The 130,274-nt window shown below is 42.8% G+C and overlaps 1 protein-coding gene across 1 annotated transcript; it reads right to left on the bottom strand.

Annotated features, from left to right (window-relative positions):
* Window positions 1-14,430: 14,430 nt before the first annotated feature.
* On the bottom strand, window positions 14,431-104,901 carry ABCA12 (ATP binding cassette subfamily A member 12). Its single transcript, XM_030454132.1, has 54 exons — window positions 104,833-104,901; window positions 100,310-100,403; window positions 86,014-86,161; window positions 83,313-83,401; window positions 81,758-81,867; window positions 80,893-81,078; window positions 79,927-80,105; window positions 75,767-75,879; window positions 74,867-74,960; window positions 70,607-74,755; window positions 69,879-69,994; window positions 67,956-68,062; window positions 66,278-66,531; window positions 66,044-66,156; window positions 65,646-65,770; window positions 64,694-64,867; window positions 63,636-63,800; window positions 62,452-62,653; window positions 61,737-61,876; window positions 61,053-61,172; window positions 59,850-59,940; window positions 58,321-58,500; window positions 56,652-56,967; window positions 51,524-51,638; window positions 49,854-50,183; window positions 48,902-48,971; window positions 48,666-48,800; window positions 47,822-47,977; window positions 46,883-47,060; window positions 45,150-45,368; window positions 44,344-44,540; window positions 43,809-43,969; window positions 42,009-42,233; window positions 40,674-40,812; window positions 39,009-39,261; window positions 37,657-37,743; window positions 36,407-36,500; window positions 34,768-34,895; window positions 33,824-33,911; window positions 32,347-32,452; window positions 28,161-28,215; window positions 27,476-27,653; window positions 24,681-24,796; window positions 23,900-24,059; window positions 22,400-22,668; window positions 21,577-21,787; window positions 19,895-20,004; window positions 19,166-19,310; window positions 18,924-19,058; window positions 17,549-17,652; window positions 17,191-17,283; window positions 16,630-16,735; window positions 15,908-16,045; window positions 14,431-14,677 (listed from the first exon to the last, which is right to left on the bottom strand). Exons 1-54 carry the CDS (start codon window positions 104,899-104,901, stop codon window positions 14,558-14,560), a joined length of 11,955 nt encoding a protein of 3,984 aa, XP_030309992.1. The 3' UTR covers window positions 14,431-14,557.
* Between the last annotated feature and the right edge of the window lie 25,373 nt (window positions 104,902-130,274).

Raw genomic sequence — 130,274 nt, 5'->3', positions numbered from 1 at the left:
CTGGTAAAGACTCTTTCATGTAAATACACAGAAACCTGATATTTTATTCATTAGAGAAGTTCCCCAACTGTTTTTCAATAAATATACAATTATTACATGATTCATCATGTAATGGGAAGGAGTGTGCAGAGAGGCAGTTCCCTCAAGTCTCTCAGGTCAGTTGTTTTTGGGGGGGGTTAGACGAGACAAAGCATCTGCAAAGAGAGGGGTCCTTGTCTGCCTGAATACCAAGCACATCCCAAAACCACCACATCCTGCCAATAAAGGATGTGCTGAGCTCCACACAGCTCCAATGTGCTGAGCACCCATACCAAGGAACAGAACCCATCCACTTCAACAGAAGACTGAAAAAAAAATGGGAGGAGGAGCAGCCTCATGCTTTTAATTCCCTCCTTCCCCAGACACCTGAATCAAAGCCTTTAGCAGGCTTAGTTTGCTCCTCAGGCTGCCCCTCTGGGGCCAATTTTGCTGCATGCCCAAAACCCTATGAGTTCACTGTGGGCTGTGGCACTGACTCAAAAGACAGAGGGCTGCTAAGATCAGCACAGTAATTGGCCAAGGCCACTCGACTAATAAGTCTGAGGACTTCAAATATTGATGGATGTGATCCCCAAAAGGAAATAATAACAATAATATTTATTACTATTTTTAAAAGTCTATTTATGTTTCAGGCTCAGCAGCACAGGCAGCACTGCATGTCATGGCATTAAATTATTAGTCAGGTCTTGATAGCAGGAACATCAGTTGGTGTTAGACATGGCATTTTTAATTAAAGGCAGAAGCAGAGAAGCCTGTGGTTCATTGGTTCTGCTTTCACTGTGTGAATTGCTAAATCCAAAGGGCACTTTGTACAAAAGATTTGATGAGAGCACATGCTATGGACCTGGTACTGCAGAAGCAGGAGCAGAAAGCAGCCAAGGTGACAGGTAATTTACACCTGTGTCCACTGAGGCCTTTGCTTGGTGAGAGCTCTGTGTGTATTCCCAGCTGGGCCAAAACTGGGGGGGGGGAGGTGTTTACAAAATTGAGATTATTGTTCTGTTTTCCAAAAGAAGGAAAAAAGGGGTTTCCCACAGAAAGGCAAGTAACAGAGAAAAACAGCAGGAGAGAGCCCTGAGCCCAGCAGTGCAGATGGGGAACCTTTGCTTCAGTGCCTGCTGATGCTTCCCTTACCTCCAACCAGTTCTGGGGTGCACGAATGGATCACACAGACCCTCTCCATCAAATGGTGTTCCCCAAGTGTTTTACCTTCCAAAGAAATAAACATTTGAACAAGGAATAGTTTTCTCTCCCCATCAGCTGCCCACCCAGACCTCTAGCTCTAATCAGGACCAAAAATCACCATCAGATCTGGGCCAGGGATTCGAGCATGGCTGGGAAATGCTCAAAGCTCCCAGCAGTGTGGATACACCCAAGAAATACCCATGTGGATAGAACACACACAAAAGAAAGCCTGTCTTGACCTCTTCCACCTACCACCACTCCAAGGCAGTCCCACAAAGCTGGGTTAATAGTAGGCTGCCTCCTTTGCAAGGATCCAGAATTTCTATGATATAATCTGAATTTTAAATCAGTTTGCAAAAGGCCAGGTCCTAACTTGGCTTTGTGTATGGGCAGAGATGAGGAACACATAAAAGCTCTTATTTCAGGGTCTGCATGGCAGAAACATCAGGCCCCATGAACACATGTGGCTGCCTTCCTCTTGGTGTGGAGGGGGCCAGGATTCCCCTTGATGAGCCCTGCAGATGGTGTTTGTTTTCTCAGCCATGATGAAAAGGAAAATATTTGGTGCAGTCTGCTAGCAGGAAGAGGCAGACATATGGTTGGTGCAACACAAGCTTGGATGCTCAGGAAAACTCTGCCAAAGCTTTGCAGCAGCTTTTAGATGTTGGATTTCCTGAGAGCTGAGGGGGATACAAGTGCATCTTTGAAGAACCTGGGCACAGGTTTTGTATAGTGGCTGCTATAGCCTGAACTCTCTTATTATCAACCCCCTTCTAATTAGTCCTGATATACTATTCCTATTATACTAGAGTTATTATAATTAAGCCCATTTTAATTAATGAGAACCTCAGTTCTGGCTAAGTGCTTAGAGAAATCTTCCCTGGATTGATTTCTATTCACCTGGCACAGAGAAAACACAGGTTAAAGACAACAGAGGCAGTGGAAGACAATAGTTTTCTTATTTGGACACCACAGAGTCCAGGTGTGGCTGCAGCATTGCTTTCATTCTTTTTATCTGTGACTTACAAGCCTGTTGTTAAATGTATCATTGCAGCATCAAGCCCATGGGAAATCTTTGTGCCACCCAAAATATGAAATCCTTTTGATTTCTCTTTTGGTCTAAGTTTAAAAACCTACACCTTAATTGTTCTGATTTCTATTTGCCAAATATCAAGGCACATTTTGTCATTGGGCTAAGAACAGTGCTGGTGACATTAAAGGTTTTGGCAAGGTGTCCTGGCTGTGCCAAGGGGGCAAGGGAGGCACTGGACACAGTGGGCACAGCTCCAGAGCCCAGATGGGACTGGGACACAACCTGTGATGGGTCCGTCCTCCTGTTTGGAGTCTTCATTCCATCTGACTCCAAGGGAAAATTTTAAATTTACTTTTTGGTTGCCATGTGCTCCATGAGGTTGGTCAGGGATCTCCACACCTCTAGTTTCATCGTGATAAAAGACATTACACGTACTGCAGGCACTGGGCTTGCTTTGCACAGAAATTTGCCATCACTTGGTAACAAAAACCTGCCTCAATTTGGAGAATTAGGGCTATTTGGGGGAAGGAGGGGATGTTGAGTAGACCACCCCTGTCCACACTCAAGTGCTCAAAGGCAAGGACAGGATGCTGTGTGCACCAAGGTGAGGATCCCTGTGGGGAGAAGCTCTGTTCCCACTGAGTTCAGAAATGCTCTGAGGCGAGGGATGGAGTCACCTCTAAGGCCCAGGTGCAAGCTCCACACCCAAACCACAGGGGATGGTCATAGTGATGCCTCTGCTAAGATTCCTCTGATGCATGAGCAGCTCAGCCCCACCTTTTAGCTTGAATAAAGTCAAAATAAGGAAAGAAAAAAAATACAGCAACAAGGAGTATAGCTGGCATTTCTAGAAGACACAAAATGAGTGGTAATACTCCCTTCATTGAAAATAAAATGCTCATTCCTTGGTAAGCCAAAGGCAGGAGCAGAGGGCTCCAGCATGGGAAGGGAAGGGGAGGGAAAGGAAGGGAAGAGAGAGAGAGAGGGAGAGGGAGAGGGAGAGGGAGAGGGAGAGGGAGAGGGAGAGGGAGAGGGAGAGGGAGAGGGAGAAGAAGAGGGAGAGAGAGAGGGAGAGAGAGAGGGAGAGGGAGAGGGAGAGGGAAAGAAACAGGAAAACCACGGTGTTGCTACAGCAATACATGAGTGCAGTGAGGTACCTGGGAAGCACCAGCTCCATGCCTTGCACAAGGCATGAGTTAGGGCTGTCCTGACATGTGTCAGAGACCTTCCAGGTTTGCTTTTTCCCTTTTCCAGCAAGACAGATTTTGCTCAGCTGCAGCTTGGCCTGAACCTCTGCACACCCTCACATGCAGACCTCATGGAGCATTTCTCTGACTTCCTCCTAGCAGGAGGAAACTAAGGAGCAAAAGCCCTGGCACATCCATATGTGTTCACAAGTAAGGGTTGGTATTTTTTAAATAGGCAAGGGTATTTTTTTTTCTATACTAATCTATACTAAATCCAAATTAGGGATAGCAGTTCCTGATGAATTATGTTGTTATAATAAACAACAACCACCGTGTGCCACTTAGCTTATGATTAATGATCCTTATTTACAGTGTGCTCAGCTCAGGTCTGCAGCTTGCACTTGCAGACATCGAAGGAGAGTTCAGCTTTCCTTTTCTGCTGTATTTTGAGGCTGCATCGTAAATCCTGTATGAGCAGCCTTGACAGCTGCATTTCAATTCAGAAACAGCATTGCTATGAACTGCCAGAAAAAACACCAGGATGACCCCAGAGCCGCAGGAGCCCTTCCCTGCTGGCCCGGGGGCAGTGCCGGCTCCGCCAGCCTCTGCGGGGAAGAGGAGCTGACACCCCGGCACCCACCCCTTCAAGCCATCAGGATCTGTCATTCAAACCTGCCAAGCACCAACCCCAGGTTTTTGTGCTCTGATTTTCCTGCAGTCCCTTCCCTCGGTTCACATCTGAGCTGAGTGAGATGCTTTTGTGAGCTCCTCAGCAGAAAACTCCCCCATGCAGAGCTGGGCACATCCCCAGCCCTTTGCCCACCTAGCTCCTTTCCCCTGCCCAGAACCATCCAAGCCCTAAAGGTTCCTTTCTCCTGTTCCACCTCTCAAACAGCCCCTTGGGAATGGACCCTCCTGTTTTCATCAAGTTAGTGCTGAGCACCTCAGCATCACAGCGTGGCTGGATGGAGAACTTCCCAGTTTTAAGATGATTTTATAAGGACTTGCATGACCACCCGGGCCAATGTTCTCTGTTACACGGGCCAAGCAACTGCAGGCAGTAATTTCTGCTTGAGCCAGAGCTCGAAAATGCCAAGAAGAGGGTGGGTGGGAAACACAGTGCAGCAGCTTTGAGTTACCAGGATGAGGCTGATGAGTAACACAGGAATGTAGCAGTCCTGGGATTGTGCCTATCCCATTTAAATTAGGGTGTGAAGTGGAGGTATAGCAGGCAAAGGGGCACAATATTAATGTGTCATGCACAAGGTGATCTTGAGCAATGGAATTACCTTGTGTGGCAACTATTTGTGGAACAAATTGTCCCATCCCTCCTCCAGATGGCCATGGTTGAGCCATTTCCATTATCTCCATCCCTGCAGGCACTTAGGGGGTCCAGCTCCGGCACATTAAGTACCTTCAAAGGTCTGGGTTTTTTTTTGGTTGTTTCTGGGGTTTTTTTGTGGATTTATTCTTTTGAAGCTTGACAGGAGAACAGTTCACAAGCAGGCTCATCACACACAGGCTTGTACCTTGGGTGCACACATACTGCTTAGTTTTCAGCCCAAATTTCTCTGTCAAGATCCCCATGGCTGCAACTTTGTGATATTCCCTAATGCTGCCCAATTTTGCAAATCCCAGTTTAGATCCCAACCCTGAGAAACAAGAGGCTCCATTTAACCCAACAAACCTCAGACAGCCAGAGTGGTTTATAACAAACTGATGTGGGCACATCAAAAATATGGAATTGTTTTTCAATCCAGCATTTCTCTACTCTTTTAAAAATATATCAAAGCTATTTTCAGTCAACAGACTTTCTGCGCACCCCGACTATCCTCCTAAACTGTAGCAAAACTTATTTCCATCAGTATCACTCTGGCTCCCCCGGCTTAGTTTACTCTATTAAAAAAAAAAAAACCCAAAAGCCAGGTCTCCTGTTTCTGTTTACACTGTTTAAAATGTATCAAAACCTGACTTCACCAGTAAATCTCATCAGGACTAAAAAAAGATTAAACGCCAATGATCCTGGCCAGACATCTAATGCAAATTGACAGCAAATGCAATAGAATTCCGGGAAAGACCTGAATATGAAAAGGAAGGTCCCCAGTCACCAATTGCAACCTTCTGACAATAATTAATGGAAAGAAAGAACTTTTTACTACATAAAAAGCCAGAGGAACAAGGAGCAGCATCCGCGGCATGGGGAGCAGCGACGAATGCGGCTTCAGGGCACAGGGCGGAGCATGACAGGAAGCTGAACATGAGCAGCACACAGCCAGCAGTGTGCCCAGGTAGCCAAGAAGGCCAATGGCATCCTGGCCTGGATCAGGAACCGCGTGGCCAGCAGGTCCAAGGAAGTGATTCTGCCCCTGTACTCAGCGCTGGTGAGGCCACACCTCGAGTTCTGTGTCCAGTTCTGGGCCCCTCAGTTTAGGAAGGAGATTGAGGTCCTGGAGCAGATCCAAAGGAGGGCAACTGGGATGGTGAAGGGACTCGAGCACAGATCCTATGAGGAGAGGCTGAGGGAGCTGGGGCTGTTCAGCCTGGAAAAGAGGAGGCTCAGGGGAGACCTCATCACTCTCTACAACTCCCTGAAAGGAGGTTGGAGCCAGGGGGGGGTTGGTCTCTTTTCCCAGGTAACTCTCAGCAAGACAAGAGGGCAGGGTCTCAAGTTGTGCCAGGGGAGGTTTAGGTTGGATATTAGAAAGAATTTCTTTACGGAGAGGGTGATCAGACATTGGAATGGGCTGCCCAGGGAAGTAGTGGATTCTCCATCCCTGGAGATATTTAAAAAGAGACTGGATGTGGCACTCAGTGCCATGGTCTGGTAACTGCAGCAGTAGTGGATCAAGGGTTGGACTTGATGATCTCTGAGGTCCCTTCCAACCCAGCCAATTCTATGATTCTACGATTCTATGAGCAGACCTGGCCAGGAGCCTCTCCTGTGCCTTCCGAAGGACGAACAGCCCCGAGGCGATGGAGGGGGAACAATCTTAATTGCTTTTCTTTCTTCTCTTAACAGCTCTTCCCCAGAGTGACTCATTTATGCAAAAACCTCTCCTCTTGAAATTTTTTTCTCCCATTAGAAACCTCTCTTTTCAGCGTGTGGTCATTTTTTCCCCTGAAATAAATCATTATAGTTTACTTAAACCATAAAACTAGTTACCTTTTCCTATTTGTGTGACATATAGGAACGGTGGCTAATACCTCCTCGCAAACAAAATATAAAATAATAGTTACAGACCGTAACACAAATGTATGAACTTTGCTAATGCATGGCAAAGAGCTGTTTATGGGTAAAAAAACCCTGCTTGACGGGTCTGTAACGAGGATGGTTCAGTGCTGAAGATGGAGGAAGCAGGTTCAAAAGAAGACTTGCTTCCCATAAGAGGGAGAAACTATTACAGCCACTCCAGTGTGTTAATACAGACGGCTCACAGTGTGAAACGCCAGCCAAGTAAGTAAACACTCCCTGTGTGGCATTTGTCTGCCTGGAGAAGCTTTAATAATAATTTCTAGGGAGGCTCTGAAGGCTAATAAGAAAAATGAATAAAGAAGTCAGCCTGAGCAATTGTTCTCTTTCACGGCAAACCTCACCCTGCCCTTGTCTGGCTGATCAGGTGCAGCCCTGCGGGCTCCTGAAGCAGAACGGACTCAGCAATGTTGCAGCCTGCTTTGCAGTGATGGATGAGAATGATTATAATTGTTAATCTGATTAAGCCTATGGCCTCAAATTTTGCTTGTCTCACTGACACTGAAAATGCTTAAAGAAACACTTGAGGAGGAGCATAAGAAGGTGTATGAAACATGTGCTTCTGTGCACCTGGATCACTATTGATCTTAGGACATGATCTAGCGCAAGGTGATGTGATTTTGCATTGAAATTGGGTCCCTGGGTTATGAACACACACCACACCTTCCGGCGAGTGGTACGACAGGCAAAGAGGAGTCTTCTTTAGCTCATTTCTCTTTGGCAGTGTTTTATATAGGAATTTTTGTGGAGCAAGATATGGTCCCACAGCCTGCTGCAGTCCAAAGCAGTCTGACTACAGGCTTAGGCAAGAACTTAGACTGACTTACACCCTGTGCTGCATCTGGCTGCTTTGAGGGCACAGTTATGCCCTTAGAGGCAGAAAAATATTTTGAGTTCACAGACATCACAACTCCCCAGAGATGGCTGATGAACATTTCAGCAGTACTCTGGTGTTTCTAGCATTTCTTACTGTTTGCATTGTTAATTTTTTAATGAGTTTTCTTATCAGAGTCAACTCAAATGCTTTCACTTCCAGAGTTCCTGGGAGCAGGGTATGTTCAGTCACTGCAAGAGAGAAAGCCCTTGAGCACCAAAAAGGGTAAAAAAAAAAAAAAAATCTCTTACCTTTCAGAACCACGTGAATCTTAATTGTGTTCCAGCAATCATTTGTTAGAGAAAATTGCTGTTAACAAGATGAAAATGGATTCTCTGGTTTTCTTCTGCCTATCTTCTTGGGCTGGCTGCAGATAAACAGGAGGAATCCCCTTGGGGTTGGGTTACCCAGATAAGGTAATGGCCCTGACTCCACCTGTGAGATTCTCCAGGCTCCCACTGCAGCCACCCACCCAAGAGAGGATCCTTGAAAAGGTGATTCAGGGCTCTGCCTACCAACCTCCACCCCTTGTGATCCATCCCAAAGCCCATCTGTCCACAACGACTCTCTACCAGTTCTCTGCTGAGGCTGCAGGAGCAAAGGAACGAAGCTCTCACACAGATGCTCACAGGTGTGACTGACACCTCAAGGAGCACTGCGTGCTCTGCAAGCCATCTCCCTGGTGTGGCCCAGGAGCTCTGCCCCCAGTGGAGGAGTGGACCACTGCTGGGTGATGAAAACCCACGCAAAACTCCTTTGGAGCCCTTGGGGATATGGGTCACCAGGCAGGCTTCAGCTCTGTGCTGATGGTCCTCTCAGTACGTGTCTGTTTGAAACTGCACTGATGTAATTAAAGGTACTCTACTAATTGGATGCTCAGCCCTAAGGGAACTCCTTTAATTGCATTTCAATCTGTTCGGTATCATTTTAGCTTAAATTCATTGCTGCCTTGCACAGGGATAACCTGATTGGGTCTGGTTATGGAAAGGCATCATCCTGCTTCCTCCTCCCCATCGCACTCTGGATGCACTTCAATTTGTTAGGCTCTAGCTGTGAAATAGCTGCTGCACATTAAAGCAGAGGGCTGTGCAAAACCCCTTTAGCTAGGAACTAGGACAGAGAGACTAGAGGGCTGAGAGTTCACCTTGACCTACTAATAGAGGGAAAAACCTCTATTATAACCCTGTCTCCGCTTGGATTTTAATCTCCTATGTGTTACTCTAAATTCTGTGATGCCTTGAAGATGCCTTCTTGTGTTTCTTTCTTTGGAGCCTGAGCTCTGTAGTGAAAGACCCACTGCTTAAAATTCCAGAGCCTCCATAAGAGGAGGTTGGGGTAGGTGCTCAGATTGTTGCTTTGAGCTTTAAAGGTGTCGGAGCACTGCCAATTCTTTCTCTTACCTCCCAGCTGGGGTCCACCAGAACAGCTCTCCTGTTTCTAGAAGTCCCTTCTAGCAGTCACTAGTGGAGGCTGCCCCCCCTCCCCACCACTCAGGAACCAAGGGCTGCAGAGAGAAATGTGATTGACAGGAAGCTGAACATGAGCCAGCAGTGTGCCCAGGTGGCCAAGAAGGCCAATGGCATCCTGGCCTGGATCAGGAACAGCGTGGCCAGCAGGTCCAAGGAAGTGATTCTGCCCCTGTACTCAGCCCTGGTGAGGCCACACCTCGAGTCCTGTGTCCAGTTCTGGGCCCCTCAGTTCAGGAAGGAGATTGAGGTCCTGGAGCAGGTCCAAAGGAGGGCAACTGGGCTGGTGAAGGGACTCGAGTACAGATCCTGTGAGGAGAGGCTGAGGGAGCTGGGGGTGTTCAGCCTGGAGAAGAGGAGGCTCAGGGGAGACCTCATCACTCTCTACAACTCCCTGAAAGGAGGTTGGAGCCAGGGGGGGTTGGGCTCTTTTCCCAGGTAACTCTCAGCAAGACAAGAGGGCACGGTCTCAAGTTGTGCCAGGGGAGGTTTAGGTTGGATATTAGAAAGAATTTCTTTACGGAGAGGGTGATCAGACATTGGAATGGGCTGCCTAGGGAAGTAGTGGATTCTCCATCCCTGGAGATATTTCAAAAGAGACTGGATGCGGCACTCAGTGCCATGGTCTGGGAACCACAGTGGCAGTGGATCAAGGGTTGGACTTGATGATCTCTGAGGTCCCTTCCAACCCAGCCAGTTCTATGATTCTATGATTTCAGGGTGTGGGTTAAGCACAAGTTATGTCTTTCCTTCACCCTGGGCAGGGCTCTGTTTCACCATGTGCTGGCTTTCAGGTGCTGCAGGATTGTACTATGACAAGGGGCAGGCCCCAGTCCCAAAATACTGATATCCCTTAGCATGCTACAGATATTTTGGGCGGATTGGTCAGGCCTGGAAGGGCCACACTCCCTGCTCCCTGCAGCCCAGAGCTGCTGGGCCAATCCTCCCCCCTCATTACCAGTGCTGCGGATGCGAGTGGTGTGAGGAGCAGAGCCAACAGCAAGTTAGTGCTGGCTGCAGCCCATACTAATGTTGTTCTTACTATTTCAGTGCCATTTCCACCCTCTCCCTGAACAACTAAATTAATCAGACTGATTTGTTTTTATTTAGATACTGTTGTGGAATAGTAATCCTGGTGAATTCAATTTTTTTTTTTTTTTGTCGTTCCCCACTGCTTTTCTCTTAATACACTGTTGATATTTTGTTATAGCTATGCAAGATCACAGCTGTTGTCTGAAAAAAAATAAAAAAGAAAAGAAAAAGGGTAAAAAAATCATGCTGTGTGCTGTTGCCATCCAACAACAGTTTTTCTTCCTCCACCAGATCACAAAAAAACCCCTTTCCTTATTAAGGCCATACATTTTTCTGGGCTTTGTAAAAAGCCAGAAAAAACCCAAACCCTTACAATAGCTTCATTGAAGCTTCAGCAATGTAAGGAAGCCGGAAACACTACGATAGTCTGGAGCTCAGAACCTGCAAATTCTGGATCCCAGGAGTGACAGGCAGCAGGTCTGTGCTTCACTAGTCACTGAGTTGTATTTCCCTGGATCTGTTTGACCTACAAACAGGTTTTCTGACCTGATCAAGTAACAAAACCACTCCTCCTGTCCTAGTGAAATGACAGAAAAAAAAAAATAATCCAATTAACCCTTGAATTTACATGCATGGTAGTGGTCAGGGTTGAGCGAAGCATTGTGTAGTGTTGGCTCTTCTGGACAGCTTTCCTCAGCCCCAGCCAGACCTTGTCTGACCCTGCCAAGTCAGTCGTTGGTGGCCATGTCCATGGAGATGGAAGGTAAGCTCCCATCAGGCTGGGGAATCACCAAGCTCTTATCAGCAGCACAAAGTGATAAACAAAGGAAAGCCAGGACAGAGATTTGAATCGTCTCCAAATCCACAGCTCCAATACAAAATTGATTTGAATCAGTCTCACAATCCACCTGACCAAGTACAAAATTCCTCCCTGGCTCCCAGGTCCTGGCTTTGTTCCGTGGTTGCCCTGGGTATACCTGGTGTCTGTAATGTTTCATAGCACTTTTAAATTAAGCTGAGATGAGGTTCCTGCAGTTCCAGGTAACACGTAGGGGCCATGCAATTGCTCCAGCAGGGCTTGGCCTGCACTATTGCTCCCTGTTGCTTCAAACAAGATTATTAGAGTGGCTGAAGAGAGATTGCATTAAAAAGAAGTGAAATGAAAAGATCGTTCTCCCCCTGGACTGCAGCATCCATCTCTCCCTCCAGCAGAGGTGATGTGCAGTGCTGGAGGGAGCACTCTCCTGTCCCTTCCAGGGGCACCAAGGTCAGTGTTTTCCGTGCTTTTACCAAAGGGAAAGAAAGGACTGAGCTTGTTGGCTTTTTCTGAAAGCAAAGTCACAGAGTGAATAAAAAATTTCTGAGGGGATTCAGAGGAGGCTGACAATGGGGGGGAGCTGCTATTACATCAGTGGGGTGAAGATTCCTGCATGCACTGACAAGGGGAGTGTCCCCATCCTTCCCCTGATGTGTACAGTCTGCTCGTAACCTTTAAGAAAAGTTTTATCTGTTGTTTTCTCAGGCAGGGCTCTGTATTTCTGGTCACCCCTGGAATCAGAATCAACCCTCCTTGGGGAAGCAAAAGGGCACTGAGAAACCTGGAGCTGGTGTTCAGAGGCAGGACAGCATTAGCTATCACAGTTTTCATCCTGGGATCCAGGCTGGGGTGTGTCCTACCTCTGAAAGGGACAGATTGGATCTGGGAGGCTCTGCAGGACATTTGTAACTTGGCACAAAAGGTAATTCAGCCCCTGGTGATGTTATATCCAACCACCTTGCCAGATGTTCCAGCCCCCTAAACAGTCATAACTGCTTCTCCACAGGTTTCCATTAAATTCCCTTAAGTATGTAAACCTGGCTTGTTTGGACCAGTACCTACAGACTTGATTGCAGAAGCAGATGTTTTATTTTTACCTGCAAGTGAAAATGGTGAGCATACATCATGACCATGACACATTCTGCATGAAGCAGATGTTTCTATTAATGCCAGAATTGAGTGGAAATTCAAAGAATGGCTTTTTGGATTTTTTTTTTTTTAAACTCTATTTTACCCATTAAACTACAACTTGCTGAAGTATTCCAATGATTCACTTTTTTTAAAATTTTTTTTTATTAGGCTCTAAGGGGACAAAAAAGAATAGCTTTTTATCAGCCTCCCTCAATTAAATGTAAAGTACATCTGGACAGAGACTGCAGATCCATCTTTCACTGGCAGTTGCAAAGCCATCGACATAATAAAATAATGCTCTGATTGGTATTACAAGGCTGTATTTAAATCATTGGCATTCATGCTCTGAGTCCTTTGCAGGGAGCACAAGCCCTCCATTAGAGAAAAGCTTAATTTTATACTGTGATCTGTATAAGATATGCAATGAAAATGAGAAAAAAAGAGCTTTTGCAGAGCTGGAAACATCATAATAGATGCTACAATGAATGCCTGGGCTGCTTTTTCAGTTATTTACAAACTGCAGGTGTCAAATGCATTCTGGAAAGAAGCTGAATTCCAGTTTTAATTAGTCAGCAGGTTGAGGCATAATTCAGGGCTTGGTAATACCTTCAATCCATAACAGAGCTCCTCTTGCTGTCAGTAGAAAGTTTACACCAAGGAGGAAATGTGACCTCCTTGCAGAAGCTAAACTCTGAACTCCAGTATCCTGCTGTAAAATCTGGAATGCCCTTGATATTTCAAGTACCTGTTCCTTCCATGATTGTCTCAGCAAGCCTTAGCATCAAAGGGGAACTGAACTAGTAAAATGCCTGTGGTGATCAGGGTGAGGAGGATGTGTCATTGCAGCTCTTATCTGAAGTTCCCTTTGGCTCAAATTAGCTCTGGGAAAAGAAAAAATATAAACAACAAACCCTCTGTCTGGAATTGTGTGTGCCAACCCAAATCTGAGTGCCATATGGGCCTTCCCCAGGTCTTGCAAGGTAAGTAGGACCTGGCTCTCTCAGCAATCTGTACTGATAGCAGCACTAAGATCACTGAGCTCAAAGACTTTCGGTTCAATATGTGCTTGAAGTGTGCCACATACATCAATACCCTGACCCAAAACTGAGCCTTTGAAGTCTTGTGCTGATAAATATAATAAAGAGTAATATTAAACTATTCTACCTAGTAATTCCGAAGGGGAAAAGCAGAATGTGTGTGCTGGAGTGCTGAGCTCAGCAGATGGGGGCAGCAGCTCAAATGTGGGCAGAGGTCTTGTTTAAAATCACAGTCTTCAAAGGAGCAGCCAATTGTGCCTTAGATTGGATAGTAGGAAAAATTTCTTTACTGAGAGAGTGGTCAAGTATTGAAACAGGTTGCCCAGGGCAGTGGTGGAGTCACCATCCCTGGAGGTGTTCAAAAAACATCTGGATGTGGCACTTCAGGACATGGTTTAGTGGGCATGGTGGTGTTGGGTTAATGGTTGGACTTGATGATCTTAGAGGTCTTTTCCAGCATTAATGAGTCAATGATTCTGTTCTATGATTATGTGAGAAAAAAACATCTCTAGAGTTGTAGGGGCAGCTACCACTTGGGTGTTGAGGACATTCACTGAACAGGAGGCAGAACCTCCTGGGACAGCGAGATTGGCAGAGGCAGATGTTAAGGATTTCTGAGCAAGGGAGAAGCTCATTGCTTTTACTCTGTTCAGGGAAATATAATGTCCCATTAGAGGATTTGACCAATATACCTGCACCTTGTACCACTCTTCTATGTAATGGAGAAGTGAAGAAGCAGCAAGGGGCTGGTTGGTAGATTGATGTTTCATTGGAGACCAAGAGCCAGGAAACTGCCTGGGAATGGAGGACTTACTCAAGGAGTTACATAGAGCTGGAATAAACTACAGGGGAAAAAAAAAAACCAGAACCATTGGAAGTGCTGACTTTTAAAATAATTATATTTGTACTGATAGAACCCACACATACAGATAAGATTTATGTCACCAACAGCATATGCAACGCTCAGTATGTAACACCTCCAATCCTCACAACACTTCCCTTGAGGAAGGCCAAGGGTGGGAACCTCATTTCACCAGTGGGGAACCTGTCAAAACTGAGTGACTTTCTCATGGTCCCCCAGTTGGCTTTCAGAGAGGGCATCTGTGGGGCTGCTTTTCTGCCAGCCTCCCTGCACTGCTGAAAGCTCCTCTGCTTCATCATGGCCATGTCTACTGTATGCAAATGGACACAAGCAGCAGGTGGTGGCAAGTTAAGTCATCACAGGCACTAAAAGTGGTCATAAAACAAGAACTGGGTGAGGGAAAAAAAAAAGAGAGCCTGTGAAAAGACCAATCTGATTTGTAACCAAATGCCAGTCTTAAATGCCTACCATGATCCTAGCAACAAAATAAGTGCATATCAAAAAAAAAAAAAAAAAAAAGTACTACAAGAAAATGTGACTTTTTATCCTTGCCATTCCAGAATCATAGAAAAAAGGCTGGAAGAACCCCAAGGGGTCATCAGGTCTTTTCCCCAGCTTCTATGATCCCCTGTGGTTAGGTCTCTTCAATAGATGGAACTTATGGTGCTATCTTGGCTACTTGTGTCAGAGCTGTCCAGTGTCACATCAGGACCTGAATCCATGCAATCAGGATCTGCTTGATCTTTAGCAAAGTTGATGAAAACCTAGAAGTGTAAAGGAACACAGTCAGTTTGTTACAGATTAGAGCATTTATGACATGAGCAAATATAAAAAAAAAAGGAATGGCTGTTTATTTGAGTATGAGCCTGGAGAGTGCTCAGGAGTGGATTCAAGCCAGGCTTGAGCCTTTTGAATGTGAGGTTTCTGTGTGTTAATGTAAACAAATGGACCCACACTCCTGTGGGGATGAAACTGGGGATGCAGAGGCAGACATTTCTGTACAAAAACTCATTGTCCTGCAGCTCATGTGTCAAAAGTACTAGTGTGGTAATACCCTTGTAGTAGCTCATTTTGATCACAGTGTAATACAGCTATATTATTATTTCACAAGCCCATCTGTCTGGATATAATTGACATTCATGGATGCAGAACTGCATATTATACATCTAGATGTATATAATCACACATAACAATCCTTGTTTGAACAGTATCTAATGAATACATAAAATATTCTCATTAAAACACTATCTGTGGTCACATTTGCATATACACAAATCCAAGCTGTCCTCCCACAAAACATAACTTGGGTCTTCCTGACTGTTTCTTCTACCACTGCACCTTATTACAACAACATTGAGGACCTCCTCCCCCTGAATCTCCACAATTCCTCTGGCTACAGGCCTGCAGTTTTTGTTTCTCTCAGCAGGACAGACCTAATAGATTGGATACTGATGGTCAACACAATTATTTCTTCTGGATAGTCCTTTCAGCACCCCTTCAGCTGTGTCTCCTACAGGATTTTAATGCCAGTAGGGATGTTCTTCCAAGGGAAAATGGAAGGAACTTCACCATGAAGCTAGGTTTAGAGTAATGTGCCAAATGAACTTACAACACAAATACGCTACAAGACAGAGCAAAATCAAGCAAATTTCCAGGATTGTTGGGAGAAGTCTGACTCCAGGAAGCCTAGCACTGGACTCAGAGGTGATTTGTGATCCTGCCCTTCATCTACACCCACGAGAGCTGCTGAAATCAGTAGCTGTGGAGGGAAGAACAGATTCTTCATGCTACAGGAAGCTTTCTATGGACATTTTCCTAGCTCCAGCACAGGTATCTGGAGGCAGTACTACTGATAAAGTACCCCCAGGAGGGATATAGATGGAAATCCCTTTCAAAATGTAGTCTGTGGCTGCTGCAGTCCTTTATGTGTAACCATCAGTCTGCTCCCCTGCTAACAGTTTTAAGTGGATGGCCACACAGCTTTAATTCCTTACCTCCTCTAATGTTGTTTGACTCACTGAGAAGTGCCTGATATTGAAGGCTGCTTTGCTGGCTTCCAGGAGATCAAATATATTTGCCACCCCTCCTGCAGAGACTGGCACATGATACTCCACCATGTTGAAATGCCGGTCCTGTGGGAACAAGAATGATGGTGTAAAGTTAAGAAGTTGCTGCCTATAAAGAACAAACACATCTGATGGATGTTGTGCTGAGAAAGAGAGAGAAGAGGAGCTGAATCACAAGAGAACGAAGGGGCAGAGGGTGCATTCTGTCCTTCTGGCTCCCAGAGGTGAAGAATAGCATTGTCTTGTGTTGACCAGTGTTTCCTCATCAGGAGTTTTTGTGGGTTTTGTGACTGAACCCCAGAAGCTTGAGGGCAGCCACAGCATTACTCAGCCATCTCATTACCCACTGAATATAAAATGGGCCTCCATATAGTCCAAGATTCAGGGGGTACCATTCATGGAGGCAGAGGGTCACCTAGCAGCTACCTTACAGGACCACTGCAGTTGTTTGTCTGAGGTTATGTAAGCCACCAAGGAACTTGGGTGCTCCAACTCTTGGCTGCTGCTGTTGATAGCAGTGATAATTGTGTATGAATCCCTTACATGGCTCTATATGCACAGCGTGCTACAAGAGGTCTATCTTATAACACTCTCGTGGCTAATTTGAAGGGATTGAGAGGGCCCCACCTGAAAACATTTGTCCTGCTTACCTTCAGGCACGTATTTGGAAAGTGTGACTTCATGAACTCTGTCAGCATCTCAGTGCTAACTGTGTTGTTATTTAAGTGCATCTTCACAGTGAACCCTCTTCCAAACCTAGGTGAAAAAGAAAATCACCATTGACACAGCAGGAAAGAAAAACAGATAAGTAAAATCCTTTGAGAATGCTGAACAGCCTTGTTCAGGAACTCTAATTCAGACAGAGTGCAGTCTGAATGGGGTCAGGGTTGTTAACCTGGACTGAATCTTAATAAGAAGCCAAACTATTGTGATAACTAATAAAATCAAAGCTCTACCCTGACATGCATTTCACATTTTTAGTAGTGAACAGATTACTTTTGGGAACACATCTCTGGGAAAAATGTTGTGAGGGTGTAGCAAGTGCATTAGTTAACACAAAATTTCATTGGTGTTAGTAAGAAACCTAAACCAGAGAATGACATCATTTTTATTCCCTGTTAGCAAAGGTCTCATGTTCCCAGCCCTCAAAGCTGTAGGTTGGATACTCTGTTGGCCCTCCAGTGAAAGTGGAATGGGTACAATTTACTGACCTGCTCTTGATATGCTGCAGAGAGCCAATGCACTGGAAACTCCCATTCACCATCATAGCCAGCCTGGTGCAGAGGGCTTCACATTCCTCCATGCTGAAAAATCAACCAAGAAACTATAATAAGTCATTAAGAAGGTATATAAAAAAAGTTATTTCCGTGGCTGGTGAACATTACTGATCTTCTCCAGAGTACTAAAGTGTTGTGAGTCTATGTGGGCACCCATATTCAGCAACAAGAAACTTCCAAGCTGGTCATAGCTTAGTGCTCTAAAATTCTGTAAAGATTGATGGGGATTTCTTGAAGGATGGACCTCTCCAAGCCTTCTGCAGACCTGGAGACAGAGCTAAACCAGCCCTACCTGTGGGATGTGAGTATCACTGAGCATTTGTTCTGCACTTCCTCACTGATGATTTTCCAAAGGTGGCGTTTAGCATTTGGGTCCATTCCAGAGCTTGGTTCATCCTGTTGAGGAAGAGAGAGCTGAATAAAAGTTTGAACTCACCATCTGGTCTCCCTAACACTTGTGCTCTTTTTAGGATCATTATTAGGACTGTGTTTGACAGTAAGGACCCACTGATGCAGATCTTGGAAGATTCTCTTCTGTCTCTATGGATCTGTCTGAGAAAACTTACACTCCCTTCAAGCAGAAGCAAGCCAGCTTGACTAAGACCTCCATCCTCACTGCCCTTTGGAACTGGTGACTGACAGGAACTCCCAGTCTCTGTTGGACTGCAGAGCCCAGATTGGCTGAGACACCACCATCTAAGATCAACTCCACTGTGCATTTCATACCATGGTCTTTTCCATAACCTTAAGAAACACAGGCAGAACAACTTCAGATGAGAAGCTTATCCTTATCAACTGGTGCTTGGTTCCCACCTGAGTTTTGTTTCCTTTTGCTTATGCTGACAAAGCAAGTGTTGCATTTCTTCATTTAGAGAGACAGTAAACCAGAGATGAAAGGTGGTATTCTATCTCCTTCATGTCTTATGTGCTCATAAAATTGTTAGCCAATTTCCAATTGACAAATGGTTATTTTTGAGGATAACACCTCAGTTCATCTTGGGTTCAGGCACCCACCTCCTATTTTTATAGAGATTTTCTTTATGTCACAAAAGCAGCAAGAGGGCTGGTGTATGTGGTCAGAAGTAAAGGCAGTAGTGCTGGGCTTGAGACAAATTAGGACAAGGGAGTCCACTAGTAATCAAATTTAGTATTGGGAAAGCTGCTCACAGAGCACTGCACACATTCAAAACACAGCAAGTGGAAAAATGGCACAAAATGTTCTATTTTAACAATAGCGTATCTCATGGAAGAACTGGAAACTTCAAAGTGAAAGGCAAAAAGTGAAGCTAAACCTAGAAAAATAGTTTTATATTCTAATCTTAAGGGACATTGCTCCTCAGGCTTCTTAGAAATTTGAAGGCTTGGATGCCACTTCTCTTGCAAAAAAGCACTGGGAAAGAGTTTAATTGGAAAATATGGGATCTTTTTTTTTGACCTCTGGAGGAGTCTAACTAACTGGCAGACTTGCCACTCCTATGCCCTCAAAAAATATTCAGGTGCTTGCTGGAATCTAAAGTTTCTTCTGATGCACATGTTGTCAGGGTAAGTACAGGTATCTGTGGATTGTCCTGCACACTGGGCCTGAGGATGTTGTGCTAGACTGTCACAGCACCCCTGCCATCCCAAAGACCTATTCATCTTTCCCCAACAGTGTCCCCATTTCTCACCAGCAGCAGAATTGATGGATTCCCAATGAGAGCCAGAGCAGTGGACAATTTTCTGTTGGTGCCATAACTGCACATTGAGGTGACTCTGTCCTTGTAGGCCATCAGATTCAGACGGTAGAGAAGTTGGAGTACAACCTATGGGAGCAAGAGTGCTGCTTTAGCAACAATGTCCAGGCATAAATTACCACACACATTTCTACTTATTGAAAGACCCATTAAAGTCAAGCCCCAGTGCTACTTACTCCTTTGATGCTTCTCTCTGGGATGCCATGGAGCCTGGCATAATAATACATGTGCTCCTCCACTGTCAGCAAGTCATCCAAGGCATCTTCTTGAGGGCAGTAGCCAAAGAGTGACCAGTGTGCCTCACTAATGTCATTCAGAGACCTGTGTGAGGAAGTCAGCAAGTCATTTTAAACACACTGAATTGCCAAACAAAAAAGAAAAAAATTTTAAAAATTCCTTTCTTCTGCTTCATACTCCCTTCCCCAGCCCTTGAAGGAAAATGCTATGAACATGAGGGCTTTTTGGCCCTTAGTTCTGCACAGGACCATGATGTCTGTTAGTCAAGATGTCCAGTACATAGCTCTCCAATTACTGCCAGTACTTAAGACAGCACAGATGCCATCCTTCTGTTAAAGAACCATCAAGATGAGTCCAGATACTAGCTCAGAAGTGGGCTCACAGTCAGCTGAGGATGTGAGTCTGATCCCATTTACAATGAAATGAAGTGGAGAAAACACCACTGAAAACTGCAGAGGTATGACAGCAAATGCAGACCCCTAGGTAAGCAACCATGCCACCTTCAAAAAATGAAATCCCCTGCCTTATTTTATGTTTATTCTGGTTTGAGTGTTTTGTTTAAATGTTTTGTTTCAGACTTTTCAGACATTTCCTTTGCATCCAGCCTAAAAAACAGCTCCTGGATTGATTTGCTCATGTGCCTTCCCCAGAAATCACATCTTTCATACCCAGAATGATCCTGAACCCGCAGTCTTCCACTGGATGCTCCAATATCACCTGTCAGCATCTTGAAGATGGTTGTCTTTCCAGCTCCATTCACACCAAGCAAGCCAAAGCACTGGGTTGCAGGGAAGAAAAGGAGAAATGTAACAGTGCTGTATTTACAGTGCAGAAATACTGCTGTGAGATGAGTGCTCAGTGCATCTTGTCTCTTCTCTGGACCCTTGAGCAAGATGAACTGCAGGAGCAGCAGAAGTACTTGGAGCACAGGGATGTGATAATGGAGGTTGTTTATGGTGCAATCTACTGCAGCATGTAATTAGGGACGTTTGTTCAATACTGCAAAGAGTCAAGGATGTGCCTCTAATAGAGTCATTCCTTTTACTGCAAGGTGCATTTCTGCAGTGAGCTGGGCTGACAGGCCAAATCCTGGTGATGTAATTTGTGCCAAGCCCCCCATTGACAGTAAGAGAGCTATTCATAGGAATGAGGTGAGTGAGGTCTGAGCTGTCACTGGTAAAACCTTAATGCGACACAAGATTTTTGTCAAATAATCTCACTAATGCACAACATTAATAAGATTAAGAACTGTCTCCCTGCAGTGCACTTCAGTATCTCCTGCTAAAATCAAGGTTTTATTGCTGTGGTTGGAGATACTCAGTTGTGTATTGCATGAGCAATCACCATTGTGCTGATGGTTACTGTTATCATTGTCTTTAGCACAGACCAGCTGAGGTGAGAGTCCTCACATGTTGGACCCCTCCAGATGCACAGCATCAAGCCGAGGCTCTTCCCACCTTGAGGTCCATGTAGGGACAGTGTGTGTGCACAGTTTGTGGAGTGGGGCCAGCTGTGGCTTGGAAAAAATCCTCTGCCAGGAAGATGAGTACCACAGCCTTTAATGTGAGGCTGCTGTCCTGTACAGCACCCTACATCCTTTCATATGCCCTGCATCTCAGGGGGACCCAGACAATAAGAAAAAAAAAATCAGGTATTAAAGATTACTTCTAAGCTTTCCCACAAGGCAGTGGCACAGCCTGAGGTAGGATCTGGTCTCCAGATACCCCATGAAATTTCCTCTGAGTCCCAGAGGTGCTCTGTGTGTGCCTGTCTATTCTCTTCCACAGGTCAGTACTTTTGCACTGCACTAACATGATCAAAGAATGTTTTTTTCTTTTAGTTTTAAGTCCTGATTAATGAAAAGGTGTGCTCAGCTGAAGTGATTTGTCTTTCCCTGATGGGAAAACACAAGCAGATGAGCCTTAATCACTGTCTACAACACAGTTCAGGTGAATAATTGCAACTGGACAAATTCTGCTGTCTCCATTTACCATGTGGTAAACCATGGTGAGCCCTCCCAGGCTGTGCTGTGCTAAGCACTATACAAACACCACATGCAGACATTTTGCTCTGAATACAGCTCCATCACTGTCCCGTAACTCTTCCTAGGGCTTTCAAACTGTCACTTGGTGTCCCAAATCCACCAGGAGCCTTTTTGTCACTACAGTAACTCCAAGAATCAATGAATGAGGCTAAGGAATGTAGGAGGAGGTAACAGCAGAGTAAACCATTGCAGTCATGCTGGAACAGCAGCAAGGACTTGGAGAGAAGGTGACAGTGGGACTGTGGATCTCTTATACTTTCCCTGCCCAGGCTGGAAGGTGCCCACAGCCTTTTTCCCCTCACTTACCTCCCCAGCAGGAATCCCAAGGCTGATGTTTTTCACAGCCATGATGCGTTTGTGAGGAAGGTGGTAGATCTTTGTGAGATTCTGGAGCTGCACCACATCAAAGTCAGCTTTGCCAGACTCCACCCGGTTCCTCTCTGCCTGGACATCCTCATCCTCTTCAGCCACAGGTGGCAGAAGTGACGCTTTGCCGTGCACTCTGTCAAACAGAAACCTACAGGGAGGGCAGAGAGGACACCTTACCCTCTAGCAAGCAGACAGCAAAGAGCCTGTGTGCTTGGAAAACTAAGGAGCCTACCTAGAAGACATCAGGGTGTGGGAGCTTACCCAGTTTCTATTCTCTCCTGATACTTGCACTATTTATGGAATTGAAAAGCCCAGTGCTCACTTTCAGCCTCATTTTTTTCCCCTTTTTCAGGTAAGATTCTGAGCTGTAGCAGGTCCTGCCTCATAGGCACACTCATGATGCAGGTGACAGGATTGTTCTTGGTTCTCCCTGGGGTGCATCCAAGCCAGAGGAGATGGGAGATGGACTGACTCCTCTTACCAACCAGCTGAACATCAGCTTAACAAACTCAGAGCCCTCAAACAAGGGCTATAGTCTCAGCTAGCAAGGAGTACACCAAGGGACTCTGGTAACCTATAGCTATGTTAGTTAATGGTCTGGTTGGTGCCAGGGCTGCTGCCAAGAACTTATTCCATATTTGCAAAATGTTTTGGAAATTTATGAGCTTCATAATTGACAATGATGGTGCAAGAGCCCAGAATTAAACCACTGAGCACTGGCTGGCTCTATTTTCATTGTGAAGCTCCAGATGTTACTTACTCTAGGACGTTGTTCCAGACTCTCTGAACCATCCTGTCATGAACTGTGAGACGAATGGCTAAAAACAGGGTGCCCTGGATAAACATGGCAAGCAGCTTGGATGTGGTCTTGTCCAGCTCAAAGGTTTTGTCAGGGTAGTCCACTCCATAGGCTTTTAAGAAGCCCAGGAGTGCCTGATCTTGTGAGAGCTCAATCAAGCCATAGCCAAAGCAAAACTGTGGGAACAGAAGGAACGCATGCCTCAAGGTTTCAGCAAGATCACGCAAGCCCTGAAAAAAAAAAAACAACAAAAAGCATCACAGTCAGTGACTGGTTTTATTCATGGAATAAATTCATAGGTTTTACCGTGGGAGTGAAGTGTAACAATTACATTGGGATTTGTTTGTTGAGCAGAGATATATTGAGAGCAAAGAACTCTGGAGACAGCTCGTTTCAGAGGCACAAGGTCAGAAAAGTCAACAGGCAGCTCTGAGGTTGTGGTCACCCATAGTAAGCAGTAGCCAGTCACCCTGTGCATGCAGCAGCCCAAACCCACCCATGAGCTGGGGCTGAATCCTCCCAAAACTCCAGAGCTGCAGCACCAGCCTGCTGTGGTCATGGTCTTCCTTGTACCAACATCTCCATAAAATACAAGAGATGGCTTTAATAGACATGGAGATGTGGTCTTACACTCCTGAGCTCTTGTACACAGAGATTTGGTATATTTCTAGCAGAATGAAGGATTAGTGCATACAGCAAAGTGCAGAGGAAGTAAGTCAGCATGGAAAGAGGTTGCTTCCCTGACACTGGGGCACAGAGGGAAGAGAAGATGATCATAACTGCACATCCCTAAAACACAAGGGATTGCTAAGCAAGCACTGCCCAGCTAGAGAGAAAATTCCAACTCAGCTATTGTTTCACAAAGCAATTGCTCTTTTTAAAAAAAATAAAACAAAATGTAAGGTGCACGTTTTCCCCCTGTGATTCCTAGAGATATCTCAGTCTAAGAAAATGCTTTAACTTGAGGGAATCATCACTGTCATTCTTCATCCTTGCAGGGAGAAGATGATTACATTGCAGCCCTGTATGACAGACAGTTGGTGCTGGGCTTAACACAGCACATGTCAGACTCAGAGCAATGATGTTCAGCTGTCACTCTGTGCTGCAAGAATTTAGCAATGCTAAATGGGGCAAACTCCCCATCAACTGGTTATCAAGCATCTACACCCACTTCCTGCCCTTCTCTGCATGGGCTGTTTTCTGCCTCATTGTATTCTCCCCTCTGTCACCACCATTTCTTTCTTTGCTGGAGATGCATATTTACAGACAAGCCAGACTCATGTTTGACTCATGTCCTGTCTATAGGTAACCCCACCAATTCCTTCAGCCAGTGTCCTCTGCTTTGGTGTGTCTTAAATACCTTGAAACCAGCCAGCTGCTGAAGACCTGACCAAAGCTACAAAAGTCAAGAAGAAACTTCTTGCTGTTTTCCAAAGGATTTAGTATTAGTAGGATTCCTACCTGATCTGTGGCCTTTTCCTGGGAGATCAGGAATACAACTGAGTGAGTAATGATGGTGTTGATGCCAAAGAACAAGTTGACGCAGACATAAACAATGAAGGCCATTCCAGTTTCTTTGAAAAACCCAGCCAGCAGGTACATCCATGAAAATGTTGCATATCTATAAAAAGACAAGAGTGGAGAATCCTACAGTAACTCAAAGAGCCCATGAAAACCAAAAGCCTAAAGATTTCAGGCAACACAACAATTCTATTTTGGGATGTGACTGCATTTCCGCACTCCAGGAGCTTAAAGAAGGAAAGATAACTTTGTATCTGTTAGAATTTGTTTGGAGAAAATATTTATGATACATACTTTGAACATGGAGTTCTGGCTAAAATCACCCAGACTGGGCCAGGAGGCTTCAAAGTCAGGGAGACAATTTTGCCAAGTTTTCCTGAATTGTGTTGCTGAGTTGCTTTTTTTTCCTTCTCTGATTTTGAAATGCTTCTCTGCCTTAAACTCTGCAACAGTTCAGTAAGCATCTGTTTACAGCTTGGGCTTTCACTGTAACCTTGAATATTTCATATCCTCATGTAGAGCTTGCTTTGAATAAAGTGGGCATGACAATAGTAGCTGACTTCACTGCTCCTGGAGGGAGCAACTAGTCACCCTTCATAAAGTGTATTTGGAAGGAAAAAATCCTTCATATTCCTCCCTTGGATCCCAAATTGCAGCAGCCTGCAATACCCAGTTCCTCACCTGGTGCAGTGATATTTAAATAACTAAGCTCCACACTTACCCAAAAAGTAACAGCAGAAGAAATACTGCCAGTAAGTTATTATTGTTGCAGAAAGCTGGTATCTGGAAGGCTGAAATAACTCCTACTGAGAGTCCAATAGGGACTATAAAAAGTACCTGCAAAATGATATTAAGAAGATGTTATTAGGACAATAATTCTTAAACATTCTTCTAGAACTATGCAGAAGCAAAGCTGGGTCAGAATCTGGTCCAACAAGTGCAACTTGGGTTTTCTAAGAAAAGCAAATAAAGGAGGGGTCTCAGTCCTCCTGAGACTTTTGGAAGTCCTGCCAATGAATTCTCATGAAGTCACTTTGAATAGGCTAAACCTCAGCATTGTGGCCAGAAAGGTTTAAAAAGGTTGTGAATGAAAAATAGCCCTTAGGGTTTTCTGTTAGCCTTGCCATCAGACCACTTCATTGTGCCTTATAAATCTGGTCTTTATAATGCTGAGTCAAGCCAGGAACCTACCAAACCTCTGTCTTGAGAGGTTCCTCTCTTCTCCAGCTTTGGGATTTAACAGAATTTGCTGGCAGGGACACGCTGAGAAGTTGCTGAGAGCTCTGGATTAGTTTCAGCCCGTTAAATGCTGATTGTGGCAAGGACTCCGGGGATGTTCCCACAGGCTGATTTACAAATGTTCCATGCTGGAGCAAGAGCCCAGATCAGGGAAGCAAGCACAGACCTTTCCCATCCTTATCCCTGTGCCTGAACTCGGGATTGCTCTGCCAAGCCAGACTTCAGCCCCACTGCCTTGGGCAAGGCAGGAGATGCTTGTGTGGTATGACACACCAGTGGCTGACACACTAGAAGGCTGTGCTGCCATTCAGAGAGACTTAGACAGGCTGGAGAGTTGGGCAGAGAGAAACATGATGAAATTCAACAAGGGGAAGTGTAGAGTTTTGCATTTGGGGAAGAACAACACAATGTCCCAGTATAGGTTGGGGGCTGACCTGCTGGAGAGCAGTGTAGGTGAAAGAGACCTGGGGGTCCTGGTAGACAAGAGGATGACCATGAGCCAGCAATGTGCCCTTGTGGCCAAGAAGGCCAATGGCATCCTGGGGTGCATTAGAAAGGGTGTGGTTAGTAGGTCAAGAGAGGTTCTCCTCCCCCTCTATTCTGCATTGGTGAGGCCGCACCTGGAGTATTGTGTCCAGTTCTGGGCCCCTCAGTTCAAGAAGGACAGGGAAGTGCTTGAAAGAGTCTAGCGCAGAGCTACTAAGATGATTAAGGGAGTGGAACATCTCCCTTATGAGGAAAGGCTGAGGGAGCTGGGTCTCTTTAGTTTGGAGAAAAGGAGACTGAGGGGTGACCTCATCAATGTTTTCAAATATGTAAGGGGTGAGTGTCAGGGAGATGGAGTTAGGCTTTTCTCAGTGGTGACCAGTGATAGGACAAGGGGTAATGGGTGTAAATTGGAGCACAGGAGGTTCAAGTTGAATATTCGAAAAAATTTTTTTCCTGTAAGGGTGACAGAGCCCTGGAACAGGCTGCCCAGGGGGGTCGTGGAGTCTCCTTCACTGGAGACATTCAAAACCCACCTGGACACATTCCTGCACGATGTACTCTAGGTGGCCCTGCTCTGGCAGGGGGGGTTGGACTAGATGATCTTTCGAGGTCCCTTCCAACCCCAAGGATTCTATGATTCTATGATTCTATGATTCTATTTCCCAATGACACCAGCCCCTACAAACAGGCTATTGGTCAGGATTACTTCATTAGTGTGCACTGGTGTTACCAAGCCACCTGGAAAGTTAGACTGTGCTCTGCAAAAGTCAAGCTTCACATTCCTGACAGATTTTAGTCCTCAGCCCTCACTGCATCACTCAAATACCACTTGAAGAATTCACATTTTTCAGCTTATGATATCACTGGGATTTTAAGCACTAGCAGTATTGCACTGATAGAAATCTGTTAGCTCTGCAGAGCTGATCACCATTACAGCATAGCTGGCAATGCCAAAGCTCACCAGCAGAGATAGTCTGTACTCTCAGATCCCCATCCATGAGAGAGTTTGACATTGTGCACTGGAGGTAATTCATAAAACACAAAGCACTTTAGTCTACAGACAGTGTGCATATTTATCCTCTTAGCCCAGTGATGCTTTCCAGCAGGGCTATTAACCCTCTTTACCATGAGGAAACTTAACTTCAGAGAGAACAAGGGCATGCCTGCATCACATCATCTAGAGCAACAAGGTGGTAAATCTACACAGTGCAGTGTAGAAAGGCACTGTAGAAAGGAACTTGCTCAGGTCCTGGAAGGCATATGGCTGCATTACTAGCTTTCTTTGGCTTAAAAACCTTTATAATACATCATCTTAAGGACAGCATTCAATCCAGCAATGGATTTTTGGCCAAAAGAGGGTTATCAGCTGTGTGATGTCTGTTAATGTCACACCCTGTACTACTAGGGTTTCCAGAATGGCTGTCACCTCAAGCCCCAAAGCCTTACCCTAGATGAATAAAGCCTGCCTGACAACTAATCCAGTCAGCAAGCTAACAAGCTGCTTGCATGTTAAAACTGAAATCAAGCTCTGGCCTGTTCCATGTTGCTCTCATATAAATGTGCTGAGTGTTTTGCATACACTCGAGAGAGAAGGAATGCCTACACTTAGCAAAACCCAGTGCTGCAGTTCACATCTAATAGTCTTCAGTGCCTTGGAGAACAATTAAGTGCATAACACTCTTGGTAGTAATAATATTAAGAAGTCAAGGCAACCAACTTTAAACAAAGAACTTTTCCCCACCCCCTCCCTGTGTAATCTTGGTGCACTTAGGAATGTGAATTATTTACCAGATCATACACGAAGTTAGTCACCCAGTAGGTTGTCATCCCAATGCCTGAAATATGCTGCAGTTGTTTGGCCTTGGTTTGGTGTTCTTTTACCACATAGAGCACAAAGCTTGCTGTGGTGATGGAGTAGCCAACCAGAACAGACATTGAGACGATGATGTCAAGTAAGCTGTTGAGCCTAGGGGAGAAAGCAGAGCAAGATGTATGTGGCAAGACAAAGCCCCACATTTCAAAGAATTGTTGATTCTCTCATTGCAGAGGCATTGTTTAGAGCTCAGAAGCAAAGAGGTTCTGATTCTGTGCCAGCATCTTTAGCTGATGGTAATTATGCCTCACAAATAGGGCTCAGGCAGTGTTGTAACATGGTAGTTGTAACAATGACTGGAAAGGCCAAATGGAAAAGTTCTTGTTATTATTCTAATATTGTGCCAAAACACAAAAATATGTGATGCTGTAACTGTGGACCTCAGACCTATATGGGATCCTTTAAAGAAACCCCAACAGGAACTGGAGCTTTGTGGCATGCAGGATGCTATTCATGCATAGAGGGAATAAGACAAGGAAGAGAGCTCTATCATTTAGAGAAAGATACTCAGTAATTTAGGCTGCTTTATGATATCCAAGAAGATGGTTTGCTTCTCTTGAAGCTAAACAAGTTAGGCATTGGCCAAATGAATCTTCTTACATTACTTGCTCTTGGCTCTGTCCTCCAGGGTATGGGTGAGCTGCTAAGAAAATACCTAAAAAAAAAAAAGAAAAAAAATATTGAAAACGTGGCTAATTTAGAGCCAATCCAACTGCTAAGTAATACAGAAAACCATGAGAACAGCTCAGAAGCTGGTATTTGTTCTGTCATCTTGGTGTGATCTTGGGTAGAATTTTGACCATCCCCATTCTTCCTATGGCTTTGCTTGGATGCACAGCAGATGTGAAATTCAAACCTTGGGCCTTGTTTCTGCATCTCTCTGGCTGACAGTATCCTTCAATTCAGTTAGAGCACTTCCACACCTAAAATTAGGCACATGCTCATGGGTCCCTGTATTTTAGGTTGGATTCCTCCACACTGATGCATTCAAAACAGGTGAATATGTTTAATTTTACAGTTGCTGTGTGATGCTCTCACTTAATTTTATTTTTTCTTTTATCATCAGAAACAAATCATCCCCTATTGCCTTGTTCACAACTCATCTTCCTGTGATATTTGTCTTTCTCAATACAGGTATCTGTTGACATGTTAGCATAAACCCAAGTAAGCAAGAGAAACTTTTGTTACCAGTTTGGGAACAAGCTAATTCTGAACTATTCTGTGTCATGCAGGTAGAAAAAAAAATTAAAAAAAAGAAAAAGAGAGAAAAAAGAAAAAGAAAAAAAGAAAAAGAAAAAAAAAGAAAAAGAAAAAAGAAAAGGAAGAAAAAAAGAAAAAGAAAAAAAAGAAAAGGAAAAAAAAGAAAAAGAAAAAAAGAAAAAGAAAAAAAAGAAAAAGTATTTTGTTAAAAGGAACTAGCAAAAATCTAGTTACTACATTGGTAAGCAAAAAATGCCCCTTATGTATGGGTTTGTATCAGGCACAAGAGAAATTTTCTGCTTATGTTCAGATATCTTGGTAAGATTTAAGTACTTCTTCACCAAGGTGAACACCTAGCCCAAGATACACTTCTATTGTTAATCACAGTGCATTTGTTTTGTTTGGATACAATTCATGCCTTAAAAATGAGTATCCTAACAAAATTAAGAACCTGGGGGGCTCTGGGGGGCCAATTCCAACCTCCAGTGAAGGTTTCTGCCTTGGTCCAACTAGGACAACAGTTCAGTCTCTAAGGTTCTAGCACCTGAGAAAGGGTTTGGGTTAAGACATTCAGGTGTCTAAAAAGAAGGTTCTCAATCTGTATTTAGGCACCTAAGTAAATGGCTCAGTTCTCATGGAGTGCTGGAGGATCTCTAGTTGCTATTAAATCCAGGGAGATCTGCTAGAACGTGCCACCTCTGAAACTTAAGCTCCTTACAGCCAGGTGCCTGACATTCAGAAAGAACTATTCTGCATTAGTTTTCCTAAAAACGAGCACTCTGACATGGGGGCCAGAAAGAAGGGGACTGTGAGTTTATCTGACCAAATGCCATACTGAGCAAAGAAATTTGAAAGGGAAGATTTAATGGGAAACTCATTTCAGAGCAGTGAAAAAATCCTCAGTCTCCCCATCAGTGAGAGAAATGGAATTAAAATATTAGGCTGCTGATAAAGCCACACAAACAGCCAGGAAATGTTTCCCTTCTCTAAAAGAGAGAGTGAGAGAAAGAAAGATACTGTCTGTCTAATCTGTTAATACTTCACCATAAAGCCATTTGCTTTTACTGAGGCGTAGGCTAGAAGTCAAAATTTCCATTTCAATACCTTCTCTTTTTTGTTGGTTGGGATTGAGAGAAGAGAAACCACAATAAATAAAAGTCAAAAGCTATTATGACTTGCATAGTGACAGGGTAAAAAGCTTTTTATGTATTTTTAAAAAATACACCCAGTCTAGAGTCAAACCTCTAAAGCAGGACTGGCACCTCTTTCTAACTGCTGAAATGACAACACACTTTTATTTGGCCATTTCAATGGTTCTTAAACTGTCATTTATTTGTCACAACAACAAATAGATTTAGCTGCCAGGAATGTACCACGCAGAACGTCTGTTCAATTGTATTTGAAACGGGATTTACACTACCCCAGGGGAGCTATCCTTGCCCATTCATTTTATTTCCCCCATCCTATGGCTTAGATCATTAGTGGGAAGTGGAGAATTATTTGTCTGGTCATTTACTAGTAAGCATTTCTTTCCCAAAATGCCTAAGCAGCAAGACAGCTGGAATAAAAACCACTGCTATTCTTTCCCAGTGAAAATTGTGATTTTGCTGGTAGAAAACTTTCCCTGTGAAAATTTTGTGACTGTTCACAGAAGTTTCCAGCCTTTGTTCTCTCTGCAGCATGTGTTGGGAATGCAGAGACAGGGAAAGCAGCTTCACTGCTTAATAATTCAGCTGCTCTGGGATGTCCCTACTGCTGGAAGGGCCAGGCTCAGGTCTCCTCTCTCTGCACCTGGGCAGGGGCTGCAGGTTTCTGATAATCTCTTGCAGTGCACACAGAAGAACTTGAACCTCCTGACCTGGATGGCACACTGCAAGTCTCTGAGGCACAAGCCAGGCTGTGTTTTAGGATGGTGGTGCTGGTTTAGCTTGTTGTGAGGGGAGCTGCAATGCATTGGTATGCAGAGGTGGGAAGAGAAACATGCTGCTTTGACTTGTAATCAGCATTCTGCTGCTTCTTTAATTCATGGCATGACACTCAAAGCTTCAGACCAGATGCTTTTTCCATTATAGTGCCATTATAATGGAATATATATATATATATACATGCCATTTCCATATAAAATGCAGACACATCAGTGGGGATTATGAGCAAAGAGACACTGGCACCTATCTCACCATCACAGGGAATGGCAGACCTCTGAGGTGAGGGGGGTTAAGCATGACCAGGACATGGCTGGAAGGGCACCATTTGTCAAAGAAAATCAATCAGCATCGTGTTTCTGCACACAACTGCTACTCTCAGATCCCATAAATCTCTGTTTATGCTTTCTCAAAAAAGTTTTCTCAATGGCATCACCTTTCTCCTTTTGATGAAGTGAGTTTGGAGAAGGGCAACCAAGCTGGTGAAGGATTTGGAGAACAAGCCCTATGAGGAGAGGCTGAGGGAACTGGGAGTGTTTAGTTTACAGAAGTATCTGAAAGGATGTTGTACTGAGCTGGGTATTGGCCTCTTCTCTCAAGTAAATAATGATAGGAAATTACCTGAAGTTGAACCAGGGTAAGTTTATACTAAATATTAGAAAGAATTCCTTTACTGAAAGTAGTCAGTTCTGAACCAGGCTTCCCAGGGAGGTAGTGGAGTCACCATCCCTGTAGGTGTTTAAAAACCACATAGATGAGGCACTTCAGGCCACACTTCAGTGGGCATGGTGATAGAGATTTTTTTTTTTTTTTTTTTTTTTTTTTTTAGTGGGGCAGGGTGGGTGTGATGTTGATGGTTGGATGCTGTGATCTTAGAGGTCTTTTCCAATCATAATAATTCTCTGAATCTGTGATTGTTCCTTGCCCCTGCTCCATCTCCAGAGACAGAAATACACATTTAAAGGTATTTGTGCCCATCCTGCACCCTTCATGCCAGCTAAGGATGCAAACAGCAGGAATTTTGGTTGCTGTATTGGATGCCCTGGGTTATCAGCAGGAATTTTGGTTGCTGTATTGCATCACCAAGGAGATGCTATGAGAACTGATAACACCCAATGGGTTACTAACACTCCCTGGAATCTGTGTATGTCTTGTGTCAGTGGAAAAATAGAGCTGAAAATTATGTTTCTCACTTAATCTTTCTCTCTCATTCTCATACAAACACAAACATACAGATGCCCACATATCCCGAGTTGCTCTCAGCAGAAAGGTGATGCTAAAGTTTATTAATCCAAACTATCCCCAGAAATAACCTAAGGTAGCATCTCTGTGCACGGCACCTAACATGAGACAGCTATTTCAATACCATGATGAGACACAACAAAACAAATAGCAACCACTGGCATTTTGGGGATGAAGGAAGAGTTTTACACAGGAGCTGGGGTCCTCCCTGCCCAACTCCCCTGAGTCTTTGACTAATACTAATGAAATAAGTGATTTATTAATGCTTTTCAATATTCTTTTAAAGGATTGCATAATTGGGAATAAAGAAGAGGTCTCATTGAAATCTAAGTAAGTCATCAATTGAAGTCATCAATTTCAACAGAACCAGGATATTCCTTCCAAAGGGGAGGAATTATCTGCTCATGCAGAGGGACACTTACCATATCTGGTAGACTCATTTTTTGGCAAGTTAGCTCGAAGAATGAAGTTGTTCAAGCTATTGAGATAAGCTGGAAGGCTGTGATAACCCTCTGGATTATACCACACCTGCACACAATTAAGAAATTGAAACAATTTGGGAGAAAAATTGTTACTGATAACATTTTGGTTTGTTCTGCTTGCACAAATGAATAATTCCATGGCTGCTATCTAAAGTCATAAGCTCTGCAAGTAAAAGTCTAATGATTAAAACCACGTCAAGTACCAAATGAGTACAAAAGCACATTTCACTTTCAGCACAAGCAATCCCATCAGTTTAATTTGCCTTCTGGGAGAGAAGAAAGAAGCATTAGCTGGAAATGTGACATAAAGGATGGAGACACTTGGTTTCTGCTCTGTAATCAGTTGCTCAGATCTGATGGAACTCCAGCAGTGGAAACTTCAAGAAGGAGCCTAAGCAGTCAAATGTGTAACACTTGTTGAAGACCAGGGGTTGCTCTAGGGCAGAAAAGAGCCAGCTACCACCTTCTAATTCAGCAACAGCCCTTCCCTCTCCATGATAACTTTTCTTACCCATACCATGGTAAACCCTCAGGACTGAGGGGAAAAAATCAAATCACAGGACATGCACTTTGGGGGGGATTTACCATTACCTATTTTAGGGACAATCCTCAGCAAGCAACTTGGAAGAGCAAGTTACCAACCAAATGATAGAGAGCTTGGGCTGTTAACATAAACACTGCCCACAGCATCCACCTTTGCATATCTCCAAGTCCTGCATCCCCAGTGATTTAATTCTCCATGCCCTAGTAGTGCAAGGACTGGAGTCCACCCCTCTCCCAGTACTATCAAGGTTTCCAGGTGTTAAATCTGACATGTGATAAGCAAATATCCACTGCTTTCAGATTAGAGATGAAGCTGTAGGACTGGAGGAGTGAAAACATCTGCAAATTCATTATGCCATCTCTGAGTGTTAGTGAAACAAACCCTGAGATTTCCTTTCTGTGGGGCCACCTCTGAAAACAGCATTGCTTTTGCAGGAAAACTCTCCTGGTAGCTATGCTTTACCATGAGATCACAGGATATTGTCAGTCCTCTTCAATTTCCCTTCTACCTCAGAGTTCAGCCCAGGTGCTGTTCACACGGATGCTTTACAAGATTTTAACTGAACAGCAATGGAGAAATGGGTGTATCAGCCAGCCCTAGTGAAGGTACATTCATTCTCTCATGAGATAAAGGTGTAACAAATTGATCTTTTCACCTCTGTATAATAAAATTATGACAGCAGAAAAACTGTCTCCTGCTAGCAAGAGCAGTCAGACCAAGAAAGAAGAATGAGGAAAGGAGGTCAACCCTGAGTCATCTCTCCACTCCAAGCTGCAGATTTCAGAGGGTTTTCCTTCTGAAAAAGCCCCAAACCCAAGATCACTTCTCCCAAGTCCCACAGTTCCCATGCTAGGACAAGCAGAGGTTTGTTACCTTAGTCAGTGTTCTGTTGGGAGGTACTGGCTTGATATCAAACTGGAGATCTGTTGTCAAAGGCAGCCCGAAGCTCCAGCCACCATACCTGAGCCAAAACCAGAGGGAAATGCATTGCCCCAGTTAATTCTAGCCTGACTTAAAAGAATTAATCCCAGTAGGTGTGATGTGGCCAAGCCAACACTGCTGCAGGAGCCCATATTTGGGGGTAAAAAGGAGAAACAGAAACTTGGCAGCACTAGTACAAAACTGTGCTGAAAGCCTCTGTTTGAGAAACATTTTGGAGCTGCATGGACTCCTAATATGTATGCCTACCTCACTGGAATATGATGAAGTAGGATGACTGCTTCTCACCCAGAAGAGCAGCATCTCTGTTTAAATCAATGTCAGATGAACATATTCCCTGACAGCCTTAATGGCAGGCTATTTTTGCCCCAAGACATGCTGTCTTGCAGAGTCCAGACACACTAATAGCTCTAACAACCCTGTGGTGCAGGAAAGCATTCAGCCTCTAATTTCAATGGAATGGTTGCTCTTGGTTAAGTGAAGCACACACTGAGACTCCTCAGAGAATCAAACTTGGAGGAAAGTCTCTCCCCAGGGTTTACTTCATGACAGGCTTTGTCAGGTTTTCCTCTTTTTAAGCATATCTGAGTCAGAAGAAGGCTGGTCTGCTTATCCAGCCATCAACCTGGCAGGTGACTGACACATTTTCCCTAGGCTACATCTGCTACGATCAAGCAAACCACTTGCATGAACCTTTAACTCCATGATTGCAGGACATTTTACCTCCTTTCACCAGATTCATAGAGATCATCAGCAGAGAGGCCCCTTCTAAATCATCCCTACAGCACTGTCACCTCCTCTAGCCCAGTAGACTTGGTAAGTGTAAAAGGCTGTTTCCAGGGCAGTTCAGAAGAGATGATGGGAGGTTTATGCTGTACCTTTTTTGCAGGAAGTCTTTGGTGGTTGCCAGAATGTAGGTCTCTACATCGTGCCCTGTAAGGTTATAAAGTGTCCGTGTGGAGAAGGTCCTTCTGTGAGGGGGGGTGTAGTTTGTCTGTGGACATGTCTGTGGAGACAAATGAACAAACATGTTCATGCCTGTGTTTTAACAACAATAAAAAAAATAATAGGGTAATAGGACAAGATTAAGAGCCAGCGATGGCAACATTCTGGTCCTGGGACTGATTCCTACAGAAGCTGACAAGTCACAAATCAGGGTGCAAAGACACACTGCTTCCCTGAACATATTTAATGTGGTGCTTAAAAATAACCTTTGTGTAAATCTATACAGTTCAGTTCTACTGCCATCAGTGAGACCTTGAAGTGTGCTTCATGCTAAGTAGGAAGATTTTTGCTGAATTAAGGCTAATCCTGCTTCTCAGAGCATCAGATTGACTGCACAGACAACAGCAGAGGGCAAAACAACTCATGGAACAGAAAACTCCTGGTGGCATCCTGCATTTCACAGCAGCTGTGGTCTCTGCTTCTGTTTATCTGTCACTCATCAGGAATATTTTCGAAGCTTCAGAGAAACCTTGGATTAGTCCTGGATATATAACTTTACAGGTCACATTGACTGTTCCATAAGGTTGAGGTGTCCTACCAGACAGCACACTGGCTGCTTCTTTCAGCTCATCCAAAACAAAACCCCTGTTCTCCCTCATTTTTCTGTTCATAACTTTGCATCAGAATACACAGAACAGCTTCCTTCATGCTGAGGAACACCTGCCTGTGCCTGTTCTGTGCCTGCTAGAGGTGAGAATCAGCTCTGACCATTTTCCTGAGTTCCTGAGTTGGAGATATTATGCCAATACTTTTAATGATACGAATTTAAGTGTATGTCAAGAGAACCACATAAAATAGCTATATTTTAGGGAATGACTGGGAACATTCAACTAAGTACATGCCTTATTATAAAAGTGGCATCATGCTATGCTTGGAGTGTGATTTTGTACTGGAAAAAAGCTGAAGACATGTAAGCAGCACTGAAGGAAGGAGAGTTAACTGCAAACTAGGCAGAAAAACTGTGACTCCTTGGGGCAGAATCTGCCTTTTCCCCATGTATGTAAAAACTAATCCCACCAGTGCCCAGATCTGGTTCTGTATGTACCACTATAATGCAAATATCCAATACTATTACTCATCACTAATTATAATATGGAAGAGTAAAAGCAGATGGATCTAGACTTTGCATGAAGTTAAACCCTGAAGAGGAAACAAATAAAAGCTATTCCTTCATATAATGACAGTGCTTGTACAAAATGCAATTTTCCTCTTGAATACATTTTCACCTCTGCTAAATGGGATGATCATACAACATTCAAAAGCTTCGTTAAACATTTTCCACCACAGGGAGGAAGGCAGATATATTAGCATGTGAGCCTCCTGATGCTGTTTCCTTCCTGTCCCCCCACTGGTGGGGACAGTGGTTACCTGGTGCACAAAATCAACAAGACCAAAAAGAGACAGGACTGCTCCCCTTAGTATCATGCCTGCCCACAAAACTACTGGTAAACTATAAAGCCCCTCAAATATCCTCCCAAGCTCTCTCTCTTTTGGGTTTATTCAACGAATTACCTGGATGCCATCTGTGCAGTTGCAGGCAGAATACTTGGTTCTCTGGTTTCCATTGATAATCCACGGGCCAAGCATGTCCTCCTTTAAACACTGCCTGAAAATGAAAGCATTTCCTTCTGAGTTTCTCTATGCTCAGGCGTGCAAACGATGCTAATTACTGTCAAGTTTAATAACAGCAAGGATGGCAGTGAGCAGCTTCAGCAGAGAAGCAGACCTTCTTGTCAGGTCTGGATGCTTCAGGGAATACTCATCCTCCCACTGCCCTCAGTGCCAGTCAGGAGAGGGAGACGTCACTGCTACTCTGTGCCTGCTTTCCTCCTGCTGATAGAAGGAGCCCAGACCTCTCTTCAGTCCCACAGCAGACAATAGAAGGACAAAGTCATCTTCCAGTGTGGAATTAAGGGCTATTGGCACTGTAATAACCAGGGAGTCCTGTGATGGCCTGTATTGACTAGGCAGTCACTCTAAGTAATCAGTATAGATGCAGATACATGGAAGGCATGAGCATGCAAGTCTGCCCAGGATTTTACTACCCATACATTGAAACCTGAAACAAAGCAGTCCTCATGACACTGCTTTTAGAGACACATAAAACCAACATTGCTAAGAACTTCCTGGGTATGTCTAGTGTTATAATTAGAATTATTGGAGAGGCAAGGACTGCTTCCCAGATATGAGAACAGCTTGCTCTCACCCTGGCATCCTTGCCACCACCAAAGCTGCTCCCTTACTAATAGTAACAAAGGAGTCCACTTGGGGTGGTGAATAGTTCTTGGAGCAAAGACCACCAGGGTCAAGGTCCTAGAACTGTATGGGAGACCCAGTCTCCAACTTGAAATACAGTTCAGTTTCCTGTCTTCAAGAATATTTACATTTCTATGCTGGCAGACATAAAAGCCTTCACCTCAAGCTGCATGAGAGCCACGTATGCTCTCAGCAGGGCTGAAATCTGCTTCACACCAATCATGGCTACACAGCTCCCTGCTCAGAACTGGCTTGCATCCTGCCACCTCACACCTGTGAGCAGCACAAGCTTCAGCCTGCCTGCAAAAGGCCAGTTAGGCATCCAGCAAGCTGGAAGAGTCTGCAAGTCAATCTGAAGAGAGGCAAGAGAGATTTTTTTTCCTCTGTATGTGGCACCAATATATAAAAAAAATTCTGCAGGTTATTAAGGTCTAAATGGCTAAACAGTGTTACATCAGTTCTCTTGTATTTTGAATTTAAATTGTAGAAAACAAAAAACTACTTACGAATTGCTTTCATTCATGCATGTGTTATCTGTTCCAGGGAAAGCAAGCATTGAAGCGACTAAAGCATCTGTTGTTTCATTAAAATTCCTAAGATTTAACAAAGAAAGGAGAAATCAAAACCAATTAGATATGATATAATTTAGAAAGCAGGTCCTCAGAAAAATATTCGAAGTATTTCCACCTACCACTGAGCAGAGGAAAACTGGATTTATTTGAGATGCTAAATAAACAGCTATTTGTGGTGCTAGCCCTGAAAACCACTTAAGTACATGCAGTACATGAGCATGGTACATGAGTACATGAGTCACACAGGTTTAAAAGCTCATTCTTGAGCTCCTGGCTTAGAGCTGCACACCTACTAAAGTGATCTGCTGCCTCTAGACCTAAGCAAGATAACGATGAACTTCTGGACAATGAAGATTCTGGTTCCTGATGCAATTATCAGGCATTTCTTCCAGTCTTGTCTCAGTCAGCTCTCTCATCTGTGAAGTCAGTTTGGTTTTGGTCATTCAGGAATGACTCTTCTTTGTTCTGACCCAGCTATTCAGCAATGATCCACCAGGAGAAGCAGAAATCATTAGTAACAGAGGACTCAGTGTTCCCTCATCTAACAGTACTGAAATGTAAAAGCATGAGCAGTGCTGGAAAAAAACACCTAAGAGCAGACATGTTTGCTTTAGGGCTGAGTTTTGTATTTCTGATTTAAAGCAGAGAAGCACTAGAGAAAGTCAACAGTTCAAATAATGACAGCAAAATGATACAAATTATAATTATTTTGGTACCTAGATTTTTAAGCACAATGCTACAATTGATGGTGCCTTAATCACACTGAAAAAGCATATGCCCTTCAGATGACTGCATGCCTTTGACTAGTGGGGCCTAGGCAGGAGAGCATGTCCAGCAGTGACAGAGAGGAGGGTGACATAGACAGCTCACAAAAGGGATAGAATTTAATCCTAGAGTTGTAGTGGTGGAGATATTTGGTGTGGGGACCCTTGTTTCGCATCCAGGGAAAAAATTTATGGAGAAAATCTCTGTGGAGTAGTATGGCTTTCAAAGAGCCAAAGGACTTCAATGGCAAACACAAAGAATATTCTTCACATATTTAAGTTAATTTCAATGGAGAGGTTGTTTTAACATCTGAAGCTTTCTGACTGCTGGTCTGAGCCAAGCCATTTCCCCTTCGGAACAGGATTTCTACAAGTTACCTGTGCAGCATAACTACACAGATAACTTAATGACATGTTACCTGCCCAACACTTTTCCACTGGGTCTTCTTGGAAATAATCCTGATGTTAGGACTGGCTTTTTATAAACAAACAGGTTTAAGGATCACAAAGAATATCACTCACCCAAAGAAGTCTGCCTGGTCGGATGTGCCGTACAGAGAGGGGGAGAGAATCAGTTCGGGATATTCGGTCTCCTTGGTTCTCAGTGTCCCAAGTCCCATTGCAGCCATCACAAAGAGAACTGGGAGGATGACCTGAGCAATGAAGCCTCTGACATCCCGCCGGGTATGGTGGAATCTCTTAATAAACAAAGCTGATGTCTTCTTAAGCAGCAGTGGCAAACCCTGAAGGGTTTTTGATCTGATCAGGAGCTGGTCTGGGTACCAAAGCAGAACACACTTTGTCATGGATTGGTATTTGTGAAATGCAGGGAAGATTGATGGTTATAGTGCCTCAAGAGTGTATTTACCTTCCTGCACTCCTTGACAGATGGCAAACCAAAACTACTCAGTTTGAACATATGCAAGGGTCAGGACTCAGATTTTGGCTCTTGAGTCTTAAGCTCATGTAATACCAGTCTTTTTGCTTAATTTAAAAGGTGTATATGTAGTGAATTAATTTTAAGATTTTGCAAGAGGAACACAGGTTTCCAGATGCAACAAATTATTCACATCCTACCTACCCAGATGCAACTTACAGGGGAAACATTATTCTTTTATATTAGCAAACCAAAACTTTTCAGAATTTAGAATTTCAGAGAAATTGTGAGTGAATTAACTGAAAGTGAATGAATCCTGAAATACAAAAACAAGGCACATAAACAATCTGGTCTTTTGCATGGACAGGGTTGTGGTGTACTAAAAGCAGAACCAGACCTTGTGGAGTCTATTCCTCTTTATATTAACTCTAATATATATGTATAATATATATATTGTCCTCTATATATTATTATATATATTTTATACTAACCTATAAAATATAACATGAAGCAAACCCTTTTTCAGTACTCTCATTAGTGGTGACACAAAACATCTACACATATGAATGACTGTTTACAGTAAAATGTACAGTGCAGGTCAGTTTTGAGAAGCAAGTACAAAAACACAGCTACATTGTGCCTTGGATGCTTCCCTGCTTATAGATGGTATATTTATAAGCACAAAAAACATTTCTGCTGCAAGAAAGCATTTCAACCAGCTATTTGCTCAATTCTGGGGCCGTGCCACCTTTTGCAGCTCTCATGACCTCAGAGATACTGATGTAGCTTGATTCTCTTCCTAACATGAATTTATCCCACTGTCTGTCCCTTTGAGCTCTTCTAGCATTCTGCAATGGTTGGCAGACAGCAAAAAGCAGCAAGGAGGACCTAGCTCAGAGTTGTGCTGTTTTGCAACAGGCTCAGGAGTTTCCACAAAGTTTCCCTCCAGTTCTACCAGTTATGTAGAAATAATCCTCAACATCAATTACAGCAATTACTTGTAGAGGTATACATTTACTCTTTCACCCACACACTGTATTTCCTTAGATTAAAACCTGGATCAATTTAAAGGCAGACGGATGCAAACAAAACCCCTCTGTAATTTATTCTGTGATTCAGACTATTCCAAACCAGTGGCTCTAAACCTCTGTTGAGTGATGTACTTCTAGTGATTTATTTGTTTTGTGATTCCTGGTTGGGTGAGAAATGTGGTTTTCAACAAAGAAAAAGGACAGGGAGCTCAAATCAGCCCATCTATCACTGTTTGCACCTGCAACAAATGTGAATAAAACCTGGAGGTAATTTAGTACCATCTCTTTCTGTGAAGGTATCCGTGCTCATAGACATTTCATCACTGCCAATTTGACCACTGGCTCCAGGCAGCTGTTGGGGCAGTTCAGCATCTTCTTGCTGGTCCTTCCCTAGCTCTTTTGTCAGATTGAGAAACACCTATAGAGCAAGAAAATATGAAGCAAAATTGGTCCAAATGACTCCCTTTACCAAAACAATAATCAGAGACCACTCTCCTACTTTGTAGCTGTATTTGGTGTGGCAAGTGTACATTACAATCCTCTTCCTGTTCCCTTTGCAGGTGAAAGCAACTTCTATTTCAGTATAAAATTCCTGTTGTCTAGCTCCTTGTCAACTCCAGTCTCTCTCCTGCTGCAGCAGTAGAAACTTAAACCTTTTCAGCTGCCCCCTGGACTTACTTTGTCCTAATGAGAAGGTGTAAAGGAAGCTGCATGTCAGCTCAGTCCTACATAAATCTCCAACCACATCCCCACAGTGAGTAGCATGCAGGCTGCTCAGCAGCCTTCTAATGCTTTCCTGCTTCAAGAGGGAAGCACAGCAGCAAGGAAACAAGGAGGGCTGTTTCCCTGGGATATCTTCCCCTCTAGCCTCTGACAATGCTGGCTGCCTCCATCCTGATTGTGTGCACAGTAATGGCATCTGAGCCACATATGGTACATGCCTGCATAACTCATTCTTGCTCTCTTGGGAAAACACCTTTAAAGCAAGCAAGAATTTCTGAGCAAAAAGGTAACAACAACCTCCTCCCTCCTTTCTGCAACACAAAGGTCATCACTACCCACCACTTAAAATTACTTTTTGTTTCTGGTGCAACTAAATGTTTGTGTTTATTTGACCAGAGATTTTTCATGGGCAGAAAGGTGACTGGATTACTTCAAGATGCACCATGTGACTCACTTGTGCAATACAGCATTCATGCTGAAGTTCATAATTCAGATGGTTTTCTAACCCCCTCCCTGCTGACTCCATCTGTAGACAACCCCAGGTTTGCAGAGACCAGGAGAATAGTTCAAAGAGAAAAACATCATTGCCTTCCCTTTTTAGTCTTACTTCAGTACCACATTTTCTGGGTAAAATGCCAAAAGGCTGCTGGCAAGGTGAGAAAGTGGTACACTTGTATTAGTGCATTAGTGTATGTATTGATTCATGAATATAACTACACACTCATGTGTTCGTAAGTGTAACAAAAGGATCTACCAAATCACTTTTTCCCCAGACTGCAGCTCTCACAATCCAAAATATGCCACCATCTAACCCAGAAAGCAGAGTAACACAGCATTGTGAAGTTAATCTCCATAAGGTTTCAACAAATGGAGGGGATCCTGAGCTCATACCTCTTCCACAGTTGCGTTTGAAATCCCGTAGCAACCAAGGTGAAGATCACTCAAGCTAGTGTCAAGGGCTCTGAGAAGTGCCTGGTAGGACCCTGAGACTGTGGACTTAAAGGGAGGGAGCACATACACAAGCTCTCCACCAATATCCTCTTTGAGATAAGCCTCTGGAAGGTGGGACTGGATCAAGGAGGTCACTGCTGTGGTGTCACACTCCTCTATCATGTTCTGAAAAAGAAGAAAAACACTCAGTGGTCATTGAGAGGGCTGCAAGGTGAAACTTTCTACCACAGGATTTAGTCCAAATCCTGTCCCATAGATAATCACTATGTGGCCTAAGTCCAGGGATGCAACATTTCAGTTCAAATATCAAAAGGAGAATAAAGTGAGTTTCTGGCCCTTGGAGAGAAGCGGTGGCACTGTGCCCATCGTGGTCCTTCCAAGATCTTGCTGAGCTCCCCCTCTGTCCACAGGGATACTGGGATCCAGTTGGAGTGATCACTTTGCACTGACTAGAGGGTTACCAGTAAAACAGAGAAAAAGCCAAGCCAAAAGAGAGCTGACACATGAACTTGGTTGCCAGCATAAATATGCTCTTTTTCAATGAAAACCAGGGCTTTCCATTTCCTCCCTCTCTACTGCCAGCAATCTGGAAGAGGGACAGATCTCTTGTGGCATTCTGCATGTTACTCTGTGTGCAGAAGCTACCAACAACACTCTAATAAATGCTATCAAGAGCAGATTTCCCTCCTCTTTGCAAGCAGGACGTTTTGCCTCAGGCCAGATACTATTCATGGATTCTTCCTATCTGCTTTATTTGTCTGAACTCCAGAATTCACACAGCCTTGCCTTTAACCCTCAAGGAGATCCTGTTCTTAAACAAAGAGAGCACTGACATTCCTGTTTTGCAGAAGGTCACAGAGACTGGTCTGGTGGCCCCACTGGAGACCTTATCCCCGTTTCAAGAAAAGTGGGTACCACATTCTCTCTTAGAATCTCTCACCAAGCAACAGCATGCTCACATCCAGCTTCTCAATAGTCCTTTAGCACCACAGCTGTCCTTGGATCTGCCACTCAGCTCCCAGTGTCTGCATCCCTGAACAAGCCTTGATGGCTCCTCTCAGAGAGGGAGCTGCTGAGAGCTCTATCTCAGCTACACATTGGCTTGCCCACAGCTGTGCCTGGTGCAATGACTGTGCTGGCAGGACACGACAGGGAGCTAATGCCCAGTGGGCAAAGGAGGATGAAAAGGACTGTATCATGCACCTGGGATAAGACAATCTCAAGTTCAGACTTCTGTCAGTCTGTTAGAGCTGCAATGCTTTTTGTAGAGGGACTGAAGCTAAGCTTCCTGGTGTTTTGGAAAACTGGCCATATAGGTTGTCTTTAAGAAGGGAATTTATTTATTAAAAAGTATGTGAATTCTGGCATGGGACAGGCAGAGTGAGCCAGAGTGCACTGCAACCTGGTATCTCAGTGGTTGGGTTATATGAAAAAGGGTCTGAATGGCAGTCCAAGGAAATAGTCCAGCACATTCTTGAATCCATGTGGCCAAATCCAAGGGTTTCAATCCAAAACACATCCCTCATTCACCTGAGCATAAAGTGGTCACACAAAGAAGTCATTCTATGAAAGTGAAATTATACTGAAACAACCATTCCATTGCAGACATGCAAGACTGAGATGAACCTTCTGCAGCATGCTCCATTTCTGTGGGACACTATGACTTGCCTCCTTCCTGTCACATGGGTGACACAGTTTCTCATCTAAATCTTCAGATTTAGGACCAATTCAGATACAAACCTTTTTCTTGGTGAGCGTCAGGTGGTATCCATCACCAAATGTTTCCTTGAGGTAGAATGGTGAACCACAACATTTGAGCCCTCCATGCTCTAGGAAGGCAATTCGATCACTTAGAACTTCTGCTTCATCCAAGTGGTGTGTTGAGAGAATGATGGTTCTGCCTGGAAAACAAAAAGCTGATGTTAGTCACAACAGAATAAACACACATGATTATATAAGGCAGGTAAAAGCTATGCTGAGTGAGGGGACAAAATATAAGGTGAAAGTGAACTGTGCTTTTTAGGAATTATTAGTAAAATTGGACTAAAGACAACAATAAAGAGAAGCTGAAAGTTACTATATTGTAAATTGTATATTATGACAAAGTTACTTTGCAAATTACACTGTAAATTTACAAAAAACAATCAAGATGCACCCAGAGGCCCCACAAAATCTCAGCTTCCCACAGTTCATTCACTTTGATTTCCAAAACCCACTGTTCAAAGATACTGAAACCACCTTTGCCATTGGGAAGCATCTTGTCTCATTGGACTACCTTTCTTATTCTTGGAGATGATTTCCCAAATACTTCTTCGAGAGCACGGATCCACTCCTGTGGTTGGTTCATCTAATATCACCACTTTTGACCCACCCAGGAGAGCAATAGCTATAGATAACTTCCTCTTCATCCCACCAGACAGAGAGCCAGCTAGCTTGTGACGATGGCTGTACAATCCAGTCTCCTTCAAAGTCCTTGAAAACAAAGAAAAAACAACCCCCAAAGGGTTGGAACATTTTAAAAACAGGGAATCTGAAAAAAACAAAAAAACCCATATCTACAAATGAAAACCTGCTCAAGCATGGACTGCTCTACAGAATGGTCACAGTGTAGGGAAATGATTCACCCTGTATCTCACTCACTGGGATTTTAATTTAGAACATTTTTTAGGATGTTCTCAAGGTTTTTATCTGACAAGTCAAGGTTAAAGGCTCAACCTCATCAACAGAGAACACCAAGATCAAGACTCCCTGAGGATGCTGTGGCTGCTTCACCTCTCTGTAGAACCAAAGAGCCAGCATCATCTTTCTGAATGGTTGATTAAATCACTTTTTGGGAAAAATTGTATAGCAGCAAGGACTAGACCCTGGGGCCTCTCATTCACCTCCAAAGAATTGCCACAGAAGCTTGTAAACCATCTTTAGAAGAGATATTTTCTTACAGCCACAGATCTCAGCAGTGAATGTATTTCTCAAGTCAGACCAAGACACTATTTGAACTCTACGGATGGTCTGCAATAGTTCTCAAAATCATTAATTCAAGCTTTGCAGTCTCTCCCTTCCCCAGCCCTGTTATTTTTATACCTCTTCACTTCTTGGTAGAGTTCCTGTTGATTCCAGTGAGGGACTTTGATGTACCCATAGAGCAGTAAGTGTTCCTTTGTGGTGAGGTAGTTAAAGAGAACGTTGTGCTGCATACACACCCCCATGTTCTTCCTGATAACTTCTTGGTCAGTTCTGATGTCTTTGCCATACACAAAGATAGTACCTGATGATGTTGGGAACAATCCAGTCAAAATAGAGCTGAAAGGGAAAAATAAATAGATAAGGAAATTAGAACAAGGAGAAAGACATAAGTAATTTTTTCACATGGTCTTGTACATATCACCACTTTCAAAGTCAAAAAGCCAGCCAGAGATCACTGCTGCTTCTGCTGTCTGTTCATGCTTTAGAAGAGTGGTGGCCATTTAACATGAAAAGACATCCTCCTACCACTGAGGAATGGGAAAGCAAGTACCAAACTCACACACTGAACTCTGGCTGCTTTTCAAATGTATTTTCTCTTCCTCAGCCTTCCCCTCCCTAAGTCAGACCACTGCATACCCAGTACATCAAGACCCATTAATGCCCTTGGCTTCCAGTTTAACCATAGGGAATTCATATAACGCAGTTACTCTTCATTCTGTGAAGTTTCCCTCCAGTATCTAGACAGCATCACATTGCTGGCCACAAGAGAGACCAAAACCCACATCTTCATCTCACTAGCCACATGTCACTAGCATGGAAGGCTGATTTCACTGCCGTTATTAACAAGAAATGGAGGAGGAGTTCCAGACCTCATAGCAGGCAACACTTTCACCTAGTTCAAGCAAACAGTTACCTACCTAGCAATACCTAAGAGACCTGAGTAAAAGATCTTCTGTTCAGAATAATTACTTGCAAAATGTAATTAATTTTTGGTGCACTCCTATAGAGACTGAAGGAAGAAGGTGTATCTCAGAATGCCCTTCACCTTCCCATAGTATCTTTCTCTTCTGGGACTTTTAGCCATCATTAAGAAGGAAAGAAGTAACTTGTGACCTTACTCAGGATTTGAAGCCTGCACTAAGTTTCAAGAAGCCATTAAACTTTTTTGTATATCACCTTTGTCTACACTTTGCAAAGAAGATATGAGATGAATTGATAATAAGCTGAGATGAAGCTCACATCTGTCTTACCATTTCTGGCTCTGCTGAGACTTCTATTTATCAGCTTAATGTTGCTTTCAGAGTGATGCACATACCAGTGAAGAAATCAAATTCTACAGGTCTGTTTTAGTGCTGTTATTTAACAACTCAAATAATAATTCATAAATGGCAAGGCTGGAAGGGCTGAAAGGTCAGTGTATTAACCCACTGCCATTCCAGCCCAGCCAACACATGAGTTTGTATAGCTAAAACATACTTTATGAGGCTTTCTTGCTAATATCACTCCAGCTTTGGTGCATGCATAAGCTACCCACAGCTTTCAGGACAATCTAACTCCAGGCACCAAAGTGGCATGGAACAATAAAATTGAACAGCTGCTGTGCTATGTGTTATGGGTACCTCACCAGATTAAAGTATGTTCCTAAGAAGAAAAAAACCTTTAATTCTAATAGATGAAGGGATTGCTGAGGTCGTCCATGAGCAAGATGAAACTGCAAGAGAGATTTGGCTTAATAAAGCATCTTATTCAGTCTTCCAACAGTGCACTGCTCTACTTGCTCTCTTGTTCACCCAACTGTGTCCCACAGTAGAATAAAAAAAAAGAAAAAAGCAGCTTTAAAAGGTACCCACATAGTTGTAGTTTTCCCAGCTCCATTGTGTCCCAGCAGGGAAGTGATATTCCCTTCATAGAAGTTGAGACTGAGGTTTTCCACTGCAGCTTTAGATCCATAAACCTTTGTTATGGCACAGAGGGAGACTCCCAAGGTGAGATCAGTAGGCTCTGGTTCCAAGTGTGGAGTGGGGGCACCTTTGACACCAAAGAGAAGGGCCAGAGAACAGTTACTGCATTACAGAAGCTGTATGTGCCATTTTTTTCACCTCAGAAATAAGCAAGGCTTTTAAAAACAAAATACAGTAAACAGGTGCACCTTTGAGTGAAGAGTATAGAGAGTATTTCCCAGGATCTGTATTATTTTGAGCTCTCTGAGATTTCCCCCTTTCACTTCTGCAGCTTCTAATAACTCCTCACAGTAAACATCATTTGCTTTTGAAAAGGTCTCATATTTAGATGTTTTGGAACACCTAACTTAATTTATACTTAGCAAGCACAGAAAATTAGAGGGCATACAGCAAAACTGCTGAGTTATTTTCAGTTAGGTAGAATCACCAAGCTTTTCTGTGTGATATCACACTATTTTGTAGGCTAAATATTTAAAGAGATGAACAAAGAAACACATGTCTCTTTTGCCAGATGGACACCTCTATTTTCTTGCATGAACACAAATATATTTCTACATAGAACATTGTCGAGTGGAATATATGCATCTAAGGGACCCGCCCAATTGTACCATACACAAATAGGTACATGAATATCAATATTGGATTTCCACACCAAATAGGAAGAACAAGTATAATTTAAGAGCCAAAACTCCATTCACATAACAGCTTCCATTTTTTTTCTGCACTACAAAATAAGAATCATTTCTGAGCATGGTGCCCCCTTACAAACTGGTCGTAGTTTACCTAAAATGTAGGTTAATATTGCTACCCCTTCTAGCATTCACATACATATCTTATTGTTGAGGGTGGCTTCTTTCTTTAACATCAGCTTTGTGAAGAGGAGGCCTCTGCATTTCTCATTCCAGAAAGGGAGGTAACTGTTGTATTCAATCCAGTAAGATGGAAGCAATGGGAAATACCAGGGAGCAGCCATGCCATATCGACCTGCAAGGAGAGAAGGAAATATTCAGGTATCTGTTTCCAATGAAGTATCACTATTAGGGTGCATTCAAAATAGCAAAAATAATCTCCAGAGAGATCTCTCCTTCATGTGCTTAATGTATTACTGATACTTGGTAGAGAATTTGCCTGATTGAGACAATAGGAAGCATTCACTAGTTTGTTATTCTGCTTGATTTTGCAGCTGGAGGGCAGGAGTACTGTACATTTTCCACCGGGTAGATTTCAGTATGCAAGTGGACTGCTTCATTAGGGGGGAAGAAAAGCAAAAGACTAATGTACTGGCTCTTGCCCAAGGCAAGAATTACTTTTTGAAATCAAATGATATAAGTAATGCAACACAAAATCACTCAAACTGACAAATGCAGGCTACTGTGCTCCATTCTCATTTTCACCCACCAGACTGCAAACACACCCTCCCAGGTCCTTGGCTTCAGCTTTGTTGGGAGCCCCACCAGTCCATGTGATAAACAGAAGAACCCTAATTTTCCTTTGCTCTCAGTTTCATTAATAATCTCAGACATCCACAAAGTCATACTTCCTCTGATCTGGGAACAGAGATACCTGTGTGTGCAGATTCTCTCCCTGCCTGAGCCATGGAATCAATTAGTTTCAAATTAACTGTTTTCCAAAAGAATGGTACAGCACCAGCCTTGGTGCTTTCTATCCTTACCTGGGAAAACATTCCTTATATACCATCCTAGGATGAAGTAAATTAAAGAGTCTATCAGAATGAGCCAGCACATCCAGCCAAAGGAAGTGTTGTCTCCTATCATTGGGGACTTATACATGTTGTCCCACTGCAGACCTGCACAAAGGAATTTAAAAACACAAACAGAATCCATATTAGTTCATGACATGTCAAAACCAGGGGAGCTCAAAGCAACGTTTTGTCTGCAGTAAACATACCTATGCCTTGTGCCTCGTACCGAGCAACGTACTGACTTGCATAACTGAATGCAGTTGGAGACAACAGACTCTGTGGAATAAACAAAATCAAAACAAAAAACTTATGAACTAGTCTCAAAGATAAATCAAGTCAGTCTACCAATCAGTTACATCACTGACTTGGTCCAGTAGCCAGAAAAATGAGTGCTATGCTTTTATTTTTTCCCAACACTCACATAGAGCACTGGACCAGGCTTATGATGTGCAGTGCTTCTGGTGATGGGCTGCAGTGTCTTTAGAGCCTGCCAAACCCAGCTTTGGCTTCCAAACCCAGGACCCAACATCCTCCCTCACACAGGGATTTGTTTTAGCCTACTGAATGAAATACAGCCATGTGTACTGCTGAATTACCTGCTGTATGGTTAATAATCTAACTGCTTGCATTAACAAATCTTCTTTCCTGCATTTGGTGAGTCAAAGAAAACAGGTCTGGCTTCTGGAATCTAACACCTACCTATTTCTATCCTTAGTAAGATGCAAGGATTTGCATCTACTGCCAGGGCTAAAGGATGATTAAAGCCAGGACTGAAGAGCCAGCCCTCCTGCATTGCCCTGCTACCCACACTCCTTACTGAGACAGCCTTGTTTCGCATGGTGGTTGAAAGTAACCTATTTTGCTTTGCAGTTTAAAAGGGCAAAGTACAAATCTCAGACTACTCTGACTTAGGTGGCAGGTGGGAACTCAGTAACATTCCACAAATATTGCTTTCAGTCATAGGACACAAATAATTCCAAGTCTCCCCCCAAGAGGCTGTGGCCAACTCTCCTGTAATGCAACACCCCCTGATGGACTCTAGGAAGGCACCCACCTCACTGATATTTGTGACATAAGCTATAAGAAGAGCTGAAGTTTATTGAAGGTGAGTGTCTGCTCCCACACAAATGGTCCCTGTAATTGAGAGGGGGAACTTACCAGCAGGCTCTTCACAGAGAAGCTCAAATGATTCTCTATGACAAGCAACACGATGAAGGGGAAGAAGGTGAGGATGTACACCAGACTGCCCACCAAGGCTGCTATGTTGGTGTTATTGAAGAAAACACTGATGAAGTAGCTCATGGCTATGATGGACAGGCTGTAGTCCATAAGGTACAGGAAGAGAAGCACTGTGTTTGTTTTGGGAAGGATGTCACCCACTTTTAGAACAATGATGAGGAAGGTGACAGTAATTAGAAGGAAGATGGCACATTCTATGAACCAGGCGATGAAATGGCTGCTGGCATTAACACCCATCATTTTCATGTACTACAGAGAGAAAGATGAAAAAAGGAATGATGAATGACAACCGTTCATTAAACCTTCCTGCTGATACTGAACTGGTTCTTTTTACTAGTTTCTGGACAGGATATGCAACCAAAACATGTATTTTCATTTATTGGCATACTGCATGTTGATAACCAGGGAGAAACCACGCACTCACATTTCTGGAATGCCTTTAATTTGCAAAACAGGCTGTTGGAAAAGAACAGCACAGACAGGATCTGCAAGTACAAAGTGTTGCAGTCCACAAGTTCCAAAGCAGCTTCCAGCCTTAGATTTGTAATTTCTATAAAGCATTTTGGTTATTTTTAAAAATAATGTTAATAGACCCAATGGCTTAAGTGTAAAGACTTTTAAGTACCTTTGAAACCAAATCATTCCTTATACACTCATGAGACAACAAATTGTAGTTAAATTAACATGGATGGAGGGAAAAAATATTAATTTTTATTAGCTGATGATCAAGACCACAAGACTTTTATAAAACTGTGAGTTTGTATTGCTAAATCCAAAAGAAACTACAGAGGCTAGATTACTATCTGCTGTAGATTACTATATACCTAAAAAGATTACTGACACCCTGTTATTAGAAACAGTGGAAATGGGTTTCCTAGACTAGAGCAGGGAGCTTGTCAGATAGTCACTCATTTTCAGTCTCATCACAGTTCACACAAATCGTGCCCTTTCTTGGAAATGTTTTTTGGTGAATCAGTATCTGTTTCCATGGTACTTGATAAAAAAAAAAAAAATCTGCTTGTGCTTTTGTTTCTTGCTGAAGCTTGGTTCTCCAGATGTTCTTTGCTGCTCCTCTCTGTTGACTTCAAACTGAAAACCTGAGTTAATATAGTAAATTCCCTATGTCTCAATGCCATTTCTTTTCCAATAGGCAACCTGAATGAAGAATTCTTTCAGAGGAGCTATTGTAATATGTAGCACCTTCTGAAATATTAAGTATAACAATTTCAAGGACAGGAAACAAGTGACTTTTTATTTCTTTGTCCCCAATAGGTATGACTCAAAGTAAATATCTAGACACCTTTAAGTCTTCAGAAAACTTATAATTTTGTGAGGTACACATATTTCTAGTGTTCAGAACTACAATGCAGTTTTCCCCCCACTTGAAAGTTAGATGCTCTGCTTTTCTATGGTTCTGAGCTTCATTGCAATGTCAGAATTCAAACACTGCAGGTCCAACAATAGGTATTTGGAATATTATTTTCCTAAATGCTTGTTTTGCTCCATTTAATATTGCACATGAGACATAAAATCCATTAATAAGGAAAATCTGTTTATAATTTTGCATGCCCCAGGAAGTTTCACCATACCTCATAAAGCCTCAGATCTTTCTCTTGAACAAGTGTTTTAACAAAATCAGCTATAAACAGCACCCAGGCAGCCATCAGAGCAAATGGAAGAGAGTAGGTCACGCTGGTTAAGAACCTGTAAAAGGCAAATGCAGGTGTTAGCTGTATTCAAAATGTTCTGGGGATTAAGGCTTTATATAGAATATATTTTTTCAGAATAATAATTTGGCACAGGAAAAGACACACTTATATTTTTTTTTCTAGATGCATTCTTGAAGTTTTACTCAGCAGCACCCCTACCAGGAGCAGAATCCACCATGGGGGTCTCCTGGCTCTCTGATGGTGTGCATTTTGAAACATAGAATCATAGAATGGTTTGGGTTGGAAGGGACCTTAAAGATCATCCAGTTCAAACCCCCCTGCATGGGCAAGGACACCTCCCACTAGACCAGGTTGCTCAAGACCCCATCCAACTTGGCCTTCAACGTTTCCAGGGAGGAGGCAGCCACAACATCCTTGGGCAACCTGTTCCAGTGTCTCACCACCCTCAAATTACACAACTTCTTCCTAATGTCTAACCTAAATCTCCCCTCTTCAAGTTTGAAACCATTTCTCCTTGTCCTCTCACTACATACCTGGATAAAAATCCCTATCCCAGCTTTCTTGTAGGACCCCTTCAGGTATTGGAAGATTGCCATAAGATCACCTTGGAGCCTCCTCTTCTCTGGGCTGAACAACCCCAACTTCTTCAGCCTGTCTTCATAAGGGAGGTGCTCCAGCCCTCTGATCATTTTAGTGACTCTCTGCTGGACACTAGGAAACTAGAGTTCCACGAGCTCTGTGTCCTTCTTATGCTGGGGACTCCAGAACTGGACACAGCACTCCAGGTGGGCTCTCATGAGAGCAGAGCAGAGGGGGAGAATCACCTCCCATGACTGCTGTCTGTGCTTCTTTTGATGCAGCCCAGGACCCAGTTGGCTTTCTGGGCTGCAAGCACACACTGATGGCTCATGTTAAGTTTCCCAAGTCCTCCATGTCCTCTCCAAGTCCTTCTTCTCAGGACTGTCTGCAACCCTTTCTCCTCCCAACCTGTATTCACACATGGGATTCCTTTGGCTCATGTGCAGAACCTTGCACTTGGCCTTGTGGAACTTCATACAGTTTGCAGGATTCCACTTCTCAAGCCTGTCAAGCTCCCTCTGGATGCCATCCCTTCCCTCCAGTGTGCTGGCTTCACCACACAGTTTGGTGCTGTCAGCAAACTTGCTGAGAGTGCATTTGATTCCGCTGTCCATGTTGTCACCCAAGATGTTAAACAGCCTTGCTCCAAGTACTGACCCTTGAGGGTCTCTCATCACACATCTCCATTTGGACACTGATCACAACCCTTTGGGTATGACAATCCAGTCAGTTCCTTATCTAACAAGTGGTCCATCAATTGAATTTGTATTGTCCCAGTTTAGAGATCAGAATGTTGTGTGGGACAGTGTCAAATGCTCTGCACAGGGCCAGGTAGATGACATCTGTTGCTCTGCCTTGGTCCCCTGAGGCTGTGAGGCTGTGATCCCATTGTAAAAGCCACCAAATGAGTCAGGCAGGACTTGCCCTTAGTGAAGCTGTGTTGGCTGTTACCAATCACCCCTTTGTTATCTGCTTGCCTTAGCAGAGCCTTCAGAAGGATCTGCTCCATGATCTCGCCAGGCACAGAGGTGAGACTGACCAGCCTGTAGTCTCTGGGTCTTCTTTTTTTTCCATTTTTGAAAATGGAGGTTATGTTTCCCTTTTTCCAGTCAGTGAGAACCTCACCAGACTGCAGTGACTTTTCAAATATGATGGACAGTGGTTTTCCAAATTCATCTGCCAGTTCATTCAGGAGCCATGGGTGGATTCCATCACGTCCCATGGACTTCTTCACCTTCACATTCTTTGAGTGGTCTCAAACCTGCTCTTCATCTCCAGTGTGGGGATCTTCCTTTTCCCAGTCCCTGCCTTTGGTGGTAACATGGGGAGTGTGACCAGAGACCTTGCCGGTGAAGACAGAGGCAAAGTAGCCATTGAGTATCTAGGCCTTCTCTACATCTTGGGTGACCAGCTCTCCTGTTTCCTTTTAGAGTGGGCCCACATTTTCCCTAGTATTACTCTTATCATTGACAGACCCAAAGAAATTTTTCCTGTTGTCCTTAATCCCACTTGCCAGATACAATTCTCTCTCTGCTTTTGCTTTCCTAACCTGATCTCTTGCTTCTCTGATTACTTCTCTGTACCTCTCCCAGGGTATCTGTCCTTGCTTCCATCCTCTGTAAACTTTGGCTTTACCCCTAAGTGTGTCCAGGAGTTCCTTGTTCATCCACATTGGCCTCCTGGTACTCCTGCCTGCCTTCCTCTTCACTGGGACACATTGGTCCTGGGCTTCTTTCTCATCCAGACCTTTATCCCATTCTACCCTATGACACAGACCCTTGAAGAGACCAAAGTCTGCCCTTTATAAATCAAGTACCCTATGAAGCAGACCCTTGAAGAGACTGAAGTCTGCCCTTTAAAAGTCAAGTGCCATCAGTTTCCTTTGCACTTTCCTCACTGCTCTAAAGATCTTGAACTCTACACTGTCATGGCTACTGCAGCCTTGTCTCCCATTAATTTTGACCTCACCAACCAGCCCATCTCTCGCAGTGAGAACAAAGTCCAGCAAAGCTCTTTCTCTGGCTGGTTCCTCTACCATTTGGAAGAGGAAGTTGTCATCAATGCATTCAAGGAACTTCCTGAAGTGCTGGTGCTTTGCCGTGTTGTCCCTCCAGCAGATATCAGGGTGATTAAAGTCTCCCATGAGGAGCATGGCTTGAGAGTGCAAAGCAGCTCCTGTCTGTCTATAGGGGGCCTTATCCACTTGGTCAGCAGCCAGCCATGATTCCCAGTTCTCTTAATAGATATCATGGCCAAATTGTGTTTAATATTGATAATATTGTGTTTAATAATTATGATTAATATTTTTTGGTGCTAGAGTTTGGATGCAGGTAGGTGATTCTCCTCAGAGTGTCAGGTATTGCAGAGCCAGGTCTACACCATGGGCTTCCCAAATTCTTGGCTCCTCACTTTCTTCCTGCACCAAATGTGCTCAGACAATAGGCAATAATGGCCAAGAGTAAACTTATCCTTTTGGAAAGCAAGTTTTTACAAGCAGGATATTCATTTCTCTGTATCTACAGGACTTCATGCTTTCCTCCCTCATTTCTAAACCCAGTTTAACAAGAATAGTCAGTGTTATTCCTGGGAAAAGTCTAATGTACAATCACAATAAGAAATTAATATGATTACATCTGGTTTTAATTTTTTTTTATCAGTAGAGCTGAAAATTTCTCATAGACCAGAGCTTTCAGGAAATGCTTCCATGCTATTGAAGCCATATTTATAAGGAACAATGAAAAGTATCTCCATTAGTTCCTTGATGTTTGGGTTTGTATTGGTTTTGGGTTTTTTTTTTTTTTTTGTTATCACCTTATGCATGATTTCTAGAGTATTAAAAATGCAGCCTTTCCCAACATCTCCTGTGTACTGGTATATAAATTCCCTGCAGTTGCCTACAGGATGTGATAACAATCAATAAACAGCCCTTTTATCATGACTTCTACTGCATGCAAATCCAAAGCCTTTAGGTATTTTAAGAACTGAGCAAAGTCACATCCCTCTGAACCTGGGGAGGGAAACCTGAAGGCAAGATATCTTCTCAGCAGCCCAAGAACAAGAAAATGAATGGATAATACTATAGTCACTTATTGTAGAGAAATATTCCACAGCAATTATCCACGTATTTGCTGCAAGAAGTTGACACATGGTTTGAATGCCTGCTACCTGTGCACTTCCAGGCATTCTGGATGTTATTGCATTGAGAAGAGATTATATGTCCCCAGCTCTCCTAAGTGACAGGCTGACACAGTAGATGAAGAGGTCTGCTGTAGCTCTTAGATAATCTTGTAGCTCAGGTAGGAGACACAGAGGCTTTTCAATAGAAAGAACTCCTCAATCTAGACTGCACTTTTGGTACAAAGGAGTCCCCCACATCAGGGTAGAGTGACCATCCAACCTACCAATACCATTTGCTGAACATCCTTCAGTGTTTCCAATGGGCATTGAAATCCCTTCCCTGTGTGTTTCCCACTCGATACGGCCACCAGCTGTGGTCAGGGTAATAACTCTGAGGAAGAACCATGTTGCCAGCCTGTGAACACAGACCCAAATTGCCTTGCCAGAGTGGCAGGTCCTCAGCTGTGAGAAACTGTGAGAGCTGCTTCTCTCTTGTGTATCTGCCAGAGATGCAGGTTCTGCAGATGTGTCCAGAATGAGTGGAAAGGAAGCTGATCCAAATCTTTTTGATCTGGTTCACCTCTCAAATCTTGTTTTGGTACACATACAGTTCAGGCTGTACTGCTCTCTACCACAGGCTTATACCATGGCAACTCAGCACACCAAAAGTATCTCTGCCCTCCCTCATTATCAAAGAGATGAATGATGCAATTTCACCTCCCCTCTTATCCTTCTTAAAGCACTTGAGAGGCATCTGTACTCAGAACTATTCACTTACCCTGAACATTACCTAGAACCATGGGAATGAATAACAAATACCACAGATAGACAGCAGTCTCTAGGAGCAGAGTCATAAACACCAGCACTCTTTCTTGCCCAATAAATAAAGTTTCCTGAGTTTTGCTACATTGTCTGCATGTAAACAATGACAAGACATTGCAGAACAACCGATGTCTGTCTGCAGAACAAACCAACACTCATATGTAACCCAAGTCCTCACTCTCAGTTCCACCATGTGTAGTAAGACAGAGACAGCAGATTTTACCTGCTGTAAAAGCTATAGTTACTATGATAATTCAAGTACTTACAGAGAACTGAAACAAACAAAAAACAAAAACAAAAAAAAATTAAGCAACAGAGACCATTTACACTAGAGCCTAAAATTCCCTCTTTTGTTCAGACTTTTGGAAAAAAAAACCAAAAACAACCCAAAAAACTCCCCCACAAAATGAAATTATTTCTGTACCATGTGAATGTGGTATTGAGGAGACCAGCACACAGCTGGTGAACTCCACCAGTCAGACAAGATGAGCTTACACAAAGCATGAAGACAAAAGCCACACAAACTTACATATCCTTATTGTAGCAGGGATAAGGCATGGCCTGGACTTGAACAGCTATTTCCTCTGAATTCTTGCCAGTCTGTAATTCAATAATGGCTCTTTCAATGCTGTCCTGGATATAAATAAATGCCCGGCTGTAAATCTGGCTCTGTGAGGTGGAATTGTGAGGGCCCACGGTCCAGATGCGTTCCCTTATTCTGTTGGTGGTTTGTGTGATCCTGCTGCTCATCCGGATGGTGTAGTTGAGCACAGGTGGGAGGACCAAGTTCCCACCAACTGAGTGTCCTGGGCTGCTCTGGCTTGAAGGCAGCTTGAAAATGATACCTTGAAAATAATGGGAAAAGGCTTTCTATCAGTTGATAGCACAGGGGCAGTACACACAGATAACGTAGGAACTCCTCATTTTCAGAAACCTTTTCTACAATCCCATCCATCACTTTATTGCTCTGCTGCACAAATAAAGCACAAATAAGTCAGTTGCTTATCAAGGGTCTAGAAGGAGAAACTATACATCACTGCAGCTACTTGTACTTTTAAATGTGACCAGTGATTCTGAGTGTGAAATACACCCCCAGAGCCTTTAAATCTCTTCCCACTGAGTGTTCAAAAGCCAAAGGCTCTCAATGCAATGCTGAAAATTGTTCATGACCTATACACATATTTTTGTGCCCACACAAATTCCTGCAAAGCTGAGACGTCTAAAAATAAAAAAGCTTTGCAAGTTCCTGTTAGGAAATGGCATGCTGTAGATCCAGTTTGACAGACAGGACTTCTGTTAATGTCTGTTTGAGTAGAGGCAATACCATAGAAGACTTTCTCTCCAGGATATTTTCCCCGATTATTTCGTATTTATAAAGCACAGGATGGATTGCAGGACAAACATGGAAGAAAACTGCTTTTATGGGCACAGACAAACATTATAAGGGTCTGAAATTCCAAAAAAGGAAAAAAGTTTTTATCTATCCCTCAGTTATGAGGTATAAAATCTAACAGGTCACAGGACTTGCAATTAAATTCTAATTGATGAGATATTGGGCATTCTTTAAAAAATAACACACATTGGTATCATTCATATTATTAAAGTTCCCACTCTATATTCCCCCCTGCCTCTCTGTCATCTGATCTGAACCTGCAATCCAACCCCACAAATATGAAAATCATGACTGAGAAGACCTATTTTAATATTGCAGTTTCTGGCTGTAACATCTCAAGAGCTTTATACCCTTTGAGTAAATTGAACTGTTGCGTATTTGGACTCAATGGCCTTAGGGGCCTTTTCCAACCTAAATGATTCTATGATTCTGTGACATCCTTCTCAACTAAAGGACCTTTTCCCAAGGATCCTGAAACAAGGCAGCTGTGATGAAAATCTCCTAAATGCAGTGAAGTGTAGTTCAAACTGAGAATTAACCAAGAGAGGATATGAGCTGACCAAAGGCTTCTTATATAGACAGTGCAGGTGTAAGAGAAGAGGAGGAATAAAAATGAGAGGATAAAACACAGCCATAAGGAGGTCTGAATGTGCAGGTCCCACACACACAGGTGAGAAACTATCACTGTGTGGTGGGAGCTGTGACCACAACAGTTGCTGGTAGGAAAGTCAAACTTATTATGCCAGACTCCCACCCTCTACCAGGCTAACTTTAATTTACAGGGGGACCCAAGACTGTCACTTACTTGCAAAAAGCTCATTCTTCAAAAAGAGCTCTTTAGCCACCATTTCCATTTCCTCTAAGGTTCCGACTGCCTGAATGCGATTAAATGAGACACAGGAGGACACATTTACAGCAAGGGTAGCTAATGTATTCAGCTGATCAACAATGTCAGTGTTGTGCTGTAATTCCAGCCGAATATTATCTGAAAAAAAAAACCACAAACAAAACCAGTAGCATCACTACACGTAGAAAAAAAATCTCCATCATTCTACTCTTTATGCTAGCAACGACACCAGAAAGGAAGAAAAAAAAACCCCATTATATTAAACATTAAGTGTAAAATACATTTCTGCACTTAGCAGTGCAATGAAGGCACACTGTTGACCCAGTTTTTATGTTAATCATTTGTAATATTCTTGTGAGTTTGCCTTTGGGAGGATGCCAGAAGTGAGATGTGATAGCCATCCCAAATCAGAAGTTGCTACTAACCTGCTAAGGTCTCAGACTTGCATATGATGCTCACCATTTACTCCACATCTTACGAGTTCTGATGTAATCAGCTTGTCTGTTGAGCTGCTCTCTCAGGGGAGAATGTGCTTTATCCAGGTGCATCAAGGAAAAGTAATGCCTGTTGTGCTGGTGTGTGTGCTAAACTTGATAATGTGGTTTAATAAAGAAGCTGCTGTTTCCTGGCTGGTTTAGAAGGTGACTGCATAATGCAGTGTAACTAATAGGGAACAGCTGTTGCAGGCACCATGATTTTATGGCAAGTTAAGACAGGAGATGCTACTCATGAAATAGCAGGGGTCATCATGAACAGTGTATAATTATCCTTCTCACTGCAACAGACTAAAACTACTGTTGGTTTATGGTGGCATTTCCTGACTTACCCCAGATTTATGTTGACCTACAAGGCCACTCATTGAAAAAGGGTGTAGGGACAATAAGACCAGCTAGGAAGTGACTGTGATCATCATGTTGTGCACTAAGAAGGGATGTAACCACCACAGTTGTTAGCTAATGATCAATACAGTGCAGATAGGCAACTCCCAACTCGAAGGACCAGGCAAGACTACCAGGAACCAGCAAATTCCTGCAGAGCATCTCTTGTAATGATGCCTCCGGCTTCATCAGCCTGGCCAGCTTTGTCTGATCCCTTGCTTTTCTGTTCATGAAAACTTTAAAGTTAAACCTTCATGGGATGCAAGTGATCCCCTCTCAAGATTTCCCAGCACAGTCCCAGGCAGCTCATTTGAAGTGATAATTACGGCTAAACAGTGTCCTCCAGTGGCCACACTCAGCTGCAGAGATTCACATCCTACTGTCCATTCAGCTCTCTTGAGAAACACGCCTTGCTACAAACTCTTGGCTTTCTAAGAGTCTTTTCCCATAGGCCACAAGATTTTTGAATCACACCTGAGATTGCCCTGCACTAAAGCATCAAACACTGGCCAGAAGGGAGCAGTACCAGAGGATGGCTCCAGTGTAGTGAATCTGGAGCTCCCAGACACGAAGCACCAATAAGAGGGCTGCACATGTGGACCAACTTACCCAGTTCATTTATCTGCCTCAGCAGTTCAGCTGCATCCAAATCCACCATCAGCTTGATAAAAACCTGCACAAAGGGATTCTGCAGGGTGTTCTGTGAACAAGCAAAAAGAAAAAAACCCAGCTTGACCAGAAGTCCCTTGAGCTTTTTAGCGTATTTGTAAAATAAAGACCAGCTGCCTTCACTGAGCATTTGTGCAGCCCCCTCTGGCTCCTTTCCTGACTTTCAGTATTTTACTCTGTGTATCAGGATGGGGAAATCATAGCAATGAAAATATCATATAGAGCCCTGTGAGTCCAAGCCCGTGTTTCCTGGAGTTAAGACAGGATGCCTGTCAAGTCTCCACAGGGCGTTAGAATCCCATGGAAAAATCATGGATAATCTTTGTTATTCTAAAAGTGAAGTAAATTTTACTTGTGTATCTTTCAATTCTTGTGAACACAGCCAGAGCACAATGGGTAGGCAATCAAAATTTAGCTCTGAGACTAGCAGACAGATTTTTGTTTGGCTGAACAATTTTTATTCCATCAATGAGTATACCCAACAAAGAATATTTCATTTCACTTTTGCACATTCTACCCCAGATTTTCTCTCGGTGCCATGGAAATTATAACAAATTCCAGATACTGAAATTAACTCCTAACTTTAGGGTTCCAGAGGTCTCATTTTCTTAGTTCTGTAAAAAGAGGAGGCACTGCAGAGAATGGGAAGCAAGTGTGTGAAACATTATAGCCTACAGCTCTTTGTATCCAAGCAAGGGAGAAAGAAATTTTATTTACACCAACTGAGGTACAAAGACATCTTTTACTTCCTATGTGTGTACTCAGAGCTACAAGCTTATTGTAGATATTGTTTCATTTTCTGAAAAAGCCATTTCTTGCCTGGTCTTGGCTGGCTGGATCACTCCATCAAGCAGAAAGTTAATTTACAAACTGAAGAGCATTCCCTGCTCATCTTAGCCCTCCAGCATGGCCAGTGTCAGAGTATTACAAACACATAACCTCAGAAAGAGGATTTGCATGGAAAGGTGCATCAGAAGTATTTCTGCTACAGGAACAGGAAGGCACAGAAACTGTGAAGCCCAGGACGGTAGCCTGAGAAGGGTTTCCCCAAAGATGTCCCTGCAGTACCTAGAACCCCAGTTTACTTCTATGAAGAAATCCATCCTCACAGTTCCCATCCTCATAGAAAGCAGCATCTCATACCTTGATCATTGGGACTGTCTCATTTAACTTAGTCAGTGAATTCATGATGGAAGGAGACTTGTCCAGCCACTCCTGGGACTTCAGGGCTAGATCAGCCATCTGCTTCAGGGTTGCATTAGACTGTAAAAGAAACCCCCACAACATGTAAGGATTAATTTATTCATTACCTTCAAGCTTCTTAAAAATAACTTAATAAAACAGTTAAGACCAAATTTAGTTTCCTTTGCATTTTTCTTAGCACACTCATTTCTGCTTGGCCAAACACCCCTTAACATACTGAATTTAGATGCAAGTACTTAAAAATATGGCCTCATATGTGACATTTGGAGCATGGCTTGGATATCAGCTTTCCTTCTATCACTGGTCTGCCTGCAAACAAGTATTGATTACAGCATTAGCCCTGGGATGCATCTCTCTCACTGGATGAGTATATGGACGGCAAACTTCATAAGACTTCAAAAATTGGATTATAAATATTAGAGCAGTAATCTTTTGGACCTAAGACTCATTCAAAGACAAAAGATTACTCATACCACCAGCAATGCAACCAGGAAAATATAATTTTACTAATATTCCAAGCAGTCAGAAAATAGATTTCTGCTCCTCAGAGAAACAAGCCCATGCTGGTTAAATTACAGTCCTTTTGAGCAGGCATATCCTGATGCACTGTAAACAGAGCCATACCTTTCCCATGATTGCTCGAGTTTCCATGGTATCTGGTGTATAAAGGATCTTCCCAAGCACCATTGGTTTTAGAAAAGACCAAATTAAAGCTCCAGTTGGGGTCTTGACCAGGTCCAGGTAAAAGGATAAGCAAAATGGTGCTGCAAAGGAAGAAAAGCAAACACACTGCACAGAGCACAAATAGACCAGACATGAGAAAGATACCAGAGTCTTTTTCTCCTATTGCCCAGTTTGTTGCTGTGTCCAGCAAATGTTTTCAGGGCCTTCTTCACTGATTGATATAATGTGTCTTGACAAAAACAATCCACCCTCAAGATCTCCTGTTGCTGAACACAAGACAACAAAAGTCTCAGCATTCGAGCCAAGATTCTCTGCTTGAAGGTTAAATCGAGTTTCATGAACTGAGAGAAGCTAATAATGTCAGTACTGTTGGAAAAACTACACATCAAGAAAAAGCAGTGACCTGTCAAGCCCTGTGACCAGATTATCAACAAATGGGAAACTGCACTGCTCTGCTATACAAGCTGTTTTCCTTTTAACATATATGGAAATAAACCACTGATAATTAGGGCAGTGCAGATTTTCAGTTAGTGTAAATTGTGAGCACTTACAGCCCTCCAGAGATATGCAGGGGAACAGCTCAGCACTGGATCTCTCTGGGTACAGTAGAATTAGACTCTGAAATGGTTTTGCCTTAAGGAAAAGCCAGACTTACTTGAGTCATGAGGAATGCCATATTTCCTCATCATCTTTTGGACATAGACGTCCTCTACTGAAGAACTGTTGCTTGCAGGGTCTCCAAAATCTGGAAGCAAGGACTCAAAAAACAGGGGTGTGATCTCCTGGTTGCAGAGAACTTTAGACATGGACTTAAATGTGCCACTTGTTATCCTGAAGTTGTTTGGTTCAGATAATGCCTGCAGAAAAGACAAAATGCAAACAAATACTGCATGTCAAAATCATGCCATTCTGGGAGGAGAAAGAAATAACAGAATTAGTAGGCAAGGACTGAGCATTTTTACACTTCTTTCTTATGAGGTTTGCAGTTTGTTTTGTTTTGTTTTGTTTTTTAGGGGACTTTTCTTAGAACACATGATTTTATGGATTGAATTCTGTTATGACAGAGGTGGAAAATTTATTTGTAGGTACGAGATCCAGTGTGGGAAATGCCTATAATGTGTGTATAGGAATTGCCTTCAATGTGTGGCTGGTGACACACACACCCCCTGGATTTCAAGACTGAATTTGTTACACAGACATACACATTCCCCACCTTCATCCAGTCCTTGACTGCAGTGGTTGTGCAATGAGCAGGCAAAGCAATTACCAGAAATTGTTCCTAGGATGTATGCTGTCATTGACTATGGGTCAAAGAACTATCCAGTGCTGGATAAAGTTACCACAACCTGAAGTTATGGCATCTGTCAGAGCAGGACTTGGCTTATACTGAGTATTTCGGGTGTTCTGGAGGTTTTGAGTGTGTTCTAATGCACAACTAAAGGCTGAGCAAATGTTTGCTGTTGGATAGACTCAGTGGGCAGTTTTCCAGTTGCTGCACAAACTGACCCCTTCCAATACACTGGTACATTTTGTTGAGTGTACCCTCCTTAAAGACAGCTGTCTATGCTTTGCATTTTTCTTCCTGGTGTCCCTCCTCCAGCACATGTTTCTGGTGTTCCCCTTTATCATGACCACGAGATAGACCCTGTCTGCTCCAAATCAAAGCCCTCCCAGAAAGGCAATGTCAAGTTTGATAGATTCTTCTTTGGACACTGATGATTTAAAAGAGAATCAGTAACCTATGATTTATTGCACCTTTGGCTTCCAGGGTAAGAAATTCCTGTGGAAACTTTTCTGGTGGTGTTCTGCCTCAAAACCAGACATGCAGGCTACAAGTACCTTAGTCAGTGGCACATTTCTAGACCGCCGGAGCTTTTTCAGTGAATGAATAGCTTGTAGCAATGGATCAACTTCAGATTCAATCTGGTGTCTGTAATACTTCATTTTTGTCAGAAGGTCTAACATCTTGTCCACAGGTCTCTGGAGTTCTTTAGGGAAAAGCATCTACAAAAGGCAGGAAGGAAATCAAGTATGATTAGCAGGATTCTGTGTACACATACACATACACACCCATATTACGTTAATTTAGAGATAAAGATTGTGGGATTTTCCAAACTGTTTGGAGGCTTAGGGAGCAGATGTCCTATGAGAAATGAATGGGATTTGTATCCCTAAATCCTCAGGTGCTTTTGCAAGCCACTCCTGTGAATATTACATGTTCTGAACAGGGTGTGTTCCCAAACACCTACGGTTGAAACATGTCCATCAGACATTGGCTAGGATGTAGTCTGAGTCTCTAAGAGGTAGTATTTTGCACAATATAGATGCCAAACACTATGAGTGACTTTAAACCTTAGCCAAATTCATTGGCATTCTCATTTGATAACCTTTTTTAATCAGGATCACTTCTGGTGCATTTTTGAATATGTATTTAACAAGCACTTCTCCATGAATGGTATTTTATTTATGCGGGGAGGTTATTTGAATGATTTAGTAACCTGGCAGTAGCAACTGGATTGGGAAAATATATTTTCCAGGGCTTTCTTTTTCAAAGAATAAAAAAAATTACCCTAGTGTCTTTATTTTTTTGGGAAGCCTAAATTCAGCTTGGAATGGTCAAGAGGTTGTGACAGCAACCATAGTAGCAAATAGGGAGGCATTTAGAGTAGGTCTAGTGCCTTTAAATGAGGTTTGCTGGTTTACACCAGCTGGGATCCTCATTTATATCCACACTGTCACAGCATGGATAAGCAATAAAAATTACTGCATGAGCAAAGCCTGATCTTTGGCTCCTGTAAATCAGCAAAGCTTCTGGCCACTGCAATGATATTTTATGACCTTTCAGCCACTACATACAGCAAAGACTATAGAAAGCAGTCTACAAATCCAGCACTAACCTTGTATAAGAAATTGTAAATGTCTAAGTGTCGCAACAGAGTGACTCCCAGGATGTAGGTGTCCCGAGCCCTCTCTGGAGGAGAGAGATTGCAGAACTCCTCTGTGACTCTTTGCAGCTGTGGGTCAGCAGGATGGATGCTACAAGATTCCAGCTGAAGGATCTGAGAAATGAGCTGTGTTCACACAATGGAAGAAAAGATTTGTTAGGAGACAGACCACTTGCTCCAACGTGCATAGATTATTCTTGCCTTGCTGCTGTTCTTTCTACGATGTCATATTTCAACCCTGAGAGACAGAAAATGCCTACCCATTTGCCCTGTTCAAAGGGACAAATCCAAGGACTGTATTTTACTGTCCAGCCAATTTCTCATTCACTGATGCACACAAAGTTTGGAAAACAGTGTGCTCTTTGGGGCCCATTCCAGACAAGATGGTTGGAAAGGGGAAAAGCATCTGGAGCTCTGTTTGTGCAGGAGGCTGAAGAAGACAAGCTCATCTCTCATTACGGAAGGCTCTGTCTGGACCCTGAGTGCTCTCACAAATTGTGATCTGCTTTTCTGCCTGGACTGCAACAACTTCTCAGCACTGAGGATCCCACCAAGAACCCCACTCAGTCCTCATTAGCTTGTTACAGAGAACTGGACCTTGCTATAGATCAGAGCAATCACTTACCAGGCAGTGCATGGCTCCTTATCAGCCAACAGTGGCAGCCAAAGAGACCATATGGCTCTTGGTCTTCAATATCTGAACTGACATCACTGGCTGCTCTTACTGCATTTCTGACAGCTATTCTGATTCATAACATGCTCTGTCTGTTCCTGGGGGACTGGCTCCCTCTCTCTGTGCTGTCACACATGCAGTGATCTGCTTGGCTGCAATCACTAACAAATTCTGGTTTAAAATTCTGGTAGAAAGCAATAAGATCTCCTACCAGGATGACAACAAGCTTACCTGACTGCTGTTTTCTGGAAGAGGTGCTTCCAGAAGAGCATCAATACTGGCTGTGGACATTCCTATTGTGGTCTGGAGATCTTTTTTGAGCTGGTCCACATTTTTAAACACATCTCTTAACTTTTCTGTAAAGAACAATCAAAAAAAAACCCAATTCATGCAACAGCTTTCTCCAAATGTACAGCAATCTCAAGCACACAGAGAGGGCTTTAGGTAAAGTATGGAAGTGTGGTACATCACTGATGATAAAGAAAACAATAACAAAAAAGGAACAAAACAAAAAACCCAACCTGGCTTGCAAAATACAATCATATTTCCTAGCTTTTACAGTCTGATAGATGGGTTGAAGTTAGGTCTAATGGCAGTAAAAGTTGCTCAAAATAAATAGAGAATACTACCTTGCTTGCTAGAATCTGTTAAATTCTCAGTGACATTCAACATGGAATTCAAAGTAGCTATATACTGAGGAATTTCTTGAAAGACAGCAATTTCTGGTACATTTTCTTGAAACCTGAATTGGGAAAACAAAACAACCAACAAAATTTGGAACATGAAAAGACAAGAAGCCATTTCATCATTTCATAAAGAGAACAGTAAAGCAGTGTAATTCAGAGGGAGAGGGAGAGCCTCACCACTTCATTTGTGTCTGGATGTTTGTGGCATCCCCGATAAGTATATTTTGAAGCTCCTGAGAGATTCTTCTGTGATCCAGTAGATTGGTCACAACTTGAGTGCTCAGTTCAATAGCATAGAGGAGCTGGTCATGAGACTGACTTTGCTCACACAGTTCTCCAAAGCTAATGTTAGGGAGATGGCAAATGTGCTGTATTGACTTAAAACTCTCATAATCACAAAGAAGGGTTGTCAGATCCCGGAGCCGAGATATCTTCAAAGGAAATTTTGAAAAAACAAATGCACAAACACCAGTTAGATGACAGGATTATAAAATGCAAGCTTTAAAGAGTCTAGCTGTCCCCTTCTCTTCTTCTTTAGGATTAAAATTTTAATATATATCTTTTTAGTTCATTAAAAAGGCCTCCAATAGAACAGTTCATAACAATCATTCCTACATGAGTGTGTAAAAGACCTGGCTGTACAACATTACACAGGATCTAATAAACCTTGAAAGACAACATATCATTTTGCCTGCTGAACACACATACATAGTAATGGTCCATTTGGATTTACCTGTTGACCAGTTTAACTTCTCAGAGACCGAATAAATCTACCCGTGCAACAGGTTTAGCCTTTTGGATACCACCTGGTCATCCCCACTGCATTGTATGACACAGAGCTGGCTAGAAGTCAGGACTTCAGCATCTGTCAACCAGTGTAAAATTATGGTCCTTTGTCTCCTCTGCTATTACAGGCTTCTCTCTTGTTCCGTATCACTATTTAATTATCAGTCTCTCATGGCAAGAACTGTGTTCTGTTTTGTGCCCACAAGTACCTGTCACACTGAAGCTCACTGCATTGCTGTTACAGACATACTAAACAGCAACAGCTGCTGTTATCTTTATTTTAGAAAAGACTTTTAAACTCTATTTCACACAGAGAAATGCCTGCTGTAAGTGCAATCCTGTATGCATGGTGTCAGAAGCATTTCATGCAAATGAGGCATTGCCAAATCCAAAGCTAGTGACGGAGACCAACAAATGAATGTTGCTTAGGTGCTTAATCCCAGAAACCATTTCAGTGTTGTGAGACATTTAGGAGCATGTGGGGACTTGGATTCCAGCCTGGGCGGCATTGGTAGAGCTCTTGAAATATAGTGGTAACTACCTTAGTGGTGCTGATAACTTCACTTGGGTATGGCACAATTCTACTGATTTTCAGCAGAGCAGAGGCCTCTAATTGCTATTTGTGCCTTTCAAAACTCTTTCCTCCATACTTTTTAAATAAAGATGAGGCAGCCAGGACCAGGGACTACCAATCTCAGCTCTGCTGGGTGCTTTGCTAGATCTCACTGTACTGAACCTTAAAATCTACTGATTTATATGGTGCCACTGGCAACATATGTGGTCCTTGTAGGTACTTGGTGGTGGAAAATAGAAGCCATTATAGGCCACAGACTGAGGACAGGAACACCTCTACCTTCTCAGAAAAATGGGTGTAGGGCTCATATAATAAGCTCCCAGTTTAATGGTGACCTTTAAATATAGGCAGGAGGCAGCAAACTGTTTCAGTCTTAAGTTTTTATCAGCTGTTCTCATAAGAAACTTTTTTTCTATGATGTTTTTCAAAAGTTGTGTTGCCCTCTCATGTATCACTGCAGGATGTCCTTCAAGTCAGCATTTTAAGCAGACTCACTTTTAGCTTCAGGAGCTCTGGTATGGATAGATGTTTCTTGGAGGTATTATCTTGCACAGAAAGGTTCTTTTTTAGATGAGTTTGCTCCAAAAGCAGCATGATGTTTTCTGTGCAATGAAGAAAACAAAAGTTACATGAGACACAACCACCAGACTTCAGAAACTCCACAGATTCAAATACTGGCACTTCTACTATGAGGCCTATTTGAGAATTGATAATTTCCACCACATTAACATGGTTCAGGACCTCTGAAGTCACAGATTAAGACTTGTGTTGTAATCTGGATGTACTGGCTTTGTGTGGCAAGTTTTGGAAGCCTGCCCTACATCCAATAGAGCCAATGCCAACAAGCTCCAGGATGGACCTGCCTCTGGCCAAGGCAATTAGCAATTGTGGCAGCATCTCTGTCATAACATATTTAAGAAGGAGGAAATGTTGCTGTGAAACAACAACTGCAGTGAGAGAAAGGAGTGAGAATATGTGAGAGAAACAACTCTGCAGACACCCCAGGTCAGTTAGTTAGGATGGGGAGGAGGTGCTCCACGTGTGAAAGCAAAGACTCCTTTGCAGCCCATGGTGAAGACCATAGTGAGGCCAGCTGTCCTCTGCTGCCCACACAGGTTAATGGAAGAGAATATATCCACTTGGATCCTGGAGAGGACCCCACATCAGAGCAGATGGATGCCCAAAAGAGGCTGTGATTTTTGTAGGAAGTTCACAATGGAACAGGGTCCTGGCAGGATCTGTGGACCCATGGAAAGGGAAGTCCATGCTGAAGCTGGTTTGCTGTCAGGATTTGTGATGCCTTTGGGGACCCATGCTGGAGTAGTCTGTACCTGAAGGATAGCACCCCATGGAAGGGACTCACAATGGAGCAGCCCATGGGAAGGATTCATGTTGGAGAAGTCCATAAGGGAGTGTCTTCCATGGGAGGGACACCATTCTGGAGCATGGGAAGAGTATGAGGAGTCCTCCCCAAGAGGGAAGGAGCAGCTGACACAATGTGTGATGAACTGACTGCAACCCCCATTTGCCATCCCCCTGTGCTGGAAGGGATGAGGTAGAGAATCCAGAAGAAAAGTGAAGCCTGGGAAGAAGAGAGGGGTAGGAGGAGGGTGTTTTTAATATCTGGTTTTATTTCTAATTAACGTACTCTGATTTGACTGGTAATAAATTACAGTAATTTTCCTCATGTCAAGCCTGTTTTGCCCATGATGGCAACTGGTGAATTGCCTGTCCTTATCTTGACCCAAAAGCCTTTTTTTATATTTTCTCTCCCCTATTCATCTGAGGAGGGGAGTGATAGAGTGGCTTTGGTGGGCTATGCTATGGACTACTATGGTGTACCCATAGTATGTCCAGCTATGGTCAACCCATAAAATCCACCACTCTGGATTTTAATGGATACAGGCCAAGTAGATGCTTTGCTCCTAAAGAAATCCACCCAAAACTGGAAACAGGACTTCTAACAGTGCTCTTCAGAGCACATGTGATATTTCTACTCTGTGAAGAGATAAACCTCTCAGGTTTTACAATAAGCTCATATGATGAATATCTACATGAAATACCATGTTGACTCTCAAAAATAACTGCTGTCATCTTGCAGGTACATAAAGCTGTAAAGGTAATATAGGTTTCTATTTGTAAGATTTCATTATCTGGCTGAGTGTCTGCAACCTGTCATCACAAAGAGAAGAGTACATGTGCCTTTTGGATGGAGGCAGATGAAAAACTTTGATCCACAGTGTGACATAACTCAAACAAAAAGGAGTCTGGATCCCCAAGATCTCACAGGTCTAGTTAATTACCAGCAGATGAAAACACAGAGCACCATTCCTTCCCAGGGTCAGAGAGAAGACGTTGAAAAGACAGGCACAACAGACGCCATCTGAGGCCCCACAACATCAATGAAATTATGATTACCTGTCAAGTTGCTGTCTTCAGCTTCAGTGGCATTTATTAAACACATCAGGTAAGGGTTATAGCTGTTATTTACTGTCACCTGTAAGATGGTGCTTTCAAATTCTAAAACCAGAAATCTGAAAATAAGATAAAATTTCAAATCAGCTTCTCTTTCAGAAACAAAGTATATTAGTAAGTAACCTGACAGCTGTGTAGGTGCTGTTCCTTGGCAGTTTAAATGAGAATTCAAGACAAAGCTATGTCATCTCCTAAGTGGATACCCTCCCAATTTTATTTCATCAATTCTCTTTGCTGTTTTCTCCCAAAGCTGTCATTCACTCTCAAACCATAAGAAAACACAGTTGAAAGGTTCATTGTGGATGCAAGATATAGATGGAAAAGCATGCCTAGGAAACACTGAGAATCAAAACTTAGGAGTCATACCACAAAGAAGGGGTTTCTGAAGAGTTTACCACTGTTGGCAAGCCTTCTACTGGATACTGATTCCTCTGTGAACTGATACATGCCAATACAAAAAATTTGTAAAGTCTCACTCTTACCTATATGTTCAGTTCAAGGAGAAATTTCCCATTCTTCAACGAAACACATGTTATACCTACTGTCTTAAATTTTGGTGATTTCAGGCTTAAGTTGATCCACTGGAAGAAAATCATATACCTCTCACACTGGAATGAGAACAGTGGTCAGTACTCACCAACTCAATGAAAATACCCAAAGAGCAAACTCACCGTGTGATTAAACTGGTTGGTGACAGAGTCTGGTCACTCTGAGTCCAAAGTAGGGTCTTGTTGTACAGGGTTTCTGCTGTGACAATGAAGTGATGAGCAACAATATCAATCACACTGTCAAAACTTGTTTTGTTGGAGAGAAAACCCAAACTGGAATTTATATGAAATTCGTTGAGCAGATCAGGTAAGTTCATCCTCCTGAGAATGTAGTGACTGGTTTCCATGATTTCTAGAGCTGACACATTGCTGGCAGAGTTGTTTGCCACTGCTTCCAACAACTTTGCAAAGGCAGCCACTTCAGTTAGATTCCTTTCAGTGTTTAACAAACTGTGAACCACATCCCAGATGCTTGAGTAAGAACTCCATTTGATGAGGTCAAAGGCACCTTGGAGTCTCTGCAGCAGGTCATCTGTGTGAAGCTCATCCTGTGCCACACTGAGGAGCATGGACAGGTTATTCCAGCTGGCTAAGCTGTCAGTGAAATTCAGGGAGCTCAGTACTGTGTCATTCAGCATGAAAGGAATGAGCATGTTCAAAAGCTGAGATGGGAAAGCATCACCCACATCTGGAATTGGGATGGGGCAGGAGACATTACTCTGCAGCAGCCCCCCTGTGAGGTCAGTCAGAGCTCTTGCCTTCTCCTGTATCCAAGGGTTTTCCAGCTCCAAGAGAAGGTTTAATCTGGAAAGGAAACTCAGAGAAAAACGCAGAGACTGCATGATGCATGACAGCTCCTGGGAAAAGCGTTCACTGCCATGCTTGTAGACAGCTGCAAACTCTGGAGACAGCTTCAGGTTTCTTATGGCAAGCTGGAACATTTTGGAGAAGGTCTCATTGTGCATTGTTCCACCCTCCAAGCCCATGGAATCAAAGAGGGCTTTGCAGGGGCTCCTGGCTACAGACTCCCTTAGAGTGGCATTTTCAAAGAGCATCTCAAGTGCCACGTGGAGCATGTCTTGAGCAGAGCAGTTCTGGGGTGTCCTGTTACTATTGTTGCTGTTCTCAAGGAGTGGACTCAAGGTTAAATGCAAGAATTCCCCAATTTTTGCCTCTAGTGAAGTATTATGCCATACAAAGAACTCGCTGAACTCCTTTTGCATCAGCAAATGTGAGAATTTATAGACAATGTTCATTTTTTCTTCAAATGTTTTATTTGAGCTGCTGTCACTAAGGAATTCCATGCCTGCTCTCCATGCTTCAATCAGTCTCTGGGTATAGTTACTGTAAGAATCAATTAGGAGGTTGATAGTTTTGAGGTCACTGATATTATAACTTTTCTCCAAACCTTTTAAAATTAAGATACCCCTTTGCATGGCTTGCAAGTATAAGGAGGTGTTTGTTCCTCTGGAGTCTTCTTCAGCATACTGCTCCAATATGGAGGATGCAAAGTTCATCAGCTGCTTCAGTTCCTTACTGAAAGGAAGATGAGAGTAATTTTCCATGATGCTCAACTGATTTTGCAGTATGTCTAGAAGTGCCTGGGAAGTGAGACTGTCTGTATTATTCCAGTTCACAGACTGCAGCACTTCAGCTAGGTGCCCAAAAGCTTGAAGTTCATTTCCCTTCATTCCATGGGGGGAACTCTGAAGTTCCTGCATTAGACTAGACAAAGAAGAGATCAGCAGATAATGATTGCTAGTATTCACCTTTGTCATTGCATGAAGAAACTGCACAAGGGACAAGATCTGTTCTGCAAAACTTTCAGAAGTTACAGGGGTCAACAGGAAGGCAGAAAATAATGATGCCACTTTTTCATTTGTGCTGAGATAATTTTCAATGTCTTCAAGCGAGATTCCATCAAGTGCAATACTTTTTTTAATCTCCCATGATTTCTCTGGATTATGAGTCCTGTTTAAAATGATCTGATTCAAAATCATTGCAGCCACAGTTAGAACATGTTGATTTTCTTCTCCATAGGGATTAGGGTAAAACAATGGTTCTCCACCAACCTCAAGCAACGGGAGTATTTCTTCAAATATTTTTTCTAAGTCAGGCATGATGTCTGTGGTAGCAGTGGAATTGAAAAATTGTTTTGATGACACATACAAATCATACAGATCTGAAGATTTAATTCCTCCACTAGAATTATGGAAGATGTGATGTACCAATGATTTTCCAGAAGCTGCCCTGGAGTCCACAAGCATTAGACCTTTATTCATGATTTCCAGGAGTTTCACATAGTCATCCACTTCTGTTAAGTTCCATTTGGTGGTCAACACGTTGCCAGTAGCGTGCCACAGCCGTGAGAAATGTCCCCACCCAGACTGGCTGGAAGCATTTCTGCCCACCTGTAGCAGTTCATATAAACTGCTGTTCTTCATGGAAACAGCTGGTAGCAGGTGGGAAAACACAAGTAACCTGTGCCACTCTGTTGAGTTGTCAGTGAAATTCAGGGAGCTCAGTACTGTGTCATTCAGCATGAAAGGAATGAGCATGTTCAAAAGCTGAGATGGGAAAGCATCACCCACATCTGGAATTGGGATGGGGCAGGAGACATTACTCTGCAGCAGCCCCCCTGTGAGGTCAGTCAGAGCTCTTGCCTTCTCCTGTATCCAAGGGTTTTCCAGCTCCAAGAGAAGGTTTAATCTGGAAAGGAAACTCAGAGAAAAATGCAGAGACTGCATGATGCATGACAGCTCCTGGGAAAAGCGTTCACTGCCATGCTTGTAGACAGCTGCAAACTCTGGAGACAGCTTCAGGTTTCTTATGGCAAGCTGGAACATTTTGGAGAAGGTCTCATTGTGCATTGCTCCACCCTCCAAGCCCATGGAATCAAAGAGGGCTTTGCAGGGGCTCCTGGCTACAGACTCCCTTAGAGTGGCATTTTCAAAGAGCATCTCAAGTGCCACGTGGAGCATGTCTTGAGCAGAGCAGTTCTGGGGTGTCCTGTTACTATTGTTGCTGTTCTCAAGGAGTGGACTCAAGGTTAAATGCAAGAATTCCCCAATTTTTGCCTCTAGTGAAGTATTGTGCCATATGAAAAACTGGCTGAACTCCTGAAGTAGAACATGTGTTAAGTTATAGACAGGGTTAATTACTTCTTCAGTGGGAGCTTCACTAGCATTTGTGTAGTGAAGGATTCCTGCTCTCAGAAGTTCAGACAAGCTCTCAAAGATGTTTTTGTCAAAATTAAAGAAAAGATCTATTGATTTTAATTTACTGACATTATAATTCAGTTGTAAGTCTTTTAATATGTTCAAGGTCTTTTGTATAGCTTGAGTGACTAGAGAGACAGTGTCTGTTTCAGAGTTTTCCCCAAACTCTTTAAACACAGCTGTTATAAATTCCGACACCTGATCCAATTGTTCACTAAAGAAACTATTTGAATTATTATTCAGTTTTTGTAAATGGCTGTTTAATACCTCTAGGAACTGCATGTAGGCTATGATGCCTGTGTTATTCCACTTCATTGATCTCAGTTGTTCCCCAATCCTCCAGTAGGTATTCAGCTCATCCCACCAGGCTTCACCCATGGAGCTTTCTACTTTCCGCATCAGTTCAATCACAGGCATCAGCAGATACTGATAACCTAGGCTGGCATCTGTCATTATATAAAACATCTTCTGGAGAGCAAGGAGCTGGTCTGGAAGGTTTCTGTAGGACACAGGCTTAAGAAGATAATCAGAAAACAAGGATGGTATTTCTTCCATTCTGTTTAAACGGTCTCCTAAGTCTTCAAGAAATGATGGCACGCTAGCAGAGAGCAACATTTTGAAAGTATCCTCAGTTTCTGCTGTACTAAGATTAGAACTATTTAACAGAACTAGATTCCAAATCATTGTGGCTAATTTTAAAGGACTCTGAATTTCTTTCCACTGGGCCCTTATATTTAAAATGGAAGTCTCATTAAAGTCACTTTGTAATTGTAGTGATGTGAAATTATAGATGTCATCAATTATTTCCTTATTATATGGTTCCTTTAATTTGTAATCATGATGTGGATTCATTCCCAGTTCAAGAATTGCATTCAATTTTTGTAATGTTTCATTCTTCAAATTTCTGAATAGATTTAAGCTTTTTAATTCACTTCTATTCATTTTTTTCTCAAAGCCTTTTAAATGACGTAGAGACTTTTGTATGGCTTCTAAATCATCAGAATTAATGGACCTCTTGGAGATTTTTCCACCAATCTCTGGTGAGTTTATTTTTCTGGAGGGGAAAAAAAGCATTTTAGTGAATATGAAATCAATGCAAGTGGAAGTGATCTAGAGCAAAGATCATAGATTTGAATTACACTGTTAGTAATAACTCATGTCTTACCTCATAACTTCCTCCAATTCAGATACTAAAGTTCGATTGTCTTTCCAGTTAAAGTGATTACAAATATATCTGGTCACCAAACTTTTTTCTTTGTCTACAAAAAGATGTAAAAATTACATTAGTCAAGATCACATTCGTCTGGAAACTGAGAAAAGCTGAATTGCAAATCTGTCAGGGATAACACACATATATGAATTTAGGCTCCTACAAGAATACACAATATCTTGGTTAGAAATTTGACTGCTCTTTTGAGATGTAACTCTTCCTGGACTCTCAAAAGGAAGTCAGGATGTTTTTCCTGAATGATTCTCCTAATGCAATTTCCAGAAATTTTTTTACATCCAACATTTCTTTCCCTTCACTTGAGAATGCTTTTTAACTACTCACACATAGACTTTGTCTGGAGCATTACTTAGATCACCCATAGCTACTTACAAACCTCTTGATAGCCCTGCACATCCAGTCCTGTCTCTAGCCATATCTCCAAGTTTTCCCTACTTCAATGCATTCATCTGCTTTCTTCTTATCCAGCCTAACTTCCACAATCTACCCTGACAGAACCAGGTTTGACAAAGCCCACAGCTGGAGGCACACCCCACAAAAAAGTTTTCACCCTCCTGACCAAAAAAAAAATTAAAAAAAAAAAAATCAAAGTAAAGTATTACTGTTTCCTATTTCCACTGAGATTGCAAAGTCATGTTAATTCATTGTCTACTGAAAAAAACAAGCTTCTTTACTTTTCTATTTGAAATGAGGTCTTTTATGTACATTTGCGAAAGCTGAAAAAAAAATTCACTGTGCTGAGCCCTGAACAGTTTGCAGTCTTTGTGGTTATTTATTAGCCTGTAGTTTGCTGCTCCTCAGAACCACAGATCTGACTACATGGAGGAGGAGACTTACCTTGCTCCAAGCAGTTCAGGGAATATGGAGGATCTGTAACCTCATTCTGAACAGATTTGGATCTATCATCAGTCACAAGAGGTGCAGACACATTCTGAGCTGCCAGCAGAACACTATAGGGGAAAAAAACAATCCAACAACAAGGAAAACAAATTGTGGGTACAGGTTTATGAGGAGAAATAAAACAAGTGTTCAAATAGGAAACAGCTGGAGTACAGCCTATCTTTCTTAAAACATCTGACAGACAAGATGTCAGTGGAGTCCCTCAGGGGTCGGTACTGGGACCGGTGTTGTTCAATATCTTCATCAACGACTTGGATGAGGGTATAGAGTGTACCCTCAGCAAGTTTGCTGATGACACTAAGCTGGGAGGAGTGGCTGACACACCGGAAGGCCGTGCTGCCATTCAGAGAGACTTAGACAGGCTGGAGAGTTGGGCAGGGAGAAACATGATGAAGTTCAACAAGGGGAAGTGTAGAGTTTTGCATTTGGGGAAGAACAACACAATGTCCCAGTATAGGTTGGGGGCTGACCTGCTGGAGAGCAGTGTAGGTGAAAGAGACCTGGGGGTCCTGGTAGACAAGAGGATGACCATGAGCCAGCAATGTGCCCTTGTGGCCAAGAAGGCCAATGGCATCCTGGGGTGCATTAGAAAGGGTGTGGTTAGTAGGTCAAGAGAGGTTCTCCTCCCCCTCTATTCTGCATTGGTGAGGCCGCACCTGGAGTATTGTGTCCAGTTCTGGGCCCCTCAGTTCAAGAAGGACAGGGAAGTGCTTGAAAGAGTCCAGCGCAGAGCTACTAAGATGATTAAGGGAGTGGAACATCTCCCTTATGAGGAAAGGCTGAGGGAGCTGGGTCTCTTTAGTTTGGAGAAAAGGAGACTGAGGAGTGACCTCATCAATGTTTTCAAATATGTAAGGGGTGAGTGTCAGGGAGATGGAGTTAGGCTTTTCTCAGTGGTGACCAGTGATAGGACAAGGGGTAATGGGTGTAAATTGGAGCACAGGAGGTTCAAGTTGAATATTCGAAAAAATTTTTTTCCTGTAAGGGTGACAGAGCCCTGGAACAGGCTGCCCAGGGGGGTCGTGGAGTCTCCTTCACTGGAGACATTCAAAACCCGCTTGGACACGTTCCTGCACGATGTACTCTAGGTGGCCCTGCTCTGGCAGGGGGGGTTGGACTAGATGATCTTTCGAGGTCCCTTCTAACCCCTAGGATTCTATGATTCTATGATTCTATGTTGCCCCTACTTCTAATTATTTGTTTAATCATGCACAACATAAAAATACAAAGGGCTCAACCTAAAAATACAAAGGGCCATGGCAGTATATTAACAAACATGTGTTGCACTTGTAAGGCATCCCTATCCAAAGGGTTATGCAAAGTCTATAGACCACTTAAACCCTCACAACAGGGCTTAGAAAACACTCAGGTCATGTGCCAGGCCAATGCTTCTCACTGCTGCAAGTGAATCTCCTCCCAAAAGAAACCAAGAAGTGAGCAGGAAAAGCTTCAGGAAGAGCAGGGACAGCATTTGTGGATTGATGGGTGGATGGGTTGATGGATGAAGCAATCACAAATAACAGTGGCCATTCCCAATTTTCCTTTCCTAACTTATACTATAATAACCTGGCTGATAGAGAAGCACAGAGAATTTTTCAGACTCAGGAAAGATCAAGGTGAAAACCAGGCATATTGCATGAAAGAAGAAGTAATTTAAAAGACACTTAGGCTACTGACAACTTCACTGTGATTATTAGTGGTTTTTGCTGTATAAAAAGCAGCTCTTCCCCACAGGCATAGGGTCACCATGACATGCACAGTCTCTTGCCTGCCTGAAGTTCTGCAAGCAATAGACTATGAACCTCTCTGAGCTGATCTCAGTGGCATAAATAAATACATACTGACTCGTGGGAAGAGGCTGCTAGTGAGAACAGAGCACCAGGGATCACTTCTCTCCTCATTTAACATAATGTCTCCATGCAGGTTTCATGGACTTGGTGCTCCCTATTTCCATTCTGCAAAGGTGCTTGTTAGCAAGAGTCTTAGAGAGTGAAGAAGCTGCAGTTAAAAATGACATATTTAGTTGAGCAATAGCAGAGACAAGGAGGAGGGAGACAATGATTTGCCAAAAGTGGGTGTGTTTCATACAGATCAGAAGGCAGCAAATGTAGAAATAAGTGTTGTTGCCTGCTTATTTCAGTCTTTTGCAGACATTGGCTTTAGAGAAAAAGTTCAGCTGACATGCCAATCTGAAAAACTATCTTAAAGCATATTAGGAAGAAATTATTTGCTGTGAGGGTGGTGAGACACTGGCCAAGGTTGCCCAGAGAACCTCTGGCTGCCCCATTCCTGGAAGTGCTCAAGATTGGGTTGGATGGGGGCTTGGAGCTACCTGGTGTTGTTGGTGTCCCTGCCCATGGCAGAGAGTTGAAACCAGATGATTTTAAGGTGACTTCCAACCCAAACCATTCCATGATTCTATGAATAAACAGGACTTTTTGTGAATTCAGTCTGTAAACTTGGTTTGTGTGAGTAATAAAATTTGCTCTTAAACTTCCTATAGAATTCATGACTTTGAAGTTCGTGTTTCACAATGGCATTATTTATCATATGGTTAACATAAATGCCAGAAGAAGTAGTAGTTCTTTTCTTCTGTATCTTGATATTTATACAAAAATCCCTATATATTTACAGTTCAGCAGGTCTGTACTGAGTAAAAGACACAGCCAGGCTAGCTAGAGTGTGCTTTTGTAAGCAGCATTAAAAATACTATTTGTGTAACCTCTCTGCAATAATTCTCTACTCATGCACTTACACTCTCAGATGCTACTCATCCTGTACATTTCTGGTGATTAAATTTTCTGTGCCTTTTTGTTGTGCCTATGATGACTTTGCCCAGCTCTGCAGCTGTAGAGCCAAGGAGAACAGCACTGAAAATATTAATTCTTTCTGGGCACTCAAACAGCTCAAACACTGCTGGGTCTCAGGCTTGCTTCTGCAAGCCAGCAAATGCAAACAAATGTAATAATCCTGTGAGAGAGACAGTAGCATGGACAAAACACCTCTGAATAATATTAAAATTCTTGCCACACTGCTACTGACTACTTTAAGGATAAGGACATCACAACTTACAAATAGTTCTCACAATGCAGCACGGCAAATTACCTAGATATTAAATGTGTGGGTTTTTAAGAGCTTTGGCAACATGCCAGCACTGAAAAGTAAGTCCCTCTTACTGTCTATAATCAAAGTGGCAAAGTTTCTACAACCTCTTTTGGCATCTTTACTGAAGTGCTCATGTATGTCCACCATGTGCTGTATCAAGTGACTTAAGAACAACTGATAGCAGTGCCCACCATGTATATCCAGTAGATGACTTGAAACAAAGTTCCCTCATCTCTTGAGTAACTCAGGTCTTCTAGATAACAGTGAAAGTTTATTCCAACCATGGGCCAGAAAAGAGATTTTAAGGATAGCCCATTTTAGAAGAGCTTTTATTGTCCTAGCTGTATACAGCATCAAATATTTCAGCACAGTTATTTAATCCAGTTAAGGCTGCTCTGGTTTTCATATAACCATTGAGCAAGAACATTACTGGTACTTTCTCCTTAAAGTCACAAATATTCAAAGCCCCATATGCCAAGAACCAGTCTCCCTCTCTTTGCTTTCTTGAGACCAATCTTGAAAGATAAAACATCAGTAAATCAGGCCATTGATTTTTTTTTAACGAAAAATTATTCCTGACTCATCTACAAATGCTTATGGTCTCTCAAAATAAATTTAATTTGGATCTGTGGTTTTCTGGAAAAAAGTGGCCAGCTGATGTCTTGGCAGAACAAATATCCAGCCAGGAGAACCTTTTTTCAACAAAAGGCAGTGGCTGTCAATGCCTCGAGGCAAGCTGGAGTTAAACTGAGAGTTCATAACAAGTTCCCATTTTAAAAGTAACACAAGTAACAATTGAAAAATCAAAACACTGCTCACTATCCATAGGGATCTTTAGACACGTGTCCCTCATGTCCACCCCCACATACCACCCTCAAATAGATCATTCTTTTAAGCTGATGTCCTTTCTTCAAGATGAGAAGCAACATGTCCTTACAGTTCAACACACAAATCCAACTAAGTGCCTCTCCTGGCGTTTTCTGTCTTTTTACCTGCTGGTGTTCTGAAGGAAATCAAATATGTCTTGCAGTTGCATGTTGCCCTGAAAGACATCTGGGGCCAGTAAAAGGAGATGCCACAGGGAGGTGTCATTCTGCATTAGGGAGATGAGCATCAGAAACGAGACCATTTCGTTGACAAATGCTGCCTGGTACTGTGGGTTTTGTTGCACCTTAACAAATAACAATGCAAGAAATTATTTAAGAATGAGAACTCCCATTGCCAGTGGGTCTTTTTATGGTTTACAACTTACACTGCACTTGTACACAACTCTACAAATAACACATTCAAAGGACTTCAGTGACAGCTAATAACAGAGAGTGACTATGTTCTACCTTCACACCCTAGACTGCACAATAAATTTTCTGTTTAGACAAGCCCTAATATTCACTATGTTCTAAACAGTCCAAAGACTAGGAATACAAGAAAAATTAATACCAGTCCTCATCCTGGTGAAAAAAAGAGGCATTATCTTTAAGGGATTAATTTGCTTTAATTACATATCTTTCCCAATGACAAGTACAACTTCAATCATGAATTGCTGGATAAGATGCAAGAGTTATTAGATGAAGTTATATGACTGAGGTAATACACAACTAAATTTATTGCCTCACCTAGCCTTAAATGTTCTTATTTACACCACATCCTCACACTTTTCTACCTAGCTGTTGCTGCAGCAGGGCAAATAAAGAGGAGAAATGAGACCTAGGCATGGTGAAAACCCTTAGTGGCCAGTAGCTGATGGTTGGATGTCCTTGCCTGCCCAAGATAAGGTCTTTAGGCTTAATCCCAGTCACAAAAATTAGCTCAGGCTCACTGTGTATTATATGCACTTTGGTATACAGATGAGCATCATCTAGCCAGGTGGGGTCACCTCCTATGTCCCAAACACTGCAATAATGTGTGTGAACCAACACAAATACCTGCTACAGATACTAGGAAAGGTCTCAGGCACTCACCTGAGAGAGCTGACTTCTGAACTCTTGGGTAAATGACTCTAAAAGAGATGATTCAGTGAAGCAGAATGTCTGGTGGATATTGGCTGCCATCTTCTCTTCAGTGAGATTGGGATGTGCTATGTACTGTGACAAGACCTCACACAGAATGACTTTGAGATTTGCTGCAGTTGAATAGTGGGTCTGGTTCTAAAAGTAAAACACAAGGTTAAAGGCAGCTTTAAAGCAATACTCTGTTTGGGATGGTTTCAAGGGTGGTGATGAGGTTTTTAAAAGGTAGCAGTGAGATCTGAAAAGCATTATTATTACAAGCACCTGCACGCACACAAAATTCTAACAGGTGAACAGTGACATTGAAATCCCTCAAACTCCTCATGTAGAGAAAGACAAATGTTTGTGCAAGCATTTAAAGGCCTTAACACAAAATCATAAGGATACTCTGGTCCATTACAGTGTACCAAGTTTCTGTTACAAAAGAGTTGTTCCTATATATAGTCAATTATACCTGATAAACACACACCAGTACTCTGATGCTACTGCAGTACTGTGGCCAAATAACAACTTCAATAACAAACCTTCAATGCCATATCTATGATTTCACATAAAAGCAATCCATGTATTTTGTGTGGCCACGTTTGGTTGTTTATGGTATTTTGTCCAAAAGTGTCTGGTTTTCTAGTTAGAGGATAGCAAAGCTTAAAATCCACTCACAACAACTGTCTTCCTCTTCCCAAAAAGAAACATATTCAAATAATGGGGGAGATCCAAGAGGAATGAAAGCTGTATGTTGGTCCTTCGAGTTTCAAACTCTTTAAATGTGACCATACATAAATGCTCACACTCTGGTATTATGCAGACAGAGACTTACCTTTCCAAAACTGAGGATTTTGCTGAACATGTTGATGCTGGAAGTCAAGTTGGATGGTGATGAAATATTTTGAATGGCTTTTTCTCCATGAGGTACCAAATCCTGGGGTACTGCAATAACAGTTTGAAACACTGTATTTTACTTAATGCCTTTTAACCTCTTTGCTTCATCAAATCATGACACAGAACAGACAACTGCAGCTTTGGGTGTGTCTTCATTACTAACCTCTTTCCAGAGGTATATCCAGCAGCATCCTGTCAGTACTTACTTAGTTGTTTTCTTATGTAATCCAATCCTGGATTACACTATTTCCTTCTGTAACTTTTTAAAATTAAATGCATTTAACCATGTTCCTGCAGCTGAACATGAATTTCCACCTCTTTTCTTCAGTCCTGCAGCTCCCCCATGCAGGAAGAGACACGGGTGAGAAGCCCACATCAGCTCAAGCTGACAGCCCTGTAAGGGAGAGCTCTCCAGGGGCCTCTGGTACCAGTGGGTGGTACTCATTTTTCAGAAACAGCTCTGAGACAGCTTTGGAACACTCCTGAGAGCTATAAATGGTGGCACAGGGCCAGGTCCCCAGCTGACACACACCAGTGCCAACAATTGCACAGAGAGACACTCTCAGAACACACAGAACACACACACAGAACAGCACAGCTCACCAAAACTGAGGCAGCTATCCAGTTATACACCAGCAGAAGCAATCCCCTAGGAGTTTTAATTTTAGTTTTTAAATGAGATGTAGAACTGAGTTCCTTCCTGACCATCTCTGGCCATCAAAGTGAGTTGCTGGTTCCCATAACTGTTCATTGATTTTTATTTTTTTCCCATCATGCCTCCACATTCAGTCCCTTTTGTGTGTCCCTTTTTTTTTTTTTAACCCCACACCCCAGAGTGAGTGCATTGGCAGGAATGCTGATTGGAACAGTGAATGGATGGGGCAGAACAGTCACAGAATGCAAATCTGTAATCATTCATTTGATCCCGAGCTCCCTGGAGAGAGAACTATCCATCACGATGGCTTGTGGATAGTGCTAGCCATTACCATCAATAATTAATAATTGTAATGATTTTATGAAAAAAATGAAGTCTGGAAGTTCCTTCAGGAAAGAGAATCACATCAGAGGAGAACATCACCAACAATAAATATCCACTGTGGCACAGAGGACGACTTATTTGCTGGGTAAGTGTGAATAAGAAATACATTGGAAAAAAATCAGAAGCTGTTTATGGAAAATTTGTGGGAAGTAAAAGGGCAAAATGCCATAAATAGCCAGGTCTTTAATTAATGTCCAAACAGTCTGTGGTCTCACACTGCTCCTGTGAAGCACAATTTACTCCTGGTTTCTTGGACAAATTCCAAAAGTCTTTTCTACAGACAACTACTTGTAATTATTCCCAAGAATTTAGACTAATGCCATGGCCATTGTCACGTGCCCCTATAGAACACATAAATCATTTTAGCAGTGCTCTGAAAACTGCATCTCTGTCCAGACAGCTTCAAAAGATCAGCCTTTAAAACCAGAGCTTTGCACAGCAGTGAATAACCTACCCAGTGAGGTGTTCCTGGTTTTAGGAACCTCTTCACTCCACGGTGATGGCTGCTTGTCCTTGGACACACTGGATGAGCTCTGTTGCTTACTGGGGGGAAAAAAAAGAGGAAAAATTGGAATGAAAAAGAAAAGGGGAAAAAAAAAAAAAAAAAAAAAAAGAAAAAGAAAAAAGGAAGAAGGAAAAAAAAGACACGTGCTTTTTATGATTAACTTACACTTAACTAGTGTGTGCATCAGGACAGGTCTATAGTTGGATTTCATGGCAAGTGTGTTGAAATTTGGGTTATGCAAAAGTCTGGTTCCTTCCAGAGGCCTGGCATTGTGTTTTAGGGAAGGACACTGCAACGTGCTCAGACATGAAGCAGATGGAGAGGACCACATTCATGCCTGCTCTGGAGACACACTAAACACAATGAAGGTTTGTATTTGGTCCACCTTAAACAAATTCCCACTTCTGGAAAGAAGGCCTCATTGTATCAAATCCTTTCCTGTGCTCCACAAACACAGGCTGAGCAGAAGAAAAAGTGGAGACCTTCAGGGTGTTGGACTGACACTGGGACTGTCAGAGAGACCATGATGTGAGTGAGAGCAGACCAATACTCTAACAGCAGACTGCAAGCCCCTGCTAAGAAATCCTTTAGGACATCAGGACCTTACCTCATCCTTCCCAAATGTTCCACTACAGCAGAAAAAAAAGGGTGGAAGATGTTAGGGTTGAGCTCAGTTTTTATACTTTATTCCCTTTTATCAGGGGAAATCTCAAGCAACCATGTCTTGCACACCTAGGCAAATGACTCTAAGGAACTGAATCAAAGATGAGAACCTTGCCCATTTTCTCTGGCCACTGGTAAGACAGTTCCAGGGGGAAGTTAGTGAGTTTTTAATGAGTACTTTAACAGGAACTTCAGTGAGTTGCACAAAAACCAGTCTGACTTAGGTGAGTATTACAATCTGTAGAATATTACATAATAATATATCCAGACAGTGAATGGTCACAGCTCAGATACTCTGACTTCATGACCAACTCCACCATGGTAATACTGCTCCTGAGGCAGAGCTGCACCTATTCATGTTGGTTTCTGGTGCTTTCCCCTACTCACTCAACCTTCTGTTGAGGTTTTATATTCTGCTGTATCCTGCCTATTTTGCTGTGGCTACTTAATAGTTGGTGTTTTCCTTGTAGCATACATTATATTTGAAAGGCTGACACTGAGCAGTCACAGCTTGGTGCAGCCACATAGTTATGTGATACTTCATGAAGCTAACTTTTAGCATCAATAGTGGTCAAGATGCTTATTGGTCAAGTGACTCATGTGACTTGAGATATAGTTTGGCCAAATCCTTTGATTTTCGGTTGGAAGGAAAAAGTTATTTCTTCAACATCTGCACAGAAAACAAAAACAGAAAGCAGAGGATTTGTACCTATTGATACCCATGGATGACCTCTAGCTTTGGTGCTAGAAGTTCTCATTTCTTCATTGCAATAGTCCAGTCTAATGATTGTTTAATATGCTCAGGATAAAACAAGGACACTGAGGCAATGGGTAAGTAGCTGTGAAGCCAAGCACCCTGTCTCTGTGCAGCTCAGCCCCCTTCTGCTTCGTGACCTTGAATTCGATGAGGATTCACCTTGTGTAACTTCAGTCCAGACTCCTTGTATCCAGTGGTAAGATCCCAGGAAAAGTCACTCCCTCTGCACTGTGGATGACTCTTATGGAACCACAAACCCTATGATTCCCCATTCTCCCTAATGAGAAGGCAGAGAGCCCAACTTAGCTATTCAGACTCTCAAGCTCTGACCAACAGGGATTTTGAGGCTCTGACACAGCCACTGCAAAGGAGCTATCTCATCTGAAAATAAAGATGAGAAACTTTGCATGCAAGATACCCAGGTTTTCATCTCTCCATGAACCAGTCAGGCCTCAGAGAAGCATGTTCCCCAGGAGCATGCCAGAACCAGGCACAGCCAAGATGTAGAAACAGCCCTGGGTGGCATGTCTCAAAGCAAATACTGCTTGGCTCCAACTGAACATGAATTAAATTGAAATGCCTCCACTGAACACTTAAATTTTAACAAACTGATACTCCACCAGAACATGCCCAGCCAGCTCCATGCTGCAAATCTCCATGCTTTTGTAGGCAAAAATGATTTCTTCATGTTCATCTGTTTCTCAGTACATTTGATGGCTTGCAGAGAGGACATCAGTTTCAGCTGGCATCTGGAGAATCTACTGAATGAACAGTCACTCCAGAAGAAGCATACCTCAAATGAGAACTGCTGGGGAACATTTACACTTCCAAAGCATTCTGAAATGATTGCCACAGTGGCAGATCAGCACACTGGGCTGCACTTCATGCAAGTATTGGCCACTGACACCTTGCAGAACCTGGTCCATAATCATGCAAAAATGTCTCTTCGCTCTGATCTGAGCAAAATTCTCTTCTGCTATTAAGCCTGGATCAATTGACACATTACTGGTAGCTGTCCCTAATCTGAACATCTTTAAATTGTCTCATGTTACAGTCTATATTCTCATTTCTAAGTGTTCAGACATCTGAGACTGTATCTTTTACAACAGATATCAGAGATCCATCTGTTGTGGACACACACACACATATATATGCATGGCTGCTCCCTCCACCTCAAAGCAAGTTTTGCTTTACAGCTTGTAACACCCACATATATTCAGATTCCCTTACAGTCTGAGAAATGAGATGTCATTAAGTCTTGGCAGCAGATCTACTGGTGTGTATGGTGTTCCTTTACATCTGGCATCAGAATCACACAGCACGGTTTGCAGGAACGGAAAGAAACCTGCACTAGGAAGGTTTCGAGGTGCAAGATAACCTGGAGAGAGAAGAAAGAAAATGTCATTATTATGTTGCAGACATGTTTGTTGGTTTTTTTTTGCCATGTGTTTATATCAGTATGTGCCATTTTCTCTTGACAAACCATAGGCTTGGTTCTCAGTTTCCCTGGAACTCTTTTACTCCCCCCTTGCAGCAATATCTGCCAAATGCTACCAGAAACCTCTCCTCAACACTGACAAAGCCATAAAAGTCTATTTAACAGGAAAAAAGGGTTAAGCTATTTGACTATTATAAAAAGATACCTGTTGGTCCCAAATCAACTGCAGATTTCAACCCCTCTGCTCCAAAATGCACAAAGCAGGCAGGAAATTACAAAATAGTCCTAAGTTTATGATTTCCTAATTCTGCCTTAAACCCTAATTTAATAAAGGCAGATACACAGCCAGAGGAACGCAAAGCACCCATAGGACCATGTGTCTCCAAGGCTTGGTTAGATCTGTTTCTATGAGATACCAGAATTTTCAATTTCAAACTAGGTTGTTAAAAGAGGGCCCTGTTTCAACTTTTACCACAGGAAAGATCACCAGACCCAGGACCAGAAAACCTTCTTTGCTTTTTGTGCAATCTGCCCAGAGAAGGGAGAGGAGCAATCTATCACTACCACCCCCTCCATGTCTCCTGCCATCTCAGAGCAGTTCCCATCTGCTTGGTGACCTCTGATACTGGCAGCCAGCATTGAGAAGTGAGATGTATGTTCTCTTTTCCCATTGCTGCAAACACAGAGTGAACCTGAGCAATTAGGGATTTTAGTATTTTCTGTGCTACTTGCCCCATGCTGCTTACTGCCAGCCCACAGAGTTCACTGGCTGCTTTTCCTCTCACTGACAAATGCTCTAATAAATCTCAAAACCCTTTTGCTGGATAGCAGCAACACATTATTTAAAATAATAATTTGGAAAATTACCTGGCAAAGGACATTGCTATTATTTCTACTATGGAAAGCAGCCAGATTTACAAAAGACCCACAGTCAGGCTTGTAGTAATAGATTACATTGCTCTTTAATCTCCAGAGACAGCCTGTGACTCTTGCCCAGGCACAGCTTTATTTCTAACCCCTCCAACGGGGACACTGTACTACACTTGTACTACATTTATGAATTATAACAGTGTTCAAAACCAGGTATTTCCAAATGGCAGTACTAGGTGAGGTACACAGTTGTGGTCTCCTTGAAGGAGGCTGAAATTTCCTAAGCTTTCCTCAGTGCCATTGGTCTTAGCACTTCAGTGTGCACTACATTTTTGGGTCAAAATACAAAAGCTCATGGTTCAGCATGAGGATTCCCACTGCCTCAGCAACTGGCAGAGGACTGCTGAGACCTGCAGAGTTGAAGGCATCTATTTTGAGTGTCTATTCTCTTGAATACCTTAGTGGAGAGTTACCCTAGAAAATGAGATACCCTGCCAGAGGAGCAGACTGGAGCTCTGCCTGCTGTGTGAAGCTCCCCCAACACTCAGTGCATCCCCAGGATGCTGGCAGATACACAGGAGGCTGAGCTGGCTCCTGGGAATCACAGAACACTGAGTAAAAAATCTCTCTTGTCCCTACAGATAGCTCTTCTGGTGCTGGGGCCAAAGAACTAAACTTGTCACTCTAAAGGTTTTGAAGTGTAGTTAAGTCTGCTGCCCATGAGGGAAACTTTAGAGTAGAGCACTTTAATCTGGGAGTATCTTTGTGTGAATATTCCCTGCCATGCCCTTTGAGATCACCAGTTACAGCCCTGCAAAATGGCATTTTGCACACACTGGCTTTCTTCTCATTTTCCTTCTGATCTTCTCTACTCTTATTCCTATGTGGGAAACTGAGTCACACCCCAGTCCAAAAATGCACACCTCATTTCATCAGTGTCTCTCCCAAAATGCAACCTCAAAGACCTGGGAAGCCATGAGGTGCAGGATGCAGAGCATAACCACAGTGAAGTGAGACAGGCAGGAGCTAGGAGGGAACCAACTACACCCACCCCAGCCATTCCCATCTACCAAGGACAGCCAGGGTCAGGAACTAAGCCCCTGTCTCTTAGAAGGCCTGGAGCAGCTAATCTGAGTAATTCCTAATTGGACAGCAGAGTGGGAAACACATGGATTGGGCTGGGAGCTTGGGAAGCACCATTCTTCTCTGGAGAGATGTGAGATGTTTACAGAGACAATTATTCAAGAGATTCTGCTGAATCCAGAGCAGGGAAAAACCCTTCCCCAGGATGTAAGTAGCAATAAGAAGTTTAAAAATTGGATTAAAAGGTGGTACACTTAGTTCAAAGTGGACAATTAAACAATCAGTTGTTGTATGACAAGCAAGGTGCTCAGTGTAAGAACGAGGTGATGATAACAGCTCGCTCTTCCCTTTCCTTCGTTTCAGGCAGCCTGAAAATTGAGAGATAGGAATTCATGACCTGAAGTTTGCAAGTGCTGCTACTTATGGTGGTAAGTATGATGCCTCTGAAGACATCACTGGCCCAATGTGATTGATGTATTCAGAGAGGCTCTGCTAACTCTGCTGGCACCTGGTTACAGCCATGGAGCCTGATCCATCACTGAGTCACTGCAGGCATGAACTGGTGTAACCCCACAACATTCTCATCACAAAAGCAGAGGAGATGCCAGAGAGGACTTTTCTGGAAGAGGCCAGGACTCTGACAGCAATTATAGAACTAAGGAAGTCTTTCAAGAAAGACCATGACACAGAAACACCTGGACCAAATTCTCATTTGCTGTAAATTAGACCTATGCTGGTTCTTGACTCTGAGTATCTAGCACAGCCATGCTAGATATGCACACAGTATTTCAGGATGAAATGAATGGGTTCCTTGGCTCTGCTGCCTACATCAATGAGATCTCCATCAACTTCAAAGTTTAAAGATCTGGTTCAGATGCAGACCCCTCTTCCACAGACACCTAGCACTGGGAAATGAATCCCACCCTTGCTTTCTCATGTGGCAAGCTGCTAGTGGTGAAGGAGGTACACCCTGCACACTGCCCTTCTATATGCAATAGCCCCACTGAGCCAAGAACAGGGTGGCCAGACTTCTGTGACAGGTTTGCCCTTCAGAGGCCACCAGCTCACTTTAATAGAAAAGTAGCCAGAGGAAGCTCAGCTTCTGCCTATGCTGCCAGTGTGCCCAAGAGCAGAACAGAGCCAGAGTGTAAGGCACCATGCAGTAAGCATGGCTGATTTGAAAGTCCAGGCCCCAGATAAACACAGTGTAGCCTCAGAGTTGATTCTTGCAATTCTCTCTCACCCTGCAAAGGAAGGAATTAACTGATGAGAAGGTAAGCGAAGAGATTAATGCAATTCTTGCTCCATCTTCCTGCCCTCCATCCAACTGCCTGTGGTAAGCATGTGACTCCATGAAGCAACATGGGCTGCTCTAACCATACAAATTCATTACCTGTGTTGGCTCGTGAACCACTGCAAGGACATCCAGAAACAAATTTGTCTCCTGACTTCCTTCAGTGTATCAGGAGGTGTCCATTCCCACCACTCCCTCCCTTGCCTGAGATTTATTTATCCAGTACTTCAGCTACATTAGTATACAACAGCACAAGCTATGAGACAGTCATGATGGAAAGTTGTAAACAAGCTGCAAATTTCAAAGGCCAGTGCTTTCAATGGGGATGGTTTTGAGGTCTGAAACACAACACATCACCATTAGCAACTTCTGCAGCATTTCTGTTGTTGGGAATGCCTTCAGTCTTCCAGACACAGCAGAAGGCAGCTCCTTCTCCCTCCAAAGTCTATGGCGATGCTATATTCAAGGAATATGGGTTTCCCTAGGTCTGTCAGGCAATCCAACAGATCCACATCATATGACATAACTTTTTGTTCCCTCCACTGCTGTTAGCTTTAAGCATCTTTATTTCCTAAAACTACAGTTGCATTTGGAGGGTCTCACTACATTGCCTATGAACCAAGAGGGAAAGATCTCTGCACCCACTGCTGCCCCATGTTTGAGCTGAGAGGTCACCCGAGAAAATCTCGTATCAAATTGCCTTGACTGCAACTGAAATCCTGTTGGTATAGTGACTTCTGGTTTTGCCAGCAGCACAATCCCATGAGCAGAGGCTTCTGTTGTCCCCTCTCACCAAGAGTTTTTCCTGTCACCATAGAAAGAAGAACACCAAATCTGAAGACAACAAAAGGGCATCCCAAAGGGCAGAAAAAGGCCAAGGACTCAGCACTGAATGGGCTGGCTGGTTCTCCCTGCTCAGCAGCACCTAGCTAGGCCAGCCACCTCTGCAAGAGCTGAAAAGACAGGCATGCACAGCAGTAATAATAATACAAGATACATGCAATAAATGCATGCACACCACTGGAAATTCTGGCATTTCCACAACTGCTTTCACACTGAACGAAATGAGGAGAACTTATTTCTCTTACTTCCCTGCATGTTGTATATTCCAATACACTTCTCTTCTTTCCCTCAGGTAAAGGTACTTTGTGTAACAACGATGAAAAATGTCAGGGAAATAAAAAATGTCATGTATGAAAAATCAACAATCTATATGATTAATCGAAGCTGACTGCAACATTTAAATCCAAATGGACCATGTTTTATGTTGCCACACTGATTCTGCACAGAGGTTTCAGGCATTGCATTAACTGAGCCCAACCATTCATTTCAAAGAATTTGGAGTTCAGTGACCCCCTTTCAGCCCAAGGCAGGAAAGTGCCCCAGAGAAGGCAAGTGTTGGGAGGATAGGAGCCAGTATCATCCACACCAGAGGGATGGAAAGCAAATAAACAGCATTTTCAGGTTATTCCTTCTTGTACTTAATATTCCTGCTGTGCATGACCAAGAGTATAAAGACAGAGGAGCACATTCACGCTCTGTACAGGTCACAGCCCATTTATACACCCCAGTTTACATCAACCAGCAGTGTCTTGTGTAAACTAGCAACCAGTTCACTCAGTGTGCTGCTAAGTACCTTCCTTTCCTTCAGTTTTCCAGTCTCAGCATTGCTGCTCTGGGAGGTGCTGGCTATATCACAGCCCTATCATTTGAACATACAAATCCCCTCTTATATACAGTGGACCTAGGCAGACTTCAACTTCTGCTTTCAAAATATCACCCTTCTCTGCCCACAGAGTGCTCCTGGCTTCAGGGCTTCCCACCTAGCTCTATCATCCATCCTGCAAAACCAGACAAAAATCTATATTCTATTTTATTCATATCAAAGCTACAGTATTTCCATTATAAATGGCTGCTTCATAAATAAACTTAGGTACATTAACTATATTTTCTTCCTCCTTCAACATTAACTTAAAAAGGCATGTTAAATTTTTTCTCTTTTCTATCCCCCCATAGTTTTATGTCATATCAACTACCACTCCTTGAGCATGAAAAAATTCTCTTGCCTTAAGGCTTCATACACTTTGATACTGCATATACCTTATGCATTAAGTCCTTCTAAACATCATTAAAAAAATCCATGCAAATCTCAACTCCCCAATGAGGAATGAGAAGCATTAATGAGCAAATTACTTCATTAGGAAGCGTTATGTTTAAGTGAAAATGCATTCAATCACTGCAAAAGTATTCAAAGAGGCTTAATAACTGGAGCTCTATGGGGGAAAAAAGAAGAAGAAAAGAAAAAATATAGTGGCAAAAAAAGTGGCTTTATAGAGAAAGAAATAAAACATGATCAGTGATGAAAAGGGTGAGTAAATGATCATTCAACCCAGAGACAAGGAAACACAATGAGATCATAAGGCAGAAAGCAACAAGGCCAGAAAGTATCTTTTGTAAAATCTATCTCTTCAACCCCTTCAGCTTCTAGCTTACAAAACCTTAAACTTTTGCAGTTTTGCAGTGCTCAGCTTCACGTTCCTACGTGCTCTCAGTCACCTCTGAGAAACAGCAGGAACATTAACCCAGAGTGGCAATCCTGACTGTTTATCAGCTGAGCTTTATATTTATCTAACAAGTCACAAAACATATCATGAAAATATTTACTGTTTTGGCATTTCTTCCCAAACTTCTACACAACATGTTTAACTATATAGTGAATGCACAAACTTCTCATTTCCTTTCTAGTCTTTCCCATAGTCACACATCATTAAACTTTTTTCCTTTGCTTTGCTAAATAGTCAAAAAACCAAACGTGCCTCTTTCATGACATGGTAACAATATTGTTCCTCTTCAACCATATTTAACTGCCCATTTCCAGATTCATCTCTTTATCAGCCAGTGAAGCTGCCTATTTTTTTGTGGGAAGCTTTATGACAATGCCAGAACTTTTGACCTCTCTCCAAAATGTAAACCTGATTATTAGATCCATGGGATAGGATTCATTTTGAAGCAGGGAATTTTTAAAATGCATGGACAAGGGCTTAAATGGCCAACTGGCCTGTTATCTATGGAAAGAGGACACCGAAATGCCATGTCACTCTGAAACACACTTCTCACCTTGAATCTGGAGAAAGGTTCCCTAATCTTCCTAGTCACCCAGGCTTGAGGTCTTTAGTGGAAGAAGGACCAGGAGGGAAATGCCAGGTGAGACTTTCCGTCACCTTTTTCACACCTGCAAGATTGACTCCCATGCCAGTTCCATGCTTGTTGCAAAAAAAAAAAAGGGGTGAGGTGCACTACAGTTCCTGGAAGTAACGCCCAAATCTTGCTCAGTGTGCTCAAAGCCCAGGGCACAGCTGTCATGGTCTCTGCTGATTTTAATGGAACTGCTCAGAGAACAGGCTAAACAGATACATAAGAGCTGTGCTGGATCAGAGCTAACATTCTGGTATTGCACTGTCCCATCACTCTTGTTGCCTTTCATAACACAAAGACAATTTTTCAACTCCTTCTGGAGCTGGAACGTGATTTCTTTTGCTTTGTTTTTGGCCAGACAGCAGAAATGATATTTATTTCCACAATTTCACCTGTTGAGCAGACAACACTGACAGAAGAGATACCCTGAGCTTACCTCGAAGCTACAAACAGCCTCAGTTATCTATGGCATCAGAATAACTTTTATTCCTCTGTGAGCCTCTACCACTGATGTATGTTGGGACAGGTTGATGCTGTGAGGTGGCACACAGTAATCCCAGCTACATAGAGTGCAACATGCTGTATCCCAGTGCAGGTCTGGGATAGAAACCTGCCAGATGGGCCCTGCAACACTCACCTGAATTATGACAATCTGGTGTTAGTTAAAGTCTCGCCCTCTCTGGAGTGCACACATTCCCTAGCTGCCTTATAGTATGCTGTAAGAAGTTTCATCCTTGTCCCTCTTTCCCTCAACTTGGATTATTTTTATTTTTTAGGTAAAAAAAAAATGCTGTGAGCAGCTTTTTCACATGCCTCCAGTCCACCTGTGTACCACCCTCACCTGCAAGTCACACACAATTTACTCTGTTTCTCACTGTTTTGTGAAATGAGTGCTCAGCAGGACCCCAGACATCTATAGTCAAGCCCCAAACACTTCTTGTGGCTGGGTTAGATTCCAGAGTCTGCATTTTTCATCTTTACATCCTTGTTTTCTTAAGTGTATAGCATGATAGCCCCAGATGTATGCCTACCACAGTGAGATTGAAGCACCAGACAACTTGCTACGAGACTCCTCCCTGTGTTGATGGTGGCCTCAATGGAGGAAGCATCTCATTGCCTAATTCTTGCCTCCAGAATTTCAGGCTCTGCAAATAAGACAACCAGCCCAGAGCAGACAGCCTCTACTTCCACACTTATTAAGACTAGACAAGCTAGTTTTGCTTGCCCACAGACCTTTAACTTCCACCCCCTTGTTTAATAAATTAAAAATCAGCCCTTGAATTTGAATACATTGGATTCATGCACTGATATGGGAGTACATCATAAAGACCAGAGAGTATAAAACCTGCAAAAAATGGTTTCTCAAAAACTCCCAAACCAAACACAAGGAATAAAAGAGGGGAGATGGAAACTTTCTAAAAGATTTTGCAAATTCAGGTCAAGATGGGGAAATGACAGAGCTGATGTCTGCACCACGGGGCAGAGTTGATGGGGAGGGCTGGCACTGGAGGTTGACCACATCACGGAGGGATGTTCCACTGCCTGAAGCACAAACACACCCAAGAGAGGTGGAACTGTACACTAGGCCTTTTCCTACAGGGCTTTTTAAACCAATATTTAATGCAGACATGGCTAACCTGGTCTTCTTGTAATGCAGCCAACAGATATGAGCAACAGGGCACACACAAACAGGACCTAAGAAGGGAGTCAGAACATTTCCTAGCTAGAAGCTGGAACCAAAAACCTAAATCCATATCTAAACCCTGGAAAAAATATCTGCACAAAAGCTGTGTTCACTGAACTGATGTCTTTCAATGCTGAGTGTCCTCAGGTAGTCTCCTGCGTCTAAGTCTAGATTCTTCAGACAGAAGTGACCCCCTTTCCAGACACACAGATATCAACAACCGATAACTTCAGTCCAAGCTAAACTGCTCTGCACCTTTGGAAAAATACTGATGCACTTCTAGGTCCCAGCATCTGGATTCAGATGATTCAGGAAGTCAACTAGAATGAAGTGACAGTCCCAAGGCTCTTTTGTAAATCAGTGAGGAGGAAAACCATACTGGTAACTCGGGAGATTCTCTCTCCAACTCTAAACATCCTTCAGTCACACCTCATGAGGCAGAAGAGTCCATAAGAAGAACTGGGGGCGTGGAGATTTGTGGAAAGGGAGGCATTATAAACATCACAGCACTCTGGTTAGTCTACGGGTCTCTGAGCTAAGGGGGTGCTTGGGCGAGTGGCAGGGAACCATATGGCTGGACACTACTTATGTATGTAAGGAGACCAAGGTATATATTTATTCCAGCACTGAGGGGATAATTAATACAATTTCAATGCCCTGCAGCACTGTTTTGATGAAGCAGTGTTATATGGAAGTCTGTTCCTTGGCACAGTGGCAGCACAAAATAACAGAAGAAGTTCATACCAAAGTAAGGATGCTAAAGGAGGGATCTGATGAGGTTATTTTGCTAATCATGCTGCAGCTAAGCACAGGCAAAAAATCTGGCATTGGGTTGTCTAGAAAAGGAGAGAAAACAAACAGAAAATAAGTGGGTGAAAATTAAGCATTCTAAAGGTAAAGGAAGAATAAGGACTGCTCCATCACAGGCAAATAGTGAAGAAGAGCTGGAAGTCTGAGCTGTTCTTGTCTGTACAGAGAGCAGGCTGATCCCTTGGGTGGATTGTGCCTTACATAAATAGCCATGACTTATCCAAAGGAATGGAGAGGCCTGCGTAGCTGAGCCACCATCTCACCTCCCTGTAATTAGCATGGGTACCCATTAATTTCTCCACACTGCTGGGAAACGAGACAAGTTCCAATCCTTCCAACCATGAAGCAATTTCCTTTAAAGTGCAAGCACCTTTTCAGAGCTTTCTTGTTTCTAGGATGGTAACTCAGAGGAATGATAGTGCTGTGGCCCACCTTGCTCCATACCTTCTGACCTCATAGGTTTGCTGGCTGCCACAGTCATCACTCACATTGAGAATTAACTCAGCCCAAGGTCTTTCTCTGTGAACTGTTGGACAAAGTTAAGGGGTTTCTGTCTCAGAGCAACATGGAACTGACAGCTAAAAATGGTTTGAAGTCCTTAGCTATGCAAACCCACAAGGCAGGAAACCCCTGAACTCAGCTACCAGCACACTGCTGCAACAGCTGGTGGGGAGAGACACACTGGGGTGAGATGGACAGAGGGTGATAGGCATTGCCTGCCCCATGCTTGGCAGAACAGACACCTTGCACCACTCACAGCCAGCTTATCCCCTTCCCCAGGGGCATGGGAGAGGGGATAATATCTGTGTTTGTCCTTTCTTTTTATAAGCAATGTAAAGCATCCTCCTCCTTTTCTGACACTGCCCTGACCAGGGGTAACTCATGCCTCAGTTACCTCTAACATGCCAGTAGTGCTCAGCACAGAAGTCACAGGCCAGGTGTGTCTGCAGGTACAACAAGCCATAGTTTCTCTCCTAAGCTATCTCAGGTCTATTGTCTGTGATTCATACTGAGTTTTCCAATAAATTTCCTTTCAAATGGACCCTTCAAATCACAGTTAGTCTGAAGGGTAGCTCCAGTACCCTCCAATCCTGGCTCCTCTGCCAGGAGCACGGGAGCCAAAAATGAGAGCAGAGTACAAGGATCTGCTCCTACAAAGAGTTGTGTCACAGCTCTGACTGTAAGCTGGACCTGGACAGCTCTGCTGGTGTTGGCAAAGAGTCTCACACTCAGCTATTGCAATATCCTTCCCGAACTTTGGCTGCAAAGAGCAGCCTTGCACAGCACCCTGCTGCTGGGCCCATCACGAGTGTCTCTGCGTGCATGCAACACACCCTGCAGGCCTCTCCATGGGGGTGATGAAATCTGAGTGGAAATTCTGAGCAGAGGTGGATGGGGAGATGTGCCTCACTGAGAAGAGTTCAGGCAACAAATCACCTGAAAGGATTAGGTGGATTGAAGATGAGACCCAAAAGCTGAATGAGGTATAGTTGTGGCAGCTCACAGGCTGCCACTGGGACAAAACCCTGGTTCTAGCAGGAGAGCAAAGTTTTACATCTTCTCCATAGCTCTTAAGTACAAGGTTTCTGAATGAGTGGACAACTAACCACGCCCGAGAGAGCTTCTATGAGAAAAATGATGAGGTCAAACTGACAGGAGGGGAAAGAAGGAGAACAGAAAAGGAAGAAAGCGGGTGGGGAGGGTGTGACAGGGTGTGACAGTGCTACTTAAAGCAAGGAGTGTAATTGTACTCCTCTGTAGACTGAGTGGGTTGAACCCTGAGGGACAGATTGTATCTAATACACAATTCCCATACCTTGCAAAAACCTGCAGTGAAGGAATGGGACTTTTGTCCCTGCTCAGTCTAGAAAACAGGTGATACAGGCACAAAAAACTAGAAGCTACCATCAAACCCAGTTCACTGGTTTTCACATTGGAGGCTTCGAATCCAGAGCTTCCTCTTCTACAAGTATGCCACAAAATATACCCCAATATCTTCTAGCAACTACAAGAGCTGTAATAAAAAGGTCAAAAGCCACAACTGTGATGTGCATAGTAAGTTGGATAGGGATTTTTTGTGGTTAGACTCTCAGACCATCACAGGAGCTGGGTATGCAAAGAAAGAGAAATATCTTTTTAATTTCTCTTGACAATAATCTCTGCTGACCTGAAAATACATCATCAAACAGACGCCTGGAAGAAAGAAGAGAGGTGTGTTTGTTTGGTTATTTGTTTGCTTTTTCTTTTTTTTTCTTCTTAGATACTTGGTGCTGTAGTCGTGAATGAAATTATATATCAGGTGAATTTCAGTTCCTTTTTTTCCCTTAGTTCTTAGTTTTCCTATGAGTGCTCTCTTCGGTGATGACATTTATTTGCCATGTCATTTCCCTTCAGACTCCAGTGTCACATAAGCTTCCATTGCATTAGGCACTACACAGCATAACACAAAGCAAACAGCTTACTCTTGCAGGAAGCTCTTGCCACTTGTTTATTCTTCACTGATATTTGATAGGTAATTTCTCTACAAAATCCTCCAACTAGTGAATGTGTATTACATGTCCTTCAGATGAACTTACTGTCTCAAATTTGAGAGGTTTTAATTGAGCAAATAATAGATTTAATGGTATTTCTGTGGCCCTGAATACTTGAGATAAGCTTACAGGCTGAGATCTCTGTGGGATTATCTCTATGGCTTCAAAACTCGGCACCCAAGCAGCTTATTCTATCTCTGTGCCATTGATTCTGTGCTTCCTGACTTTTGTCTGCCTGCAATAATCTCTTGACAGCAGAGCTAGAAACTGCTTCTTGTCATTACTTAATGATTGTGTCTTTTAAGGCAGGCACTGGAACACAGCACAAAGTGGACTTTATTCCTGGTCAAAATGAACAAAATAAGCCAGTTTTCTAGATGTGTTCACATGCCTTTTTTTTTTTTTTTTTCCTATCAGAAAAGTTTCCTCTCCATAAAACTTCTCTCAATAGAAAGTCCTTCATCCACTTCTGAGAGACAGATACCTACTCACATACTTAGAGGCAGAACTAAATCAGAAGTGAAATAGAATTCATCTATGGAAAAAAAGGGAACTAATCCACAGAAGACAATGCCCAATCTTCCTCTTTCCTGCAAAGCACAACTGATGGAGCTACTTGCTGTTCCTAAGAGCTTTCCTTCCAACCCATTAATTCAGAGGTGCAAACATCCAGAGCAAACAAGTTCCAAAAAATATACATTCCAACTAGCAGCCTTGTAGAATAAAAGAATAAATAGTTTTTAATCCAGCTGGCTCTCTGGCTATTCATCTTTTCATATTTATCAGGGACAAGAAGGACAACTGATGGAGCTGTGTGGGAGGACTGCCATTTCCACACTTGGCAAAATCTGGGGTTTTCACAAAGTACAACATGTCCTGTCTTGCCTGCTCCAATTGGTTCAAGGGAGTTCAGGGGAACTTAAAGTACAGAACATGCCTTTTGCTGACAACAGATAGGCTTGGGGTTAAAGGACTATTCCAACACACCAAGAATATTCTTCTCCATTTAAAGCTTCCTGTGATACTTGAAGAAAGTAAATTCCTCTGGCTTCCCATCCCTGCCTACAAAATGAAGTACACAAACTCAGAATAAGCTGGCAAGCTTCGTGGGACAAGGGCTATCCTAATTGTACATCCAGTATTTGTCACAATGTGAGACTTTCTCACACATCATACTGACACAAAGACTATATCAGAGAATCACACCTCACTACGTTGAGCATTTCCAGTGCACACCCACATCATCAAATATAAAATATGCACAGCCACATTTTACTCATCTGGTGGCACTCAGGAAGCCAACTGCCTGTCCTCACTGCTGCCAGAGTTGTCTCCTTGCCTCAAATACTAAAAATCCAATGTTGCTGGTGCTTTGTTCTTGTCAAGTAAATGACTGCCTGATGCAGGTCATCCATGGTGGTGTCTCTCCTAAGAATTAGACATTGCAAATCTTTTAGTATAAGGCAATCTTTGAGGGGCTATTCCTACCCCGTGATGGGAAACCATGGCTTTCACCAATAGCTCTGCTGCAGCACATGGATGTGCTTCAGCAGACCAGATGTGCAACATTAAACAAGAAACTTCATTCATTTCCAGGGTATCTGCAACAATAAGGGCAAGGAACCTCTCTAGTGAGCAGAGAACAGGGTGCATTTCCCAGTTGATTCCCTCCAACACAAAGGAAGGCATCACTGGGTGGGATGGCACAACCCTTTTACTCCCTCCTCTCCCTTCTCTTGTAATTGCACTCATGAGACCACAGAGAGCAGAATCAGGGATTTGATCCAAATCAGGATTAAACACTTCAGAAGGGAAAAAGGCTTCCAACTTCCAACCTCCTTGCTCTATTATATGACTTCATGAACAGACATGGCCAGGGTTGAGGGCATGCTTCTTCTGATGGTGTTAAAGAATCACCAAATCACTGTAAGTTTTTTAGAGAAGATTCAAGCACATCCATGCTCTGAGATGTAGACAGATTCTCCTGAACTAGGAAGCAAGGCTTGCAAGGAAAAATGACCTTGTATACAAACTCTTCACCTATTTAACCACCAACATCTATTCACCCACCCCAAATGCTGCTCTTTGACTTGCTATAAAAGCCTCACACACACTCACAAAACACTATTTTGTCTCACAGAAGCCAAATAAATTACCACACTTAAGCTGAACCTTAGCAGCAAGCTAGGTGCTTTTTGCCCAAATTTACACAAGGTAAAATTTTTCATGTTGACCAACCTCAAGTGCAGTACCTCACCTTCATAATCCCATTTGAAGCCTATATCCTTACTCATTTTATTCAGATCTCCCCCAGCTGTCCTCTTGTCACTCAATTTATCATGTAAATTTATATTGCTGTCTACAAGAGCAATAGCTGAGTACATCTTGATACGACAGTTCTTTAAAGTTATTTTCTAATTATGAAATTAATTTGAAAAAAGATATAACAAGAAGCAACCTCAGAGGAACACATGTATTTACAGCATGCTGCATCACAGGAAATCTCCACTGGAAGCAACAAATATTACACTTGTAAAAGCAACAAAACACATCAAATTAACACATCAGTCACTGAAACAAGATCTGAATTCCAAAGACATAAAAACAAACCAGTTACTTACAGTTTGGCTGTGGCTCTGGAGGGAATTTGAGACGGATAATGGCCAAGATTATGAAAACAACGACGGGCCAGGAAATTAAAATGAATGACCATACCTATAAAACAGCAATGAAAATATATCAGTTACGTTTGTCATATTGATGTGTCTCAGAACCTGTCTGGAATGTACCAGCACTACCCTAAATGAGTTATAGGGTACATTGTAAATCATGTCTGTCTTGGTATGCACACTGTTAAACCCAGCTATTATGTATACAGGAAGAAAAACTACATAGGATTTTAAGAGCAAATAACAAGCCTGAAAATAACACAAGCCTACCTGTGTTTCAGTTTGGCTGATAATTACCAGAGGCAGTGTTTATCCAGCTTGGAGACACTGCTATATAATAGTAAAAGCATGCTGGGAAGCCTTTTGGATGTACAGGTGGCAAGATAAAAGAGCTGAAGTGCAAAAGGCTAATTTAGCTTTCAGTGAATGGCACTGCTCAAATGATGGGTAAAAATGACTCATTTGATTATATTTCAAAATTAAACTTGCACAAGTGAACCGAAAAGTCTACAGCATCTTTTTCCCCCAAAAGTTTCACTGTTCTTCACAAACAGTGGTTCAGCCTCACAGTAGAGCTGAAAGGAAGGATTTTCATAGGATTTTTCATTTACAAGATGTAAAACTCAGACATTGGTTTAGGGAGCTGTGTAACCAGTCTGCTGGCGTTGTCACCAGGATCTCTCATGAGCTTCTGACCCCAGGGACCCAACTTTCTGGACACCTTTCCATTTCCAAGCTCTGGTAGGTCATATAAATGAGCTGAGGTGGAAGAGAGATGATGTAAAATTGGCTTAGTAGAGTTTTAAACAACATGAAGATTGATAGAACTCCTGCATCTGACATCAGGGTTGACCATTTCAGTGGATTAGGATAAAGAAAATACAGCCTGCTAATCCTCTAGTATAGTAAACCCATCTAGGGAGGAGGCCAAGGTCAGTTTTAAATCACAAACCTTGGAATTTTGTAAGCTAGGAAAACACAATTATTCAAATAATCAACTACTTTTGCACTATTTGGCTAGGTTATTACTGTGCTTACTAAACTGGAGTTTTCCATACATCAGTAGTTAAGGTCAAACTACCCTATGCTGCAAAACTGCTGTGCTATCTGCATGACACTTTGGAAACTGCAAAGATGTCTTTCTTCAAAATCATCCCATGTTTCATCTTCGTGTTGCTATTTTTTTCAGATCAGCACATAATATCCAAAACTGTTTTTCCAAAGTAATTCCAAGCCCATAGCAGTGTTTTCATTTCCTGTAACACTCACTGAACATTAAAAACAAATTCTGGAGTGAAATTCAGCTTAAAAATGGTTGTCTTACAGCAACTCCATACCTGGTAAGATGACAGAGCCACGAAAGAGCAAGATTCATGCCCCAAATTAAGCAAGTAACTGACATGAAATCACAAGGCACCTCCCCACACATCCCTTCAGAAAGAATACTTGTATAATTTCAGCATTCAGCAACATTTTGGGTTGTGCAAACTCTTCCTGCCTTTCATATGTATGCTGCTTTTTCTAACAAGATTCACCACTTAAACTAAAATCTTCTTATAATTTTTAATATCACATGCTTTCCCTGTAATCAGTCGCGAAACACACTGTTTAACTCTGATTAATTGACATGCAAATGGTACTATTAACATATCCTCCTCGTTTATTCCCATGTAGGCTAAAGCAAAATTATGGGGTAACAGAAACTGATATTAGTCAGAGGCTGCCTAAAGCAAGGGCAAGAGATCTGTCATATTCTTGGAGGAAGAAATGGACACTGACTGTCTCCACTCACAGAAATCTTTGCAGTTGTCCTTTTGGAGCTAAAAATTATGCTTTTTGTTCCCAACTTTCCTAACAGCTCTTCCCTTAGTATCCTTGTCCTTTGACTTAATTGGATGTAATAGTAGCTGGGTACACCAGTTGCAACACAACAGCATTCCCACTGTCCCAGGAATTTCTAGTTAACAAAAACAAGACAACCATCCTGACCAAAATGCTTGAAGGTGGAAGGTGATGACTTGAAAGAAGCCATAACCAACTTCAATTTGGGTCTTAGGACATAAAGTGCTGTTCTGTGATGCAGGCTGCATAATCCCTTGGTTCCTGGATTATTTCACAACTAAAAGTAGGTTTAATTGTTCAGACCTTACTTAGTATCTCTGGAGGGAGGGATATCTCCTCTTCCTCCTGCCTCTGGATTTCTGTACCCCACCTGGAGTACTGTGTCCAGTTCTGGAGTCCCCAGTATAAAGAGAACTCAGAGCCCCTTGAATGTGTCCAGAGCAGACCACAGAGACGATAGGCAAGGAAGAGAGGGCTGGAGCACCTCTCCTATTAGGACAGACTGAGAGAGTTGGGGTTGTTGTGTCTGGGGAAGAAAAGGCTCCAGGGAGACCTTAGAGCACCTTCCAGTACCTGAAGGGGCTACAGTAAAGCCAAGTAGAGAGTTTTTACATAGACATGGAGTGGTGGGATGAGGGGTATTGGCTTTAAGATGAAAGAGGAGAAATTTAGGTTAGACATTAGGAAGAAATTCTTCAGTATGAGGGTGGTGAGACACTGGCCCACGTAGCCCAGGGAGGCTGTGGCTGCCCAGTCCCTCTCAGTGTTGAAGGCCAGGTTGGATGGGGCTTGGAGCAACCTGGTCTAGTGGGACGTGTCCCTGCCCATACAGAAGGGCTGGAATGAGATGATCTTTAAGGTCCTTTCTAATCCAAACCATTCTGTGATTCTGTAAATAACCAAGCTGCCTAAAGGTGACAGGTGAAAAGCAACAGAAGTACAAGAGGCACCTCCAGCTCCTCTTGGAACACAGGCCAAACCTCACTCCCAAAAAGCTTGCTTCCCAACCTCATGACCATTCCTGTCACAGCAGGAGTAACCTATACTGAGGCAAATCCTGGCCATGGATGCAGAGCATCAGCTGATTCCAATAAACACTCCAACAAGCTATAGCTCTCCCCATGCCTCAGTAGCAGTCTCTCCAGGGGCTCTGCAGAGAGCTCTCAGAGGAAATAAAAGTGTAAAGCAAAAGGCAGAAGTAAATGCATTTGCCAGCCCTGGAGAGGCTGCTAAACAGAGCAGAAAAGCATTGGAGTCTGTAGGGGGAGGACAGGGGCTGCCTGGTGTCTGACCATTCCAGACAGCCTCTGGGAGGGCAGCAGCAGGAACCACCTGCACAGGTTATTAGAAACTGAGCAGCAGTACTTCCCTTGTAAAACAGACATGCTAAAAAAAATCTTTCTAAAAGCCTGGTCTGTAAGTGATGTCAGTTTACACAGGTTGAAAACAAGCAGGAAAGAGAAATCAGGATATGTTTGAGAGCAGAGATCTGGATTTACCTCCACACATCCCCTCCAGTCTAAGCAAGCTCCTTTATTTGGAGCTGGGGAAAAGGAGGAGTATAGGAAAGAATTCCAATGGCCTCAGCTGTGGATAGATTTTTATTTTAACTGACATTTCAATTCCATGGAATTGATATTTCAACTCCACAAGAAAACAGAATTAAAGCAAGTAAGACTATATGATCAGAAGTACAGGTAGGGCTTGGGTTTATATTTACTTTGGGTACACAAAAGCTGAAAGAGACCCAAGCTGCCTGCTGCTGGCAAAGCTGTTAAAATTCCTCTAGAGAAATTAGAGGTAATTTACTGGGACTCCTCTACATCTCTGAAACCCTCCTGCATGCTTAGCTCTAGGAAAGGATGTGCATAAGTTCACAGCATGTCCACAGCAACTATGGAGGATCATAAGGAGTCAAAACCATCCAGCATGGCTCTGGATCCAAAACTGAGAGGCAGGACAGGGCAGGCAAGAATGGCCCTTGCAGATGCATGTGGTGATACAAAAACTCTCAACCCATTCTCATATCACACCTTCCATCCATAGCTCTTTCTCTTCTGTCAGCATTTTCTACAACTGCCAAGGTTTCCACTCAACCAAAGAGTTTAAAAATCATCACATTTGGAATGCCAGCCAAGAGGATAGGATGCAATATAAGTCCATGAATTGCAGCATGCTGCTTCTAAATTACAGTGCTGCTATACTGAAACTAGCCTGGGACAAAACTACTGAGCAGACTTCACCTGGACACACAATGCCACTCAATATTTCCCTATTTCCCCCCCACCCTCCAAGTTGCTGCTGCAGTTCAGATCGCTCTCTGGACATTACTGGCAATGGTTTATCTTTTAGAAAGAAAGACCATTTGGGATGTTTGATTTGCACCACTCTGTACTGCACTGGAAGTCTGTCCTACCTACATCTCTCAGAACTGCAGCCTTAACTCATGCATGACCTCCACTGCAAGATTCACTTGAGCTTCCAAGCCATTCCCCTTCCCTCCCTCTGCCTCTATCACCAGCCTTCAAAATATTTGTTTTAGTACTTCCTCTCCTGAAGTGCATCCCTTGCTCCACAGCTCCTGCAGTTTCCAGGTCCCTCTCCTCTGCTAACTCCTTGGTTTCCACACTCACCGGCTGCCTCTTGACACTCAGCCAGTTCTTCCACAGCAGGATCCTCAGGTGCTGAGACAGCGCAGCCATGGCCAACCCCACAGAAGCGAACGGGCTGCGTGGTCTTCCTCCTCAGGCTTAGGAGGCAAAAGCAGAGGCTCTAGCCCAAACGGGCACCCAGCATCCAGCAAACGAGCCCCTGCCTCTTCCCCACAGCATAGCTCTGAAGCAGCTACTGCATCCACCTGTGGCTGCTGTACTCCCAGTAACCGTGGCTCTTGTCCTCACAGCAATAGCTCCTAGCAAATTCAACAGGTTATTCTTCTCCAGGCAAGCAGGCAGACGCAGCAGCCTGCCTCCACTTGTGGTAATTACAATATCCAGCCTCTCCTGGCTGCTTGGTGTTCAAGCCCTAACCGATAAAATGGACAACATTCCAAAAAGATGCTTCTGCTTAAGCAGAAGGTGATGCATGCCTCCTCCTCCTCCTCCTCCTCCCCATGATGAAACTACCTGTCTGCCCACACACCGCTTCTACTGAGAGGTGTCATCAACAGCAGAGTTAGGATGCTTGCCAGGCCAGCCTGGCTTCCCTGAGTTCACAGGGAATGGCTGGGAAGAAGAATGTATCCACAGCCACAGCAGGCATCTTCCTGGCATTGCTGATTTGGAATTAAGGGGAGGGTTTTAATACTTTTGAACAGCTCAATTAAATCTACCTATCTGAGGAAATTAAATGAAAGTTTATATATATATGTATACATATATATACATGTATATATAAAGTACACATGTATATATATATGAATATACATGTATATATATATATGAAAATACCAGAGATTGATCTAATTGCTCAGCTTCCTGAATTTTCTCTTTCCTCCAGGAGATCAGTCCCAGAGTTCTTACTGATTCAACGTATCACATCAAATATACTGGGAATGAGATGGCAAGATCAGACCCCACAAAGATTTCAAAGCACCAGCGTAGCTTGAATACCATTGCTATGCAACTGATCATTGATTTTTTTCAAGCTAGTGGTAAGATATATAAAAAGAAAACAGCTAGAGATGAAAGGAAAAAAAATAAATCCCACATACAGAGGGAACCAATGACAACAGAGAGGACTGCTCATTCCACCAAGGACTATAACAATTCTGAGTTCTGAAAACAGATACAGACTTACCTGATAAGCTCTGGTTATCCATCAGAGCTCTGGTCCCCCCTCAGGAAAGCAGCATGTACACTCTGGTGCCCCATCTACTAATACTGAAATAATCCTCAAAAACAATCCATGGAGGGAGGACTTCACTGCTGTCAACATACTTCATGAGATCATTAATGATTTTCCTATATGGCATTTCTTTCAGCCACAAACTAACTTTGTGCTTCAAAAATGAAAAACATCTTCAGTGAGTCCTTGCCAAACTTCAGCCAGGAATTAAAACAAAGGTGGCAGCTTTGCCATCCAGAATGATCTTGGAGCAGATAAGCTGTGATCTAAGGGTTGCAAAAAGTACTGAGTGAAAGTAAAAGAGAGGGGAAGAGAGAGATGCAGTACTCTGAAGAAAAACAGCTTCTCTGGAAGCTGTTATTTGAGAAAATACCCCAAAATTGGGAATGGCAACAGAGATGGAGCAGTCCCTGCCCCACATACCTTCATTCTAAATAGACTGAACATTCCAAGAGTGGAAGTGGAGCTGAAGCTACAACAAGCCTAAAAGGCCTCCCTGGTATAGTTTTGATAGTGATGGGATGAAACCAAAGAAACCCAAACATCTAACCTCACAGCTCTACTTACACTTTTTGTTGTTGTTGTTTGTTTGTTTGTTTGTTTTTTTAACTGAATGTCTTCAGGAAGCAGAGTGATCTTGTTTGGGTCAAGAACAAGCACTGCTCCTTAGGATACTGTTGTAGTTCAGCCAGACATGAGCATTCATTGCATTTGATTCAAACTCTATTTGTAAACTTGATTCATTTCCTCTCTGGGGCTGAAAAGAGAAATTCAAATATAGATAACTCTGCTTTGAGGGGGTAAGAGGGAAGAAATTTATAATTTCACCATTCATTGCTTTGCCAAGGTCTTTTAAGGCAACTGCCTGATTGCTTCTTTTTGGTATTCAGTCAAACAGCTGTTTCAAAAGAACACTGTGATTTGGATAATAATTTTCACAAGCAAATGCATATTCTTACTTCCTTTGTGAACTGAGTCAACAAACATTCCCCTTGGGAAGTACCCAAGGGGTAATTTGTTTGAGTTCACCACTGTAAAACCAGAATAACTCAATGTCACTTGGCTCTCAGAGCACCTTCACTCAACTCCTCAAACACCATCCTGTTCCAGTTCAAGAACAAAAGATAAGAACTTTATCAAGCCATTATTATGTATTATCAAGCCTTTTTGCTTTTTAATTCCTTTACTTAACAGTTCCTGCAGATGGCACAGAAAGCTCTACAACTACATGGCCAATCCTGGACAGAGTCACAGAGCACATAGTGAAAATGCAAATATGCACGTAGAGGCAGAGAGGGAGAGGAGGGAAAGGCCAAATTCTTCCTTCTCCCAAGCATCAATAGGTTTATTTCTCTGGTTGAAGAATGAGGGTTCTTCTGGCCTGAGGGATAAATCACTGGTTTAGAAAACAGAGAAAAAAAGCAGAATCAGATCCTCTGACAGTGAAGCTGACTGAGGACATCAAAGAAATCACAGAGTGTTAGGGGCTGGGACTGACTTTGAGAGATAAAAGTTTAAGCCCCCTGCCTAGTGGGGGCAGGACTATCTAGTGTAAGTCACATAAGAACATGTCCAGGTTTGAATGTCTCCAGAGATCCTTCTCTGGAGGACTCTCACCCTTGGAGTGAAAAAGCTTTTCCTTATGTTTACATGGAACCTCCTATGCTCCAGCTTGCATCTATTACCTCTTGTCCTATCCTTGGTCATCACTAAGAAGTGCCTGGCTCCATCTCCTGACACTCACCCTTTACATATTTGTAAACATTAATGAGGGTCACCCTTCAGTCTCCCCTTCTCCAAGCTAAAGAGACCCAGCTTCCTCAGCCTTTCCTCATAAGGGAGATGTTCCATGCCCTTCATCATCTCTGTGGGTCTGTGCTGGACCCTCTCAACCCACTGTCCTTGAACTGAGGGGCCCAGAACTGGACAAAAAACCCTCAAGTAAGCTCTCAACTGTGACTTCATCCAATGTTGGTCTCCAGGGCCATGACTGCTCACATGTACTGCAGTGGTGGCTATGGCTCACAATATCACACAGGGGCTGTAGCCTCCAGGACAAAAAGACTCTACCCATGAGCCAAGAACTCACAACATCTGATATGTTCCCTTCAGATGTTTTTTCAGGTAGAGGAGTTTTTAGTTCAGTAAAAATGAACACAGTCATGCTTCCCAGGTGTGCTGAGTTCCCCCTATAAGAAAAAAAAGCTCAGGGAAGCGGTGGAAGGCAGAACTGGGAAGAGGATAAAGTCCATGAGCAAACCATCTGCAAGAGTGCTGGAAACATGCTTGTAGGAGGACATGCCCTTACAGGTCCTGCTATAGCAGGGCCAGCAGCACTGTGCAATGCAAGTGAGAGATCCAGAAGGAGAAGAAACTGTCCTGAGTAAAAGCTGTTGTTGAACTGGGCGCTCTCTCCAGAGCTAACACACTGGGAGGATGAGAAGAAATGGTCTGCCTTGTAGTTCATGTTGTACTAGCTGAGTGGTCAGAACAACAAATCCTCACACCAGAAAGCTAACTCTTAGTCTGGCTTTTAAACACAAGGGTAACTGGAGCAAATCTGGCAGGGCAGAATATTTACCCCCTTGAAATCTGTGCCAGATAGGAAAGGAAAAAACCTATTCTGCTGTCTGCCAGGAAAAACCCAAACCAAAACACTAGTCTTGTAGTGACTGTGCAAGCTACAACTAACCCACAGTGGAGTTTTCCAGAGGCACCCAGGCAAAGAGTGGTTATGTGCCCTCAGGGGCCTGGAGGAGGAGAGCTCACATCAACAGTGAGTGAAGAAGCTCAACCAGATTAACTACCATGCCAGAGAAATACAAGCAAAGCAGAATGAACCAAAGGAGAACTGCAAGGGCAGCCATGGAGTAATGCCATGACTCATGAAGAGGCACAGCTCCAAATTTGGTACTTTCTTCTTAGAGTGACTTTAGTTCCTGAACTCAGCTCAGGAGCAAGTCCAGATTGTGCTATCTTCGTGGCTTGTGTCAGCTAACACTGACCAAATATCTGACACACTGTCCTTCAAGATTTCAGAGATGCTGTGCATAGATTTCAGCTGTGATCTCTTATCCACAAACCCAGCCAAGCCAAGGACTGCTGAGTGAGCAGCCTCCAGCTCTGCAAGCTATAGGGCACTCACAGACCAGTGCTGAACAGAACTATCTGCTTAAAGGCAAATCCATGCTGACATTTGGGCAACTTAGTCTAGTGGAAGGTGTCCCTAACCATGCAGGGGGGTTGGAACTAGATGATCTTTAAGGTCCCTTCCCAACCCAAAATATTCTGTGATTCAGTGTCCTCATAGATGGCACTTTGCTTAAGTTCACTTGCACTTGGCAAAGTGCTACAAGTGTCACCATTTCTACCAGAACAGAGAGACAGGTGTAGAACAAGTCAAGAAAAGCCTTCATGCAGATGGGTACAATTAATTTTCATCAAAGTTCTTGGCTGCTCATTTTCATGGAATAGCCCTCTATCAAAAGGCAGGTCTTCAAACCAAGTCCAAATTTTAGGATACTCTGAAACCAGAACAAACAGGAATCAAAGAACAGCACACACCCTCACAGAACTAAGAAAGGTAAAAGTTAAAAGTCTACAGCTAACTTGAAATCCTGCCTTCCTCAGAGGCAGAGAAGCAGTTGCCTGAGGACTTGACAGCAGTAAGCAACATGGTGCTGGATGATGCTGAAATGGCCCATGATACTTGCCTGAACTGGACTATCATTTGCTGAATGATAAAAAAGCCTTTTGTTCAGAAGTCCATGGCATTTCCCAGTGAGAGACTGCATATACTCTCTGGGTCAATCTAAATTCCTCCCAAAGGCTTTGCAAGAGCTTAGGAATGTAGATTCCTCCATGTTTCCTGGGTGCCCAATTTCAGGAACCTGAAAAAGGCATGATTTTTAGAAGATGCTTACTCAGCATGTGGAAAAAAAAACCCAAACAGAGCCCCTGAGATAAAATATAAAATGGGCAACAATATTTTGCAGCCACTATGGAAACTATGGGTGAAGTGGCATCACCACAGTACCATTGTGTCATCAGCAAAGCCATTTCCACAATTTACTGGTAATTTGTTTCCCTTCTCATGAAAATGCATTCGAAAAACAGAACCTCCTGAGAGTAGTTTTGGCTCCAGTGGTCCTATGTCATCAATTAGCTTGGAAATACAAGTATGTTGTCACACAGGACCCACCCAAAAGACTTCAGGGAGAGCCATGCTACTTATTTTTGGCACAAAGGCCTTTTTGCCTCAAGGAGCTTGGATATTAATTGCTTATTTCTACAGTGCAGCCTTGTTTCCAGGAAGGAGACCTCAAACCATGTGTGAGTTTTGGAACATTCTGGGATCAGAGCAGTTAAGCATCAGAATGAAAACGTTTGAGATTCCTGCAAATGAATTAGAGGCATCACAGGCTGAAAATGTTTGGGACAGGATTTTCAGAAGAGCTACTAATTGAGTCTTTCTATCTTATGTCAAAAACATTGTGCAGGAACAGGCTTAGGAAGAGTAGGGAAATGCAACTTTTAGATTTAAAACTGTGGTGCCTCTGTGCAGAATTTATCAGCCCTTTACCCTCCTCATTTGCTCCTAAGGCCATCTACATCTGGTCCTAGCAAACCTACAGGTCCCTGAATCATTTCCCACCACACCCAGCAGCTGAGGGCTTTATCTGTGAGACTCCCACATGCACACCTACCCTGCTTACAGGTTGTTTGCAGGCTTCACACTGCCCCTTTTCCATCAATTACAAACTCATGTGATACAAATCACACGCAACACTCATTCAGGATTAGAAGTTAGTCAGAAAAGAGTTGTGGGAACACTGTAATGGACAGTGAAAGGCACTCCTGATAGGTCCTGGCAGTCACCAATAACCCCAGTTCAGTCTCTCTCTGGTAAAAGTTCATCTGCAATGCCAGGTCCCTATTTTATACCACACTCTTACTCATGAAATAAGACCAGCAATGTATAACTCTTCAGAGTGTGCATCCAAGCTCCCAACCTCGGGACCTGTTCTTCTCAGTCACGTGTGTTGAACCCTTAATTAAATCTTATTCTCGGGGCCAGTGTTTACCTCTTAATCTACACAAACTCCCTGAATCCCAAAGCTTGTGAGTGGGCATTAGCTGACGCAACCATTTCAATGGAAACTTTGCTTAAGAGCCTGGCATTGTAAGAGCAAGGGGATGATATCACTGCGGGTTTCATTAGTGTGTCCTTTAACCCTTCTTCCAGATTATTAACAACCTAAGGACCAGATCTAATGCCAAGGCTTGCAATGAGCATTAGACAGCTACAAGCATCCGAACCCTCTGACAATTCTCATTTATCATTCTTTTGTGCATTCAGCTGGTTCCCAATCAACACAGCAACCCTTGTGTCCCACCACGTGAGCCCAGGCAGCTGACAGATGGACTAATTAGAGATCACACTATTTATGCTAAGACTGATAACAAGGTCAGAGCAAGGTCACTGTGAAAAATGGGTTGACTTTGCAAAAAACAGTGGCTATTTCCATGGCTGGAGAGAACCATGCTTTCCAAATGAAAGTGTCAGCAAAGATGCCAAAAGATTCAAACCAGCTTCCAAATTGAAAGAAACTGGAATTCCAAGTTGAAAGACAAATTGCAAGGGTAAGGATACAGAAGAGGCAAGGTGCATGTGTGACAACAGTTGTATTGTGAGTGTGCTGCTCTGTATGCACACATTTTATGAAAAATTAAAATGGTATTAAGTTAAAAATGAACTGTAGTCATCTGCGACCCTCAGTTGTGTGGATGTAGAAACATAAGTTTTAGTTTGTTCCATAATAAAGCAAAATCAGTTTCAGCAGTTATTGACTTGAAACAGTGGAAAGAACACCAGAGCATATAACCTGACAGATACTGCAACAAAGAACATGCAGCTACTACTGAAAAAGAAAGCTCATCTTCATTCTTCCATATAAAAATGGGAACCAGGAGTAAGTATGCTTAGATAGAGACAGACAGCCTTCCACAGAAGTGGGCTGAAAGATCCAAATATTTGTCTGGGTCAAGTGTAGATGAGTGAAGATGACCAACAGCTGTCTAACTTGCAGGACATGGGGAAAATAATTCTTAGGGAGGTATTTGATGGTCTTGGCTGCAAAAAGTTAGAAAAGAGATTGTTATTTCAAATCCAAGGACACCACTAAAAAATGTCTGATGAGTTCCCACCAAAACAGAGGTAAAGCAAGACTTGAACTTGTACAGAAGTCACCACTTCATTTTACTGAGCTACTCAAAAGGCAATCAACTAGACAAAAAACCCACAACTGCTCAGTGTTATAAAGACAACCAAAACAAAGTTTTGTTTAGCTCCAAACAATATGAAGTCTTTGGATCTATGATATCAAACACTAAAAAGTCCTTGGCCAAGCATACACATTGATGGCAGAACACTTCAAAGCCCCAAGCAGCTTCAGCAAATCCCGTGAGACTTGGCTGACACATATTGAAGACCACAGAAGCCTAGAAAAATGGAAGACATCACTAAGCTGCTGAGATAAGAGAATATGTGAGTAGCAACAGAAAAAAGAAACATAAATTATGGTTACTATAGGATAATAAGCCATCTACTTATAGTCTAGTTTACTTAGATTTAGTAATTGAGTTGTGAGCAATATTTTTCCCCCCTACAGCTGCAGCATTCAAAGGTGCTCCTTCCCACATGAATTTTCTGTTACCTAAACAAGCACAAAATTCTCAGTCCAGGCACTTAAATTATTCTTTATCTCCTACCTGATTGCACACTTTTATCAGCTATCTACAGGTCTGATCAGGGGGGATTTATCCACCAGAAATAACTTGTTTGAATTCAACCAATAGGTTTGGAAACTATAAGGAGGGATGGATTCAATTTCTGGAAGCAAAAAACAATTGGAGTGAGTACTCTAAGGACATGGAATCACTATACTCCTATTTAATAGGTTTGTAGGGTGTCAATCCATCACCAAGTCACCTGGGTGTTATTACAAAATCAGCTAATTAAAACCACACCCTGAGATCTAAATGAGCATAGGGAGTGCTGATGAGTAAGGACACATTGCACAAGGCCTGCTAGCCTCCTCTAGCTGGGAACTTGCTTGCTGTAGAAGAAAAATATGTTTTGTAATAAATACAAGCACTGCAGTGATGGAGGAACATGGAGAAAAGAAGTGCTTCTCACCCACAGACTGTTTCTGAAAGCTCCTTAATTTATAGTAAAGGGAAGGTTAAAGAACCTTTTTCCTTCTTCAGGCCACTGATAGACAGCAGATGTCTGAAAGGAGGGTTTGATTTTCTGACTCATCCAATGGAGATGACAATCTTCACTGGATGGGTGAGGGAGGGCCCATCTGGAGGCTCAGTAATCAGCCCAGGAGAGAGTGCTCACCCCTCCTTTCCCTAAGGACTACCACCCCAGCACCATTCCTGAGGGAAAACAGCATGGTCCTTCATGAGCTGAGCTGATTTGCTGAGCTGAAAGCTGCACAGTGCACAAGAATTCATGCTTATTATGAGGTATGCTCTGAGTTTATGGCCCATATTTCACAGTCCCTGTGTGCCTGATGAGAAGGCACACAGCCTGTTCCTTGGGGAGGTGGGGAGCAGGTGTGGCACATGGGTTGGGGAAGACAGTGGCTCCCTGGGAGTTGCTGTAAGATGTGCCACCCCACACCTGGGCCTCCATGGCAGACCTAGAGGTTGCAATTAAAAGAGATAATATCCAGCTGCCTGCCACCAGTACACCCTTCACTAGTGGTTGTATGGTACGCTCTTATCTTGGGAGTCACCCTTGGTACACACAAAGCTCTTTAGCCATGATGTGCCCATCCCTGGGTGACTGAACAGGCAAGATCCCACTCTAGATTTATACCTCAGAGAGTTATCACTTCAAGACTTAGCTGCAGTTTTATTTTTCAAATAGAAATGGCTACAAGACAAATTCTATAGTTAATACTGTGACTTTGTCATCACATAGAAGATTTCTCAGGTATGGAACAGGGGAAGAGAAGAAGTTAAACTCAGGTACTGTTGGATGGGCTTGCACTATGGGCACGACAAGTCCAGCATCTTCTGGATATCTACAGCTATCCAGATAGCAGATAGTCAGTCACAGCCAAAACAAACTTGGTGGACATACAGCAATGTAACATGCAGGACCTCCTCAGCAGGTCAGACAGGTCCAGGTTACACTGGTTCTACTATATCTATACTGCAAAACTGAAAAGCAAGTTGTCTAGAGCCATTAGTCCAGGATCTTGGGATATCTGGCAGATGCCCCTCACTGTTAGCAAGGTTGTTTTGTGACTATGTTCTGGGCTTCTTGGTCCAAAGTTAAGGACACCCCAAAAGATTTGCTGGGTTTTGCAGCTACCATTTTGCAGATCTGGGCCAAAACTGTTGTCCCCTCTGTAGACTGTATTTCCAGAAATCTCAAACAAATTACCTTGTTTATTGCCTCATGGCTCGTTTTTATCTTGCCCAAACAAAATTTTTGTCTGGAAAAACATTCAAATTATCAAAAAAAACCAAATCAAAAAACACTGACTGGTGTCCTTTTGGATGCCATTACAACTACCACAATAAAGAAATATGTTCTGTAAGAAATTTATAGCCATGAAATGCAGCTAGACCAGTGGTAAGTCATTATTTAGAGTCCAAATGTCTGCCCTTTTTCTTCAGCTTGTTTCAACAGACATCAAAGGAGGATTTACAAGTGTCTTCCTCTCCACTGCCAGAAGGTAGTAGTAATAATAGTAATTGGGGCTCCTTACAGTCAAAATGCTTATAAAAAACATTCTCTAATTGCTTAATAATGAGACATTTTGTGATGCACTGGAAGTAACTTCCATCTCCTTCAAGACAGCAGTAGTAGCACCAGGCATCTGCTTGAGGAAAAAACACCATGAAAGAGACTTGTTGACACTAATCCACATAACCCCTGGAAAGGAACTATCTGTACCTTCTATCCAAAACTGTTTTCACAACAGACTATGATATTTTTATATATATACAGACATGTATCTCACTAGAAATGGGTGAACAAGTCTCAGTGTATGCCACTCTGTTAAATCAAAGACAGCAGTAAGGACTCCTGAGGGGAAAGAGGATTGTGATATTAATCTGGGATACAGCTTCTAGGAAGAAGTTAAACCGGAGGATAAATATGGAGATAATATCCAGTGTCAATCAGGTGACAGAGGAAGACATAACCCTTCTCACCAGTGCAGGCTGTTTGACTTGTATGAAGTAACCTAGAGTGCTCAGATAACATAATGTGTAATAGGAAAAATCATCGAGCAACAGAACAAACATTTCTCAGAGGAAAAACTTCTCTCAGCACAACAACAGCAATATTGAGGAGACCACAGTGCCTTGGGTGATAACTCCAGCTATTGGAGAACCAGCATTTTGGTTTCTGCATTTATATTATGTGAGTTAGGCACAGAAAAGATTAAAAAAAGGCTAGGCTAGCAATGGAATAAAGTATTGCATGCAATTCTGAGTAGCATGACTATTTTCCCATTGTTTTGGGCACAGAAGTTGCCAAAGAATGCATAACTGAGGCAAGCTGGAGCCTTTGGGCTCCATTAAGACTGTCCCTGCACCCCTGGTATGTACTGAGACTCATTCATATCTTAATGCCACTTTGACACAATTTCTTACAAGTGAGCAAAATGGATGTTTTTGACAGTCAAGTTATGTTAAATTTCATGAGAAAGTTTATGAAAATCTTAATTTAATAAATCCTTATGAAAGAGTGGGTAAGCAGTGTTTTGGAGAAGGGAGATTTTGGCAAATAAAAACCCTCTCATGCATGTAAGAAGGTGGAATAACTCACACAAACACTGGGGTGAGAGCATAGGTAGATTCAGCAACACGTTTCCTTGAATATTAAAGAGTCCTGATAGTTCCCTTGATTTTCATACACATAGCTCTAGCTGCAATACTTACAATTATGTTCAGTTCCCTGAAAATGAGGTAATTTTGAGGGCCTCTGCCTTCACTTATTAGTAAGGTAGCTTGGTAACACTACACTCAGGTGTTTTCTCCTGGCTTTACAGACCACTTTTGTGCATGCAGCCTACTTAGGTGCATGGATTCACTACCAGCTTGCTCCCTTCTGATGAAGGTAAACCCAAACTGGTACTGCCACCATGGTGTGGGCAGTTCAGCCAGGCTCAGCAGCATGAATGTGACTCCTACTTTGGCTCTGAGCTGAGCAGGAACAATGCAAATGAAGCCAAGGTGAAAGTTGTGATGTATCAGCTAACTGTGGATGCCTTTCCACATCTGAGGATTTACTTGGAGTATGGGCAGGCACATGTGCCTGCAAAATCCCCAGAAGAAAACAGCTTAAAATTCATAGTCCTTCAATATCCCAGAACCTCACTTTTACAATCATATATGCACACACTCACCTCCACAGAAAATTTTAATGTGAAACAGCTACCCACATATGGAAAAAAGGCCTGTGACAGCATCCTTGCAGGACTGGGGCTCCACTTTATGGGAGCCAGAGGCCTCTCCTGGATGTCAGGAAGGCCCTTGGCTTGCTGTGGATGCAATGCAAAGCACCACAGAAGCCAAATCTTAGCATCAACATTACCTAGAACTATTCCATTATTCTAACCTCAGAAAAGCTATGAAGTCAGACATCTCTTTACATGGAAAAATGTGAAAACCTCACACTGCACTGCCTTCTTTCTTTGCCCTGGACTGGAAGTTGAGGGTTTGCTATTCCACACATTGGCTCTGAGCCCTCTTCTTCTGGAATGCACAGGAAGTGTTACTTGGAGTTCTTTTTTTCCACCACCAACAATTCCAAAAACAGCCTGGATCACCTTTAAAAAGCCCTCCACCTTTTCTGTGCATGTGTGCATACATGTGTACCATTTAATTTACTGTGGCTGCAGTAAATTAAATTCCATTTGAAGGACTACATTTAATTTTTTTCTTTTTTAATCTCCAAGGTAGGTATCTCTAACAGTGAGCGTGTCACAGGACCTCACTTGCAGTGATTGCACAAATCAGCCTCCAGCCTCTTGCCTTAACAAGCTACATGACCCAGTGATCTTCAGCATGACACTCCTTGCCTTTTATTGCTGTCTGGAAAGATTTGGTTTGAGTCTCTTTCAGTGCCAGAGGTCTTCATTGCTAAATATCTCTGGATGTTGAGTAATACGTGAATTTAATGCACTCATACTGGAATGCCTGCTTGGAAGGTAGTGGAAATTCCACTTAAAACTATGATCAGCTCTTTTTTCATTCTGTCTCTGAGTTTTCTCTTTGCTCTTCTTAAGCTACTTTCCAAGCTGTTTCCCATGCTGTTACAGCTCTTTATGAAGCAGACTGTCACCTCAGTCCTGCTCAGGCACATGAAAGAGATGTCTCATGGAGGGAAGAGCAAGTCTCATAAAAGTAGCATCCTACTTGTGCTGCTTTGACAAGACATTAAACAGTCCTATTCTTCCTGACCATCTTATTAATAATCAAAATCCATCCACAGAACAAAGAGTTGCTGGTAACACTTCAGCTGTCTGTTTGGCAAGATGCATGTGGGGAGGACATGGAAGAATTGTGTGAAGAAGAGCATCAAAGCCCATGTAGGACTCTTTCATACCTGAAACAGGTCAAGGAAGGTTTCTGGGGGCCAGATTTTGGAGAGGAAATAGAAGTCATGCTTTTGAACAGTTTGCATCAAAGCTCTCTTGAAGGTACCACTGTTGCCTCTGGTACTTTTTGCTGGGAAACAAAAAGCTTCTGTGACAGCTACCATCAGTTACAAGAGTGGAGCAATGTTACTACAGGGTTAAAAGTTCCAAGTCTGTAAATGTGTATCTGAATTTTGAAATAAGCCTGTTTGGTGCTTTTTACAGAGCTTTTCTGCAAGCACTCCACATTTCCATCAGGAGAACTGCCAGTTTACTGGGAGCAAATCCTGTGTTTTATTGTGAAAGGACATTTGCAGTTTGCTGCTCTCAGTTGTATCATTTTTTCCCTAATGTTCCCTATATCATTTTTTCCCTGGGGTGTAAGTGAAAACATTGTCATTCCTTAAAGAGAAAGATCCATTTTCAACCTTCACAACCTCAAGAAATGCTGAAAAACATAATAATCAGAAAGACAAAGATGTCACAGTTTTTGAATGGTTCAGGTAGCAAAACTGAACTTGTGGTTCTCCCTCTGCCCATTCCACATGAGAAACTTGATTCTAAGAATTATGTTCCTATGATCAGTGACACCAAGTAGCTATCTATGCACTTAATGATCCAAATTTGGTCAAGGAATATTGCAATAAGCTGCTCTCAAACAAGCTACACATTCAGTATTATTTGCATAAATAACAACAACCAGCAATTTGGCATCCTCAGAGAAAACCGTTATTTTCTAATGGGCTGTTCATGGTGACCTCATAAAGACAAAATTAACCTAATAAGGTATTCTTTATGTACCATTTACAGCTTGTGCAAGTGCCAGTCCAGAACCCAAGACCACACAAAATTCCAGAACACAAGAGCACCAGAACAAAAGACATCAAGCACAGAAGCACTGGGCTACTGTTGCAAAGTGATGACTGGAGATGGCTATCTCTGGCTGTGATGTCCCATCCATTATCAAGGTGAGCCTGCTATATGTCAAAGCCCATGGATCAATGTGCAAATGAGACATCCCCCAGGTCAGTGTCCCGACTCTCTGACACTCGTGCAAACATTAGGTGTTAAAATGTCACTGCCTGTCTTGTCCCTGCACTCCAAGTGATCATCTCTAACAACAAAGAGCAGGAGGAACTGTGCCTCTGTGTCAGCTCTCTGTATACCCATGGCACCCACCTCCTCTGGCAGCCCATACACACCATCCAGTCTGCAAATCAGGAGCCAAGGACACTGGGGTGTCTGCCCTGCTGCAATGCTAGCCACCCTTCTAGCCACCCTTGTCAGGAGCTGGGACCCTGCAGTTTGATCTGCTGGGGCTTCTGTGCTGCAGTCAGTCAGGTGCAGTTAGTTCAAGTTCCAACCATGTGCCTGCAGAGCACTAATCTCAAGAAGCAAAAAAGATTTACAGATAGATGGTGGCAAACCAGTTGCCTATGAAAGAAATGTCACCCTACTGCATCAGGCACTGACTCCTGAGTCAGAGCAGCAAAACACAAAGCAGTAACCTCCTACCCAGCAACTACCCAGCAAACCTGAAAGTATCAGGGCCCATTCTCAGCTACCATGAGTGCTTTAAGAATTTTCATTTTTTATTGCCTTGGTGCACAGCTTGAAGCATCTTCCTTACAGCTGACTTGAACTCAGTGCTGTTCATCTGAAGCAATGCTATGAGATGCTCTGGCTACCAGTTTTGAAGCCCATGGGGTTCCTTCATCCCTTTTCTAGGGTCTTCCCTGCCCCTGTGTGTCTGCCTTTAGCTCAGCTTCTCACCAAGATGAGAAAGACCCAGTCAGCTAACTCCTAAGCCCTGCTGACCAACACAGACTCATCCTGCAAAGGGCAGAGTTGAGTCACCTTCACATTTGCTGGGATTTAATTTCTATGCCTATGAGAAACCAAGAACTCAATGGCTCTTTCATTCAAGGGTACTTCAGAATCTCAGCCCAGCAGAGTGACTCCCAACCCCCCCACAGAAATGCTGGCTGATCCAGGCAGTGTTTCAGATAAAACCCAGACTGTCCTACAGCTGTCAGTGCAGAGTGCAAGGATGCCCTATGACAGTGTCACAGGTTAGGGAAAGACAGACAAAGGGTTCCCACTGAAGGATAACTTAGTCTGCCTGTGGCACATTAAAGGCCATCTCACATATATAGGCTGAGTGACTTTTTAATATGGAAGAACCTTTCCTTTGTGGTACAGTTTCCTCTCACTTGAATCAATGATAATTTGTTATATTAATTCAGAAATCAGCTACACTGAATTCATGCTCTTTAATTCTCCAGCTGGAGAAGTCAATGCTTTTATTGAATTAGCCAGTTGCCACAGCAAGTCTTCTTTGATTTTTAAGGCTCACATGAATCAACAGAAGCCTGTCATTGCCTCTAAGTGGAGCCAAGCCAGACCTCAAATACACTGGAGGATGAAAACACAAACCTTCCTGCAGGATTCTTGGCATGAGGTGGAGATGGGACACTTTGCCAAAAAGTAGCTCCAATCCCTTCCTCCCCTCCCTTGCCTTGCTCACAAGTCCACCCCAGCCTTACTAATTTTCATTTCTCAGAATAAGGATCTTCTTTTTTTCCTGCTTCTTTATCAGATTTCTCTGTGCTGTAGGCAAGAGCTGCTGCTGTCTCTGTGTTATCATAGGTGCAGGTCTCTGTGCCAGAAACACCTTCCCCTCCACAGGGCTGCAGCAATAACTCCAAATGCTTCTCCAGGACTCCGTTCCCAGTGCTGACAGCAATAAGTAATCTTCAATCAAAGTGCTGGTCGAAATATTTTGGGTTTGCTTCTTTTTTTTTTTTTTTTTTTTTTCACAAAGGTGATTTTGTTGTTTTCCAGCCTTCCCATAAAACTGGCCATTTTTTATCAGCACAGCTGGCTGGAAAACATGACTCATACATAAATTAGCACTTTTACTGCATTCCTTGCCTTTGTCAGCCCTTCTGCTGTCAGCTCCATGGGACAGGACCATTATTCTTCAGTGTTTAGCAAACACTCTATACATAATGGGCAATACTGTAAATAAATGAAAATAAGATCTTAAATCAAATGAAAGCTGACTGACAGGAGTTTTGTGAAGCAATCTGAGCATTGGAGGTTTTTAATCAGCTTTGCTGCACTAGTACCTGGCACTTACTCTGCCTTACCTCCCTGGTGTGAGACAGGATGGCAAGGGGATGGCAATGGAAATCAGGCCTTTAGCTCTTTAGCCTGGGCTCACTGCAGCTGATTGAGAATAATCTGTGCCTTATAGGCTGAGCAGCACCATGTAACTTGTGACATAAAAGGATGGACAACCCAGCATTTATTGCCTAATCAGAATATCTTCCTGGAAGATGGGCAGAAGTGACAGAAATTAATGCTAAGGAATGGCTGGATGCAGGAGATGTCAAAGTGGAAAATAGGTGGGGAAGATTTCAAAAGACAAGCTGGCCCACTGTTAGTGAGGGCAAAAGTTCATAAAATCCTGTGCAAAAAAACTGTGATCATGTTGTTGAGAAAAGAACAAGGGGGGAAAGGCAAGGATTGCAAAGACAACTAAGTGCTAACATGACCACAACTGAAAATCAGGGAAAATCACTAAAGTAAGCTCAGATCCCTGATTTTGATATTTCAGCTACCAAGTAGAAGTAAATAAAATTAATAATAAGGCAAAACCAAAACTGGTGCAATGCATGAGACAGTTCAAACTGGGACATGAAACTAGGACAAATAATATTAGATGGTATTATTTGTAGGAGAAATAGCCATGTTCACAGTGTCAGCAACGTGGGTGCACATCTGCTTGAAATGAGCATTGCTTGTGTAGTATTGCCTACCCCAAACACTCCAAACTTCTAAGTTAGGCTTAGAAACTGTGAAACTGGCTTGAAAATCCACAGGTTTATAAAAACACTCCCTATATTCTAAATGTTTCCCTTCTAGTTTTCAACTTTCATGTAACTTTCAGTTGCAGCTTTCTGTTGCAGAAACCAAACCCAGCAAGAGTCTTAACATCCTCAGAAAATAATTCAATCCACTAATTATTGCAAGATTTACAGTGAAATCATGCCATCAGCAAAAGCCAGCTGCAAACCAAGTAACTATGAATTTTTAGACAGAGAATACAGTGATGGCAGTGAAAAGGGGAAACGAGAATGCTGGACTTCCTATAGCCTCATCCTTTATCCCTGCTTCTTTGGGGATAACAAAAAAACCCAAAACCACAAGAAAAGCACAAAATTCAGTATGCAGGATCTTCCCTACACCCAAGGTGCTTGGAAGAGGATCTTTTCAGCCTAAAATGTCTCTGAAGAAAAAAGCTGTCCTTTTTCCAGATGGAATGATGTTGGTGACCCAGTAAAATTGGTAACAGTGAATCAGTAAAAGACTTTGGCAGAGAAACATCAAAACTGAACAAAAAGACAGGCTGGGCACAACAAACCATATTTTCCCCAAAGTGTACACTAGATGCTGACCTGAGTCTCTAACACTAACGTGAGTCTCTAACATTAATCCAGGAGTAAAAAGCATTTCATGTGATTAATCCTATGTATTCCTAAGTCCTAGCTTCACTCTGCCTCTTGCCATGGTTTATGGCATCAGTGGGATTTGATGCTGGCTAACACTGGGATTTCAGCCCCTTGCAAAAGCTAATCTATAAACTAAGAAGTCCTCATGTTCTGTTTAAAGAATTTTTATCTGACCCATTGTGATTAAACTGCCTGGAGCTCTTGTTCATCCTCCCTGTGTTTGTTACACTGTTGGTGTGTGCTTACTCAGCACAAGGTGAGTTAAATGGATGTAACCAGATCCAAGCAAGTATTTTTTCAGGTTCTGACTAGGTGTTTATTTATGTGAAAACTATGTAAATAAAAAAAAATCCTGCTCTCCAGAAATATTTAAACGTATCATCAGCAAAATTTTATCTTTTGGGAATTCTGCCCCTAGCATGTTTGATTTTTTTCTACTTCATTAAATTAGTCAATAAAACACATAATAAAAAATAAACTCAAGAAGTCTCCTGTCCTTATTAGTCACTCAAGTCTTAAAAGACAATGGGATTATTACCATTAATTAAAAACCACATCTGGGGAAAAAATTAGTTAGGCAAACTGAAGAGCAAGGTTGAAAGTCTGTAGTTGTCTTTTGCAGGAAGTCCCATTAAGTTCCCATTGAGGCCCTCATGCCTTGGTCTGAGTCCCAGGCTCAGTTTTTACCACTGAATTCACAAAACTGTCACCCCCAAGGATCTGTTAATACAGCCCAGAAAAACACCCCTGCCTGATGGGTGCCATTTGACTGCATGTTCCTATGCAGGAGTAGGGGTGGGTGCTCAGGCAGCAGTGGAGGCCTAAGATCAGTGGTAGCTCCTGTCTGCCCAGAGATAAGGAGCCATAGAGTGACAGATTTTAGCTTTGTCAAAGGACTACTGATGCTCCCCATCGTGGCTGAGGACTGATATTTACACTAAATAAGATCAAAAATAAAAGGATAAAACTGGATGCTGACAGCTGCTGTCTGAGAGCCTTCCTTTCCCCTTTGTCATGTTCCCCCTTTGACTCCCTATGCCCACAAAATTCAAAGTACCACAGCCTATGGATGCACAGAAGGTTAAAATGCCAACAGAATTCAGGTTCCAGGAAAGCTGACTAATTAACTTTGAAAAACACAGTAATAATATTCTTTAAAAGAATACTATAATGCTTCCCCCATGCCAACTCTCCACACAATTAAAACATGCAGAGAGCACCTCAAAGGGTGTGCAGAGGAAAGGTGCACACTGCAAGGCCAAAGCTAATCCTGCCCTTGCCCCAGAAGGATCAAACCCAGCCACCTTCTTTGCTGCTGATCTGCAGGAACCAACAAGCAAGTCAGGATGCAGCTTGCACCCTAGCAGGAACCTTGAGCATTACAACTCCAGCCCTGGGGTAATTAGCACTTGCCTCAGCTCTGCCTAATGAGGAATATTTTGTGTGAAATTGCAAGTCATTTCTCCTTTGAGCAAAAAGTTATTTTTAAATTTTCAGAGTTCAGATTCCTGCCCAGAACACAAAATAAAATCTTATTTTATTTTTTGAAAAAATTATTTAAATATATTTTTAAGAGGCAGGAAGCATTCCTGGCAACTCAATGATGTTGGCTAACAGAAGGCAGTCAATTTCACTGACCAAAGGAAAAAGATGTCTTATTATCAGCATTTGTAGGGCAAAAGCATTTACTGTATGGTATCAAATCAACAGACAACTTGTGCTAGTGAACCTCTAATACATTCATTTGTATTGGGTTTGAGAACTTTGTGCAGAGAAAAGAAAGTTTTGGGAACCACAGTAAATCATGCTGAACATTTCTGTGGGATATTCTGAGTGTTTTTTTCACATTTACACTCTCAAATCACCCTCTAAATCTGATTAAGTAAATTAAGTCATTTGTTTTTAGGACAGATTAATGCAAAACTGTTAAAATGCAACGTAAGTTTAGAGAGATTTCTTGAAACACATTTGAAGAGAAGGGATTTGATCTTAAGAGCAAGTCTCTGCCAGATGAAGGGTGCTTTTTGTCATCCCCCCCCAGAAAGCTCCTTGCCTTTTACAGGTGGGTTTGCTACATCCATCCAGGTGGAGGCTGTGCCTATGATTAATGTAACTCAGTGCTGCCTGGGGCTTTTCATCAATAAATTTCAGCTACCCTGCTAATGCAGACACGTTGTTGCCTTCTGTTTGCATGCAGAGAAACACAAACATCCCTCAATTAATTTGCACAGTATTATCATGCAGAAAGCAGAACTTGCATTTCCAAGTCCAGAGCTGGGCAAAGCTTGCTCAGAAGTTTCCTGGATACCCTGGTTAATGCAATAGGAGCTACATGACTGAATCTTGTTTTTCTGAAAAATATTATCTGAAATAATGGTATTGTATATTCTAGAACCTGGTAGTGTCTATTTTAGGCCCGCCTAATCAATTTCAAATACTTGTTTTCTAATGAAATCTGAAAAACCTGGCTGTGATTAGGGGAAAAATAAAACCTTCTGGCTTAATGTTTTCTGGGGGAAAATTTTCCTTTTCCATTCCTAGCCAAAAAACTGCAGTGAGAAGATTTTGAAAAGTCAGGATTTGGCCTATTGTGACTGGAGTCTCTGAGCAAGGTCAGAATAGAAAGAAGGAGCCACAAGTGAATATGAATGCAGGGCATGAAGTGTAGCAGCCTTTCAAAAAGCACAAGGAACTCCTGGGGAATTTGGAGTCATCAAGTTTTGAACAGAGAAAAGAAACATTTATTTTCATTTTTTTTTTCACAATACTTCATTAAAATGATATCTATGTTTCTAAGGCCAAAATACAGTGGCCCAGTTTCGGGGAGGAAAAAAAAAACCACAACAGGAATAAGTGATCTATGAAAAAACACTTCAGTCTCTCTTTCCTTCTGTTTTTTTCAGTTGTTAAAATTAGACCATGCATAAAATCAGCAAAATCTGAAAATCTATGATTTGCTGAACCAAGGACACCTCCTATTAGAATAAAAACATCTGCCAGGTAGAGGCTGCTCCAAGCCTTTGTTGGCTGTGGCACAGAGTGCTGTATGATGCTGGACATGTCTCTTCATACAGCTCTGTCTCTTCCATCTTCCTGTTCAGCCATGATTCTTATTCAGATCACAAGGTCTTGCAGCAAGGCCCGGCTTTATCCTACATCCAAGCTCTCTGGGGTCTGGATCACAGCTAGCTCTAATGTAACACATAAATAACCACCTATGACTTTCCAGGAGAGCCTCCTTGTGCTCTTTGGCAAGCTGCTGTATTTTTCAGGCACGCTGCAAAAATGGCAGATCTGTCACTGTTTGCTGTCAGGTCTCCTTGGAGCCTGTTAACTGCCCGAAAGGGATTCCTGGTTCTCCCAGTGAGCTGGAAATAAAACACAGGCTCACAGCATTTGCCCTTCCCTGTCAGCCAGCTCTTGGGTATTATCCAGAAAGGTGAGCAGAAATTTTGGTGGAACTGAGTGATGGGGTTTGTCCCTAAGCCCTTCAAAGCTAATACAGGATAGTCTTCCATCCGGAGAAACTACTTTTTCCTCCCTGTCTCCAGAGCCTCTCTCTTCCCTACACAAGTGCTTCAGGCACTTTATGAATCAAAGATGACTGAGGCTGAATTGCTACATGAAATGCCTGTGCTCCTTCTTAATCTGTTGCAGGCTCTCTTGCAAGGCTTCACTGATCTCCAGATGCTTCTTGACTCTTTACCATCAGCCTTGACTCTATTTGCATTGTGTACTAATAACAACTCCTCAAGGACAGTTGTTTTGCTTTGCTTTTTGCTTTAGATCCCCCCAGTTCTAGAACAGGTGATGCCTGGTGGACAGTGAAAGTATGTCACTGATGCCTCCAGGCTCTCTCCTGGAGACCTGAGAACACCCCACCCAGGGAGCATTTCATCATCTCCCACATCCTGTCAGAGCAAATTCCAAATATTTAGGGAGCCACAATGAATTACCATGCAAACTGAATGCTAAGTCAAGGTTCATGCCACTGTCATCTTTATGTATTAGATTCCAGATCATGAAAGGAATGACACTGCAGCTGGTTAATTGAGAAAATAAAAATTGAGCAAAGGAGGGTAGCAGACAAAGGACAGGGTCTGAGAGCCAGGGTTCAAGTTCTGGCTCAAAATTCTTGTATGGTGATGGGCAAGTTTGTTAGGGGTGGTTTTGCAATGAATGAACAATAGTGGAAGGCCATTAACAGAATCTTGAGATGGACTCCTATCCTTGTTGAAGTACAACACAGAGCTCTACAGATTTCCCCTTCCCCTGTTATACAAAGCAATAAACTAAAACAAGGGGACTGTGACATGAGACAAGTTAAATAAGAGGCCTGAGAAGCTTAAATAAGCTTCTTCCTGCCCTTTGTGGAGTCTTCCCCAAAAAGTCTTTTACAGCACATGGCTCAGCCTGAACCTCAGGGCACTCGAACAGCTACAGCTGGCTTTGCAAGCACGCTTTAACCCCCTCCAGGGAAACAGTAGCCAAAAGATGGGGAAACTAGCCAGAAATTCAGCTGTTTGTTTGGTTTTTTTTTAACAGAAGTGCCATAGGCGTTTTGATGGTTCCACTGAGATGCCGGAAGAAAACCATCCTCATTCCAGCTGTCCTAGCGCACTCTAGTGGGAGCCGGTTCCCTGCACAGCTCGGCAGCATCCCTGCGAGGCTGGAGCCCTCTCACCCAAGGACACGAAGGTCCCCTCTGCTTGGAGAGAAGGGAAACGACTATGGAACCAGCTCCACCGGGAAAGAGGCACTGATTTCAATAGTCAAATTAGAGAAATGGAAAAAGAAAACCCAACCTACCCTGGTATTATCTGAGGATAATGTAATTTCTTGGAAACTACAGGAAAGAAATAAAATCCTCTCTTTTCATTAGTTCTTTCTTCCACATGAATAGCTCAAGGAGGCATGTAAAGAAACTCGAAGTGGATGAGATACTTTTTTTTTTTTTTACTGCAAAACCCACATTTGCAATTACAAACAGACCTATTCAGTCACACCCTTCAAGTACCAGCTTCCTCCCATACCTGCACCTTGTACGTCAGTATGGTAAAACCACTGCTGCCTCCCTCTTGCTCAACTGCTCTGAGGACACAAAATCTTCCTGTGGGACACCTCTGCCCCTCTGCTTACACATCACAAGCTACTTCCACACTCACCCATACAGAGTTTCATGCTCTGGGATTCATTGTATCATTTCACAGTAGTTTCAGAATAAGCACCCATTTGCCAAAAGGACAAATTATTTCTTACCTTTTCCTATTATTATTATTGTTTCTGTGCCTGGATAGGAACAAGCTTCTGGGAGGAAAAGAACAGGAACATTCAGGAAATAAATCGTTGTTTGGTTTCTGCACCTTTGGGTCTCATTTATAATCCCGAGCATTACTAGAATAACTCAGGTTGAAATCTGTGATATTTACTCTGTTACAAGGAAATTGTTTCTTTCATAGGAAAAGCAGCAGACAGCGGTTAACAAAGATTTGGGAAAACTGACCACTTAGCTGGTGCTTGAACAGGGGACATAACCTTCAAATTCCAAGTCAAATTATACATGCAAAGCTCTCTGGTGTCTCTGAACCTTAACTAATAGGCTGGTCATCATCTCTGCAGCAACATGGGACCCTGACCACAGATTTGCAAGAGCAGCTATGCCAATCCCATGGATGTGATTTATACAGGACCTGCAAGGAACACAGCGAAAGGAACAGCAAAAGCTGCTCCAAGCTGATAAGGGTTGAAAAAGAAACTCAAGATGCATCAGAGACTTGAATCTCTCAGTTATTATTGTGCAGTACTCCTGGCTAGCCTGTGATGAACGGGCTGGGGTTATCCCAGACATTTGGTGACAAGTGGCAAGGGCAGTGTGACACTGCTTTCAAACAAGATCCAGCAACAGAGCAATGCTTAGCAGCTCTTTTTCTGCCAGAACACAGCAAAACCATATCACTCTGCAGATCTCATGAGCAGTTAAAGCAAAAGGCAGATAAACCAAAATACTGAATATAGCACTGCCAGTTGAGAAATACCCTGTATGAAATTCCACTCCCATCTCTATTGTTGTGCAATATTTGAGACAGGGCATTTGAAGCCTACCTGAGCATGTGCTTTTATGAGAACTCAGTTTTGCAGGAAGTAATCCCATAACACTTAGCACAGGGGTATATACAAGTGCTTGTAAGACTGTGGTCTCTGAGGCTGGAGAAACTGAGGCTCAACATCTGGAAAGAGAATCCTGAAGGAAAATAACAGATACCAGAGAAAGTATCAGATACCAGAACAACATGGCAATGAGACACATCTAGTACTGTGATGGGGCAGATCCTGGTCAGACCCCTGTGACAGTCACCACGGATGACACTTCATTTCTGCAGCCAGGGTTGCCTCAAACCAAGCCAATTTGGGACTTCCACTTTGGTTTCCAAGCAGCTGCAGTATTAGCTGGAGAGTCCTAGCTTCTTGGCTTCCTACCCTGACAAATTAACACATAGCCAAATTAACCTGTTTTCTCTACACTCCTCTAGGTTTGCTATGTTGAAAACCAACAGAGAACAGGTTTAAAACAGGGACTCAAAGCCAAGCTAAAAAGCATTGCTATTACTCCCTGCAGTCTCAAGAGAAGGCAGCCTAGAGGCTGTCCTTACAATAGCTAAACCAACAACACTATCCTTTTTGTATGTCTCTATTTAGCTTCATCCTCTTTTTAGATCTCATTAGTAATGCAGCAGAGTACATTGCTAATTAAGCCTGATTTTTCTTTCTTGGATGCAGGCCTTGGTATGATTTAGAAATAACCTTAATGTGGTATTTGTAATACTAGTATTTATCTTTTCTCATGATTTCCAATATGATGTTACCTAATTCTTGGCTCAACGTAAGCTTCTGCAATGGTTTAAAATACCAAGTCCCACTCTAGTGAGACCTTAGTCCTATTGAATAAAAGATGGGATGTGAGCAGAGCACAGAATATTTTAATATCCTCTAAACATTACCAAAAACCCCAGTTAATTAGGTAAAAATTCAATCAAAGCAAAAAACCCAGTTAATTAGGTAAAATTTCAATCAAGCAAAATTAAATATCTGGGGAGGCAGGCTGTTTTCCCAGAGAGGTAATCCCAAACGCAGGACATTATCTGAACAGGACATCCAAATCTGATCACATCTCTGGCACACAACCAGAACTCCTCTTTCCACATGCCAGTTCCAGGGAGGACACGGTGCAAACCCAAACCACCCTCCTGCCATGCAGACCTCTGCATAAACAGAAACCTCCTCCCATGAGCCAAGGGACAGCAAACTGGTGGACAAGCTAAAAAAGCAAATGCCACTATTTACGCTGATACTGTCCCTCTGCCTGTCTGTCTGAAGGCAGCTGTGGCCCTGTCCTCCTGAGTGTGGGCTGACACACGGCTTCTGCAGCACCACCAAACACCCAGCTTCACACACTGCATGTGTGCTGCTCCTTAGCTTCCACGGTGCTGCACCAGAATGCACAATTCCTCTCCAACATGAGATAAATATGCAGAGCTCTGTCGAATCTTTCATTTTTGCATGCATTAACCATCCCCAAAGCCCACCTCACTGCTACAGATCTGTGCTCCGTGCACAAGTTTTAAGATCTCAGAGGTGTGCGTTTTCATAATGACAGTGCTCATGTACCACTTAGCAGTATATTTTCATTTGGCCCCAGCCACGCTTTTGAACAGTAATTTATTACTGCTTGTCACTAGCTACTACCAAAAGTAACACATACAGGGGGTTTATTTAGTGTGTTTAGTATGTTTTGCTTCGCCCTTTCTTACACAGACAATACTGCCCAAACACAGAGATGCACAAATCAAAACAGCCAAGTTCCTGGCCCTTCAGTTGCACTTACTTTTACAGTCCTCAGCTTTTTGTCTGCAAGATAAAGAACCTTTCATTTATTTGTTTTTTAAATGAAAGTGGAGAACCTAATGCAGTCTGCCTGCTTTGGGAGCTGCAAGTGTACAGCAAACACCTAGATGGACAGGGAAAACATGAGAGAACTACACAGGG

The sequence above is a fragment of the Calypte anna genome, chromosome 7, assembly GCF_003957555.1.
Source record: "Calypte anna isolate BGI_N300 chromosome 7, bCalAnn1_v1.p, whole genome shotgun sequence".
NCBI classification, from domain to species: domain Eukaryota; kingdom Metazoa; phylum Chordata; class Aves; order Apodiformes; family Trochilidae; genus Calypte; species Calypte anna.
Note: the sequence above shows the minus strand (reverse complement) of the source record. Positions and strands in the feature narration are given on the sequence as shown.

What these genes read in the sequence shown, in the direction of transcription:
- ABCA12 (XM_030454132.1), bottom strand. Translation starts at nt 104,901, where the DNA reads ATGGCTGCGCTGTCTCAGCACCTGAGGATCCTGCTGTGGAAGAACTGG. An exon ending in ACTGCACAGATGGCATCCAG is followed by an intron (nt 34,896 to 36,406) that starts GTAATTCGTTGA and finishes TTGTCTCCACAG; the next exon opens with ACATGTCCACAGACAAACTA. An exon ending in CTTCTGCTGTTACTTTTTGG is followed by an intron (nt 24,060 to 24,680) that starts GTAAGTGTGGAG and finishes GTCTTTTTATAG; the next exon opens with ATATGCAACATTTTCATGGA.